Source organism: Odontesthes bonariensis, chromosome 12 (assembly GCF_027942865.1).
Source record: "Odontesthes bonariensis isolate fOdoBon6 chromosome 12, fOdoBon6.hap1, whole genome shotgun sequence".
Classification (NCBI taxonomy): Eukaryota; Metazoa; Chordata; class Actinopteri; order Atheriniformes; family Atherinopsidae; genus Odontesthes; species Odontesthes bonariensis.
This window is the reverse complement of record NC_134517.1, coordinates 18,706,015-18,850,193: the sequence shown is the minus strand read 5'-3', so window position 1 is coordinate 18,850,193 and position 144,179 is coordinate 18,706,015. Positions and strand designations below refer to the sequence as shown.

Below are 144,179 nucleotides of genomic sequence, written 5' to 3'. Positions count from 1 at the left end.
AGACGTACCAGGGGAAGAGTCGTCCGAGGTGGAACTCTTTGACTTCATTGTTGACTTTTTAAGAAGTAAACAATTGAGGAGTCTGGAGGACCAAGGGATGTCGCGCCTGCTGATGTTTCGTGACCTCATCGATGAACTGCAGTTAACCCAAGAAGCAAAGAACCTGCATCATTCAGTGGATGAAGAGGAAGTTGCACCGGTGTACGAGACTGAGCAGACTGTAGCAGCTACAGTGAGGAGTAAGACAGTGCCAACACCAGTTGTTGCTGATCAGGTAACTGGGTTAGTAAAGCTGACAGATGTTGCTGCACTACTCCCACGAAGAGAATTTCGGATTCATGCTGGTCAGATCTCAGATTTTGACTCAGACGTGAGCTTTAACTGTTTGTGTAAGCAAATTGATGATGGACTGAGTGAAGGGTTTATTGAGGCTGAGATCATTAGAACAGTTCTCAGAATAATTAAACCGGGTACATTCAAAGAAATGCTTATGACAAAAGATAGTCTGACTGTAACTGAACTGAAGCGTTTTCTCAGAGCACATCTTAAAGATAAGAGCAGTACTGAGTTATTTCAGGAACTGAGCAACGCAAGACAACATGATAAAGAAGGTCCACAACAATTTATGTATAGACTGATGGGGTTAAAACAGCGTGTACTTTTTGCTTCCAAAGTAAGTACAGGTTTCCAGTATGACAAGAAGCTAGTTCAGGGAGTGTTCCTACATTCACTCTACCAGGGGATACATGAAAAATATTCATATGTCCGACGAGATCTTAAACCCCACCTTTCAGACGAGAACATTACTGATGACTTTATTCTAGAAGTGATAACAAAGGCAGTAGGTGAAGACACAGAGAGACAGAATCGACTAGGTCAGGCTCTGAAAGCAAAAGTAGTCGGTGTCAGTACAGTGCAGATGGATAAGAAAAGTCAGAATGCAGTTCAGATGCAGGCAGAAGTCCAAGCTAATCGCACTGCCATACAAGAGTTAACAGCACAGGTTTCATCACTGACCAAGAGTTTAGAGAAAGCTTTAACACCTATGCTTAGTTCTGGGACTGAAAACATTCACACACCTTCTCCCCACCAAAAACAGCCAGTAAAGTCAGAAGCTAGACGAAGATGTCAGCAATGTGCCTCCAAAGGAAATGAGAGCTGCAGCCACTGTTTCAAGTGCGGGAAAGAGGGACACAGAGCGGTTGGCTGTCTGATGAAGAACAACCAGTCGGGAAACTGGGGGAGGTCGCTGGGGTGGGACCACCAGTGATCAGAGAGAATGTAGAGTCCCACACCACTGCAAAGCTGCATCCTCAAGTGGGCACACCATCCTCCACCAGGCCCATCAAACAAAACAACTTCACTGAGAAGAAACCTGTTGCACAGCTGATTGGTGGTAGATGCACGGTGACATGTCAACTAAATGGTGTCGAATTGCCGATGCTACTGGACAGTGGGGCACAAGTGAGCATAGTGGAGAAGTCATGGGTGCAGAAAGCTCTACCAAATGTAACGATCCAACCACTTGGGAGTCTACTACCAGAATACCCTCTCAAAGTCATAGCAGCTAATGGAACAGAGGTACCATTTGATGGGTGGATAGAAGTCCTGCTCGAGATCAAAAGCATCAAATATGGTTCAGTTGCCCTCTATGTTCCGTTGCTTGTAAGTCAAGAGAGTGTGAGCAGCCCTTTGCTAGGCTTTAATGTGATACAAGAAATCATAATGGGAAACACTGACCAGACGAACAACATCAACTTAGTGGACTTATTGTCAGAGGCTTTGAGAATCCAAAAGAGTAGTGTTGAAACTCTAGTCTCTGTGGTTTGCACTATGCCATCTCAAAAAGAATCAAAGAGTTCTACAGTGAGAGTTGGAAAGAAGGATTTTAATGTTCAAAGTGGCCAAATCTGTGAGGTGAAATGTCGCATTAGAACTTTTCCAGGAGGAGGAGAAATGCTGTTTGAACCAGACCTACAGAGCGTCGTGCCAGAGGGGTTGGAGTTATTTCCTGCTCTGGTTGACGTACCTGTTGGAGTTTCAAAAATGGTGGGAATTCCAGTCCAGAATTCAACCAATCACGACATTTTCTTACCTCCAAGAACGGTTTTAGGATTCATCGAGGAAATTGATGGAACCAAACCTGTAAACATCTCTTCATTATCTCACAAACGAGTCAATGGACAGGATGACCCACTCTTGTGCACCACCAAGGTGAACTCACTAAATGATGGAGACTGCGCCAAAATGAGAAACCATACACCTGTTCATTCACAAGAGAAATGGCATCCAAATATCAATCTGGATCATCTCTCTGAGCATGAACAGGATGTGGTACGCCAAATGTTGTATGAAGAGTCAGATGTATTTGCATCTGAAGAAGGAGACATTGGATGCATTCCTGGTTTACAGCTCCAGATTACCACAACAGATAACACCCCTGTCCAAAAAAATTATAACTCCATTCCTCGGCCATTGTATAAAGAGGTCAAGGATTATATTTCCAACCTTTTGGGTAGAGGGTGGATCAGAAAATCAGTTTCAGCCTACTCCTCACCTGTCGTCTGTGCACGAAAGAAAGACCAAAGTCTGCGTCTTTGTGTTGACTTCCGTGGACTCAACCGTAAAACCACTCCAGACCGCCATCCACTACCACGCATTCAGGATCTATTGGACAGTCTTGGAGGAAATTCATGGTTCTCCATTTTGGATCAAGGAAGTGCATATCATCAAGGGTTTGTGAGTGAGGAGTCAAGGCATCTGACAGCATTTAGCACGCCTTGGGGTCTTTACGAATGGGTAAGAATTCCATTCGGATTGACCAATGCGCCAGCTGCATTCCAGAGATGTATGGAAGGTGTATTAGAAGGCATCAGGGATGAGTGCTGCATACCTTATTTAGATGATGTCCTCTGTTACTCAAAAACATTTGAGGAACACGTGGACCATCTGAGGCAAGTTTTCTGCAGAATGAGACAACATGGCATTAAACTTCGACCAGCCAAATGCGAGCTTTTCAAGAGACAAATTCGTTATCTGGGACGAATGGTTTCAGGAGAAGGCGTCCAGATTGACCCAAAAGATCTGGAAGCTGTAATAGCTCTGAAGGAGAAGAAACCTCACACAGTTGGAGAAGTTCGGACATTGCTAGGTTTCCTTAGTTATTACCGATCCTTCATCCAAGATTTCTCAAGACTGGCAAGACCTCTGTTCGAACTCCTTCAAAGCTCAGCCGACACAAGTAAGACCAACAAGCTCCAGACTTCTAAGGGTCGCGGTTGTAAAATGAAAGAAAACACAGGTCAGCTTCCCTCTCGCACGCCTGTGACATGGAGAACTGAACATCAGAATGTGCTATCCAAACTTGTGGAGATGCTGATAAATCCGCCCATTTTAGCCTATCCCGACTTTGATCGTCCGTTTGTTTTGCATACAGATGCGTCAAATGAAGGGCTCGGAGCGGTTTTGTATCAGTCCCAAAACAACAAACTGCGTGTTATTGGCTACGGATCTAGGACCTTAACAGCCGCAGAACGAAATTATCACCTTCATTCTAGTAAACTTGAGTTCCTCGCACTCAAGTGGGCCATTTGTGATAAGTTTCGAGACTATCTGTATTACGCACCAACTTTCACGGTCTATACAGATAACAATCCCCTGACTTATGTTTTGATTTCTGCCAGGTTAAATGCTGTGGGTCATAGGTGGGTTGGGGAATTGGCCGACTTTCACTTTGATATCAAGTATAGACCAGGAAAGAGTAATGCTGATGCAGATATGTTGTCCAGATACCCAGTAGGCTTTGAACGGTACATGAAAGATCACACTGAGACAGTGTCACCTGAAGTAGTGTCTGCAGTGTGGCAAGGCAACAAAGCAACACAAAGCAATGATGTTCCCTGGATTGCTGCATTGCAACTTGCTGATGAAAATGATGAGGCTAACCTACCTGATGGTCTCATGACCATTATGCCTGAAGACATCAGAGCAGCACAACAAGAAGATACAGCTATTAAAGAGATTGTGTCATTGAAACAACAAAACTGGAGTCCAAATGAAAAAGATAAAAGAACCATGTGTAAAGAAACAAGGAGACTGTTGTACGAGTGGAACAAGCTAGTCGTGGAAAACGGACTACTTTTCCGGAAAACAGAACTAAACAAACAGCTAGTTCTCCCAGAAAAACTCAAACCACTAGTGTTGAAGAGCTTGCATGACGACATGGGCCATGTCGGTCCTGACAAAGTGATCCATCTTGCTCGAGAACGCTTTTACTGGCCGAACATGCAACAAGACATTGAGGATTATGTGACGAAGAAATGTCCATGTATTAAACAAAAACGTCCCAATGTCCCACAGAGAGCTCCAATGGGATCCATCACAACTAGTGCGCCATTTGAGTTGGTCTCTATTGATTATTTGCATTTGGAGCCAAGCAAAGGAGGATATGAATATATCCTGGTTGTCGCTGACCATTTCACTCGCTTTGCACAAGCGTACCCAACGAGAAACAAATCCGGAAAGACAGCAGCTGAGAAGATATTCCAAGATTTTATTCCTCGCTTTGGGTACCCCGAGAAACTACATCATGATCAGGGACGTGAGTTCGAGAATAACTTATTCCAAAGATTACAACAACTCTCAGGGATTTCTCACTCACGTACCACTCCCTATCATCCTCAGTGCAATCCAGTGGAGCGACTGAACCGCACGCTTCTCCAGATGTTGCGCACCTTACAAGAGGAGAAAAAGAGTGACTGGAAAGATCATCTGCCACAAATCGTGCATGCATATAATTGCACAAGGCACGAAGCAACAGGATACTCGCCTTTCTTCCTATTGTATGGCAGGGCTCCACGTCTACCTGTCGATTTGCTCTTTGGCACCAGGAGAGAGACTGAAAACTGCAACCATCAAACCTTTGTTAAAAAGTGGGCTGAAAGGATGCGTGTGGCGTACCAAATAGCTGCCAACAACAGTCAAAAGTCTTCAGCTAAAGGCAAAAAGCAATATGATAGACGCGTCAGAGGTGTCGTTCTCGAGGCAGGTGATAGAGTCCTGGTTAAAAACCTCTCAGAAAGGGGAGGTCCAGGTAAACTCCGCTCATACTGGGAGCAGGCGGTGTACCGTGTGATTGAAAGAGTGGGGGATGGACCTGTCTACAAAGTACAGCCAGAGAGGGGTAACAAAACCATACGTGTGCTTCACAGAAACCTGCTGCTGCCTGTCAACGACTTACCTCTGGAGGACGAACTTCCTGTGAGAGAACAAACAACACAGAAAAGAAAGCGACAAACTGAAAGACGTGACAATGAACCTGAAATGCATGACTCTGAAGAAGAAGAAGAGTTTACTTACCACCATAACCTCCGGAGCAGAATCCCGTGTTATGGATTTGTAAACCCACAACAACTACGGCCTAACCAAACCCAAAATCCTGAACAAGAACATGTTGCGACAAGACAGAACCAAGAAAATCAAAATAATCTGCGTGCAACAACTGAAGAGTTCTGTCCTTCTGCAAGAGAAGCCACTGTCAGTGAAAGACATACTGCGGAAACTGAAGACAGATCTGAAATGTGTGAAAGAGATCAGGATCAGATGGAGATGGAGATGGATGAAACCATAGGAGAAAGCAATGTACGGAGATCAGAGAGAAGAGGGAGACCAACAGGAAGACTAACATATGAGACACTTGGTCAGCCATCATATAGCTGTTGGAGTGCAGGTGTTAGTCCGTTGCTATTCAACCAACCCTTCACAATGACACCTGGTCTACTGCCATTTCCTTATGTTCCATATCCACATCTGTATCAGCAGTACCCTCCCATACAGTGAGACTTACACAAGAAATTGGTAATGTCAGGAGACATTTTTTTTTAAGTGAGGGAGAGTGTAGAGGGGTGAAAAACAAGTCAATAGTAAATTAAAGCAATAATTAAGAAAATAGACACCCCAACATAATTTTTCATTTTGTATCTTTAACTTCTCATTGCAATAAGTTCTTTAGTGTCATTTTAGTTAGGCCTATGCAATTCCACACACAACCGCTAGAGGCGCTGTCGCATTGGTTGCATAGAGAAGATTGAGCACACAAGAAGAATAAATCTTCTGGTTGAATGTGAAAGAAGCTCAACGTGTGTGTCTCGTCTTTCTCATACCACAGGTCAGTGAAACGGTGTTTTATGCATACATATTAGTTTCTTGAAAGAGTTAAAAAGGTTCTTAAATCGAATCTCAACTAATGAGTCGCAAAGTTCGTTTTGTAATTGTATTGTGTACAAAAACGGGACTTGTTCATGAAGGCTAATCGGAGCTAATGCTAGCGGGCTTCTACACGTGTGAGCCAACTGAGGAACTAGCTGAAGGACATTGTTCTGGTCTTTATTTTATTTTATATGATGTTTTTCATGGGTTGTTGAAAAACCTGATATGCCATATCGTTATGTGAAGCTGTGTAAAGAGGCACAGTATTAAGGAAGCATTGCACCTTTTTCAGTTTATATTGAGAGAATAGTTGTTTATGTAAGATGTAAAATATTGTTTTCTTTTATGGAAAAGTGGATATTGTTAAAAGCTAAGATGCTTAAATGTTAAAATATATGTTATATATTTTTATTTGATAGTTAAATACAAAAGGTCTCAAATAGGACAAGGTATTGAGTTTAAAGCACTAACTACAAAATTAATATGGTTTAGAGAAGTAAAAGCTATTTTTGAATTAATTTTGTATTTTGACAGAATTCATAATGCTAAATAGAGCATGTTTGGTTTAAAGGTATATTACAGTCAATTCTGATGTAATGAAGTTAATGGTTCTCTACTGAAGTATGTGATATCTGAAGTATGCTGCATATGAAGTGTGTTTATAACACAAGAAGAATAAATCTTCTGGTTGAATGTGAAAGAAGCTCAACGTGTGTGTCTCGTCTTTCTCATACCACAGTATCACACGTTGAGAGAAGATCATCTAACACATTACCCTCAGCCATCCAAGGTTGCCGGGTAACACCTGCATACATTATATATCACAGACTCACCTATGTGTTTTTGTTCATAAAAATCAACATGTTGACATGTTCTGGGGTAAGGCGTGTGCGCAATCGATTTACTGTCAGTCCGGCAGCTGAAAAAACTCGTTCAGATGGGACGGAGGTCGCCGGTATACACAGATTGCGCTGTGCCAATTTAGCCAGTCTTGGGTATCTCCCTGTGTTATTTTTCCACCAGTCTGTGGGATTTGTATCCAGGGGAGGTGGACGGTCTTTGAGATAGCCATCCAATTCCGTATCTTCATTTGGACTAGCAGTGTAATTGTCACCCAAAAGCACAGCTATGGCACTTGCAGTAGCACTTCCCCGCGGCAGTGATCCTGCGCTGTCAGCTGCATCACTCTGCTCAACAGTAGTGGTGGCCGCGATATCCAGTACTGCATTCTTCAAAGTCAACCTTTGTGAAGGCTTGAGATATCCTAAATGTTTGTGGCGAGGATCTAAGATCATAGCAATCATTGCTGGTGACGTTGAAGGGAAGTTGTCCGAATCGACCTGCAGAGATACACAAAAAATAAGAACATTGAAGCTGGTCTATCAATAGCTATAGACAAATAGCTAGAACTAGTAGCAGCAACGTCAAACACAGGCCTACCTTCATTCGTTTGGCCAGCTGAGACTGCACTTCATTCTTGAACGCTTCAATCTTGGGGTGGCCTCCATCATCACTCTTAAGATGAGCATTTATCAGGCTGAAGGTAATGGGATATGTGCTGGAGATTGAGACCTCTGTCTCTGAAGATAATACCGTTGTAGCACACTTCAGCGCCTTCAACACAGGTAAAGAGTCTTCCATTAACTGCCAGTGTTCATCTTTCATCTCGAGAATTCTGGCATTTTGGATTTTAGTCACTGTACGATCGGACAGCACTGCAGTGACAGCCCATCGTTGTTCCATTAACCTCTCGAACATGTCACAGACCGAATTCCAACGGGTTTTGCAAGACTGGATCAGGCGGTGTTTTGGCAGTTGTAGTTGTTCTTGCTTTGCCTCCAGTGCGCGGGTAGCAGGTGTGCTGTGGTGGAAATGCTTAACTAACCTCCCAGCTGCTGCGATGACCCTATGCATGTCAAGAGCGAAGCCATCATTGATGGCTAACTGTAAAGTATGTGCAAAGCATGGGAGTGACTGCCAACTCACTCGAGTGGGATCGTTTGCCGCAACTATATTCCTGGCGTTGTCATGCACGCAAGCAGCTACTCGGCCAGCGAGCCCCCAATCATCCACAGATTCCTTTAATTTCTCAGCCAAATTGTCGGCAGTGTGTTTGTCTGAAAAACTCTCTGTGAGAAGGACTGCCGACTTCACTTGCCAGTCTTCCTCAATGTAGTGGCATGTCACTGTAATGTAGCTCTCCGTAGTCAAAGCAGTCCAGCAGTCAGTGGTCAAAGCGACGTCGGCAGAAGCAAGTTTCTCTTTTAACTCTGCCTTCTTCTCAGCATACTGTTGCTCCAAGCGGTTGGTGAACGTTTTTCTGGATGGAATACGGTATCCTGGCTCAATAAATCCCATAAGTTCCCGAAAACCCTCGCCGTCAGCCACACTTAAAGGCAACATATCTTTCACAATCATATTCACTATGCGTTTGGTGATTTCGTTCGCTCGCTTGTCATCACACATCCTCCTAGCCAGTGTAGCCTGAATGGTTGGCTGCCCTCCGCTTGAGCTGGCTTCGCCGGAATTAACGTTCGGATGTACATTTTTTAGATGATATATTAGTGGAGACGTTGCACTATGGTAGGTAAACAGGGCGTCACAATAATTACATTGGACTTTATCGTCTTTTCTAGAGAAATGGTCCCACACTGTACTTCTCCTAGCCCGCTTCATCACAGCTCGTCTGTTGTCTTCTTTTTCTTCTTTGAGTTATTGGCGGGTTACGCTGTGCTTGCGCATACCGCCACCTGCCGGTTTCGTCTGTCGTCACGCAAGATACCGGAAGTTATAGCTGTTCTCATAATGCGCGCGATCAGAACGATTATTTATTAGGCTTAGAATTTTAGTCGAATAAATTCTTACAAACAAAGAATCGATCATCGATTATTCATTACCAACCCTAATACACGGGAAAGGATCTAAAGGCATACAAGAGTTTGGATGCCTACAAATATTTTGTGTCGGGCTATGTGACCTGCCTTTTACCAGTGGATCGTCCCTGGAGCCGGTGGGCGCCATCTTTTTACAGCTAAGGTTTGTTTACATTTTTCATTTAACGTTGTTCACCAGGATAAACGACATGTAAACCCGTTGACACGGTGTTATAATCTTGCTATTACGAGAATTGCAATGACCAAGTCGTAGTGCTTTACTAAAGGCGCTGTGTTATGTTTTATCTAGTAGAAAGGCAACCCTGAAATGGCACGGGGGAACACTAGTGTGCCGTGAGAGATCATCTGGTGTGCCGTGGAAAATCCCTCTCAGGCTTTATCTTTATTTTGCATGTATATGTATATGTTATATATCTTTATTCGACACTTACCTCCAACAAAGTGGTCACTACACAACCGCTGGTATACTGAAGGTTGCCAGTCTTTCCTATTGATCGCCGCGACTCATCTTCTCCGTCGCTCAAGATCAGTGGGGATCCGGTAAAAAGACAAATCTTTCCTCGTCTGCTGACTGTTGGTACACCCAGGCGCGCAACAATATGCCGGCATGATGTAAACCTTACTGATCTAATCGATATTTTCCTTTGAATGTTCCTCGCTCCTCCGTTGTTGGCTGTGGTAGACTACTTGTTTTCACGTCCAAAATGGCTGACGCTTTTGTTGTGACGTCACGTGGGATGGGTCAATAAAGGCAAAGAAATAACAGAGATAAAATACAAAGATGGAAAAAAGAGGGATTCTCAGACTCTGAATGACTTGACCAAAGTATCTATTTTTCCAATGCAATTTGACTACAGATTTAGAAAAATACAAAAAAGATATTGTTAATGCGTGTTTTTCTGTCCTGTTTTCAGCATTCTTCATTTCTCCTGTTAAAGAAGAGAAAAATGTAGAAAAACTTATCAGACTCGCAGGCAAACATGAATATATTGTTTTCATCAAACACATAGCACACCCTCTGACTTGTTTCCTATACAAATTTAGTCCAAGCTATGATGCAGATAATTCACATATTGAAACATAAGACAAAAATATACTTAGATCAGAGGAAGTGTCAAAGTAACCTTGGCACTATTTTTTTTTCAGCACCTTGATATTTTTATACCCCAAACTAAACTGTCGTTTTTGTCAGTCAGTCTGCTTCAAAATGTATTGCTTTGAGAAAAAAAAACCACTGCATTATTGGATCATATGTTTGCTGAAATGTTTCACTCCTCTTTTTCTGAAATCAATTAAGCTTCCTTCATTTAAGATTAAATACAATAACATGAATATATTCATAAAGATGGAATGCAGACATAAGTCCTTACAGGTAAGCGTGAGCTAACAGAACCCGATTCGTGTATGAGCCCTTTTACTCATTACCTTTCAAGCACCAGCATTACAGAATCTATATTTAAGAATACGAGGCAATTTATCATTTCTCAAAAGTTCAGGGCTCCTATGTGTGAAAATGAGATTCTCTTGGTTGCTTGAAACAGCTTCTATTTGAAGGTGTCAAGATATGTCTGTTTGGGTTTTTTTCCATCTTGGTTTTTGTTTTTCCATGTTGTTTATTTCATGTGGGTTTTTTTCTGTCTTGTCTCAGTTCTGTTCACTCCCTCTCTTGTTTCCTCAGCCACTCTTCAGTCATCAGCCCCACTCCTCTTACCTGTGTTATTTCCCTCAGCTGTCTTCACTCTCCAATCACCCTCCTCTGTATTTAAACTCCTGGTTTCATTCACTCTTTGCCAGATCCTCACCATTATAATCTCTTGTGCTGTTCCCTGGTCCTTGTTGCTATTCTGGTCAGTCTAGTAGTCAAGTTTTACTCAGCGTTTTTGATGTTGTTTTACCCTGTTTTAGTTTTATGCATTCCTGGCTTTGTTTAAAAAAATAAATAGTTTCTTTTCATTTTTGCTTCATTTTTCTCTCCTGGCTCTCGGTCTGTGTTTGCACCTCCTCCTTCCTCGTCACCTCCTTCACGTGACAGAAAGAACCCTTGACAGATTTCCCTGACAGACAAAAGGCCATTGAGCAAAAAAAAAAGGATTTGAGTGAAATCCAAGCTCACTCCTAAGACAGTGTTAACATGGTGCCGCACTGTAAAATGGCAGCCTAGTCTGCTAACATCAAAATGAAAGACGACTGAAGTCAAATGCAGGCTCCACAGAATGAGACAAAAAAGTTAAAGGAAGAAAGTACAGCTCGTCATGACAACTTTGAATGACAGATAATGTTTAGTTGATATTAAAATGGGTTAGCACTATCACCTCACAGCAAGAATGAATAATAACATGCATAATAGGTAAATTGACTCTAGGAGTGAGTGTGAGCAAACATAGTTTGTCTCTGTGTTGGCCCTGTTAAGGACCAGCAAACCATGCAGGATGCACCCTGCCCTTGCCCATAGGCTCCAGGCACCTGGCAACTATGAATTGGATTAAGCGGGTATAGAAAATGGATAGATGGATGATATCAAAATGTAATATTGTTCACTTTACTTCATAGTGTCACAAAAAGCGTGAAGAAGTAGAATAAAACCAGACATACAACACATTATGGACAAAGGAGATGGAGGGAGTCTAAAATGAAACTTCTGTTGCTGAGGTTTCATCATCAGTTTTTTGTGTTGTCCATGGTTGGGAGGTCAATAACTGGAAGAGTGCAGAGATATGCGACACACCCAAATGGTGGGGAAGTCCCCAAAGAAGAAATAAAACTGAGTCCAAGTTAAATATCTGAAATGTTTTAAATGCCTTCATTTTCTGGACTAACAACCTTTTCTTGGGAAAAATAAATAAATAAATAAAAAAATCAAGAGTGTAGTCAAAGCTGGACACTTTCTAAGTTAAAGGGGATAGAGAATCAGAATCATCTTTTTCACGTTTTTGGTGTTAGTTCTGAGCCTCCCCGCTGTGGGGAGTACACACAAAGTGCCAGCAAGTGTCAGAACCTCTGTTTCAAGTACTCCCCCTTTTTATAGAATATCCCCCAGAAAAAGTGCCAATCCGTTTTTGTGAAAAAGTGACGTCACTTTTTCAGCAATCACCCCCCCCCACATCCACCCCGTTTCAGACACGCCCCTTCGGCAAGAAACAGCAACTGGTGAGCCTTCCAAGGCTGTGAAAGCGGACTACGATCCCGGAAAGCAATGTTCGCGATCAATGGCTTTTATTTATTTTTAACAGCATCCCCAGTACATACAACCGCCGACTTTTCCTTTGCGCTGCGCATTTCACGGAAGACAGTTTCACAAACCTTGCACGATTCCGAGCAGGCTTCAGTTGGAATTTTGCTCAGTAGAGGGTCAGTGCCGACAGGGACAGACACAGACAGCAGCGAGTTGTGCGCTCCGCTGAGAAGGTGATCGGCTGCAGCCTCCCATCTATCCATGACCTGCACGTCTCCAGGACTATGGGGCGAGCAGGTCGGATCACAGCTGACCCTTCTCTATTTGCACCACTCCCCTCGGGCAGGAGGCCTCGGTCCATTCGGACCAGAACCTCCCGTCACAAAAACTGTTTTTTCCCCCTTGCAGTTGGACTTATGAACACTTCATAATCACCTCATAACCTGCCCCAGTCACTTTACCATCATTAAAATTGCACTAATGAAGCTGCACTGTTGTTGCTCTGTATATTGGATACTTTGTATTGTTGTACACACCTTGTACATTTTATATTCATATATTTTTATTCTTTATTTTTATATCCTATGTTACATGTTTGCACCTTAAGCCGCAGCAAATTCCTAGTTAGTGAACACTGTTCACTAACAATGGCAATAAAACAGATTCTGATTCTGAACAAAATCAACCCCAGCAATCAGTACAGCCTGTAAGTATCACATTTTATTTTGTTTTAAATGTGTGTTGTACTATATTCCTGTTGTAAGAATTGCACGTTAGCTCTGGCTTGTTCATCTAAAGGGAATGAGCTTTCTTTTCAGTCAGTTTATTACTCTATAGCTCTGTTTTCAGTGAGAGCAAAGGCAGCCAATCAAGCAACGGCAACCGAATAGCGCCAACACCTACCTGCATTTCATAATGAGGTTGCCAGATAAGCTCTGAAACGACGCCAATAAGGGCAAACGACGAATTCTAAACCCAGCATAGTAACATAGCTGTTTCAGAGAGCCTTTTAGGGAGGTTCTGAGCCAGTACAGACCCAACCAATTTTTTTTGGGCTACATATCACATCACAGAACAAGGATTAATGCCCCATTCAACCTTTCTCTATCACCTTTAATATAATGTAAGCTTTATAATGCAGTGCGCATAAACAATTCAATATTCATCTGCTGTCATGTGTTTTGAACTGGAATCATGAAAAAAGGACATTTGAGTCTCATTGAGTGTCAGAAAAACTGAAAAGCTCAAAAGGGAAACATTATCACCTTCACATTTACTGCCTAATATATTTGTCCTACTACAAGTGACATGCTTCAGGTAGAAAAATTTTACTACTTGCATTCTCAACAGGTCTGTATGTTTCTAACAATGTGCTAATTCATGGTACAAAGAGCGGATTCAAATGGCTCCGTTAGTGTTCTAAAATCCTTTGTTTACACTTCACCCGCAGATCTGTCCGCTTCTATCTACAACTTTTTTTTATTGCAGCCAAATGTTGCTGTGTAAATATCAGTAAATATGACCCATAATGAGTCCAACTAACTGAGAAAATGTGGATGATACGCCATGCGCTCGAAGTGGCTTCAAATGAATATTGAAGGTATTAACGTGAATCATAAAAATCGGCAAAATGTTCAGAATGTATTAAAATCAATTTTTGATTTGCATTGGCAGAAGCAGCCGGCGGGCGGCCAGACATCCGGCAATGGCAGAGCCCCCCCTTCAAGGGATGTATTCCAGACATCCCAAAACCTGGGTGGGAGGGAGGGGCTCGAAGCTGTGGGTCTAGGAACTCTGGTTCTAGGGACTCTGGTTCTGTGGGCTCTGGATCTTGGGGCTGGGATGCTGGACAGATGAGGGAGGAAGTGTACAGCGCGGCTACTTTTTCAGGCTCCATGCCGAAAATGTCCAGCACCGCAGTACGCTGTACACTCCTCACCTCCGCCCAGATGGGTGACACATCCGACAATGTCTGCAGGACCCGCTTCTGTAAAAATATTTGCCACATCGAGTTTTTGCCAGGAGATGCTGTCCCGTGCCAAGCAGCACCAGAAGTCCCCGACCAGCTCCCAGAATGCCTCCAAGTATGCGGACTTCAGAAAGCAAACTTGATTTATTATTCCAAAAAAACAAGGTAAACACAAAGCGTGGCTGAGCCGGATACCAAAACTAGACTGTGACAAAACTAAACATGACTATATGGCTTGGCTTGGCTTGGCTTGGCTTGGCTTTCTGTGACCATGAGTGACGGTGATGACGGTGTAGATCTGACCAAGTGAATGAGGAAACCTGGAAACTAAATACTGACGGAGTTATAGGTGAGTGAGTGCAGTTGAGGGGAAATACACAGGTGGCGTGAATGAAGGTGATGGCAGAGCAACAGAAACTATGGGGAAAACATGGCAAAACTAAATACTGGACCTGGACTAGAAAACTTAGACATGACAGAAAACTAAATCACGGTAAAACTAAGAATTAAACAGGAACTGAAAACCAAGGCCTGAGAAAAACTTAAAACATGACAAAACTAAACAACTAAAAACATGGTGAAAACCCCATGGACGTGACAGTAATCTTGCTTTGTTTGTCTGAGTTATGCTTAAACCTAACATGTGGCACGGTTTTAAAGCACTTGCACAAAGTATATCCAAGACAAGCCTTCTTCAGGCTTCATACTGATTTTAAAAACTCTTTGCGGTTGTAGAAAATACATCGGCTGATTTACAACATCTTATGATATAATAGTATCACTCTGCTGATTGCCAGTATAACTGCCGTTAAGTAACGCCAGCTGCATTACAATTACAGTACAAATTTGTAAAATATTATCCATTGCTTCCTGTCAATGATGAATGAGAAGAAGAGAAAAGCAATCAAACTGATTGAACCAAACTTTATTTAAGCTGCTGTGTTCAGAGAACCTCCTGCTTTTTTTAAATTAGATTTACTTCACATTATAAAAAAAAAAAATCTAAGCTTTATTGCCATTCCTCTTGACTTTGGGTTATGGTATCCATCTCTCTGTGTGATGTCATTTCATATGTCTGTCCTTGCATTAATCTCCCATTGATTTCAGATATTAGATATTATCTCTCTCTCAAACACTCCCAGTGTTAACAAATACCAGCTACAGAGACAGCCCCAGCTCCATTGCAGACCTTGCTTGGTCCTCCATTTTGTCAAATCTGCGTCTGTGAAAATACATTTTTGATGATGTGGTTCAGTCATGTTAGCTGTTTAAGGGCGTTCTGATCATATCATTAACATGTACTAAACACTGTCGAGGCTCTGCCTGGTGCTCAAAAAAAAAAAAAAATCGCTGTGGAGGAATGGATTTGACAGTGCTGTTCCACTTATTTACTTGGAAATAGGCAGCCAACCATTTCACGTAGGCATATTCTTGAGGTAGGTGGCTGTGTTGTGAGGTCTCCCCCTTATGCTGAATATGTGCTCTGACATTGTTCAGTCAAACACTTGGATGAATACAAGGTTCCCTCCTTCTAGAGCTCAGTAGATGCTGCCTGATTGGGGAGCGTGAGCCAGGGCTGGGTGGTTTGTTTTTTTTAACTTGTTTGTAAGTTAGATGTTCGGGAACACTTACATTCTTTTCCATGTCCCTATCAGGAGCTTACACCCGAAAGTTGTGGTTTTTTTCAATGTTGACATCTCCTTTTTCTGTGTGCCATCCATATCTGTGCATTCCTAGTTGGATTCATCACCATTGTGTGATGCACATGTAAAGCCTGATTTAAGCCTGATTTATAGTCGGTGACGTAAGACGCAACGCAAGACGCAACGCAAGCCCTTGCGCAAGCCACTGGCTGTGTTCGAAACCGCCTACTACATACTTGCAAACGGCATACTCATCGATCAGACAGTATGCCGAGCGTTTCCACACAGTGCACTTCACTCCTACCCGAGCCGAAATCAGCTGGCCTGAAAAGCTGATTTCGCTTAAGCTATAAAGTCTGTAAATATAACTTTAGCAACATTTGAAACATTTTCAGGCGAGAAAGTAGTCGTTTAGACCCCCAAGGTGTTGAAAATCTGACAAAATACCGGCTATTTACAAGAAGAAGAAGAAGAAGAAGCATGAATCTATGGAAGAGAGACTTGCCGAAGAGGTCCTGGCGGTGAATTTCCTTTCATCGTAGTAGGCTTGTCATTGAAAAAACCCGCTACTCCACCTACTGTCCTGGCGGTGAATCGCCACGCAGCACACGCAGCCGCCGACAAAGCAAAATGAAGCATAAACGTCTCGAGCCATTAACACAAGCGCAAGACGCAAGTGCAAGGGCAGTTAAAAGAAGTATAACTCAGCCTTTATAGTCGGTGACGCAAGACGCAACGCAAGCCCTTGCGCGGTTGCAAGCCCCCCCTTGCGTGTGTCACCTCAATTTTCTAAACTTCACGCAAGACGCGAGCGCAAGCCACTATCTACATCACATCAGGCGGCGTGTTCATCTTCTGGTTTCATCCCCTAATAAAAGACCGCTGTTTTCAAACGCCAAGGTAGAAAGCGAAGAAGAAGCATGAATCCACTGGAAGAGAGACTTGCCGAAGAGGTCCTGGCGGTGAATTTCCTTTCATCGTAGTAGGCTTGTCATTGAAAAAACCCGCTGCTCCACCTCCTGTCCTGGTGGTGAATCGCCACGCAGCACACGCAACCGCCGACAAAGCAAAATGAAGCATAAACGTCTCGAGCCATTAACGCAAGCGCAAGGGCAGTTAAAAGAGGTATAAATCAGGCTTAAGTCAGTGGGGCTCTTATTGAGTACTTCCTTCCCTAATTCATCAGGTGTAACAGAACAAGAGGATATATTCAGCAGACCTTGTTAGGGGGGTGAGTAGACTGGATCCAGAAGCGAACAAGAGACGGTAGATTAGGTGTCAGAAAATGGATTTTATTACTGAGGGGAAAGTTGGGATGACAGGAAGTGAGGAAAGGATCAAAATACGGGTCGGCGGGGAAGGAGGCTCCGTGTCCGGGTGTGTGATCCGTGGGAGGTGGTCTCGTGTCCAGGGGGTTTCAGTGCGGGCTCGTGAGGTCCAGGGGGGTTCCATGCAAGGGCTCGTGGGGTGAGGCTTGAAGGTGGGCTGCTGGCTGGTACGGTGGAAGACTGGGCGGAACACTGACAGCTGGCTGAGCGCTAGAACAGGCATACGTTTACTCTGAGAAAGACAATCATCTGGCACCGGAGCACAGGGGAGAGCAGGCTTAAACCGGTGCCAGATTGGTGATCAGCCACAGGTGAGGATGGTGAGAGAGCTCTCCTCCAAGCCGCTCCGCCCAGCCTGAAAACGACAAAGAAAAAACCAGGCAGCACCAAGAACAAAAATAAAAATAAATAAAAAAATAAGAGCGCAATATAATGGCCACAGATCTAAAGCAATGTAGATCAGAAAATTCCAAAACAGTCCAAAAAAACTTAAGGTACAAAAAAACAGGAAGGTAATACTGGCAAGAACCAAGACAACCAATGAGCATAGCTACAGAGGAGACTAATGACTAACAAAATGTAGGTGTCAGTAACAAAACCCATGTGTGAAACACAGAGAGAAACTTAACAGAATATGCAGGGGGGTGGGAAAGTAGGTAAAGCAAACAAAGGAGCAGATGGAAACCCAATTTAAAAAAAAAACGGTCAAGATTGCAAATCATGAAAAAAACAAGTTCGACGCAAAGATATAGAAACGGGGAACATAGGCTACCTGCCAACAGAACATCTCAAAAGGATATTTATTTTGCTCATAAAACTACAATTTATCATTTATAATATTGCTTCTTATTATGAGGGCATCCGTTCCTTTGTGTGCGTGTCGGGGTTGAGTGAGGAAAAAGGTTTTATTCGAAAAGAAAGTGTTAAACCAGATGAAAGATAAACATTGTAAATGTTCATTGGAGAGCAACCAGTGGATCTATGGCTGTTTCATTTCCTTTCATTATTTGTGACTCACACACTTGGATGTGAGAAAGTATTTATAGTATGTGATTCCTTGTCAAAACAACATCCTCTGAAATCACAGATGTAGATTATTTCTGAGGCATCTGCCTCTGAGATCTGTTTCTAGGGAGACACGGGCAACGTAATGTGAAAGCTGCGGCTCGGTTAATGAGCAACAGGCATACGATAAAGCTCTCTGTTTTTAGTGAATCACATCTAACGAGGAATCTAAAGAAATCTGTGAGCTTTTATTTGCTTTATTTATCTGTCAGATTGCCACTATTCTTTGTTTGGGCCAATCAGTCCCAGTGTTTATATAAGGTGGAGTGGGTTTTATATAAAACGATGGTACCAGATGGCACACTGCGCAATGCTACAGAACTCCTTTTTTTTTTGCTCCTATTTGGTTAAAGGTTTAGCCATTTGCATTAATTGGTGTTTTGGTCAGCCACTGCCTGTTCATAGCAATAACATATATTTACATATTCAAAAATAAACCGAGAGACTTCTGACTTTTTCCTCATTTGTGCATCTGTCTTGTAATGCCAAACAGAACAGATCAGCGCATTTTGATATAAAACGTTCTTCTTTTTTGTTTATTTTTTTTTCCAATTATTATCTATGCAAAGCAAAAAAAATCAGTCACTCTGATTAAGAAGTACAAATGCAGAAAGTAGACAAGTTGCAAACAGCTGTTGTGTGTCTCAGTGCAATGATTTATCTGTTTATCCGCCTGACAAATCAGTGCAGATCCACATAGCATTAAGCTCATTAATCTGCTCAAAAGATTTATTCCGACTTTTTTATTTTTTTCCCGCCAGTATTACAGTTAATTATAACAGTAGTTAGCAGTGGCTAGCCTTTCCTTTCACTGCACAATGCCCGTCACAAGCATTTACGCAAGGAAACGGATAAAAGTTTTAATCAGGGGAAATATTCTGTAACGTGTAAGAGAGAATTAACCCTGAAGCTCAGTGTTTTTTCACATGAACTATATGATGACAATCCTGGCATGAAGTAGTTTAATGTTTTTCCATCTTATTGCTTTGTGTTTTATGGCCCAGAGTACTTTCATCCAGGCTTGCTGCTCTGATCACAACCAAGCAGCTTTTTTACAAACAGCTCAAGTGCATTTAAAAAACCAAATGTTGTGAATGCAGTGAAATATTTCGTAACTAATGTTTACCAAGACTATAATAGAACAGTAAACACTGGTCTTTAATGAATAAATTGGATAGATGTTTCATTCATAGATTTTAGAGAAAACATCCCAGCAGGGCTCTGATTATTGTGCACTATGTATTGCAGAGGGTTAGTTGAACGGCTCATGATAATCAAGTCCAAGTATTGCTTTGCTCATACTCCAGTTTTACATATGATTGAAGCCACTGTGATTCTCTGCTCTGAACCAATGTCAAACTTTACATGCCTTTTTCACAGCAATTGTCATAAGCACAAACATTAATAACAGTTATGATGGTTTTATTCTGACTTGAGTGACCCTGTATGTCAGGCCAGTGTGACAGCGGGCCCACATGCACAATGCCAGCATTCTGTTAGTTAGACAGTTAAAAAGCTAAATGGAAATTTTTTTCAATGGAATGCATTAATGCACCACTTTTCTAGTCTTGACCAAAGTGCTTTTATACTACAAGCCACATTCACCCATTCAGACACAAACTCACATACATAACGCCAGGCTACATAGGGTGTTTTTTCCCCAACCTTTCCTGTGTATTCTTTTTTTTTTCGATTATCCACACACCGGTACCACCGATGACAACATCAGAGGCGATGTTCATAGTCCTACCCAACAATACCTCTGCATGCCTCTAGATTTGATAAAACTGATGCGGTAAGCTTTTCATTAGCCATCGTTGTTGGCAAGTGTCTCATCCAAAACCTGTCTGCAGCTGCCAGAAATATATGGCTGGAAGCTTTCCAAGCTAATTTTCTCATAATGTCAAAAAACATTGTGATAATCCGGACTTCCTTTCTTTGGGCCAGCAGGTGTGCGACAGAGACCAGGTATAGGTGAAGGATTCTCCTATATGCACTGTAGATTCTCCACATACATATTATAACCCTAAGCATTTGTGACACATATTAATGTCTGATCACATTGTAATATGTAATATATTTAATATATGTACATATTTGTAATGTATTTCTTTTGCTTGCTTTATGTTAAGAAGATTCATACTGGCAAATCTTGAAATTAATGTAAAAGTAAACTTGACTTGATACCAATACCAATTTATGCCTATCTAGACTAACACAAATGAACATTTGGTGCGATTCCCAGGGTGGTGTTGTCGGACTTCTTCCTATTTTTCTGGCTCGACTACATATCCTTATCCATACCCAATCCCACATAACATAACCAACCACACTTAACGTAATGTGCTGAGTGCGACTGCCATGTCAGTACATGCTAATGTAGCTCACAGTGTGTGTTTTATGTCCGGCAGACCTTGTCTAAAGCGCTCATGTGAATTAGGGGAGAATTATTAATTTTATTCTGTGTGTATACATAAAGTTATTAAGTGAGACAGGCTAATGTTAACTTCTCACATTCAGTTGTGTTTGAAGGAATTTTACCCATGTTTTTCTGTGCTGTTGGCAAGGCGCTAAATAAAAGTTGTAGTTGAGCCAGTTCACCTGGAAACCTGTGTACAGGTAATCAGGGGTAAGCTTTAGGCTGTAAGCAGCAGATTGAATACACATGGAGGAAAATGTTACTTCCTCTCATCTGTGCATGGAAAGTGGTGAATGTTTTTTTTCTTGGAGAGAAAAATGGAATGATGGAATGCAATGGTGATGCAACTTGAACATGTTATACATGAGTAAACCTCAAAGACTTAGGCCGTAAGGTGAACCTCAAACTCCTTCAGAACACCAGGCTTGTTCCGCGCTCTCCGAACCAAACACGCTTCAGCTCATAAAAAGATTTGAGTTATGTTGAGGTTTAAAAAAAAGTTTCGCCGCTCAGAACACAGTACTTTTTTAGTTCGCAACGTTTAAAGGAATAACTAGTGCCTGGCAAGGCGTATGTACATATTCGGCAGGCGTAATAACAGTTTGGCTCGCGAGAGGTGCCACGGTTGAGACGTCATCAGAATGGACGAATCGGATAGCTGGTATGTCAGCTGAGCTGGTAAACAAAAACAGCACCGCAGCAGCAGCGCGATCATCCAGCAGTACCGAAGAAGACGAAATTTTGACCGAAAGATTTGTTACATGCACATATCTTCTGTTAAGCATGAGGAAACACAGAATTTCACCTGTACAAGGCGTAATGGAAGGAATCAGAAGGAACAAATAAAGAAGCACTTGCTGAGTTCTTATACGATGCGTGGCCACATGCTGATCTTACAGCAGTGGGAAGAAACCTCAGCTTGTACATAGCACATCAACACCAATGGCACTGTGTGACTGTACTGGAAGGTGTGCAGTCTGTTCGTGCTGTGGAATACCTGCAGTGTGACCACGAAGAATATGACACAAGGGTGTTTTTGCATGCACAACATGCTGCACAGGAACAGAAGACTGTCATTATTAAGAGCCCTGACACTGATGTAGCAGTCATTGCTGTGAGTCTGCAGAAAGAATTGGCATGCAGCTTATACTTCTTCACAGGGAAGGGCAACAGAACACGCATAATGGACATTACCAAGGTGTCATCAGCTCTCGGAGCCAGTGTGTGTTCAGCCTTGATTGGGATCCATACATTCACTGGGTGTGACACCACAAGGCAAAAAGAAGACGTTTGCTGTGGCATGCGAGAAAGATGTCTACCTGAAGGCTTTCAGAAATCTGGGGACTGAATTTAACTTGGACCACTCTACATTTGCATTGCTTTGCAAATATGTATGCCATTTGTACGATCAGCCAACCGCAGAAAACATCAATGAGGCTAGGTACAAAGCTTTCTGTATGGCATCATCAGCCTTGCCAGAATTATCTATCTCCCCAACAAGTGATGCCCTCCACCAGCACTGCAAAAGGGCAAATTATCAGGCTAAAATAATAAGGTCATGTGTAAAGCAAAAGATTGGACTCATTTGAATCGGTGGTGGAGAGGAGGACACTGAACAAACTGTTATCCATCATGGATAACCCCACCCATCCTCTCCACCAGCTGCTGGTTAGACAGCAGAGCTCATTTTCCAACAGGCTCATCCAGCTCCACTGTCACAAGGACCGTTTCAGGAAATCCTTCCTACCAGCAGCCATCACCATATACAACACCTCCCCTCTGGCTGGAAGAGAACTTCAACCTCAATAGGCTTGAAGTCTCTCCTAAAAAACAATAACAAAAAACAAAAAATACTGTAGATTTGTATATAGCAAATGTTTATTCACTATTTCTATTTATTTTATATTATTTTATAATATTTTATATTTATTTTATTCTATTCTATTTGCTTGTTTTTTACTACTTTAATTGTTTTCATATACTGTATGCTGCTGCAACAAAACAATTTCCCAAATTGGGATTAATAAAGTATTAATAAAGTAGACTTGTGCAGGTGTTCCAGCTGTTCAAACACCACAAAGGAAACAGAGGATAAAGAAGATGACAGCTGCCCTGACACTGACAGTGAGGAATAGTGTATGTGTCTGCGTGCGTTTTTTAATGTTTTTTTTAACCTTTATTCTATTCCATTTGTATCATTCCTTTTATTATGGTTATGTATATAAGTTTATGCCGGTTGATGTGTATGCCCTACTTGTTTTGATTTTGTTATGTGTTGTATAGTTATTAGTGAATAAATCAGTAAATGAATACCTGCTGGTAAATGGCTAAATTGGCTCAATTCAGAAATACATGAATGAGCATTATCGTTCATAATTATTATTTTATGTTCACTTTAAAATGATATTTTGCGAGATTCCTTTCTGTAGGTTAGTTTTGACAGCATCAGACAGGTTGTCATTTTTCCAGTTTGTTGTCGTAAATCGGCAACGTGATTGGTCCAGCGCGGTCACGTGGTGTCTTGTGACGTCAAAATCGTCATTCAGCCCTGCGGAAAATATCTTCAGAAAACGTCTCGGTTTAAAAAAAGTACAGGATTCTGTGACGCGAAACTTTTTTTATATGTGCAAAATAAGTTGGTCATTTTTATCAGCTAACGGGCATGTAGTTCGGAGAGCACGGAGCGAGCCTAAACGAAAACGGGGTTCACCTTACGGCCTAACTGGCAAGAGTCAGAGAAGGCAACGCACCACCTGCTGTCTGTCTCATTATTTCCCTGTTCTTTACAGAACCAAACCATATTCTGGCAACAGGCCCCCTGACCAGACACCTGTCACACATAAACTACAGATTCAGTCAAGTGTCAGCTGAAAAAAAAGAGAAGAATGAAATGCACTAGATAGATGTACACTCGTCCCACTGTGGGTGCTTCGTGACAATTTACTGTCCCCAGCATAAGACAGTGACTGATGTCTGCTGCCCGATGGCTTCAGAAACAGATGCTATCAGTCAGGGATCAGCTCTATTTGCCTCTAATCCCTGATGACTTATGTAACCTGTGCCTGAATGTGCATGTGTTAATGCATGACAGTTGTGTTTATTACAGTCGTCTGCAAAGAGAACTAACAAGCACTCGTTGCATTGGCACGGACACTTGCTTGTGTCATACTATACATGTGCATTTGTATGTCCATTTGATTGTTTTGAGGGGGTTTTAGGCTTTAATGTGACATTGGCCTATCCTGACTACGTCATACTCACGATTCTAGTCAGAATGTGAGTCTGATACTGCTCAATAGAGTTTTGAGTATGGGGCGTGTTTCAACCGAACCAGTAGAAAAAAGTGCCTCTTCGCTCAATTGGATGGACCTACAACCAATCAGAATTCAAACCAAGCGCTCTTTAGTTACGTAGTCGATAATGTTCCTGTTGATCATCTGTCCATCATCGTATAAAGCCCGCCCTGGCAATCTGATTGGGTCGACCGATTCCCCGTCGGGCATAATGATTTCCCAACTGAGCAGAGCCAGACCGAACTTCCTGACCAAAAATTTTATGGGCGGGGCTAAGTTCGGCTGGCACCCAGGCTAACATTGGCCCACTTTTGAGACTAAAAATCTTGAAAGTCTGGTTCTCGGATTCGAATTTGAATTAAGTTTGAATTTAGGGAATTCACTTCTGCTCACCAATCCTCACCTTTGTTCACTCTCTGCCATGCACACCTGGCTGTCATCAGTCATTACTGGCCCAGTATATAAACTCTCCTATTTTTTGTTGATGAAGATTCTCAGTCATCCAGGTCACGGTAATCGTAAGGGCAATGAAAAAGGGCAATTGGATTTATTCTCGGATCTTCAAGACGTTTCATCTCTCATCCAATAGGCTTTTTCAGTTCTGCAACTGAAGAATGGAACAAGCTCCTCTATTATGATCCTCTATTCTTGGTTTGCATTTACCATGTCATCTTAATGTTACCGTTCATGATCGGGTCACAAGCCATTGCCTCCTGTGCATTTGGATTTCTAATTTTGGAATCACAGCAACATATTTCTTTTAGTTTTGTTTAGTAAGTCATTAAAGGCCTACAGAAAGCTGACACTACACCCAATACATAATGATAATACATACACAGAGGAACAATAATGATCATTGAACTCTACACCAAAACATTTCATAAACGCATGAAATTTGCGATTTTGAATTTGCCGCTAGGAAACCTTCCTGGAATTCCAGACTGGGGGCGGGGCTTCCGTGTGACGTCACAAGTGCCATGATTTTTCCTGGCTGCCTCAGTGTTGCCAATTTAGCTAGATTTTGCGACTTTTGGCCATCTCTGGCGACAAAAAAAAATAATCTAGCGACTTTCGGGCTCAATCTGGCTGAATCTAGCAACAATTCAACTTGTTTTGTGAGTGACAAATCAGTTGCCCCGCGACACCATACAAGCCGAGACAGAAACACTGCAGGACGGTGGCAACCCGGCATTTCCTGTCAAAACCGCAGTTTCAAGCTAGCTACAACGAGGGTAGGTTCACTTCCTGTTTTCAAAACAACAGCACGTAATGGCTTTCCCTATGATAAAAGGCAACGGGTATTTTATTTTGTCAAAATAACCGGAAGTGCGTTGCTCACTGCGGCTAGCTTTAGCAGCGCCGAATTCGTTGGAACAAAATGGTAAACAGCCGGTATTTTGTCAGGTTTTCAACACGTTGGGGATCTAAACGACTACTTTCTCACCTGAAAAGTTTCAAATGTTGCGGGGACAGAGGAAGCAGAGAGACCTGCGGTCGGAACTTGTGTCTGTGCCTCCCTGTCCGCCTGCCTCCTCTCTGGTGAAATCAGCCGGAGCCATCCCGCCGTGTTCAGCTCCCTGCGGTGCGGACACTCAGGGGGAATCCACCTGGCGGAGAGCGGACACACCGCGGGATGGTTGCCCTGAAATCAGCCGGCAGAGCGATCATCAAGAGCCCCGACGTGGACATGATCGCTCTGCCGGCTGATTTCCACTCCGCCAGGTGGATTCCTGTCCGACCGCAGGTCTCTCTGCTTCCTCTGCCCCCGGTGGCGTGAGCTGCTGGTTCTGAGGACAACACACTCACTTCGTACATCTACTCGCAATAAAAACTGCACTGAACCCAACGTTTTATATTTCCAAGCGACGTCCCGCGGCACACATCGAAATTTGCCGTGAAGAAGCTGTCCAGGTCTGGCAAACTGCTGGCTTCGCTACTAGAACTACTGGTGATTGTTCCAGCAGCTGGCACTCGTGACGTCACGCACCTGTCGTTCCAGTTTGCCAAATTCGAGTCAAATGTGGTGATAGTTTATTGGGCCTAATCAGGACTATCCAGGGGCCTAAAATTATTTTAAAATCATAAAAAAATTCCATGGTATATAAGGAATCGATCTGCTATTTCAGTTTTGTGCAAAAAAATCACCTTTCTGTAGGCCTTTAAAGGTTATTTTTGTCCTTCACTTAGTACTTTCTGCATTTGTCATGTCAGCTCCTATACCTCTATTAAAAGTGACACATCCATTTAGCTGTTGCACTACTTGTTGCAACTTTCTCCAGCTCCCTCATCTGTACACTAGCTCTGAGGCATAACATCCCTCAAGCAAGCAAAGGATTATGTCATGTTTAGTCCAGAGCCTCTTTCATCCGTCTCGTTTCCAACAACTCCCATCATCTCTGAAATGATACTAGCGCATGCAAATGGACACCGTCTTCACAATGCGGAAGTGTTTGCCTGACCCATCTTCAAGGTGAGTTTCTTAAGAAGCTCTAATGGCACATTACAGCTTCAGGCCTGCTCTTTGAAGTGCTACCATGGTGATGAGATGATGACAGTAAGGAATAGCTTCCACATTGTGTCGTGTGTCTTTGTGGACCTGTGTGAAAGTACGCATGGTGGGTTACAAAAATGCTCTGACCCCATCACTACTTTGTCTGGAATGCTCTGAATAGAGGAACTCTATAAATGTATAATAATAATCTATAATCTATAAAATGTATACAGTTTTCTACATTAGCTATTAACTTATTTCTTGCTAGTCACATGCATGCCTTCTTTCAAGGGAACGTGCCAAATTCTATGAATTTTTTTATTAATTTTTTTATTATACAGCAGTTATGAAACTGTACAATTGAATATGTGATCTCAAACATCTAATAGTTTTGCACATAAGTCACTAAAGTAGATAAATATTACACCATTATACAAATAAAATAACAATACCTGGCATTTTCGTATTCAGGAAAATAATCCAAATTGACATACAGTGATGGGAAAGGTTTTACAGACCATCAATGAGGTAATTACAGCCAGAGGTGAATAACAATATACATCCCATGTTCTATTCTGTCATTATTATAAAAAAAATTTTATGAATAAAAACGAAAGCCAAACTTTAGAGGCTTTGGTAAAAATACATGTGCCTCGTGATCTAACAGCTTGTATAAACCACCTTTAAGAGCAATATCAGAGGTTGTTCTTTTCTGCATGACATTATCAGACTCTAAAAATCATTGTAAAGGAATTTCGACCCTTTGTTCTTTAAAACGTTTGCATCAGTTCATTGATGTTTGTGGGTATTCGTTTATGCAAAGGTCTGAAGGACTCACAACAGCACTTTAAACAGGCTGAGTTCTGGACTTTGACATTCTGTCACCTTGATTTTTTTTTTTTTTAATTTTCAGACATTGTGTTGTAGATTTGCATGTCCAGTGGCTACAAAACAAGCCCAAATCATCACCCCTCTACTACTGTCCTTGACAGTTGGTATGAAGTGTTTGTGCAGATAAATTGTGTTTGGTTTTTACCAAAATATGGCACTGAGCATTGAGGCCAAACATCTCTACTATGGTCTTGTCTGTCCAAAGGATATTATTCCGGAAGTCTTGTGCTTTGTTTAGATGCACCATTGCAAACCTATAACTTTTTTTTTTTTTTAGATAGAAGAGACATTCTCCTGCAGCCCTTCCACACAAGCCATATATGTTCAGTCTTTTTCTAATTGAACTGTAAAAGACTGAGACGAGTCTGAGATGTAGCTCGTTTTTCTGAGCTTTGCACTGTCTGATCTCACTGTAGAATGATGGATTCAAAATTGCATAGACTCGGCCTTATAAGCCCTCCCAACTTGATGGGCAGCAACAATCGCTTTTCTAAGATCATTGCTGATGTCTTTCCTCCTTGGCTTGGCATTATACTTAAGACACATTTGAATGCTGCAGACCAGGAAACTTCAAAACCTTCTGCTTTAATAGAGGTGCTCCCAATTGATGATCAGTTAGATGAGTGTGTTTGATCAGGAGCCCCATGATGCTATTTACCCCCTTAATTCTTACGAAAGCAGTCAGGTATATTTAGTTTTTCAGTCAGTGTTTCTGCAATATGGTTTAGTTTTGTTAAATAAATAATGGCATGGTTTAACATTTCATGTGTTTTTGTTCATCTGACGCTGTATTAACCTAACATTGGAACTTAGTAAGGATCAGATGTTTGTTTTTATGGCTTTATACATACAATCTAAGAACTGTATTTGAGAGTGGCGAAGGTAAGATTGTCACAATTATATCCATTAATTTCAGGCCAAATTCAATTTGGTTAAAGTCAATAGGGTAACAATCGAAATTAAGTGGATACTAGTTTTATATATATATATATATATATAAAAAAACAGGGATCTATTACAGACCACTTTTAACATCAAAAGATTCAGGAAGTGCATCATGGCATGAAAAATAGATTAATGAGGACTTTGAAAATAAACATTTTCATTTCCAGGGACCAGATGTATAAATGATGAATGCGCACAGAAACTAATCTGTATTCCTTTTGCTGCACACACACTGATATTTTTTTAGACTGCATAGAGCTCACATATTCTTTAGACCATGAGCAAACTCATTTTTTAGAGGAATGCAACCTTGATATGAGGAGGAAAATGATCCTTCTATGTTTCCAGATATCATAGATGGGAAGAGGAATTAATTGTTTGCCCTTCCAAAAAAAAGTTTGAAATTAGGATGGACTCATCATCATTGAAACTCAATGCATTTACCGATGCTTAAACGATAATGTTATCCTTTCAAAAACGTTAATTGATTTTCATATTTACACAAATACAATACATAAAAGTATGCTACCTGTGGCTTGGATAAATATGATGTTTGCTCTGTGCATGGTAATTCATGTCCATGCATGGAGCAAACATCATGGAGTCATGAGTGTATGTGCACTCATTGCAAACCCATCAACCTATCAAATTCTGATTAAACTGTTTTTTTACAAGATTGTGACATCTTATCCTTTTTTGATGTTCTGAATTGTTGCATTGCCATTTTTAACAATCAAGCAAAACCATGAAGGGTTGAGATTTCGCTTGCAGCCGTAAGTATGTCTTCATCCAGACAGAGACGCATGGTTAAAACAGAGAAGATTATGAATGGGTTGTAAGAGTGATCAGTGTCTGCCCTTGTTTTGTAACTGTAACTTAGTGTCTCTGTAAGCTGGTTTGACCACAAATTTACAAACCAGCCTCAGCATGCTAGTGATCAACCAAATCAGTTGTTCTAGTGGAAACACATGGTAACAGTTTTAATGACATGAATGGTCATATTCTCATTTAACTAAGACTTAGTTGAGAAAACTAGCCTAACTCTCACTTGATCTGTTACCTCAGCGAACCTTTCTTTGAGAATGGACTGTAGAATTATCATTTGGTATGCTTGGGGGCAAAGCAACCTTGTGATTGACAAGTCACCGCCATCAGGCGTGCAATTGACTGCTGGAGGGCAGCAAGATTTAACTTTTAAAATTTGATGTGAAACTAACACGGTAAAGGGGGCTGCACGGTGGTGTGGTGGTTAGCACCGTCACCTCACAGCGAGAGGGTTCCAGGTTCAACTCCCAGCTGGGGCCTCTCTGTGTGGAGTTTGCATGTTCTCCCCGTGTATGTGTGGGTCTCTCTGGGTACTCCGGCTTCCTCCCACTGTCCAAAAACATGCAAGTTAATTGGTGTCTCTAAAAAAATTGTCTATAGCATGATTGTGAGTGTGTGTGAGGTTGTTTCTCTGTGTGGCCCTTTGATGGACTGGCGACCTGTCCAGGGTCCCCCGCCTCTCGCCAAATGACCGCTGGGATAGGCTCCAGCCCCCCCGTGGCTAGCACGTTAAAGGCTTTATAATGGTAGTCCACAAACATACGGTTAAAGTACAGTATAGTTACACCTTCGATAAAGAGAATACCTGAAGAGTGTCACGGTTTGGCAATAGAGGCGAAGGAGGAGGACCCAGATGCAGACACGGAGTGAGAGCCAGGAGGCAAAAATGGAACAAAAACTGTTTATTTCAAAACAAAAGCGTGGCAAAGCCGGAAATCCATCAAGCAAAACATGGAAAACAAAACCAAAAATGCAAAACAAGAACGAATAGACTAGACAAGACACTTGGAACAGCTCAAGAGAAGTAACAGTATGGATCTGATGTGGGAAACCTGGAAACTAAATACTGAGAGAGTGATTGGTGAGTGAGTGCAGCTGTGGGGGAAAAAAACACAGGTGTTATGGGTGAAGAAACAATGGGGAACATGAAAAAACTAAAGACTAGACCTGAACTAGAAAACACACACACGAGAGAAACTTAAAACATGGCAAAACTAAAACTAAACAGGAACTAAAAACATGACAAAAACTCACAGACGTGACAAAGAGCACTAGTTTGATCAGTTTTAAGAAATATATTTGTAAGTTTTAGCAAACAGAACAGGACCAAAAATGTGGAAATATTTATATCCATTTATGCTTGATTTTCTTGTTCCAATACTCACCCAGTTATAGATATATAGTTATAGATATATTTAGTTATTTTTCAGTATTTCAAAGTGTCCTTGATCTCCTTGGACTATGAACAGCATTGCACAACAAACAGTCTCACATTTTTTTCAAATATCACCAATAATGTTAATGACACAGCTGTGTCAGATGTTTTGGAATTTCTTCTTTGGCAGATCATCTCCCTTAAATCCCAGTTATCCTAATGCTTGTCCTCCTCCCCTCCCATTTGTTATAAAACATGAATACTAGCAGTACACACACTCAACTCCAAAAACAAGCATGAAAAAAAAACAAAAAAACTTGAGGATTCGCCAGGAATTGGCTTATAAACTGTTGTAGGGATAAAATTACATAAGAGCTTGTTGAACCAGACTGACATGTCTCTAATGTTCAAGCGAAGCTTAAGTAGCAACGCCTTCATGAAAAATAAAGTCAGAAAAGCTAAACTGAAACTGCAGTTGGTGAAATGTAATCTGTGAAGGTAGTTTATTCCAAGTTGTTAAATTTGATTTAGTGTTACTTTTAATAATGGCAATTATGTTTTAACTGTTAAATGATGAGTCAGAAGTTAACATTTGCAGATAGATGCAGGATGCCTATTGGTTGACGGATCTTCTTAATCATGAACTTGAAAAACAATGATTTCTGTGCGGCATGAAGTATGCTTCAAGGCGGATGACATCGACTGTCCATCCATCCATTTTCAATACTCACTTAATCAAATTCAGGGATGCGGGGAATACTGGAGCCTGACCCAGGTGCCGTTTTACTCTGGAGTCTGGATCGGTCGCCTATTCATCACAGAGCCGACACAGAAATAAACAAGACACACAATCAAGCAGATATCAGTCTAATCCATCCAAATAAATGTTTGTCAAATTTACTAAACATCTTTGCTATAATGTATTCAGTGAGATGAAAATATACAAACTTTAAATATATTAAATATAAATCATAAGCTTACCGGATCAGAAGCTCCTTTCAAACAGCTTTAATATGAATTTGGAGCAAAATCCAAACAATTTTTTTAAACATTTCTCTGTAAAATGAGTACTGCAAACATGGGCTTAAACTGCACCATCTAAGCTATAGCTTTATAGTATATACATCAAAAGAACTGGCTTTACTGTTTTAAATTGCTGTTTGTTTATAGGCCTTTAGTTTTAATTTAAGAGAGTGAAATGGAGTAGAATCAGGTAGAGATCGAGTGACTAATTTGACCTTCGCTGAATATTCTACGAATTTAACCTGAAGTCATGGGCTGCTTTTGCTTTATGCCCGGGGTCTCCTGCATTCTGAAGTGTTGTACACCAATTCAACAGCATTTGCCTGAATCCGAGCTGACACTACATCCCTATACACATCAAAATTCCTCCAGCTGCTTCTGTCTTCCATCTCATGATGAGTAAACACTACTGACTCAGTGCCAAGAAGCCATCACACCACCTCCACATGTTTTGCAAATTATGTTGTATGTTTCTGATCATGACTCATTCCAAGCCCTCCTCATATTTTTTTGTCCTGTCTGTCTGGTAGATGTTGATTTTTAATTCCTCTGTCAAAAACAATGTTGTCCCAAGAGTTTTCACCTTGCGGCATAAACTCTGCATTTGCTATGGAAGTAAGGCATACAGGCTATTTCATCTTATTTTAAATCAAAACAGTGCATTGAAATACCAGCTTCTAGATGTGCACAGCTGTATGAGAGAATGTAGAAAATGAATAATCATTTGGATTTCAGATAAACAAAAAGGTGATATAACTCAGTTATGAACCTCCAAAAGCAAACTGAAGGTTCTACTGCAACCTAGTTAGCATGAGTAATCATGGTGATCAAACCTTGATGTGGACCCTCTTCATTATGTTTCTTCCTTCAATAGTCTGCTCCCTTTTTTTCTTTCTTTTTTGGAGTTTTACTCTACTTCCTATATTCAATTTTTTTCTGCAAAAGTTCAGATAAATCTTATTAAATAAAAGCTCCATCCTTCCCTTTTTCCAAATGGAATTTCCATTTATTACCTATATTTAAATCTGCAAACATTGACATCAAAAATTCAACATTGACTTTCAAGAACTTACTTTTCTCTAATTGACTTCATCTGTAAATTGACAAGAATTTCAGCAGAGTCATTACACATGCACATTAAGTCAGATGTAAATGGACTGTAACTTAGTGCTTTTCTAGTCTAGCTGACCCACTCAAAGCACTTCTAACACTACATGCCACGTGCACCCTTTTGTCTATGCCTAACTTCGTGCTTACTAGTCATTCATACACATTTATACACTGATGGATGCATCGGTAGGCAACGTGGGGTTCAGTGTCTTGCCCAAGGACGCTTCGACATGTGGCCCGGGGAAGCCGGAGTCGAACCACCAACCTTCCAATTGGTGGGCGACAGCTCTTCCTCCTGAGCTCTAGCCGCACAAATGTCTCTGCTTCTACCCCTTGAAGACCAACAATCAATTCCATCACTTCAGATTTTTAAATATGGCAGAAGATCTATCCTCTAAAATAGATTGTGGGGACTGGACTTCTATCCCTACAAACTAATTTGGATCTCTTGAACAGTCTGTAAATATCAGTAAATGAAGGGGGGAAAAAAATCCTTGGAGAAATACATTGTAAATAAAGAAAGATAAAGTCACTGTAAAGTGTCCATATGTTTGTGAACACCTTGGTATTGATTTAAGTCACTTCCTTCATGGCACTACGTGTTGTCATGTGAATCTGACTACGTCCATTTATTCTTTTTTAACGGTTTACCTTTTCCATGGTATCCTATGTATTTTGATAAGCACACAATCTCTCTAATAGTGGATGATGGTTAAACTTTAACTTTAGGTAAGAGCCCCGGTGGATCGTTTCTCTCAGCATTTGCTGACCTAAAAAAAAATCTTACTTTAGTGGTAATTTCAGCCCCAGACCTTCCTCGACTTTAAAGGGATTATACTCTTCCAGTCCAACATTACCTGAATTTAACCTTCAGAGTAATGTCTAAAGACTTTACTTTATAGTCCATACATTTCATTTAGGTAGGATTTGGCATTCCCAAAGTAGCAAAGCATCCATAATCAATTTTTGATCTCTTTCATTTTTAATTCCTGCGTATATCCACTTCCATCTCCAGCCATAATCAAGTCAAACTCTCAAATACTTAGATTCCTTTAATTTTTTTTTTTCATATTGCCCTTTCAGATACAGCTTATGTTAATCTACCTTTGAGTGGAGTACATGCAGTATGACTCACTCACTGAAAGTTTAAGTCCCAATTATATGACCACTGTTCAACCTTTAGAAAAAGCCTCTTAATCTTTCTCAGCACACTTGCATCATTTCTCCCCTCATCACTGCCGCTCCCCTGATACCTGCAGCTCTGTCACCTGCCTGTATGATGAGCACACATTGCAGGAAACTTCTGTGCGAGTCATAAAAATGTCATTGATTATGATAATTAATATCCCTAACTGAAGGCCTTTTATTAGGGGGTTTGGGTTTAGTTTATTATAATGACTAGATAACTTAAAACTCTAAATTTTCGAGCTCTAATAGTCTTTTCTTTCAATTGGTAATCCCTCTATATAGAGTCGTAGACATTGTTTACAAAAAGGAGAGTGAATACAATTTCTTTCATCTTAAATTAAGTTACTTGATTAGCGAGAAAAACAGTATCATCCATAGTAGATCATCTTTTCTGATTTAATTGAGATAAGATGCTTTTAATCCTCTTTTTCTTGGGAGTAGTTAAGTCTCAGTGTACCTTTCCGTCCATTTGTGAAATAAAAATGTGAAGCTGAAATAAAGCAAAACACCCCAAATAAGTGCACTCTTTGGACTTTCTTTGCTTTAAAAGTTGTTCTTGGATTGTGCAACTTTTATGATACAATGTAATGTAGTGTAGCTTTGTTCAGCCACCGCAGTAATGCTCAGATGGGAAACTCAGGGTCCTGACATTCGTATATTGGCATGTACTGTGTCACTGTGTCTTTGTAGATTGGGCCCAATCCCCTCTATGACAATGGCAGACCCTAATGAAAGTGGCCTCCAAAATCTGTTTTTTTTTTTTTGCAGGTGCCACCCCATAACGTGCAGTATCTAAAGCATCTGCTACCAGTGTTCTCATCCTATACACCTTAAGACACTTTATAGGTGTCATTTGTTCCAACGTAACAAAGCTGTTTTCGTGGCTCAGGGGGTACAATATCAGGAGGGGGATTTTTATGTTCTGGCAGTTTAGTGTAAATGTCCATTCCCACTTGCTTAGTTCTGACCTCTGCTGGTTGATTTATAACAGCACATGACCCATTTCTTCCAATGTACCAAATGGTAATAGATAATAAATAATCTTTTTCTGCCATTAAACTGAACATCCATATTCTCAACAGCAGCAGTTGTGTTTATTCAGTACTTAAAAACCAGTATCTGTGTTCCATTATGTCAGTTGGAAAATCAGCCTCTCCTCAAAAAAACCCACACATGGCCTTTTAATTCCACACATCCAGAGAGTCCGTGGCTTGAATGGCAGGTGGAATATTGAACGCTGACTCTTGGCGGGCTAGTTGAGGATTACTTAACTGAGCACTTCATCCCCCAACAAGCTGAAAAAGAAATGAGGGATTTAATTTGATGTGGAAGGGTCACTGGTACAGAGCAGAAGCCAAACAAGAATATGCAATGTGTTATTTTTTGTTGTTCTTTCACTGTATAATCCACCGGTATACAATGGAGCTAAGTTCAGAGTTTTTGTTTTTTTTCTTCTTCTTTTACATGTCTAGTGGCAATATTGTGGAGCAAAATAAAGCCCAGGAAGCCTATCTCACCTCACTGGCCCACAATAATCTAATCCGCATGGTGAAATAGTCGATGGACTGCAAAAACTGGGAAATGGAAACATCTGCGACTTCCCCTTCAGGCCTTTGCGTGTTATTATGCAAACTCGGGAGCGCCACTGAAGCTGGATAGCCAGCTAAATAAATGTCTGTGCTTTGACATTAAATATTAAAAGGTGATTGCATGCAATTGACCCATCTGCCCTGCGTGGGTCTTGTTCTGCAGTTTCATAATTCATGATTGCAGGATATATCCAATCGTGCTGCTTGGCTCTCAGCTCAAAGTGAATGTAGACACAGTAAATAAAGACTTGTCGTGTATGTGCAATAAGGTAAATATGAACACAGTAACCATACTGCCTTTGCTATATACTGAGTTAGGCTCAAAATTGAGTCAGTAAATGTCTGACTCAATGTAATTCCAGTGGTTGTGCAGCCAACATTTTTTTCCAGTCTATTTTTACATGCAGTTATACCAGCACATGCTCCACTTAATAATATTTTGCTGCCATCACATGGTTTCAGGTGGAACTACAGACACATGATTGACATTGAATTCAATTGACATCACCTGCCACTCTGCCACCTCTCCCCTCTGACCCCCCACCAGCACTCACGAACGATCTGTGAAGAGGATGTTCTGTCAGTCTTTCACAGACAAAAGATCAGGAAGGCACCCGGCCCAGACGGTGTGTCACCCTCCTGCCTGAAGGTTTGCGCTGACCAACTGGCCCCCATCTTCACCCGGATCTTCAACAGATCCCTGGAGCTGTGTGAAGTCCCCTCATGCTTCAAACTCTCCACAATAATCCCGGTCCCCAAGAAACCCACCATCACAGGACTGAGCGACTACAGGCCTGTTGCCCTCACATCTGTAGTCATGAAGTCCTTCGAGAGACTGGTGTTGGGGTACCTGAAGGACATTACAGACCCCCTGCTGGACCCCCTGCAGTTCGCCTACCGAGCGAACAGGTCAGCGGATGATGCCGTTAACATGGGACTGCACTACATCCTGCAACACCTCGACTCTGCAGGGACGTACGCCAGGATCCTGTTTGTCGACTTCAGTTCTGCGTTCAACACCATCGTCCCAGCCATCCTCCGCACCAAACTCACCCAGCTCACTGTGCCCTCCTCCACCTGTCAGTGGATTACAAACTTCCTGACTGACAGGAAGCAGCAGGTGAGGCTGAGGAGCATCACATCCAGCACCCGGACCATCAGCACAGGCGCCCCCCAGGGGTGTGTGCTATCCCCACTGCTCTTCTCGCTCTACACCAACGACTGCACCTCAAGAGATCCGTCTGTTAAACTCCTGAAGTTTGCAGATGACACAACGGTCATCGGCCTCATCCGGGACGGTGACGAGTCTGCATACAGACTGCGAACGGCTGGTCTGCTGGTGTGGTCAGAACAATCTGGAGCTGAACACGCTAAAAACAGTGGAGATGACAGTGGACTTTAGGAGAAGCCCCCCCACTCTGTCACCCATCACCATCACCAACAACGCAGTGTCTGCTGTGAAATCCTTCAGGTTTCTGGGCCCCACAATCTCTCAGGACCTGAAGTGGGAGACCAACACAGTCACTACCATCAAAAAGGCCCAGAAGAGGTTGTACTTCCTGCGGCAGCTCAGGAAGCTCAACCACCTAAGGAGCTGCTGATCCAGTTTTACACCGCCATTGTTCAGTCTGTTCTCTGTTCATCCATCACCGTTTGGTTCGGATCAACCACCAAACAGGAAAAAAACAGACTGCAACGGACAATAAGGTCTGCAGAGAAGATTATTGGTGTCAGCCTGCCCTCCATCCAGGATCTGTACCTGTCCAGAGTCAGGAAACGGGCAGGTAACATCTCTGCAGACCCATCACACCTTGGACACAAACTGTTTAAACTCCTCCCTTCTGCAAGGCGCTACAGAACTCTGTACGCCAAAACAACAAGACACAGGAACAATTTCTTCCCTCAGGCTGTCTCTGTGTTAAACAGCTAAAACCGGACTTCAGTGTATCATCCTTGCACCATGCACCAATTTGCACTTCTGATTTAATCTTGTTCTATGTCTATTTTTTGTCTATTTTTTTAAATTGTTGCACTAAAGAGAGTGAGGTGTAACCGGAGTCAAATTCCTCGTGTGTGTCCACATACCTGGCAATAAAAAGCGATTCTGATTCTGATTCTGATTCTGATTCTGATGATGCACATTGTAAGAAGGCCTTCTCTGTAACTGAACACTGTTGTCCTGTATATTGGCCTCATAAGTTGGTTTCCATTATGAATGCCAGTTAGATGTATGCTTTTTTCTAATCATTTAATTTCTGACCTCTTACTGTTCTCTTAAGCCCCATACACACACGTCGCTGCTATTTACTCGCTCAGCGAGTGAAGTCAATAGAATGTCTATGTGTTCACGCGAGGCGAGTAGGCGAGGAGAGTACAAGCGAGTACAAGCGATGCGATGTGGGCGGATTCCGAGATGAACATATTTCAACTTCGAGCGACGCGAGTAAAAGCGAGTAGCCAATTAAAATGCAGAATACAGATTATTGACAGGTGACGTTCCCCCAGTTTTCTCCAAACAGTGGCCACCCAACTTCTACACACCAAGTCAGCAAAAGCACCCAAGCGAGTGGCGAGAAGGCGAGTAAGCGAGTAGCGAGTAAATAGCAGCGACGTGTGTGTATGGGGCTTTACTCTTACTACAAATGTAATCTGTTATATCGGAAGTATCTTTCCTGAAAGTCCCTGAAAATAGATTTGATGTCATCAATGCAAACTCAGCATGTGAATGGGGATTTCCAGGTTTAAACATGAAATCAGCCATAGAATATTTACACATGTATACACTGCCTGTCCAACAAAAACAGTTATCACCTGTGTTTAACTAAGCTAATGATCTGAGGTTTCTTCAGCTGGTCAGTTCTACACCCAGTAATGTTAAGTGCCCTAATTGATAGGTAATCTGAATCCTTGAATATACTGAATTACCAGATTTTTCAATCAATACTAGTTCCTAGATGACAATGCCATGATTCATTTTGATCAAATTGTCAAGGAGGGCTTCGCATAGCATGTCACATCCTTTTCACATACGGATTGGTCACCAGAGTCCAGACAGTAACCCCACTGACAGTCTTTTGGTATGCGCAAAATGTTAGACGCAACATCAGCAGAATGTTTCATGAAGGACTTTTGTTGGCACATTGGTTCAACAGCCACATCAGCACTTCTGAACTATTGTGTCATCATTCCGGTAGTGGAAATTAACTATTCTGAAATCATTTCAGAGGCTGCCCAGCTTCTCGAAGGCTCACTCGATTCCTCGATGTCGATTCTTAGCTCAGCCCTATGTTAGAAGTACAAATGTTTGAGCAATTGATCTGGCCATGAGAGCTGTGTTGTCTTTCCGAATATCTGTTAAGACATCTTCCACAAAGGAAACACTGTTTGCCGCAGTCGTGAAGTCATCGTTTTCAACACAGTTATTCTATCCTAACTGGAAGAAAGGCACATTATTCAAAAGCACAACAGAGGAACAGATTATATGTCTGTATTTATTTTCATCAGAACACAATTTTAATCATTGTAGCAGTAGTTTTCATACTTTTCGAAAAGATCATGACTTGTGAGACTGTTTTATAAATCATTTCATCAAAGTCGTTTGTAAAAAAATGAAAGAAGTTACTTGAACTAAAGCATCTATAATATTACAATATACTGATAGTATAATAGTAATCATAATAATCATAATTGCAATGATATTTCTATATGTCTTTAAACCATTTTCATCTCTATTATCATAAATCTTTTGCTTTCACACACACAGTAGCGCAACCTTTCGCAATAAGGTTGCAAAACTGAGGACAAGTCTATTGGTTAAATCTCACCACACTCTCTTTAAACATCAGGGGTTTCAGATGCTCAAACAAAATAAGAAGGAGGAGAAAGAGAAGAAAGTAACAGCATGAATCAACTCAAACTGCACAAGGAGAGACACATTATTTAGCATACTAGGGAATGTATTTACAACCAAAAAGGAATGGGCTTCTGCATAGATCCACAGGATAGAGAACGGAACTAATGTGAAGACAGAAAGAGGCTGAGAGAGAGTCAAAGAGGGCAATATTTGTGTACATTTAAAAGTGGGTGCACAGGAGGCATTCATTGTCTATATGCGCAGGGGTAAAACACAAATTGGATTTTTCTTTAAGTTACTGCGTGATGGGATGTGACAGAATATCCCCTAAGAATGCTACAGATCATTGTCGGGGATCTAGACTGAATCTATAGGACCCTACACAATTTATTCTTGCTATAATGCAGTAGAAATGTATCAAATCGAAACATTAAAAAAAAAGAAAATCACAGAGTGACTTTTGCGTGCATGCCTGCGCTGAAATCAAATCAGGTTAACATCAGTCAGATCTAATTTCATTGATTGGAAGAAATCTTGCACAGAATAATGATCATCTTCGGTGCAAGCATGTGTGTAGGAGCGTGATGGACAACACATATGCACAGCGTTCACACCCATGCAATGACAGCGAAGATTCATAGAGCAAACATGCGCTCTGCATGGATTCAAGAATATTGTATGTAAGAATGCATGCCCAACAGATGGCCTGTGATGGCTGCTGCATCACAGCATGACTGTTGACATGATCAGCTGAATGAAATCACGTGTAAATCACTTATATGGGATCTCTTAAATGTGCTTTTGAAAAGGGGTGCATGACACTTCTGAGGTGCATTGTATGTATTGCTAACAAGTCACTTTCCTGCAACACTGGCCCTGTAATCGTCATTCTGCCCAGTTCGCTTTATAATGAACAACACTTTTTAATGTTAGAACTGAACTTAGTATATTTTGCTTCGTAAAAAGTAAAATAATATATGCTTTGGTACAATTTTTAGGTCATTGTCCACCTCACTGCCCCTGGCTTTAACTGCATTGTTTTATATTCTAACTCATTTCATGTTGGGGATTTGTGAAACATTACTCAAGAGAAATATGTTTGGGTTAGTTTCTTAACACTGTAGAGTAAAACTACATTTCCTGCAGCTTCAGGGCTTCAGTGAATGACATGACAGCTAACGTGGGAGGTCTCTGCCTGCTGAAAGATGATGTGGATGGTCGCATCTGTCCTGCAGCCTCAAGGTCATGGCAACGCGGGTGAGCTCTCCAGAAAACAAACATCAACCAGCAACAAACTTGAATGTGGATGTATGCACAGGTACACACACACAGCAGCACCCTTCTACCCACTAACAAATGTGTAAAATATTAATTTTTCTTCCACAGTTCAGCCATCCTGATACCTGCATATCTGACGTCAGATGGGTTGTGTTGTTGGCCTTCAACAGTAGTATTAGTGTAAAAGAATGAATATATCTCCACCTATTGGTGACCACCGATATTGCAGCATTTTTTTTCTTTGTCATCAAAGATGGGTATGGGTGAATGGGGAGTTTTATATTTTGTGTGAGCAGTAATAGTGAAGTGTAGAAGGGGGCAGGGTCTATATGGCAAATGTCAAAATAAGCCAATATAAGTTTTATTTTGACATAGTTGGATATATGGTGAAATTAAAATATTTATATAAGTTGGATGATAAAATTCTTCATATCTGATAGTGGGTGGGTCATCTCATATCATTACTAAACATACTGGAGTGTATAAAGTAAAAAATTAATCCAGCAGCTTCTGCTTGTCCTTAGCGAATACCTGATCTTACAGCCATGCTCATCAAAGAGACATAAAATAAAACCAGAACCTAAAGAAGAAGTCAGCCCTTGAGGTCACACCATTCCTTTCTGATCACACACTGATCAACATTTATAAAATAAACCAAGCTGACTTTTTGTTTACAGACACAATGACAAGCTTGTTTCCTCTTGTTTGTTTCTGTTCCTGATCTCCAATAACATTTCGCACTGATGGTGTATGAGTTTAGATCAAGAAGAAATTAGCCACTTTTTACTCTTTGTCTGCTAGCAACTGGGATACAAATGTTTTTTTCAGTGTGTCTGACTGTGTGGATGATGATGTTTGTTCTGTTTCTTAATAAGCCCTTTACGTAATGAAATAATATTTTGATGTTTTGAGGAGAAAAATACAAGACAGCGGGCATGCTGATTTGGGTTTAGTTGTGGCGCTTACAGTCGGTGTGGGGCAGAGAAAGTTCAATAAAGGCTACTATAACCTTGCACAGCCTCCTCGTGGACTTTATGTATCTCACATTTTGATCCAACAGAAACCAACGGGCTTTAAATTGCCTCTGTGTTAGTTAGATGTGGAATGCCACTCCGTACGTGCCAAATGAGACCTGCTCAGTGCAATGGGTCAAGGGGGAGAGTCGTAATGTAACAAACTTGTATACCTGCAGGTAGCATTCTACTTTACCCTTCCTTTAACTGCATGGGAATTACATTTGACCAGTGCTGCAAAGTACTTTAAGGTAACATCCAGTCTTGTTGCCGTTGGATTAAAAGGCCTGAGGTTAAAATCCTGTCTCTAATATACAGTAGTTCTGGTTCAGGGGCAAACGTTAAATTAAATGTAGTGTTTATGAAGTAAATAAATCTGTGGCTCACGCAACAGTCATATTCTATCAATCTGCAACAAGATGAAAGAGAAGAGCCAATGCTTGCTGCAGATTTGACATAGTAATCGTTACGTTAGCCACTGCTTGATTGCTGCAGATCGACTGGATATTTCCTTTAAAATATATACACACACAAGTTTTCTTTATCTTTACGTGCAACAGCGCAAAATACATTGATCTGCTATTAGTATTATCCCAATATTTATTAGCTTTGCTGAGCCTTGTGGCTGAAAAGTGACCAGAATCTTATTGAAATTTCATGCCTGGTTAAAACAAGCTTGAGATTGTTACCTTTTTGTTTGTTTGTTTGGTGAGATAAGATCATCCTTTTTGTGCTTTTTTTTGGAATTTTTCAGGTTTGTGTCCACTAATTAAGGGATGCCAGGCATCCAATTTTGTTGAGTCAACTTAAAAGTTGATTAAATCATTTGAACCATTTTTTCATTGTGCTCCTGTTCTGTTCTTTTCTTTGCAGTACATCTGGGACAAAGAAACAAGAAAAAAACTTCTACTATCTGTACTTCAACCTTACTGTACTACATCTAATCTTAATGTTTCGGTTTAATGTCAATAAACCATTATCATTTGGGATGTGTAGCTTTGTCAGAAAAACTGGAGGACGGCTATAGATGTTTTAATATTTTGTTCATATGGCTTAGCCCTGTCATACTGCCCTCGCTGTAACACTGAGTTACTATAACTTGTGTTTATTGTTGCAGTTTTGTTTGTCACCTCTACTTATGATGACATTTAACTCAATAAACTATCCATTCATCTATCCATTGTCTTTACCTGGGGTTGACATTGGACGAGAGGCAGGGTTCACATGTCGCTGATCAATCACAGGGATTAAGCAATTCTACACTACTTACCTGAAGCATACCTGCCCTTTAAAAAAGTTTTGTTTTTTTTTCATTTAAAAGTCACAAGTGACAGTGCATTTACGTGGAATCCAGCCTTAATAATAATTTTTTTTATGGAAGGATTCTTATTGAGTTTATAGAACTGAAAGAGTATTTGTTCTGTTGTTTTATATTGGCCTACATCAGATTGTGATCTTTTCTGACGCTCTAAGTCCAATGTGCCATTTTTTTTTGTAAATTTTGAAAATATGCTAAATTCAAGGTCACACAGCTTTCACAGCTTTAAAGCCCAGATCTGTCAGTTTACACCAAGTTAGGAGTGGAACTGCACATATACCAAGAAAAAAAGGAAAAAGGAATAGCTTGAGGACAGGAAATGTCCTAAACATGTAAAAAAAAAACATAACATTTTAAAGAAGCCTTTCTGAAACCCTATCTTACTGGGTAATTTAGGTAAAAACTAAAAATCTGACTCGGAAAAGCAGTATCTGCTTTCCAAATAAGTCTGAATAAACTTGGCTTTATTCGAACTGAGGTTATTCAAACTTCAAACGCTTAATTTGATCATTATTTTTGGACTGTTACGTGGTGAGCAGAGTGCTGAATAGAATAGTATATGGAGACATAATTGAAGACTTTGGCAACATCAGAGGAATGTTTCCTGAGTTAGCTGTTAGCTTTATAACAATGCTAAATCCAGAAATGTTTTGATCTTTGAAAACAGTGTAAATGGGTGAATATTATCTCACAAAACAAAGTGGAAGGGGGATATTAAATCCTGTGTAAAACAGATTATGGACATCAAAAACACATTTAAACCCCAGTATAGTTTTGAATGAATTGTGGTCAACAACAAACCAGCACGGCAGAGCTGAGGGACATCTGAGGGAGTCTCCATAAAATCATCAGCTGCACCAGCCTGATAGGTAGACTTTTAGAATAGCAACATGTGCTCATTCTCTCATAACCACGCATAAGACATGCCTACATATGCACGCACACACACACGCAATGGGCCTCATGCAAGAACATTTTCTAATTTTGTTCTAAATTTCTCTTGCTTTTTTCGTACAAAGGTCTCGTACGAATACGCCACGTCAGAATCAACAAACGGAAAAATGTGTAAACGGCCTGCGTAAATGATGAATGCCACCAGTGCGTATTTAAGTGCATGAGGATAGTAAATTTGCATACTCCACGCCCAAAATAATACCATATAAGGCTACGCTTCCTCTCTCCTGTACCAGGAAGTGTTGAGTCATGAAAATGACATCAAGGCGCAAAAAGAAAAACTCTGAGATTGAAGTTCTGCTTTCAGAGATCCAGAAAGGAAAATCTGTCATTTTTAGCATGTCAGGAGTGGAATTACGGGACCTGCTAAAGTGAAGAAATAGGAAGTTATTACGAGTGCTGTTAATTCTGTGTCACCTGTAGTTCGTTATGTCACCGAAATAAAGAAGAAATGGCTTATGAAATGGCTTAAAAATGCGCTCGATGACTGCAACTAAAGCCGTGCAATCAGTTGTTGCCTCATCATGATGACACTTTGATGGGGCGGTCCATGAGGAGGGTCTACTGGCACCACACCTTCTGGTCTGCCTGGGCTGGTTCAGGTAGAGACCCTCGTTCATGGTAATATTGTGCAAAACGCAGCATGCCTTCTCTGGGCTATAGAGCAGTTTGCCCCCCGCTGTATCGAGACACACCCACCTGGCCTTCAGCTCACCAATAGTGCGCTCCACAACAGCGCAGATGCTTTGATGCGTATATGCGTGCAGTCTATTGCTGGGTGGAATTGGGTTTGATCGGCTTTTTTCTCTCTGGAGTTGTGGCTCTAGCAAGCTCCATATTTGCAGCAGCACAGTCCTTGTCAATCTAAATCGTGATGTCAGCCATTCGTCTGTCTCTATCTACACGCTCTCTTCCAAGAGCCTGACGCACTAAGGCATCCAAAAGTAACAAGTCAGCCGCTGGTTACTACGGAGCCCGGGAGAGATCAAACAATATCTTTTTCAGGGGGGTTCAAGAAAGCGTTCTCTCACTTTTCAAAGTGTGCCCTCGCTTTATTAAATCGTGCGCTCGTCTAAATAAAGCGTGCGCGCGTATACATAAACCGTGCGCTCGTCTTACTAAAACCGTGCGCTCACTGCCCCTCAGTCGTGCCCACATTATATACCTTGTGAGCACAATAAACAAAAGTGTGCCCACGATCTGTAAGACGTGCCCACGACATTCTGTATGGCAACAATAAATCCAAATTGCTTGAAACGTTTGCACGTTGTATTAATTGTGGCCACAAAATCTGTTACCATTACAGTGTGAGCATCTCACCTTTTTAATCTATTTGGAAGTTGCTTGGAATGGAACAGTAAGTGCATTGTGCTATGGCGAATGTATGCCTAAGCAAGTATTATGGGACGAACAGTGTCCCTTAATGTAATGTTTAATTCAAGTGCTTGGTCTGGACTGTTTGTCAACTGTAACCCTCGTTCTTGCATTATGCCTGTGCAAAAATCAAATACATTGATGTCGCATGGTATGGAGTCGAGGAAGGTGCATTTCCTCTTGCAGACGGTCAGATTGGCTTCATCGAGAGGAAAGAGATGATCTTCAGCCCCCCACAGATGCGGAGCCAGGTGCATTATATCCGGTATTCCAGCCGGAACACCTGGGTTTCTGGACGGACGGATGCGATGTGCATTCCATGTGTCTTGGATGCTGTTCAATTCATCCTGGGGAAAAAAATAACGAATGCAAATAAATATTTTAGGATTTTCATTTGGCTACAGCCCTGACTTGGGCGCCTTACAAGGCAGCCTTGAGAACAGGTGAGGGTGTGTGAAGTACTTTGAGTCAACTAGGCTCATGATGATGCCATGACTGGACGCCAAGGTTGAAAGAATATTCCTGTATTCCATACCTAGCCCATGGTAAACCCTGATTAAGTCCATTTCTTGGCTCTCATTTAACCAAACCGTGCTCTCCTTAAAATATAGCAAGCGCACGTTTACCTAAATCGTGCGCTCGAATTACTAATGTCGTGTACTTGCTGTAATACAGTTGTACTCACGTTATATACCTCGTGAGCACAATTTACTGAAACGTGTCTTCACTTTGCAAAGTGCGCTCTCATTTAACCAAAACGTGCTCTCGTTGAAATACAACGTGCGCATGTTTACCTAAATCGTGCGCTCGATTTAGTAGTCTCGTGCTCTCGTTGTAGTAACAAAGTTATATACCTCGTGACCACAATTTACTAAAGCGTGGTCATGATTCACAAAACGTGTTAACGTTATTTAAGAAATGTATAGCCTAATTAAAATTGGCACAAGTAAGCAAAGCGTGGCCACGATTCCACACTCTCATAACATCATGAGCCAAATTTACCAGCAGGATATGAGTCTTCACCATTTTGAAATGGACTTAATCAGGGTTTACCATGGGCTAGGTATGGAATACAAGAATATTCTTTCAACCTTGGCGTCCAGTCATGGCATCATCTTGAGCCTAGTTGACTCAAAGTACTTCACACACCCTCACCTGTTCTCAAGGCTGCCTTGTAAGGCGCCCAAGTCAGGACTGTAGCCAAATGAAAATCCTTAAATATTTATTTGCATTCGTTGATTTTTTCCCCAGGATGAATTGAACAGCATCCAAGACACATGGAATGCACATCGCATCCGTCCGTCCAGAAACCTGGCTCCGCATCTGTGGGGGGCTGAAGATCATCTCTTTCCTCTCGATGAAGCCAATCTGACCGTCTGCAAGAGGAAATGCACCTTCCTCGACTCCATACCATGCGACATCGATGTATTTGATTTTTGCACAGGCATAATGCAAGAACGAGGGTTACAGTTGACAAACAGTCCAGACCAAGCACTTGAATTAAACATTACATTAAGGGACACTGTTCGTCCCATAATACTTGCTTAGGCATACATTCGCCATAGCACAATGCACTTACTGTTCCATTCCAAGCAACTTCCAAATAGATTAAAAAGGTGAGATGCTCACACTGTAATGGTAACAGATTTCGTGGCCACAATTAATAGAACGTGCGAACGTTTCAAGCAATTTGGATTTATTGTTGCCATACAGAATGTCGTGGGCACGTCTTACAGATCGTGGGCACACTTTTGTTTATTGTGCTCACAAGGTATATAATGTGGGCACGACTGAGGGGCAGTGAGCGCACGGTTTTAGTAAGACGAGCGCACGGTTTATGTATACGCGCGCACGCTTTATTTAGACGAGCGCACGATTTAATAAAGCGAGGGCACACTTTGAAAAGTGAGAGAACGCTTTCTTGAACCCCCCTGAAAAAGATATTGTTTGATCTCTCCCGGGCTCCGTAGGTTACGCTTCCCATTGACCTTGTTATATACAGAGTCAAATTAACCTTCAATTAGTGCATCATTTAAGTCAAACAGAATAATGTCAGCATAATTAGGGGGTATAATGTATATATTTATTTATGTTTGCTTCAAAGTAATTAAATATACAATCCATTAGTCAAGCAAACTTGAATCGAATAACAGCGGACTATTTTACGAAACTCCTACGACAGCTCTGGATCACTCGTAAATTCTGTTCGTACCTGAAAGAAAACGTAAAATACGAAAAAATTGGTGAATGCGAAAATTCTCTTAAATCACTAGTACGCACGATTAAAGAACAAATCTGTTCATACGAACGGTTGTTGCATGAGGCCCAATAAGTTCTGAAAACAAACTATTCCCATCCACCCAATACACACACACACACACACACACACACAAACTTGCAGCTAATAGTTTTGTTTTTCTTTACAAATCTTTCTTGTGTAGAGAACACATTTTGTTCCTGTATGAAGGACTCCGAAACATAGACAGAGGATGAACGGATGTTCAGAATATGATTGTGTTATTCCATAGTCAGCCAGTGCAACAGAAACCAATAATTGGAACACAGTGTAAAAAAGCGTAGTGAGAGAAACTCAGCCACAAGGAAGCTGACTTTACCTCTCAACAAAGGCTGTGGCATTGTCCCCTTTCCCTACCCAAGGGACTGCTTGAGTCCCATTGTATGTCTGTTTGTTTAGTTAATTATTTGTTTTGATTGATTTTTTTTTTAATCTGTTTCATCTCAAAGCGTCCCCCATTTTACGTTTGCTAGAGAGTGTTGCCGAATGTCCACAGGCACACAGCTCCAGCCGTTCGCACAAACTGCTGCTGTAATTTTCCACATCGGTTGCCATGGTGAGGGAATCCCCCACCCCAACAACCTCGCTTCCTCCTGGCAACTCCATCACTCCTCGTTGGCGGGGTTCTCCTCCAGAGGCGTGATGGTGGGGAGGCCCAGTCCTGTTGCATTGTGGGATGCAGTGAGGCTAGCAACAGTGTGTAGGAGGACGAGGACCAGCAGGCAGAGTTTGAGCCGGCTGTTACACAGTCTGCAGGCTGCTGAGGAGCTGAGGGAGGTGCGGTGTTGGCATGGCGGATGAGTTCTTTTCAGGGTCCCCCTGGAACTGTTGTCCACATTCAAGTCCCACCGCACATCGCAGCACTCTGCATCCGGGTCTACACCTGATGGATAATCCTCCAGCAGCCCTGCAGTGGAAGGGTGTGGAGATAAAAGGAGTGAGAGGTAGACCATAACTGTGAAGCTTTCATATCTTGTTTCCTGCAGAATAAAGTGTGTGGCGGCTTGTCCATCCTTTTCCCAGACGTAGGTGTAAATAATTGAGTTATTAACTGGTTTTGTTTGAACTGCAGCACTTTTTTAAATCCTTTTCATAGCAGGAGCTAAAAAACTTTTTTTTTTAGCAATCAACAAAGGTATAATATTTTAGGCTTGATAATAAAAAGGTTTTTGCCTAACTGTGACATACAGTACATAATGGTAATAATTATGTATTTCATGTGCTGTCTTTGGCTCAATGCAATTCAGTTGAATTAAAAAAAATACTTAGTCACCAACGGTAAGCTGTATTGATGCAGTATACATAATAAATAGATACAAATAAGTAGAACAAATGTTTGCACTTTTCAATGCAAGTTTCACTGCATTGAGTTCAAATTTACCTAAATGCTGCACCTGATGTTTTCATTCTATACTGTAAGCCTAGAGATACAAATGACATGTTACACATGAAGAAAACACATATATATCAGCTTGGGATTTCTTAATTTCTTAGCAATAATATTAATTTGAGATTGAGCATCTGTCAATACCGAGTGTGATTCTGATTACATCAATTTTACTGGAAATTTTTTTAAAAAAAAACCACACACACCAAAGACAGTGACACCAAACAGTTGATACCACACGTATCCAATCAATTCAGTGCAACAATCATTCTGTTTCGAACGTGTTGTTGTACTTGATTAAACATTATCAAAGCCGTGTTTTAATTCCCTCATTTAAAACCACTCCGGATCAGTGTGGTAAGCTGCTGCATAAGGATGCGGATCTTCCAAGATAACATGCATTTGCTCACAACAGAATGCTTTCTGCAGACATAATTCTGAAGGGATTTTAACTTGATGAGGTTCAGAAAGCGTCACGCTTTTTCAGGCAAATAATTCATTAGTTCGTTCGATACTTTGTTTATTCGACTCTCTGGCACAAAGTTTTTTTTCTCTTTTCTCTTTCCATAAGTTCAACTTTTTCGATGCGACTGAAAAAACAACAGCAGTAAAAATTTGCCCAGATTTATCATTTAAGCAAACAGTGCCAGGCTTGTACTTTCATTTTTTATGAGCAGCAAAAGCAGCCTAATCAACTATTCGTTCTCACTATTCTGAAACCAAATTAAATTATAAACAAGCAAGTGAAACATTGCACTTTCGATTTATTGTCGTGATTTGTGTTAATATGAGCTAATGCTCAACATGACCACCAGAGAGCAGCATCAACATTTAATCGATGTAGGCAGTTGCCTCCCATGGACCGTAACAACTAAAATCATTTTAAAATATTGCAAATAATAATTTTACGATTAACATTAGTGCATGTGCGCCTGCATTTGTAATCGATGCTGGAAGTAGCTATCATCACTTGTTCTATCTTCACCAGAGAAACCACGATCAGACATTAACTGATAGGAAGTCTCTGCTTTATTTTGCAATACTTCCTGGTTGTGAATTTCTGATTCCTGTTCCTAAGGACTTATACACTTTGAATTAAGCAAACAGCATGTTTTGCTTGTTTGTGTTGAACAGCAAACGGGAAAGAGCAGCTCAAAAGATTTTATAACTGATGAATCGATGTGCATTTCCAGCCATTTTCTTAGGTCTTACTTTTTAAGATAATTTTGTACATAAGAGGATTTCTTTTTTTGAAATAACTGTGCTGTGAAAAATCCAAGCTATAATTGGGCTGCTGAATTTAAATCCCTGAGTCCTGCACTTTACAAGCTGGAAAACTACAGCAAATAGATGGTATTTATGCTGTTTAGGACAGAGAGATAGTACAGACATCTTGTCACAGTGCTCCATTGTGCAACTGCCTTTTGGTGCTGTGAGTAACTGTCAAAAATTCATTTTTATGGTGGGCCTTGATTGCCTAATTGGACCGAAAGACCTGAAAATATAAACTTGCAAGAGTTTCCTGTATGACTGTCAGAGGCTGACTGTCCCACGTTGGTACTGCCGAGAGAAACAACTAAATCTGAGTGCTGAGCCCATGTGGTGGCTATAGAGATAGCTTAGGTGACCCTGAAACATCCCATAGTTATGCTGCTATAGGCCTACATTGCTAAAGGAGCTCCCATGATGCACCTTTCCTCACTCTGCTTTCTGTTACTCTCCATGTACATTTGGCATTATTGTTTTCATTCATCATAGTTTCTTATTCTTAGCAGGTATCCCTGTTCTGGTGTTCTGGTCCTTGACATTTGTTGTGATTTGGTGCTATATAAATAAAGCTAAATTGAATTTTATTGAACGTGAATGCTAATGAACGTTACTCAGGTCAACAGCAAACAGGGTGAGAACTCTGGAGATTAGAGGAACCTTTTAGTTGTAGCTCTGAAACCCAGGATCTGGCCAAGTTATGTTTTTTGAACCCTCAGTCAATAAAGTACTTCACCCCAACTGGTGCAATACTTAAGCCTCTCTGGGCAACTGCATGTACTTCACTGATGCCAATCTTAAAAGAAGAAAACAGAAAGAGAACAAACAAGAAAAAAACTGTAAACATAATTTTGCATGACATGATGATTGCCGTTTACCTGTGCATATAAAACTGGGGCTGCCTCCATGAATGAGATCATCATTATCGGGCAGGACGAAGGGGCACCGTTGTTGCACCTCCAGGCAGTACTGGCCACAAGGGATTCGCTTGCTGCAGTGCATTTGGGTGGTCTGGAAGTACTGAGAACACAGCCAGGGCTTATAAACCATCTGGGTGGAAGACAGAGAGGTGAGAGGATATTGATGTGTTAGTGAGGGTTGCTTTGGGTGATATACACACATACACACACACACACAGGGACAAGTACAAACGTACATTTTCTCACCATGAACGTGCACCATCACGACCTCTATAGCTATTGATTCACACAGGACTGAGCAGATATCCTGGTGATCCTAATATCCACTGTTTAATGAATGTGGTTGTTGCTGGGCAGTCATCACTTTGTTAGTCAATACAGAGTATTACCTGACCTCCTCTTTAGAACAGAATTGTCGCTGTGAACTGTGGCTGCACCGCTCTGATTTGAGAAGATTAACTTGTGTATTTAATGGGTGGAACAAAAGTTGTTTAAAAAAAACACACAACATAGACTTTGCCGCCTTTTTCACAGCCTTTTTAATTTTTTTTTTACATCAGACCTCCTGGATATCGTTAACACATCTTCTCCATCAAGTGTTTTTCCACAGGCTCAGAAAAAAAGCAGTCATCAAGCCACTATCAAAAGAAGGACATATTTGACTCCTAACGAATAGATATTTACTGGCCAATATCAAACATTTGCTTTTTAGGTGATCTCATAGAAAAACAAATTGTTTTTCAACAGCTGCACCAATTCTCGATGGACAAATGTCTTGACATCTCCAGTCAGGGTTCCGTCCAGACCACAGCACTGAGATTGCTCTTGTTAAAATAATAACCAACATTAATTTCTGACAGAAAATGGAAACATTTATGTCTTAGTTTTACTGGATCTCAGTGCTGCATTTGATAAAGCTGACCACAACACATTGCTCAGTGGACTGGATAAACGTGCGGGAGTCCTCCGCAGCAAACCAAATGGTTTGAATCCTGCCTAAAAGGCAGCCACTACTTTGTGTCTTATGGGTAATCAAACATCTGAGCGGACAAAAAAGTGGAATTTGGAGTTGCCTAAGGGTAATTCTGGGGCCTTTTTCATTCAACAAATACATGCTCCCACTGGCACAGATTATGTAAAGCAACAAAATATGTTACAGTTGTGCAGATGACACAGAAATCCCACAAAGCCAGGGGATCATTATGCTTTACAAACACTCATTAGGTGCCTTTGTAAAAGAGTTCATGAGGTCTTTAATTCCACTTGCCATCTTTTGTGTATAGTTGTAAAATTGCTGTGGAGATTTGTCGGCTCTGGAGGGGCCCTCTCTCGGAGGTAGTAAACACATGGCACTGACCATTCTGATACTTAGTTAATGAGAGATGTGCCCGAGTGTGCTGTGAGTGAGCTGCCTGCTGCAAGCCAACTGAATATAGGACCACTGCATATTGCATTTCCATTACGATCATAAATATCGGCATGAGGATACAATTCAGCAGTCTGTCCATCATTTTCTACAAAACACGGAATTAAGAGTCAAAATGCCACTTGGACGGGCCAGTCTGAAGTGGAGCTGACCTGATTACACCTTGAAAAAATAAACAGCTGGATGATCCAGAATTTTCCTCAATTAAACAAAGACAAAACAGAGGTCATCGTCTTTGGAGCCAAGAAAGAACAGTTAAAAACATTTACTCAACTTCAGTCTGTAATGATTAAAACCTGACATCAACATGAAACTTGACGAACATCAGATGAATGTGGGATTATCAAATAACTGACAAATAAACATCTTAAATGCCAGCCTGTGAATTTAGACATTGATCAAATGTTGGCATTTTAACTGCCAATTTCAATCAGAATGCAAAGATATGTTTTCATGATTATATCTAAATGGTAACCTTAACTATAAATCTACCCTCTCGGTCAGGATTTAGTATTGAATTAAAAACAATGATGAAATACTTTATATATTAAAAAGGGTTGGGTGACAAACAATTCTTATTCACAATGGGCTATAAATGTTTTTTTTCATATATTATAAGTCCATTCTTTTCTTCTGACATTGTATCCAACACAGATTAGAAAATTTGTGAGATAATTAGTCTACATATCAGCAATATTCAATCAAATGCAGCAGGCTTACATTCATGACTACAGTACTTTGCACAACTAAGAATTTTCTGATTGCAGTCGCCTCTTAATTGCAGCGTTATTGTAGCTTTTGGCCATAATGATTTATATCATTTTTCTACACCAGCCCATTCGTACATCCTGCTCTTCTTATGAATGAAACGTCAGACGATGGGTGTATTTTGTGTAGATGTGTCATTAATATGCTTAGTATCACATTCAGTACAAGCATTAGTTGAGTTCTGTGAAAATCTTGTTGTTGGGTATGCAAAAACCTTCATGGGAAAGGTGGAAATAAGGCAGGCCATAACTCCTGTACAGGTTATTTTGTTTATATTCACTACATTGTTAAATGTAGCCATTAATTCTGTCGAGCAGGATTTTGTGAGCAAGTTAAAGTAGATCATTTCCCTTCCAATTTGACACTTTTTTAAACAGACAGGATCATTAAGGATTCAGACTTTGAGGATAAAATCACAAGTCTACAATGTCCAAATGTCCCATCTGTTTAAATGTATTCTCATCTTCAATTTCTGCACCATTTATAATTTCCTGTCAGCTCACGGCTGAACAAACATATTGGAATAATCTGTGAATGATCTTCAGAAAGATTCCAGCAATTTATCATTCGTGAAAGAAATTCAAGCCTGCTCAATGATGAATAAAGTGGACTACAAGTAGGTATTATATTGATTCTTTTCTCCAATTCAGGCTCCCACTGATGCTGCCGTGTTAAAGATAAATGTGCATTGTCATACATTAACATTTACACTTTATTAAACTGGAGGCTCTCCATATTTACCTGCCGCTATGGTGAGTTAAAATATTGGAGCTCTATCGATTATGTCTATATACATATTTTTTTACCCCCTTTATCATGTTTCAACAGAGTTTATAGACCTAAATTTGATCAACCGCTCTGAAATGAAAAAGAAGTTTACCATATCAACAAGTTTAGATTAAGCTACTTTTTATTAATGTCAATAACCTATGCACATACGTTTGGGAACGTATTGCGCTACAAAAAACAACACTGTCAGTGCAGCTCATGGAAAAGCATTTCAAATGTACAGTATAAGGATTTTGTGCTGTCATTTGGTCATTTTTCTTCTCACCCATTTCCTGAAGTCTACAAGTGAGCAAGTGGGGACAGGTAATTTACTTAATCTGTGGTATTATCACCATTTAGCTGGCATTTTCTGTTAAGGCTTTGCCTGTTAAGCAAGCTAGCGCCTGCTGTGAGTTAAACATTGCACCTAAAAACTGTGAGCCAGAACACAGATCATATCACTCCCCCATGTTGCCATGCTGTTGACAAAAAGCTGTGTATGTTGATATCATATATTGCGCCCTATATTTACTAGTAATGGTGTGTCTCTTGTGAATGACGCATACAATCTCTGAAAACATGAATGCAGCGTCATAAAAACAGAAACATTAAATGGCGTCTTTACATCTATCGATTAAAAAAGAAGAAGAAGAGGAAAATGAAGAGATTCTTTAAACTTTTATGGAGGGCAGAATGAACTCTTGAAACAAAGTCTTACTTTTAAAAAAAAACACTCCCAAAGGATGTGTGTGCGTGTAAAAGTAAGTTTTCTGGTCATCAAGAATTTAACAGGAACAGTTTAGGTCAAGAGGAGTTATCGAGCAGCAGGGAAACTTTCACACAGAAGGTATCATCAATTTGCTCGTGAAGCAAATCAAATCCCTGTTCGACGGCAGAATGTCGAGAAACACCTCTCCAACCTTTAAACATGAGGGTGGATTGATCACGTTTTAGGTCGGTGTTTTAACAAGCGGCACAGGTAACGTTTCACTGGTAGGAGGAAATGCTAATTCAATTAAATAGTAAGAAACTGAGGAAATAATGTCTGCAAAACGAACAAGGATGAAAAGTAGATGACCTCAACTGAAAGCCTTATCGAAGTTACACACCTCTAAATCCTCAACGGGCTACCTCATGGGGAACTTGTTGAGGATTTTACCATCCTATACCCCACCATAAATGTATTTGGAAATCTGAAGACAGCCCTTAAAAGAGCAGTGGTAATTAGAAAAATCGTTTGCAGAAAGAATGAAAATCCCCCAAACGATGAAGAGACTCTTAGCAGGCATCAAAGGGAGCGTTATTAGGTATACTGACCTTGCAGTGAACCCAAACCTTTTTTTTTCTTTATTGTTTTGAAACTTTATGATAGGGAAAATATAAAGAATGCATGAAAAATCCTGTTTGCATCACTCATATTTTGCATTTACGGTAAAATATATCCCATTTTTCTTACTGTTTACTAGCCTGGCTGACGCGTCCACATCTCGATGAGATGGTGGTCTGGGAACTAGGTGTGCATTTTCTCGTATTTGAGGCGTGGTTTACGAATGCCTAGAGCCGTTTATTGGGCACTACGAATGTCTATCAAATGGCGTCTGGTTCTTCAAATGCTACTTTGCGCGCGATTCATAGCCAATTGTATCACTTATACCAGATGACGTATGTAGAGCGACAGAAATTCGACGAGGAAATACATCCTTCTTGGCAATGAAATCTTTCAACGCCAAACGTGGCTCTTTTTTAAAAGTAAACTTGCGTTCTAAGCTACTTAAAACACTTTCTAAGGCTGCATCGAACGGTAACGTTGTGTCCGCTGCCATGTTGGATTAACACTCTACAAGCTTCGGTGTCGCGCATAGACGTTGTCATCGTCTTGCTGCTCCCCCCGTTCTGTGATTGGTTCCCTAACTCAGGCAAAAATAAGGGCGGTGGTTTCCAGGCTGCCTTTGCAGTGTGAATGAAATCGCGCGCAAAGCAGCATGGGAATTCCCAGGCTAACTGTTTACTGCAATTTGCATCAAATTGATTGATGAAAAAATTATTTTTCTAAAAATTTCAAGCTCAATTTATTGCCACGACTTCAAACTTCATTTATGTGCGTGATTGAGATTTCTAGGTATGTGTGAAGTCACACTGTTTTGCATTGCTCTAGTTAAACAGATTTTCATGTCAACCCGTTCATAGCTGTCATCGTGGGCCGAGTTTCCCCTTATTCAGCAATGTGCCACATTAACAGTGTCACTGACGCAAGTGTCAAACGGTGTCTGTTTTGGTGTTCATCGGATGATTTCTCTACTCGGCAAGGATCTCAGGACACCATGTCAAGGACAAGATGTGTCTGGCCATTTGCACTGAAAGTAAGACATGAAACATAATCAAAAGCTGAATAATCAATATCATCACAACCGGAGAGGTTTTCTTTAAATGACATCTAGAGCCCAAGGGAGAAGATCTCCCACATTTGACAACAATTTCTACATTTTCCCACACTAAAATTCTACTTTAGGTGACACCTACAGCTAAAACAACAAAATGGCCTCTGCGTACTGAAGTCAGTTGAACTCCTGCCAGAGATATGAGCTATGTAGTGTAAAAAAGCCTTCTCTCTTGGTCCTCTACCACACACTCAGTCGGCTTGTTACTGAAGCCCGCTGCATCTCTACTTCTTAAAGTGTCAGAATGTGGAACACCAAATGGTGATTCATCATACTTCTGTCAAAACTCAGAGAGAGCGAGATAAAGTCAGACGGAGACTGAGTTGGAAGAGCCGTGTCTCAATAGAGTAAAATGAACTCTTCCTCGTTTTTTTTTATACAATTTTGTGTTGTTTCAGCTCTCTTTGGTGGAGAAAAAAAAAGTACTACCTTCTCCTCCACTGGAAAAAAGTCACCTTGAAGTGACAATGCCAATATAAAGCCAATATTTTACTATCAAATGTCATCAATGCCAAGACAGATAGGGATTATAGTACCTGTAAGCACCAAGTGTTGACATTAATTCGTAGAGTTCAACATTTATTTTGACAAAAAGAGAAAAAATCCAAAGAAACAAGCAGGAAAACACTTCAATGTTGTTGCACTGATGGAATTAATGAATTGATGCTTGGTACGTTTTAGGCTGTCAAGACAACAGGGAAACAGGAGGGAAGATTTGGTTTGCACTGAGGGCAAAGAGAATAATAATTAAAAATATAAATTGAAGCACATTAGAACAGAGATAAAAGTTTAATTAAACCAGAAAAATAAGGAATAAAGTTCCGTCTCTGATGGAGAAGTGTTCAATGTAAAGGCCTCATTATGTTTTCTAAATGTTATGCAGTTATTCACCGGACCCGATTTCTTAATTTTTTGCAGAAAGGCGTTTATTAATAGGCAGGAAGTCTTATCATTTAGCATATAGTAACCTAACAGATCAGAAAGAAGGTTGTCCAGTGATAGATTGTGAATAGTTAAGTGTCCTCCATACACGAGCATAGAAAGCTGCTTTGGATGAAAACACGTAAATGTAAATGTGAATGCATAATAATGTCCTCATTAGGATGAAGGACAAATATATGGTTGAACTATGAAGTATTCTCCATGACAAATTTTATAGGTGATAAATACAGGCGATAAAAAGATGAGAATGCTGAAGAACAGGGGCAGATTTGCATCGGGCATCACAAATCACGGGGAGAACAGATCTGTAAAGACAAGTATCGATGGACAGAAGTGCATCTGTGTTGGAAGAGATTTAACGCTTGTCAAAGCAAAACGAAGTGGGTAAACTTGTTTCTTTTGGTAAAAAATACTCTAGCTGTCAAAAGGTAGATTTTTTACTGTCATAAGATCTAGCTGATACTATCTATTCGTCATCTCTACAACATGTAGTCGATTTGTTATCGGGAAGTTTCGTGCCACGAAATGTTGTTACAATCCACTCCCATCCTTCCTTTCCACTGTTGCTTGCCTGTTGCCGATTTGCTGACTAGAGACTCATCTGTCTCTTGAATCGGATTATTTCATTACGATTAGACTAATAAGGTTATAATTGATGAAAGGCCTTATACCCTACCCTGTGGTATTGGTTTTAAGTGGCCCCGGATGGCCTTGCCTTGTCAGTGCCTTGTCTTTAATGTTTTATCTAGACTTGTTACTAAACCGCTGACAGAGGCTGACGGAGCAGCAGGCAAGACGACAAAAAAACTGCAACTCACTCCTCTTCAACAAACAGTGCAGCACAGCAGCCGTATAGACACCTGCAGAGTGTCATGAGCAGCCTTGCTTTTTCCATTACAACGAACACAGCCATTCTCTGCTTCACTGCACTTAGGCTATCCCCTTTTCTTCCATCCTCTGCTCTGCATTGTTTATTTAAGTAGTCCTTGTCATAAATAATGGATCACGACAAGTGTACAGCACAATAGGCTAGTTTTAGATTCTTTTCCAGTTATGTTAGACTGGGACTTAAAAGAGTACGGTCAAAAACAGCGGAAGGCAACGATGAAGACTGTGTGTGGAAATTAAAGCTTTTTCTGTTCTTTATTTTTTATTCTTATCTAAATACAGTTTTTTTCTGGGAAATGTGACCTGACTATAGGATGTCTAGAAGTGCACTCACACACTCTATGTGCTCAACTGCTCCTGTGGTACAGGGAATCAGGTCACCCAAATATTCATTTTAGGGAAAATCAGTCAATTCTTGCACATTGCCTCCGCATTGATTTATGTAAAAAATTCAACCTTTTCAGTCACAAAGACCTTTCACAAGTCAGATCAATCATAAAAACCCATTGTGCCGAACTGTACCTCGTAATACTGGCATTAAACCCCTGTATTGACCCTTAGATATACTGTGGATTGAGGGAGCGACCATAGTGACATTTTACATTCAGCTGGCTTGAAAACTTGGAACCGTTATTTAGACAGTAAACCAGATTTTACCATCTCCCACTAAAGTTCCTAGCTAAAGCAAAATAACTTGCTTTGGCCAAAAAATACTTGTGGTTGGGAATAATTTCTATCCATAACACTTTGCTTGTGCTATGGGTACAGTTGTAGATGAAATCCCTCTTTCTGAGCAGAACTATCCCTATCTGATATATACAGAATCTACTGGAAAATGTTTATTCTTCAAATAATAGACAACGTCTCTGAAGCGTCTTTACAAAGGTGCATGCTTAACAAGAGGGCAGGAAGCATTGCTACTCCTGCTTTGTTTGGCAGAGACAAGCTCCTAAGTAGCAAAGATGAGGCAGTTAGCTTCATCAGCTAAAAGAAATAGATTCAGAAATAGTGCAGAAGAAGACAGTAAATGGGCAGACAGGAGTCCCATGAGTCCTAAATTCCTTGCACTCTTTACTACCCAGTTTGCTAAAATGCAAAGCTCTCATTATTACTGCATATAATGATTTGTATGCAAACGTTTCATAGTATTAACCCAGTGACACATGTCTGAGGCCATGAAGTTAGAGCGACTCCACTTGGGAATGTCTACCCATCCATTGCCAAGTGTCAAAACCTGGTAGTTTCAAAGAACATTTAAGAATGCATTTTTTTTATACTCGTGTCTTGTAGCCTTCCCATGGAAATTTCTACTTACTTAAGCACACAACCAACATCAATACCAGGTCACATCATCCAGAAACATTGTCAGCTTACATTTTATGGAAGTTTACATCACATATCTTAACAATGAAATAACATTAAATTAGATTAGGATGTTTTAATTGTTAAGCTATCAAGAATTTATAAACAATGAAAATGTACGTTAATCAATGAAATCGTGTGACTTCCAACCATGATTTTCCTCTGTGGATAGACACAGGTCCAGTTGTGTTTGTTAGCAAAAAAAAAACATCTATATTTTGATGAACAAATGGCGAACAGATTCTCTGATTTCACCTCATGGCTGAATGAAACAAGTCCATCACACATTGAGTTTGTGGCAATGAACTTCCTAAACGTGTATATAATCTAATATAACAATAAGCTCATTACAGATCTATTTCGACCACCAACAAATCATACTGTTATCATAGTCATCACGGTATATTAAGAATTGTGATGATTATTATTACGACTGAAAGGATGTCAAACTGTTTTCAGGGGAAACAAAATTTGTGTAGCGTTTAACAACAATTGAAGGTTAGATTTAACAATTGTGGCTCTGCCGATAAAGGATGTGGACAAAGTCCCACGTCTCTCACACTTTAGCTGTGATCAAACATGCACTGGAGTCCAGAAATGTTCCAGACACGCTCCAGAGTGGCGACATGCGTTTGCAGCTTTCCACTTGCTCCTTGCTATTTTGTGTACAACCACATTCTCCTGAATAACTCCGGTGTTCATGTGTGAAAACGGCTTATGTGTCATCGGGTACAAAGAAGGAACTACATATTAAGAACTTAAGCAGAATACACTCACAGTATCTCTATACCAAGCCAACCAATCCGCTGTCATCCGAACCAAAATGTAACAATTCTGCTGCTACTCCCTGTAGAAGCAATGAAATCCTTGATCTCGAAAAGCCCTTCTTTGCATAACTCTTGTTCTTGAACTGCAAATGTGGTCCCGCTGCTCTGTATGAAACATCCTCCGACTTCATATTGGTTGACTGAAAATGAACTACTGTTTTTACATTCCATGCCTTGGGGTACTATGCTGAGACATTTGGGCTTTAAGGGGGGTGGAATGGTGTCTGTTTTTGAGTACCATGCAACATGGCAGAGCAGCAGGGTTGGTGACCTGTGCTGTTTCTGGATATGAAATGCTCCTTCTAAGATAGTCATGACTCAGGTTATAACTAGTATTTCACTATTGCGCCACTAGATTGCCATAAACATTACACACAGCAAGCAAATCTGAAACGACAAAGCACCTCTGGTCAAGTAAAATATATGGTAAAGGTAGATGGTGTTTCTAGATTTCTGCTTCCTGCCAAAAGAAGCTCAGACTATCGTTCTGTATGCTCATCAAAGTGTTGCTTGATATGAGCAATCCATTTAAGAAGTGGCATTAAAGCAGACAGATAAAAGGGGTCAAATGGAGGTTGTTCTTTAGCAGGAGTCAGCATGTAAACTATCCCCTTAGCTCCTGCAGCAGCAGTGACAGTGTCTCAGGGGAGTTCCACATCTGAAGGGTAAAATAGCAAAGGTTACAACAAATATAATCTGAAAAACATCATCCACAAACAAACAAGTGTGCGTGAATAAGCACACTACCAAATCAATGAATGTTATCAACCGTGAAGTCAAACACAAAAGAAAAACAAACCACTGATCCCTGCAAAGGAAGCGCATCTGTAATCAATCCAGTATCTCTGCTATCACGCCAATTTAAGCAGATAACGTTTAATAAGCTGTTGTATGTATGCGCATTTCCTTGTGTGTGGAGTGAATCGGTGAATGTGCTTACTGCCTACCCTGAGGCGCCAGTACCTGGCAAGCATACAAGCCATGTCAACAGCAGTTATTTGAGGAAAATGTAACGTAACTAATTATCTAAACAACAAGACAGACATGAAATAAACAGGCGGGTTGAGCCAAAATGGTTGGAGGAGCCAACATCAGAATCAGAACCAAGTTTATTGCCAAGTAGGTTTGCACTTAGAAGGAATTTGACTTGCTGCAGACAATATATATATATATACATTTAATGTAACGCAGAAGGTATGAAAGGGGAGAGTCAGTGTCAAGGGGGGCCTTGTTGATAAGGCTAGTAGCAGATAGGAAGAAACTGTTTATGTTTATGGCACATGCTTTTATCCAAAGCAACTTACAGGTAGGCAGGTAGGGTAAGGGGGTCTTGCCTAAGGACCCCTACTGGAGGTAGTACCTTTCATGCGGGGGATATGAACCCAGGTCACCTACATGAAAGGTGGCAATCTTACCACTACACTATCCAGTCCCTCTGGACATTGTTCTTGTGGTGTGAGGTTTTGGTCCTGATGGACCGCAGCCTGCTGCCAGATGGGAGTGTCTGAAAGAGTTTGTGACTAGGGTGCGAGGGATCAGCCACAATCTTCCCTGTCCGCGTCAGAGTCCTGGAGGCGTACAGGTCCTGGAGAGATGTAAGATTGCAGCCAATCACCTTCTCTGCAGACCGAATGACACGCTGCAGTCTGCCCTTGTCCTTTGCGGTGGCAGCAGCGTACCAGATGGTGATGGAATAAGTGAGGATGGACTCAATGATGGAGGAGTAGAAGTGCACCATCATGGCCCTTGACAGGTTGAATTCTTTCAGCTGCCGCGGGAAGCACATCCTATGCTGGGCTTTCTTCATGAGGGAGCTGATGTTCAGCTCCCACTTGAGGTCCTGGGAGATGATAGTTCCCAGGAAGCAGAAAGACTCCACAGTGTCAATTGTGGTGTCACAGAGGGTGAGGCTGAGTTCTTCCTGAAGTCCAGAACCACCTCCACTGCCTTTAGAGTCTGGATGTATGTATGTATTACCCATGAATGTATGGGTAAAACAAAAGCATGAGTAAGGCTGGCAGCAGACTGAAGCCACGTCACAATACATTGATTGAAGTAGAAAGCACTCATACAGCCCATGGAGAGATGCCTATTCAATTACATTCATGCTACATTTGAATGGTCCACCTGCTGTTTGCGGCGACTCATAACGGAAACATTTGCAAATGCTGTACAACACACACAGGCAAACACAAATTCTATCAATAGCAGCTTAACAGTTCTTTATATCTCTTAATTTGGGATGCTTATCTGGTTAAAAAAAAATAAAAAGCCATGCTAACTTAATTACCATACACCAAGGATGTACAGTATTATTCTGAGGGACAAAAAAGTAAGATAGAGTTCACATCTAAACTGCAGAGAAGCACACCTGGGTAAAAATAGAATAACCTCACACAACAGACAGCACTGAGTTCACCAGACGTTGAGGCATTTGACAGGACAGGTTTCAGGGAAATGATTGTCAGCGGAAAGGAAAATAAAAAATAAAACAAGCATTACGAACATTGAATCACAAAATAGGAGCAGGACAGGGGTTACAGGAAAAAATAATGAATGGAAGATACTGTCATGACAGTGTATGAATTAATAATGAAAGAATGAATTCCCTCCATGCAGAGGTGTTCACTTTCTCCAAGAGTGTGTCAGGTGCTGGTCTGTGCTGCCCTCTGAGCCTCCGAGATGCTTTCTTTCAACTCGTTCTGACACGATGTTGCTGTCTCTGGACAGCTTGGTGAACTTCAGATCCCATCACACAATGTAAATTTGATCTTTGTTAGAAGTAATACTGCAACTTCTGAACCAATATACAGTATACTGCACTGTATGAGGTTCCCACATTCCTCTTTTGGTGTGACCCAACAGACAGGAAAGAGAGGGACAAAAACATTCTTAAAGGCTGCACTACTGAACGCCCTTTGAGTTTTTGCACACACTGCACACAACAGTTATCTCCACATTTAATAACAGACCTTCCCGGATAACATTCTATACCTTTTTTAACTGGACTTTTTTTTTATGCCAATATGCTTTTTATGGAAGCAATTATTTCAGTCCATATCCATAAGAATGACATAACATGGACAGGACTACAGCTATACCATTTATTGCTGCATAACTGTAATTAAGCAAAGTGGTACTCATACTCCATATGAAAACATTACCATGCCATTCTACTGATGATGAAGAGCTTAACATTGAGCTGGCTGGTCATACAATGATCACATGAAGGAAGCACACAGTATGCTCAAATTATGCTTCTGCACAAAAACGGATACAACAAATGTATCCTTTGTTGACGTTGTCACCAAGGTGAATCCAAGGTGGGAGTCAGGAAACTATCCTCTGTTTCCCTCTGACCATCTTTTTCCTTGTTGATAAGCAAGCACTGTAAAGTCACTTTTAACTATTGGCTCCGCCAGTGCATCAGCTACCACCACAGAAGGCTAACTGGCAATATACACTTCTAGAGCAGATCTTGTTGTTACAGTGAAGGGACACCCAGTGCGCTGAAGCATTGAAAACTGATGCAAAGGGCTGTTAATGAGGGAGAAAGTGCAGGAACATTTATTTTAAACTAAAACAAATAGTGGTTCAGAAGAAAAGTAACAAGGATCACCAGAGTCACGTGGATTCGTCATTCTGGGACATGTTATGACACCAGCTCTGGGACCAGCTTATAATCACAGCTCAGCTGCTCCGTGTGACGATGGCACTAACTGTAGACAGCCAGTTTCAACACTTTACAAAAATAAAATGACTTGAGAAAGTGGTGAAGAAAGCATGAAGAGTTATGAATATGAGTAGATGGATGAATGTGGGAGAGGACATTTTCTACAGAGAGAACGATCCATATGCAATACAACATTTGCCCAAAAGCTCATTTTGTTGATTAATCAAGGTCATCTGGATGTAATTCATCGGCACAGTCATGCCGACACTTACACTGATAATTAATTTGACAAAGATAATTATCAGCAAAACGGGCCTTATGTGAGTGTGAGTGATGAATCAACACCCACTGCAGTTATTCAGCCTGTTGTTAGCTCCACCATACTACACATGCTTTTAGGCGCTGTATGTGCTGCGTGTGTTCCTGCAGCTTACTTATGAACTTTCTCTGCCTCTGTGGGGTCCCATTATTGCATTCCAGGCCGTGCAAACCTTTTAAATAATGTAAGTAATCCTAGCGACAAATCGTAAACCATTATCGCTCTGTATCCCGTCAAAACCTTGCTCTTTTTGCAGCGCAGCAATCTCTCACCCTGATATTCATGTCACCCTCCTCATCCCTCCTTTGGCCCCCTCGTCTTACTCTGCAGTGTGTACTGCAGCAGCTGGATGAAAAATGGCCTAGAAGGGGGGGGGGGGGGGGGGGGGGGGGGCTGGTGCAAGGTTGCCAGCAGAGGCATAACATGCACATTCACCTTCAGACACACATGCTGGTGGTTGTCATTCTAGTTTTACTGTGTTGTTTCTATGGCTTTCTCTGATTTCCCTCTCATAAACAGGCAAAAAAGGTTTTCTACGGTAAATCCCGTTCAGAACTATTGTGGCTTGATCCTCATTTTTAAATGATAAAACCATTTGGTTAAAGTACTAACAATTCCATGTTGTTGCACACTATTTGTTGATCTAATCTGTTCTTTGTGCCAAAAATCTAAACACATTCTTGATCACTGAAACACATTTTGCACCACGATGGCTTGTAATGTGCAATGGTAACCACGAGTTGCAGAAGTTAACAGTTAGACAAAGAGCATCACGGATTGCACACGATGAATTATCACTGATCGCACAACACTGAAAATGTTCTGATGAAACATGAAGGCAAATAGGAGTACACAGGTTATTGAAGCCTTAAAGGGATGGTTTGCCTCTTTTGACATGAAGCTGTATGACATCCCATATTAGCAATATCATTTATGAACATTTTCTTACCCGCTGCTGCGTCCTGTGAGCCGAGTTCCAGCCTCGTTTTGGCGTTGACGAAGGTAGTCCGGCTAGTTGGCTGGGGTTTAAAAAATAAAGCGCCTTGCTTCTCAAAACAATATACGTTCAAAAGAGGATGAACGATTTGCATCACAAAATCGTTCATCCAGAAAAAGTCAGACCTCACAATCGCTTGGCGCTATTTTTGCCTCCCTTCATATCAATGCATTCAGCCTCCTAGCGATAGCCGCATCTGTTACGGTGTTTACTGCTCGGAAGCAGGGGAGTGCTCGGTCTGCACAGTTTACACAGCCCGTAGTGATACGGAGGTAGAGAGAAATAGTGCCAAGCGATGAGGTCTGATGTTTTTTGTTGAACGATTTTGTGATGCAAATGTATTACTCTTTTGAACGCATATTGTTTTGAGAAGCAAGACGCTTTATTTTTTAAGCCCCAGCCAACTAGCCGGACTACCTTCGTCAACACCAAAACTCAGCTGGAACTCGGCTGGAACTCGGCTGGAACTCGGCTCACAGGATGCAGCAGGGGGTAAGTCAATGTTCAGAAATGATATTGCTAATATGGGATGTCATACAGCTTTATGTCAAAAGAGGCGAACTATCCCTTTAAGCCAAGAATAGAGAGAAATAATCCAAGCAGCAGAGGCAGGGTGCATGTAAGAGGAGGTATAAGAGGAAGAAGAGGAGGGGGGCATAGAAGATCAAGACCAGGAACAGTAACATTTAATGCATTCAGAGCAACTGTGAATAACAATGTTCTAGGTCATGGTGTGATGATTGACAGAAGCAGGGCTGACAGAAACCTAACCTCAGCAAATTCTCCAAGGCCATCATAATACGGAGATTCAGAGAAGAGAATAGGTCATTGTATACCGTATTTGGCCTTTGAATGTAGGATCTACACACAGATGCAGATGTGTCAATACATTTCATAAACCATACTGTAAAAAAAAACATGGGTGGCTGATATTACTGAAATGCTTGGCTTGTTTTTCTGTATGCTGTATCTGCATGTTCCCTTTTTTGAAGAAGAAGGGCTGAGCTGACGTGGTCCTTAAAAAGACGTCATTACTTGTAAGAGGAGGTATAAGAGGAAGAAGAGGAGGGGGGCATGGAAGATCAAGACCAGGAACAGTAACATTTAATGCATTCAGAGCAACTGTGAATAACAATGTTCTAGGTCATGGTGTGATGATTGACAGAAGCAGGGCTGACAGAAACCTAACCTCAGCAAATTCTCCAAGGCCATCATAATACGGAGATTCAGAGAAGAGAATAGGTCATTGTATACCGTATTTGGCCTTTGAATGTAGGATCTACACACAGATGCAGATGTGTCAATACATTTCATAAACCATACTGTAAAAAAAAACATGGGTGGCTGATATTACTGAAATGCTTGGCTTGTTTTTCTGTATGCTGTATCTGCATGTTCCCTTTTTTGAAGAAGAAGGGCTGAGCTGACGTGGTCCTTAAAAAGACGTCATTACTTTGTGCACAACAGAGAAATAGTTTTTGAACACAGCACAAGTTTTGAAAGAATAAAGGTTTCCAATCCTTTGGGTACCCTTTGAACACAACACTGACGAAATCCTTTCATTACTTTGAAAATCTAGTTCTATTTGCAGTGCACAATATATTTCTGTTTTGTCTCTGTCTTTCAGTGTTTAATTCATACTGTTTAAGTGCAACATCCAGACATATAATACTTTGTTGCTTGCAGTACAAAACACCTAAAAGCTGAGCTGAGCTAAGCTTTGTCAAAAGCTAAATACATTTCCACTGTATTGGTATTGTTTCAAGTGCTGTGTACAACATAAATATTTTTTGGAGGCACCTGAACATTGTGTTTTCCATTTTTTGACAGTTCTGAGAAAAGGGCATATCAAGTTTTTAAGGTTTTAGCAATTGCAAAAAACTGTGATAGCGTTCAGCTTTCAGTAGCTTATTATTAGACGCTTCTCTTCTCATAGGTGCTAGTGAGTCAGCCATGCTTGCCGTGCCAGGCTCTGTGGAGCCTTTTTAAGGACAATTAATCAGAACCGAGCCCATTTCCACAATTTTTATTTTCACACTTTTTGGTTTAAAGGCGCATAAATCAGATTTATGAAAAACTCCAGCATTTTGGCCCCTACAGTAAAAGACCGTCTCCACACCAAATCAAGTCTTTAACCTAGTTAACATGTTCAAGTGCTGTTTTTAATATGCTACACAATTTATCACCAGCTAAACAAGTCAGCTGAGCAATTCCACTTGGGAACTTGGGTCTCAAAACTACTGATTCGAACAACTAGGGTTTCATTCATAACAAAGCTAAGGAACCAACCTCTGGGTCAGTCTGCAAAGTTGTTTTGCTGCTCTCTTTCATCATAACCCTTGCTGTGTTGCTTGCTCCGATTCTAAAATCAAGTAGTATGTTTTCATCTCTATCTCAAAATACTTACAGTCGTACAGGTGGAGTTGGCATCTGATGACCAATCAAAATTATTCAGGCTTAAAAGCAACACAGCTGCTGCTACAGCCAAAGCAGGAAGAATAAAGGACAATAAAACCCTAAACAAAGTAGATAAACATAATGCCAAGCATCTGAATCTGTAAAGGAATCTGATCATTGTCCCTGCCATGTCATTAAAGCACAATTATCTCGATCTGATGATGTAAGATGGTGAGTTTTATCGAATTAATGTTCTGCAGCGTGTGAGATAGATTCAGTCATATTTGGTCAGATGTCGGCCATTATGGTTGCTATCTGTGCCAAATAAAGAACAGTAAAGCTATAAAGGGATATAATAAAGAAGGTGGAGGTGATTAGCTAAGTTGTAAAGCTTTTCATAATCTGGATGTGTCCACTGACTCGTTTTCTAGAAGAACTGGCAGTGCTTTTGCATAGGTTCATCTCTTTTCTCTGAACTTAACCTGCTCCAGAGCAAGTTAGGTTTCAAGCATAAGTTGAGATACAACTCGGTGAGAAGTAAATCTGCTTTATACTACTGACTGCTACCTCACAAAGCAACTCATCCTGCCTTATAGTACAGCCCCTAGGTTTCCTTCCTTGTCTGTCATGACCATCTGCAGGGAGGGAATGAAGAAGTGCTACAGGCAGCGTGAGGGAGGGGTCATTTGCGTATTCACATATCCTCAAATTCTAAACAAGCCGAAGGTTTGACATATAAACCATTTAAAGTCATAAATGATACATCATAGGGTGTTTTTCTGACATTAGTGACCTTTAGTTGACAGTGGATTGACAGGAAATGGGCAGAAAGAGAAGGGGGGTTGACATGCAACAAAGGGCCTCCAGCTGGGACTCAATCCTGAGTGGTCCAGTCTGGGCTACCTGGCACCTCTTGGATTGACTATTTTGAAATTAAGTAGTTCTAATTGTGCAATTCTAATGAAAATAAATACAATTTTATAACTTTAATCAATGCAAGGTAAAATACTGTTGGAGTTGTGATATCTAGTGCTTCAAGTGTCAAAGTGCTTCAATTTTATGTGAAGAATTATTTTGTACATGAAATGTGCTATACAAATAAATTTGATTTGATCTATGTTGCAGTTAGTTATTCAAAATGTGCAGGAGTCAAACATACAAACTTGTGCATGCACATCAACAAAACTCTACTGTAATTTAACTGTAATAATCATATGTTTAATTTATTTCATCATCAAAAATAAGAATCAATACCACTATTCTTCTCTGGCACAAGTATTAGAGATAAAGTTTAGCTCAGCATTTGATTCGGTGAGGGGTATGAAGGCTTCCCTCAAAGCACCTGGGGAGGAAAACGATTGCCGCTTTTCTTAATCAAAAGCGTATGTAAACATTGGGTCCACTGATGGAAAAGAAGAATAAGGTAATTAAATGGGTAAAATAAAGAGTATTCACATAGCTTACAGGACATCCTCGCTATGATACAGCAAACTTAAACAGTAATAGAGAATAAAACCCATCTAAAAAGCCTTATCTAAAAATCAAGACATCCTTCCCCTGCTGAAATATATGCCCATTAAAGCACACAGCTCCCATGAGACCTATAAAGTTATGCAGAAAGAAAGAGACTGAAAACAAAGCCCCGCATTTCTGCGTGTCAATGAAAAGACAACAAATTCTCACTTATTTATTCTTAATCAAAGAATTACATTCAGACTATGTCTCGTTTTTTGGAATCCAAAAATTGTTACCCACAAGAAACTATGATTAGAATATTAGAGGTGGCCTGAATAACAAACAAAAGAGGAAAAAAAGGTTTTCTAAGATCAATTTCTAACTTTGTCCACAAGCCTGGTCTCACAGAAATGTGTGAAATAATCATTCTTCACAGCGCATCATGTAAGGGAGGCAAATGATGTGTTTAAAATGCGTGGCCGGCACCATGGAACTGGACTAGCTTTTACTTCACTGACTGCTTTTTTTTTTTATAATTCTTTTTATTCTTCTTTGCCTCTGAGAAACTGAAAACAAAAGGCAACAAATATCACATGAAAATGAGTTTAAAGATATTTAAAGAACAGTTCAGAATGAGGTAAAAGAACGATACTTCCATTTGGGAAACTGAAACAGATTGAAAGTCTTGCATTCATTCCTATTTGCAACCATACACTCCTTTCCCCAAAAGTTTTTACTTCTTCAGTTGTTGGTGTTGTTCCCATGATGCTAGCATGTGATTTTAACACATTACATGCCAACACCGCGTGTCCCAAATATCCATATTAGAGCCAAGAGATTTCTGCCTCTGTCCCAAGTCACCTCCTTGCTCTGTGCTTGAAAAGGAACTGAAAAAATTGGCAATTTCATGGAAGAGATTATGACAGTTGCCGGTGTAAATTGCAGTTGAGTTGGAAATTGGTTTTCAACCCTCAGCTACAATGATAGATTACTGGTGTTCGTGTTTGTTACTGTGCATCTCTTTAGTTGAGGAAATTGCAAATCTTATATGATGCACAACACAGGATAAAATTACACCAAATGAGAAGCTGGCAAATGCTGAATCCTTTCCCGAAGCATGCGCCGATCTTGTCGATGCTAAGCTGGAGCTGATAACTGATAAGCGGGCAGTGGAAAATGGGAAGTTATCAACTCTTCTGTCTAACGCAGTAGCCATTCATGCAGCTACGACTGAGAAAAGTAACTACCGTTCTGAGGCTAACGCCACTGCCCTGGCAGGCACTTCGCTTTTAACAGCTACTGTCCATGGAAAAGTCTTGGCTAGATTATTTTGTCTTTCTTAATCGAATTGAAGCCATATACAGTGCTTTACGCCCACCTACAGTTTGTTTCTTGTGTATAAGAAGCGTGAGCACAAGAATTTGATCATTTTCTTGATATACTGTCCAATCATACCATCTACCATAACAAACTGTAAGATTCAACATGTTCAGATTTAATCTTTTGCCATGAACTGTATTTCCTCTGTGCTGCATACTTTAATACTGCAGTGTTACTTATGGTTCCTAGAGCTTCTCCCTCTCTCGTAGAACCAGCTGCCAGTGTGGGTTTGGGAAGCAGGCACCCTCTCTACTTTTAAGATTAGGCTTAAAACCTTCTTTTTTTTTATAAAGCTTATAGTTAGGGATGGCTCAGTTAACCCTGAAACATCCCATAGTTATGCTGCTATAGGCCTAGACTGCCCAGGGACCTTACACCTGTCCTCACTCTGCTCTCTTTGGTCTCCATGTACATTTGACATTAGGTTTTGTAATAAACTTATGTTTCTCTTTCTCAGCTGGTATCCCTGACTTGGTGTTATGATGCCTTTTGACCCCTCTTTCCTGTTCTCTTAACCCTCAACCGGTTGAGCCAGATGGCCATCCCTGCTGAGTCTGGGTCTTCTGGAGATATTGCTTTACTCTCCATTGTCACCTCATGCATACTCAGGACAGGGGATTGAATCGAAGGGAAGCTTCAATGTGAGTGTGATTTTATTGGATTATGACTGGATTACAATTAATTGGATTGTAATTTGACTATATTTTTGAGATCACAGTGCCTTTGGATTACATTTGTTGTAATTTTGCACCATATAAATAAAACTGAATTGAACTAATTTTTTTACATTTTCACTATACTGATGCAAGTTGCTAATACAGAACAGACTATCACTGCTGCTTTGGTGTTAAGTTTGACTGTCATATTGGTGTTGGTCCACTGGTGCATGACTGTATTTATTTTTTGACTGACTCTTTTTTTTCAGTTCAATTGTTTACTTTTGTAGCCAGCCAGTTTTTTTTTTCTTTTTTGGGGGGGCTCAAATCTGAATGTTTTTTTATGCTTGAAAATATGGAAGTTGACTGTGTTGGTCGTCCTCTAATCAGCAGTAAATTTCCTGATTTTCGTATAGCAGCGGGAGCAAGTTAAGTCAGAAACAGTTTTTCTATTGTCTCAACTGGCTTTTAGATATGTTTTCTGTTGTTTGTTGAGCCAGGAACACTATCTCTTAATCAGTGATATAAGTTCATGACAGAGCCCGACCTATGTAATGACCATATTATGTGGCCGATGTACTGTATGAATTCCCTTGTTCAAATGAGCTATAAATACCAAAAAGTCTTTGCATGAAGGGATCCTGGTTTCAATTTATGTATGGAGCCATTATCTAGACAATTGATGGCAGGCATCACAAGCAATTAGACAGGCTTTGTAAGAGATTATGGTTTGGTCAGCCTGACCTTACCAGAAATATGACAATGCAGCATTGACATATTTCTGTGAGAGCGTTCATGCAAACGTCGGTACAGTTCAGCAAGTTTAAAAATCAATCTGAAAGGGATAGTGACTTTTGTTGACTTACCAAGGAATGCAGTCAATCATATATTAATCTGCAGTACTGAGAAAAACATTTAAAAAAAAAAATCAGGTACCTGCTTGCAAATCAACGTTTTACATAGAAACACATCCAAACAGCATTTCCTTCTGTTTATAACCTGTATAAAGGGAAGGGAAAAAAGGAAACGCACAGATATACACATTATTGATCATCAGACATTGATCATCCTTCCGACTGTATAGACAAAAGGTTTAAGTTCCCAGAGCAGAAACAGAAAAGACATTGTGAACGACTCTTGTAAAAAGCATTACCTCCTCTAATACCCCGCCAGGTTGTTCATGCAAAATGACATTGACAGCACAATTGCGTGTTGAAACTAAAGGTTCTGCATACTTTTATAATCTATTTTTAATCGTTAGAATCACACAAATTAGATGCTGGCAATATGAAACCTATATAATAGAAGTGATAGTCTATTACTGCAATGGGTTCATTTGTGATGCAACAAAATATGTCGCTCGTCTCCACTGATTAAAAAAAAAAAAACATAGCAACACACAAAAACACACACATGTTTAAACACAGTCTCCTGGTACACAGCAGATAATCATAACTTTGCACTGTTTAATTATCAAATGAACAGTGAACAGAGCTGAGAAGTTATTGATAATGAGGGTCTTGTCTGGGCTGGTCAAGTCATGCATTTGTGAACCCGAGATGAACTGTGGAAGTAAATCACACACAAATCACTGCTCGAGGCCAACTCCCTCCACAAGATGTTTAGATTAGGCTTAGGGGTGGTTGAAATACAGCAAGTTTGTTAAAATGTGCTGAACAACTTACAAAACCTGATTTTAGTGATCTTATTTGAGCAATTTCAGGGCCAGATTCAGTACCCAAGTACTCCAACAAGAGAAATACCTTTTTCTTCCTTTCAACACCTTTCTTCTAGTAAATATATTTGTAAAGTGAAAACAGCTTGAAATGCAAATTCACTGACACGTCCTTTGACTTGTGTTGAAGTAAAAAAAAAAAAGGGAAAAGTAATCGACACCGACAAACAGGAGCCAGTTGAGAGGGGAGCAAACAGGAGCGCACTGAGAGGGGAAATTGAATGAAATGTTATATTAAATGGCGAATCAAATTAAATTCTGAAGCATTAGAGTCAATTACTCCAAATTATGTCATTTCATGGTGTAGAAGTACACAGCTATCTGCAAATCATGCCGTGATTATATTTGATTAGCCTGACATTTATTTATCAGTGAGAAATTCAAACAGGTTTATTTAGAGAAATTTACTTAACACTTGTTTTTTTAAACTCATTCCTATGATTAATTTAACATTACGTCCACATTTTCATTCAGTACCACTTTATCTGTTTCTAGTCGACCTCCTACCACCCAACAATTTGATGTTGCTGCGGGCTTCATAATGATCATATCTTGTCCTTTAAAACACTGTGCACTTAACCCTTGTAAACTTGATGAAAATAGAAAAAGACATTTTAAGAGACAGGCACCTTCTTCCCAGGCCTCTTTACTGTTAGCGACAGTGTGTTTGTGTGGCACGAAATTAAACAAGAATATAATAGAAGAGATGAGAGTTGCATCAATGATTGTGGCTCTAATTATTGTACAGATGTATAGCAATTTATTCTCTCATTGTATCAGATTATCAACAGATCATAGTCTAAGATGGCGAACGGTGTGCTGTGATGGACTGGCGACCTGTCCTGCACAAAGGCAGCTGGGATAGGCTCCAGCTTAACCTTGAACAGGATTAGGCCGGTATGGAAAATGGATGGATAGATGGTAAACAGCATAAATTGAAGTCGTGCCTCGTGTCTTATTTCCATGCCTAGTCAACTAACCCTGCTAGCTCACGGCATGTGAAAATGTTTATCAATTTCATGACCTTGCAAAATTCTGAAACTACTGCGGGACTTTTTTAAAAATTGCTTTCTCTTATACTTTAAAGTGAAATTTCAACAATTTTTGCAAATTTTCAAAATTTAAATTCACAATTTCACAATTTTCACGAACAGTCACTTTTTGATTATTAGAATTGTAGAAACTTTGTGCTTAACATCCATTAAACCTTAAACCATTTTTTTTTTTTGTTGAATGTTTTACGAAGAAGATATCAACAAAGATCCTTTTTTGCGAATGTGGAAGCTTGGGACTTGTAAAAACACAGATCTTGACAAATGCAGCTTCAGATCTGAAAAACACTCTTTTATTTTTTATGTGTTTTCACAAGAAGAACTATTATAAATTTCTCTTTTTTATGACACTCTGGAAATCATGCAGACATTGCTTTTGGGAACACCGCAGAGAAAAAAAAGTGACAAATTTGTAAATTTAGAAATAGGTAGCAGAAGAACGTTTCCATCAATTGGCATCACGGTAGAGGCATATATTTGGAGTTTGTGCATATGCAACTATTTCGTCATCAGCCCTGTAATTTTTTTACTGACAAACAGAAATTAGACATGAAGCAATTGACTGTTGACCAAACACATAGTTAGCCGCATCTTGGCCAGGTTCAAGATTAACAACCCCACACAGGTATATTTCTTATTCTGGGCTTGTAATAATTCCATAAATTATTCATGTTTTTGTACACAGAACTACAGACAGAGAAAACACGGCCAAACACATTGAAAACAGCGGAAGCTAAAATCTCTTCAATGCGGAAATTTTTCAACATGAGATCAAAAAACTCTAAGCTCACGATTTCTTCCTGATGTCTGACAGCAGAGTTAACGGAGAACTTTTTTCCTGAAAGTATGAAACACTTCACACCTGTTTCAACAGACTGTGGTTCAGACTTTCAAGATCATAAAAATATATGTATAAGATTAGAACACAAACAATGCCCTTTTCCAACCATAGCTAAGTAAACCACAAGCCAACCTTCGACCTAGATAATAAACGCTCGTCTCAAAGTAAGATGAGTGCACAAGCAGTCTAAAAAGTACAACATCTGAATGAGAAACCTTTAAATATGCAGTGTCTGCTTTGCCAACACCTAAAACACAGTCATCACACATGGTAAATGAGTCCATTTGAGACTATTGCAAAGGCACAGCAGTCATAATTAAAGCTGGTGAGAGAACTGGGCCAGACAAAAGTTTGAAAAACTGCAGGTTGCAGGTTGGAAAATGGGGAAAGAGAATTGGTCCAGAAAATAGATTGTGTCAATCTCTCTGAAATGCTTTGCAAGTTTAATCAGTTGATGTTGTTCTCTACAAGCCCCCCCCCCCCAAAAAAAAAAAAACAACATGAATTAAAGAACAAAAGGAGAATGCAATCATTTAAAATATAGAAAAACAATGTTTTATTCACAATAGCAGATAGAAAATATCTCAAATGTTCAAAGTGAGACATTGTACGGCTTCATGAAAAATATGATGACAGCAACACAAATCACAGAAAGGTTGGGACAGGGGTAATAAACGCCTGCAAAGGTAAGTGGTACTAAAAAGAAACACCTGAAGGAACATGTTGCAACTAATCAGGTTAATAGGCAACAGTTCAGGAAGATGACTGGGTATAAAAATAGCTCCTAAGACAAGGAGAGTTTCTCAGAGGCAAAGATGTGCAAAATTTCATAAAATTGAAAATGAATCAGCATCTACAATTTGTGGAACAATTTCAGAAACTTTCATAAAATTGGAATATTGCAAAGAATTTGAATATTCCATCATCAACTGTGAATAAAATCAAAAGATCCAAAGACTCTGGAGACATCTCTGTACACAAGGGACGTATCCAAAAACTCATAGAACCGTCTGAGATCCTGAAGATCACAGGCAAGAAGTATATTAAAAACAGGCATGATTATATAATCCATGTGCTCAGAAACGCTTCCAGAAATCATTATCTGTGAAAAAAGCCCACCATGCCATCTGCCAATCCAGGTTAAAGCTCTTATCATGCAAATAAGGAGCCATATATGAACATGATCAAGAAACACTGCCATCCCTGTACCAAAGCTCATTTAAAACTTAGTCGAAGTGAAAAACTGTTCAGTGGTCAGATGGATTATAATTTTAAATTCCATCCATCCATCCATCATCTTCCGCTTATCCAGGGATCGGGTCGCGGGGGCAGCAGCTTGAGCAGAGAAACGCAGACGTCCCTGTCCCCGGCCACTTCCTCCAGCTCTTCTGGGGGGACCCCGAGGCGTTCCCAGGCCAGTCGAGAAACATAGCTCAGACTCTAACGTGTCCTGGGACTTCCCCGGGGCCTCTTCCCAGTGGGACAGGCCCGGAACACCTCACCAGGGAGGCGTCCAAGAGGCATCCTAACCAGATGCCCGAGCCACCTCATCTGACTCCTCTCGATGCGGAGGCGCAGCGGTTCTACTCCGAGCCCCTCCCGGATGACCGAGCTTCTCACCCTATCTCTAAGGGAAAGCCCAGACACCCTGCGGAGGAAACTCATTTCGGCCGCTTGTATTCGCAATCTCGTTCTTTCGGTCACTACCCACAGCTCGTGACCATAGGTGAGGGTAGGAACATAGATTGACCGGTAAATCGAGAGCTTCGCCTTCTGGCTCAGCTCCTTCTTCACCACGACGGGCCGGTGCAGAGCCCGCATCACTGCGGACGCCGCACCGATCCGTCTGTCAATCTCCTGCTCCATTCGTCTCTCACTCGTGAACAAGACCCCGAGATACTTGAACTCCTCCACTTGGGGAAGGATCTCATTCAATTTTAAATTATTTTTTTGGAAATCATGGACACGTCCTCCAGACTAAAGAAGAGACAAACCATCCAGCTTGTTATCAGCACCGGGCTCTTAAGTTTGTTGGTATGTGGTGCAGTAGTGTCTATCGAACTGGCAACTTGGATGTCTGGAATCAATACTTAAAGTTATATACAAGTTTTAGAACAGCAGATGTTCACTTCCGAGTGATGTCTTTTTTCTGGGAAAACATTGCCTATTTCAGCAAGACAATGCCAATCTGCATACTGCGGCTATCACAACAACAAAGCTACGTGGTAGAATAGTGCAGGTGCTGGTCTGGCCGACCTGCAGTCCAGACCTTTCAACCATCTGAATGCATTCAGGGCATCATGAAACACAACAAAGGACAAAGAAGACCAAGGACTTTTTGAGCAGCTTGAATCCTATATCAAACAAAAATGGGACAACAATTATCCCCCAAAATTACAGCAAATGGTCTTCTCATTTCCAGATGTTTATGGATTGTAGTAAAAAAAAAAAAAAAACAGGATGTTACACGGTGTTAAATATGATCTTTTAAAGCTTACTGTAGTTCATAACAGAAAAAGTACGTGACTATTTGGGGTATTATTTTTTTTTGTATAGCTCAGATCAAACAAAGCATGCTTTGTCAGCAGGGCAGCTGGGAAGATTAATTTTAATTAAGAGGGATCAAACTAAAGGGCAATACTAGATTATGTTTGTTTGCGCAGTGAGTGTGTCACGTTTGAGGTGGTGTGCGTGGCGTGGAGAAGGTAGGACCCGGATGCAGATATTTCCAAATAAAAACGTGATTTATTCACAAGAGACGACAAAAAACATGGCTGAGCTGGAATACAAAAACTAAACTATGGAGGAAAAAAAAACACAGACCTGACTAACTTAACTGGCATGGCATGCGTGATGGTGAGATCTGGCAAGGTGCATGGGAAACCTGGAAACTAAATACTGAAGGGGGTGATTGGTGATGGAGTGCAGCTGCGGGGAGAAAACAGGTGACGTGAGAGAGGCTGATGGCAGGGCAAGAGAAACTAATGAAAACATGGCAAAAAACTAAAGACTAAACAGGAACTTAAAACTTAACAAAACTAAGACATGACAGAAAGATAAAACATGACCAGAACTGTAAAACATGACAGAGTGGAACATGTCACTCTGTTTTTCCAGCTGCTGCAAACTGTAAAGACACCATCGTGGGAGGGCCTCCACGGAGGAAGAGTTCAACACGAATAAGCAATATTTGCCACAAGATCTACTCTTTCTCATGTTTGCTTTGATTCGCAGCACAGATGTTTTGACTCACATCTGCCTCTGCCGGTTTTCATAAATCTGTATATCTTTCTTTTTTGTCTTATTCTGTCATATATTAACTTTTTTTATGACATGTATTTACAAGAAAGTGGGCAAGCAGTAGACAAGTATTTGAAATGCAGGACAAAATTAGAGTGGAATGGCAGATTCAGATGGGGTCACAGAGTCTGGGCCAAACCCGAGATGTAGCCGCCTTGCTGTTCCCAATTAGACTTAAAAACTACAAGCAGAAAGTCGGAGTCTGATATATTCAACCAGGCCAAAGTCTACCCCTGCGCTTCCATCTGTCGGGGAAGAAAAGGAAGCAGGAGAGAAAGAGAGAAATGGAAAGTTGCAAACATTAGAAAAAGGAAGGAGAGGCTGAAGATAAATTGGCCAGCCCCCCCCCCCCCCCCCACCTCTCTCCCTCCCTCTGCCTCTCTCCCAGGATTACTGTGTGCGAGACTGCAGATAGATTCTGATGTTCTCATTTATGTCTTAATGATTGGGTTAGTATGCAGCTTGTGCTCTGCAATGCTGCACGTAGAAAGAAAGCAAGATCACAGAGGCACAAAAGCATACATGGACACACACACAGGCTGCAAGATGGAAAAAAATAACAGAAATCTAATGCATGCAATTGTAAATACATATATCTTTATATGCATATGTATAGATATCTATACATATACATATATATACATATATTTCTGTGGGAGTCCAAGGGTGTCTCTATTTTTCAAAACACTGAGTGTAGACCAGTTTCAGAATCCAAAATAAGCCATATATTGCTTACTGTTTGCAAAAAAGGTAAGAGGAGAAATGCAAGCATATCACACACAGCTAGAAAGTGAAACAATAAGCTCCTTGTGAGTTTCAGGCGTGGGGGTAAGACAGAGGATGCAATTGTCATGTCATATCACAATAGGTGGCTAATGTTTGACATTCCCGGATGAGTATCATTGTGGTAAACATCCATATAATTTGAATATTTCATTGAAGCCAATTAATTGTTTGTTTACTTATTAATCTGATTGCTGTTGCCAGAATCTCCTGCCCTGTATCATGAAGAGAATGAGAGTTTGTGGGAGCAGAGCACAGCAGCCCCCGCACAGCTTTTAGGCCTACTGGAGGGAAAAACATCGACTTTACACTGAATTATAATGATAGCTTGGAGAATACTATCATGATCCAGCAAAGCATTCAAAGTCCTAGAGGGCATTCACCCAAATGCCTTCCATATGTGTATCCATGACCACCATAAACTTGTCGCCCCAGAGGGACAACAGTTTTCTAAAAAGGAATTTTGTAAAGCATAAAGAACCATCGATGAAAAGGTAACATTGAAGATATACAAAGAAAAAAACCCTGATTTTGGGAGAGTTTCTACACATTTTCATTTACACACTTATAGTTTAGTCTTTAAAACCCAAGTGGCTCCACTTCATGTAAATTGCATGTGTGTCCAAACATTTCAAGAAATAAAAAAAAAAAAAAAACCTGTGTTGTTGAGCTGATGAAGTCATACTAAATCGTGCTGCTTACTATGAGCTCTGGTCTTCATTCGTGATGGAGGCATGGTGGAGTCACATGGTTTTACCCAGCAGTTTGATGATGGTTTGGTCTTTTTTGAGAAAGATGAGCAGCAGAGCTGGATTACGAGAAAATCTTTTAGTGACAAGATATAGAGGTGAAACGTTTCTGTCCAACAGCAATGTTAAAGCCAACTCCACTTTGCCATTTAAAGAATTATTTATGTGAGTCATGATAAGGCAAAAGTTTCTACTTTTAGCTGTTTTGATAATGCTGAAGTGAGGATTGTGTCACAGCTTCCAGCTGTTTGCGTGTGGGTGTGTGAGGAATAAATGAGCTGAACTGAGACACGCAAATAATGTCAAAGGTCAGAAAAATGGGCAGCCACAAGGAAGTTTAAACTGGGTCTTGTAAGGAGGGGGCGCCCTTGTCAAGTTAGATTTGAGTCACAGACATTTTAAGTGTGGGTTATTTCTTAAAAAAAAAGTAGTTTAGTTGAAAAATGTAGGCATAGATAATTATTTAATGTATCCAAAGAGACTGGGGGTCATCCTTGTCATCACTTTACTTTGTTGCTTTGTTACTTTGTTTGGTTTTTCTTTTTGTTTTTCCACCCTAGTTTTGGGATAATTGGGTGATATTCAGTTGGTTGTAGTTTGTGTCACTGTTTTATTACATTCAACATCAAAGGATCAAAGGCACTGTCAGGGAGGTGGAATTTGTTCAGTGTGTGACAAAGCGGAATTCAGTATTTGTATGTGAGGTGGTACCTCTTAATGAGAGTGTGTTGAGCTCTGACAGGGAGCAACTGGATATGTGGGAGCACAGCAAACTCCTGGCTACTGGGATAAAGTCACTTTACAGAATAACCTCACATTTGACAAACGGGCACTGATCAATTGTCAAGCTTCCAGCCGTGTATTGCTACAAAGTGCGCTAAAGAAGGTGAGTATGAGGACGACTCGCGTACTTTTGGTGAGTCACCTCACAAAAAGAAGACAGCACCGGAGTCAGTTTGTGGGGGGGGGGAGAACAGGAACAGGAGAGCATCATTCAAACTGATCCCAATGTAGACATAATGTGAACACACCTATCCACTAAAGTGCGAGCAATACATCATCCATGTTTGGAAGTAGTTCCAATGAACAGTTGTAGATAAAAATGAACACACACACACACACAAATGCAGACACATAAACAGAGAATTTGACATTTCAAAGTGAGAAGAAAAAAAAGCGAGATTTTGAATTTGCAGTATAGCGATCTCTATTGGTCAAACTGAAATTCTACACTGTCGTAAAAATGCCCACCTGTACACACCCACTAACTAAACATCGTGGCGAATGCTGCCGTTCGTTGTGTTATTTAGTCAGTGCAGTTAGGTCATCTGATTCACAAGTGTAGACTGCCCATGTAAGATACTATAATCAGAGATTTTCTGAAGAGAGAACTCAAGATAATATGCTATAATACTGTTGCTGGAGGAAGTGGCCGGGGACATATGGGCTTTTTTTAATAAAAAAGCAAAAACAACTATATGGGCCTGTTCCCAACTTGGGATTTTGGACGAACTGTTGTCATTATTCCTAATCTTTTTTATTTTTTATTTTATTTTTATTTTTTTGTTACAAGAGATTCCATGGCACACATGTCTTTGTGTTCATTACCTTTCTTGTTGTAAGTGCATCATGAAGGTCATCTTCTTCTTTTTATTATTATTCCTATGCTCCCCCTGGCTATCTTCTTTTTGGCGTTATGCTCACATTTGTAAACTGTTATTTTGTTGAATTACTAATAAAGTTTAAAAAAAAAAAAAAAACTTGCATGCGTAACTCGTAATTCGTAATTCGTAACTCATAATTCTTGATGTCAAAACTTTTGGACTCATTTATGCATGCATTTCTATTTTATGCACACGAACATCAAAACATATGCATGCATTTCTAGTTTATGCACACATTTCTAGTTTATGCACACGAACATCAAAACATATGCATGCATTTCTATATTATGCACACAAACATTTTGAAAGCTACTTTACTCCATACCTTTCCTTGTAAACATTATTTGTTCTCCGCGAGTTTTCTCCAGGTGCTCAAACTTTTCTATCACATTACAAAGACACACGTGTTAGTTTAGTTTTAAACTCCAAACTTACCGTAGGTATGAATCTGAGAGTGTATTGTGACCTGTCTCTGTGGTCTCTTCATCGTCAAGCTTATATCATTGTAATGATAATGATAATAGAAATTATAACAATAACAATAATAAAAATGAAAATAAGCAGGGGAGAATAGATTTCAACTTTTCCTGTCCAGATAAAGCGATGACAGGCCCATTAATCTAAGATATAAATCCTATTACAACAGGCTCTATGGGATCATGGTTGTGTCACAGTCCCTACTGGCTTATTACAACTCAAGGGCCCTTTCAAACGCCTCGCCTGTCGCCTCATATCATCAGTCTTCGCCATGGTATCGCATGAATCCCAACATATGTATCCCATAATTGCATTTAGCCCTTACAAGAGAAAAAGAGAGATAATGGGCAAGAGTGACAAGGAACGGAACAGTAAGCTGTGCTCTTTCAAGGCGTCCTTAGTCACATCCAATATTTATCTGAACAAGATCATGGCTATAATTCCATCGGGCTATGATGACAAAATGGGCCATCTAAGAGCATCATTGGGTAGAATGGAGCAGCCTCAGGGCATAGCTCACCACTGCTTTAGGGAGTTGATATATGAGAGGATTAGAGGAGAGCAGAAGGTACGAGAGCACCTTAGGGGGCAGCAGCCGTTTCCCATAATAGCAACGCTGCAACACTCATGGGCACTGTGTTTTGTGTCTAGCGCAGGTGCACAGGCAGAGTTTTACATAAATGTGGTGGGTGGAGCATGCTTGCAGCAGTGTGTGCTTGTGTGCATGTATGTGTACATGTCCCTGGGTCAGGCTCTTCATAATCCAGAGATTTTCCACTCTGTTGCCTCCATTGTGAGGAGGAGAGAGCACAGGAACTCCTCCTGCACACTGCTCCACTTCCAGACACGTGCTCCATGGAACAAAAGCTAATACTGCACTCAAGCCTCATCAAGTATATGTGTCCTCTTCAGCTTTAATCACTGTCACCCACTCATAGACGCCCTGCTTAATGAAGACAATTCTCACCAACTGTCTGCTGTGATGAAAGTACAACACTCTTTTCTGTGCACAGCAATAATAGATAACCCATATCTCCCTTAAATAATTGATAGCCTATATATCAGTGCAGTTCAGGGTCTGCACAGCTAGACATTGCGGCTCAGGGATCTTTTACATACATTTGCATAAAGAGGACAGGTTTGTGAGAAGCTTTGATAAGATTACAGTTCCAGCAAGTTCAATTCATATTTACCTTTGCTTTACAGGTCAAATGGGGTGAACGTCAGTTATTGTCAGCAAATGTAATGAAATAAACAAAATGTCAGCCTATCCCTCAGTGCTTGCTCCCTGATTAACTGCACAAGCAGCTCTCAGCTCTAAGCCCATTCATCTTTCCTGAAGACATAAATATTTAAGTATGTCTGAATACTGTATACTTTCATATTTGAGGACACAGTAGTTAAGTAAATGCTGCTCATACTGGAGTGAATGGTGCATTTGTTAGACCATTTTTAGCTGAGGTTTTGATAGGAAAACAAACCAGAGCGAGCGGTCTACACAGAAATGAGCTAAAACAAACAACAGCCACCATGATCATAGTAATGAAAACACATGTGTTGGGGAAGAAGTGAAGATTAATTAACATTGGCATATATATATATATATATATATATATATATATATATATATATATATATATATATACATATATATATATATATATTTGTATATATATATATATATATATATACATATGTATGTGTAGATAATACAAATATGATTTGCATTATAAATACTGTTATTGACAAGACAACGAGAGAAATATAAACCAGATTCATCCATGTACGTACTTTGTTTTACACACTTTGTCTTTAAAAGTTACTACAACTTATTACATACTGTCACTTTTCACTTGCACCGTAAATTTTGAATACAGAAGGCACCTCCTAAGCATCCCTCCTGGCCACACAGGGTTTCATAAGCTAATGACGTAACCCAGATGCCATCGTGCGAGAGGTAGGGTACACCCTAGACGGGTCTTCAGTCCATCAAAGGGCCACACACAGACAAACGAGACAAACAACCTGGCACTAACTCCTACGATCGGTGTAAAATGATCAATTAGCCTAACATGTTTAGGTTGCATTTTGTAAGCAAGAGACACAGCATGTTCTTTGGACAGTGGGAGAAAACAGAGCGCCCTGAGAAGACCTACAACTGCACCAGGATAATGTCCCAACTCCACACAGAAAGACAGCAGCCAGGATTAAACTGGTAACTCTGTTGCTGTGAGGTGGCGATGCTTACCACCACATCACCATGCAGCCTCTCAGCAAACATTCCTTCATAAAATGTTTTATTTTGCGTAAATAATACACCGTAACCAAATGCATCTTCATTTTTAAATTTAGAGCAAGTACTTTTAATGCTTAACCTTAACCTAGAAACTCTAATGCATAAGAGGGAGAGGGAGAAGTCAAAATCGAGTCCAAAAAATAAAAGGAAATGGAAAAACAGCAGTGTAAAGGTTAGACTGTCTGCCCCCCTCCCATTTTTAACCCACGCATGAAAATGGATGCAAAGAACTCTTCACAACGCATCAGTGTGTGATGAGCTGGAAATGAAAATGTGTTGGATCTTAGTCAAATCAAAGACCATGTGTAAAAGCAAAGCTGTGATGTCCCTCGTTAGTTTGCAAACTACTATTTTAAGGCCTTGAGTTTGTCGTTTTTTTCACTACCATCTTAGGTTTTTGATGCCAGGAGTGACGAGCTGGATCTGACTGAGTATCCAAGGACACAAAGTTTATCCATGGTATAGCGATCACAGCACTCGCCCGGACTATCATTGCAGCTCTGCACTTACTGAGGCATTCTGACGGTTGTCATGAATGATGACATGAGAAAATTCTATTTATCAGCCAGGACCAAACAATCAGTCGCATTGCTCTTCATCGGCTTCACTTTAGACCATGAGTGACTATGTTGCTTGTAGCCGTATTTGGAATCCTGGCAGTGCAACGGCTCAATTGTTTCAGCCCGGATGATGCCAGCAGATATTATTTAAACTGTTGGTAAATAACTAGAAGTAAAAACATTTTTCACAAACATTTGTCTTATTAAGCTAATTTTAGTTACACTTTACCACAACACATATTTATCCATCTGTGACTATTACTGCAATTAAATATATATATCTTTCAGCATTTCTTTCTCTCTTTAGTCTTTTCCTTTGCTTGTTTACCTCATAATATCCAGCAGTATAGAGTTAAATAAATAAATGTGAGTTTAAATTTTGCAGATTCTCTGTGGCAGAAAGGTAAGAAGAAACTATGTGTTTTCTGAAGATCTGGAAATTTCTTCAGAACTACATGTGAGTTCATGCCAAGGCACTGTGCAAATAAGTCTTCTGGAAATCTATAGGGGGCAGATATTTATGAAGACCAAACATATGTTGTGTCCTGCACTTGCTCCTGAAGCTGGACTTTTATCTGATGACATTGTGAATGGTCAGTAACCAGCAGCCCTTAAAAAAATGCTGTTGGCATTAAGTCTAATATGACCTTCTTCAGTTAATTCCCTGCAGTATTGTAATGATCCTGCCAGATCTTGCAATTGGACATCTTACCACCAACAGGCTGGGATGGTTGGATACTTCATATCCTTGTGCACACTTACATAGCCCACTTTCTTCTTCAATCTCCTTTTTCGTGAGCTCACATGTTTAAAATTTGCATTTAAATGAATAACGGAATGAGTAGTTTCTTAATTCCCCGAGTATCCGCGGTACAAGATGACCCCCCCACTCCAGTGTCCTCCCACACATATCTACAAGAACAGAACAATCTTTTCCTGGATACCACTGTGTGCTTGACACCTCCTCTTCCTCCCCCACATACGGTGCACAAAAAGGGTGCACATAGACGTGCACACATTTGTAAGCAAACAGACTGGACTCACTGGAACATGCGCACAAAGCCATGTCAGTAGAGGTTAGGTTATGATCTGTGTTGTTATTATGGGAAATACAATAAATCTTGAACTGTTGTTAGCTCTTTGCTTTCTTAGGGATTTTTATTATGAGTTTTATGATGTGAGCAGAGGCTGTGGCTGATGCTTATGAAGACCCAGTTAATTTGAGAAAAAGATTACAACCTAGACATAACACTGCAAGGCCTGTGTGTGCTTCATATATCACTCATCTTAACCATGTATCCCTTCTGTTGTCTTGATATCTGTTCCAATACTGTATTATAAAGACTTTGTATGACTAGGTGAAAAAAAACGGACTGAATTTAATTATTGCAAGTGCTCTGTTTCCATGAATGGGGGCCTACCTGATCCATAGTGGATAATCATCTTTAAACAGGCTAACAACACAGGCAGGACTTTATTTCTTTTTCCCACTGTTTGATGAGTATAATTGGTTCATTTTTGGTACTTAACCTGGTTTAGATCCAGTATCACTTATCCTGTTAAAATGACTGTAATATGTTGTTCGTGCAAAATCAAACAACCTGGAAGTGTTTCAGATGTCTATTTTGTACCGCCTTCACTCCTACATCCTCCTGTTTTTGACCCGAAAATTTTTAAGTCATCCTGAAGCGTGAACTTAATGAAAAGTAAATATGACCATATGACAGAAATAATAAAGTACAGGCTCAAATGAACCTATGGAGAGATTTTAAATTGAGACCTCCCAAGCAACCGTTACTCATTTAGTTTATTACCAGCTGCCTCAGCTGCATTCTGCTCATGTCTGTCCTTTGCTTTCTCATCTTAGGTACAAGGAACTTACACTTTGTTTCCACATACTTGTGTGTTTGTATGCAAATCAACCGGAAGTCCATTTATTGCTACCGGAATACCTGTAATCTCTGACAGATGTGTGAAACTCCACCTTCTTTACTTGTTTTTTTTTTTTTTCAGGAGTTTGCCACAAGTAGGCTAAGCTGAAATATTTGACTGATTGTTGTGGATTGGAGGGAGGCCACACAGTGTGCCAGAAAGTTAAGTAGCAATTAGGCTAACAAACTACCAGTTTTACAACTGATCACATTTTTTTTAACACATTCAGGTGAACACTTCAGTTGTTTATAGCCAACACTGATATTAAAAATGAAAAAAAAATTGAAATAATGACTACCAGGCAGACCAGCCTCTTAACTTACCTCTCCTCTTGAATTATTAGTGATGTTCTGTAATAGAAATTCTATGCATATTTTACATAAAACTGGATGAGAAAACTCCTGACATTATCCTCTCAAAGAGCTGGAAAAACTCACTTTTTCTTTATGTTGGACAATTTGGGCATAGCCAGCACATCGGGTTCAGTTGTCGACCAAACACATGTTTGTGGAAATGATGCGTAATATCTTTTTTTTCCCATACACATACATTCATATGCTGGTTGGCTGGTTGACAACTGAAACTCTGCCTTCTTTAATCCAACCAAAAATAAATACATTTCCTCACATTGAGCCGTAGGGGGTATAGTCTATATATCAGACAGAATGTATGTAGAAATGAGGTGAAGACTTCAAGCAAAAAGTAGAGGACCGAAAAAAATGAGATAAAGGGGGAGTTTCCTTCTTCTTTTCCAAGTGTGTGATTCTTTTTATCAGCTGCTTTTAATTGACTACCAACTTTAATTTGGGGAGATACAGTGATCTATATGACCAGGGGATCCATTTTTTTTAACAAGGTACCTTAAGTTACAACATACAACTAAAGCTCAAGGTTTGAAAACCAAAACTTAACGGAGGGCCTTTAGATGCTCTCGTCCTATCCTGAGTCCCTTATTCTGTGAATGAAAAAATGGAGGTTTGGCATACACAGAGGGAGCGTGTCATTGTTCATACATACAGCTGCCATATCTTTAGCAAACATTAATTTATGGCAGTGATACTGTTCAGTTTTCAGGCCATTGAAATAAGATGGAGTAGTTCATCTGGAATATATACAACAACAACATCTGATGTTTTTACGTGTGATACTAGATTAGGTTCAGAGCAGCAGGACTGCGGTGTTTCGGCATCACGTGACTCTTTCGATTCTCACTGGGACACCATAAAAAAGTTGGGGTGTTTGAAAACACGTGCCTCTACCTCCTCGAGTGCCGCGCAGCCTTAAATGTTCCACAGAGCGCAGGCAGTTACATAAAAGAGCAGTGCCTGGATGTGCGTTATTACAGTGCCAGCTTAGTGGCATCACTGCAGACTGTGTAATCTCCATGTGACTGGCAAACCCCACCACTGCCGTCTGTCTGCTGCACCTGGCTGCTCTGACCTGCAGTGGCCTTCGGAACAGCCCGTTAAAGCGCAAACACCGGAAGGTTTAAATTTTCTTATCATTTAATGCACATTCACTTTGCATCTAATCCTCTTAAACAGTGGGATTTTCACTATGGGAATATATCTGTGCAAGTTTGCTACATCGGGACAAATGGGGAATCAATGAATATGTCTGAAAGTCCTCAGTCTCAATCTATTTCTTGCTGTATTTGTCTGACAAAAACCCCTACTGAAGAGATATTGTCTTATCTAAAACGTCCTATGTTAAAGCTCTCTAGAAATTAAAAAAAAAGAAAAAAAGCAATAGAAACTAGGCCTTCATTTATAGTTACATTCCTCTGAAGTTTCTTTTTTATTAAACAACCCCTGTTAGACACAGCAATGAGAAATTTACAGGATAAAAGAGCAAAGAACCATGTCTCTTGAGGATACACTCAACCGCTCCACATTATTCTGTTTGATATCATGACTTTGGTCTGCCTGCTTACAGCTATGTCTTAATGTCTCAATCATCTAAATAAGGTCCCCTGACTCTATGCTCAGCTAAATGTCATCAGCTTGCGAATGCAGTAGCCACAAACCTCCCACAAGTGGCTTCTGCCACTAAGCCTTGAAGGAAAGGTTCCTGCCTTAATATGCTTCGTAAAGATGAACACCCCAGGCTTTCAGAGCCTACCTCACTTATTAATAAAAGAACTAAGAGGTCCATTCTCTGGGACTCTGATCAATGCTGAATCATTTATTGCCTTTTAGCAGGTTTATGTGTTTGTGAGCGTGTTGTGTATTTACAGCACTGATAAAATCCCTGATCATGAACTTGATAGATGCTAAATTATTCAACGGAGAGATAACTTGTATGCATAATGTACTGCCATTTTGTTGAGGGTGCTAGCGTCCCTAAAAACCTTTTTGTATCTTTTTGTAACAGCCAGTATCGTACTGTGAGGGTTTAATATCAAAGTGCGACGTTTTGTGCAGTTGAGGACGCCGTCTCGGCTCAGTCGCAGTGGGTTGCCAGAGGAGAGGCTGCATCATCAGACAAAACTCTGAAAGTCGTTCAGGAGAGACAGTTGTTGTTTTGGAATATGATCTAGCAATGAAACTCTGAGAGTTGTGTTAAACAAAAAGGAGCAACCAAAATATTAATATAGTTAGTTGATCAGACAGGCAGAGGCTTCAGCTGTTAATACCTTTTTTTCTCTGATTTAGATATTAAGTATGAAAGATGTTAAATACGATGACCCAGTGCTGCAGCTAAATGTGCAGAAGGGGCGTGAGCAACACACATAGACTGCTGGTATTGGTGTTACCTGCATCAATATTCAGTGCTGTAGGGTAACTCTGGAACAAAAATGACACGGTAATGAAAACTAAACAAATAAACATACCAATGTAGGTGTGCAAAAAAAAGGGTCCAGAGCAACCATCCTTATGATGACCATTACACACAGCTGCAGTCATTTATAGTACCCACAATTAAATAAGACTGCAGTATAAACATTCATTATAAGAGACAGAAAATAAGAAAAAGACTATCATGGAAGCTCTGAAAATGTCTGCTGTATGTTAAATAATGTCACCTGAATTTTTCCCCTTTCCATCTTAACATATAAGGCTTAGATTGGTCAAAGAACATGTGCATACCTTGTCTGAAGTATGCATTAGGTGTGTTATACATTATAAATACCAGTTTATGTGCAAAAGGTGCACACACAAGGTTTTTGTGTGTCTGCATTGTTTATGAATCTGGTTCAAAGTGCTTGCTGGTGCTGGTGCTGCCTGTGACAATATTTGATGCCAAAGCCAAATCGGTAACAAAAACTGCTTGGTTGAGGAACATAATAGACCTCCATTTGGCTTTACATTCACCATTTTGCAACGTTGCCCCGACTGACTGAAACATATTGACAATTTCTCTATTTCTCACATTCTGATGCAAGGAGGTTCTGATGAAACAGGAATATGTGACACATCGGGAGTGAAATCCTTCCAACTTGTGATTGTAAGCGATCTTCTTCCCGTGTCTGCGTGGGTTTTTTTTTCCGGGTGCGGTGACTGAACTGCTGATTCTGAGTTGGCTGTAAGTGGAAGTGTGATCGTGCATGGTTGTTTTGCTCTGTGTTTCTCTCCCACCCTGAACTGGTTAAAGCAGGTATAGAAAATGGATGGATGGAAAATGATGGATCGGTGTGGTAGCAGCTTCAGGGTGCTCACATTCCTCATTTTGTCTTAAATAATTCATATTCAACAAGTTAGTTCTGGTATTGTGGACTCCTTCATTTCACCTTTCATTTTGCCAACTTTGGAAAAATGAATAAATAAAGACGTAAATGTTTCAGGTTTCCCAAGAGGATTTTCATTCCATATAAAAAGTCATATTCATATTCCATACTCTTTCACATCTGAATAATCTGTTTGTCTCTGCCCTCTGAATATCTAGTGCACGCAGTTTTCACTGCTGTTTGGTTAGACTGAGTCAGAACACGGCTTTTATTGTCATGGTAACAACTATTAACATGTGGTTAAGGTTGAGGAGGGGTCATGATGGAAAGTAGTGCTGATTTTCCCTTTAAAAGAGAAAATAAGCGGCAATATCTCATGAAACTCAGATGTTTTGTCTACTCATTAACACTCACCCCATCTTCCTCCTTTTCTAACCTCAAATCCACCTTTACTGCTTTCAATTTTACAACAGTGCTGCACCTCGGTGTGATGGTTAGCGCAGTAGTCAGAAATACTTTTTAAAATGTCTGTTTTGGTAGCGAGACCACACTTAACATTGTAGCTTCTGAACTTGCACAGTTCTACTCTTATATTTTACAGCGACAATAATACGAGTAATTAGGAAGAAGGTAACAATATGGTATAAAATAAAAAAAACAAAACTGAAGGAATGTGTCTCTTTACCACAGATAACAACACTTAGAAAAAGGGTGAGAAGTTTGGTGTAGATGACAAGAAGATAAGGAGGTATCATGGTCCACATAAGTGAGCTCATGGGTGCTGTTAAAGCTGACAAAGAGATCAGCTGCTTCAAAGATGCTTTCTTCCGACAAACAACCTAATTCAAGTGAATTTTGCCCATTTGTTTTTCAGTGTGAGCTGCCATTGGCAGTTTAGAGAGGTTTCAGTTCAGAGATGTTGCTAACAGTAGCAGGTTATCTCTCCCTTGGCACTCAAAAGCAAACCAACATCAGCTTTGATATGAGTAAGCTGCACTGCCTCCAGCTCCTGGAGGCGTGCAAAATACAGTCTGTTTTTTAGTCTGTGTAATGCTGACCCTCTACCTCTGTGGTTTACAGTTTTTATTTTCAAGTCATTCATCAAATACAGTTGCAATTACACATTTGAGTAAGTTTCTCTTTCTAACTTTTTTTTCCCCACTCATGTTATCCATTATCTCGCTACTTTATGTCAGCATCAATATATCTGTATCACTTTGACAATACTGTGCAAAATAGTTGTTTTCCACAGCACCCTGAGTTCTAAAATCCCGTGATTGAGCTTAGCTCTAAACGGGGGTTTTTAAGCACAAGAATGTGTTTCTTCTCATCAACATTTCAAATACAATGTTTTTTTTTCTTAATTTTGGCAACAAAAACTGAGACATGCAACTACACTTTTGTCGCCGTTCTCTAATAAATTCTCCAGTAAAAAAAAATAAAAAATACTAAGCACTCTATGGACATGTTTTTTGGCTGCAGTAAGGACATAAACGGATCCTGTTTTGCTGTTTAACAGAATGAGCAAAAACCTCTCAAGGGTATTCGTGTTTCACCACAACAATCTAAGAACTTTGTCCAGGCAATTGTTGAATTTCTGTTCACTGAATATTTTGGAGAGGGGTCTGTAAGGAATTTGACATATTTATCCTTTTTACTTAATATAACATGAGTGTAGAGAGCATTAGTTAGTCCACCCCTTTTGTAAAGCCCAAAATATATATCAACAAACATTTGAGAGATTGCTATGAAATTTGCTGGATATTTGAAACTGCCCACAGGATGAGTTGTAATCATCCTGTGGGTTCCCTTACTTTCCATATACAATAATAGGATCAAAATCCATTTACTGCCATGCCATCTACTATACAAAATGCCACTGCACGTCAGAACAGCAACAAAAGTCATTACTCCCTATAAATATGAGTAACAGCTACAGGTATTATGGTGTTTACTGTGCTACTATATCAACCTCACCCCAACAGTGTTAGTATTGGCAACTGCAATGTTGATTACTTAAAGGTTAAACCTGACTCATTAAGACTTCGCAAGTTAATAAGTCAGGTTTACGCAAACATGATAGGTTTTTCCTTTGTTATGCATTTGATCCTCCCATATTTACACTGAAGGAAAAGGGGTTGTTCAATTGCAAGGTTCTTGGTTCTATCCCCAATTTCCTTAATTCTCATGTCAAAGGTTCTTTGGGGAAGATACTGAACCCTACTGCATACTGCCCCGCAAATCTTCCTTGTAACTTGCTGGCATGGCAGGATGATTTGCCGAAGCCACTTTCACTATTTATCTCGAACCCCCGCTGCTTTATCTTGTAAAGCAGCTGGATTTTTTTAGACTCACAAGGTCATGATAACAATCACAAGATAGACCTTCTTAAAGGGTTCTGAATTCTCCATCTGTGACCAAAACACTCAATCAGCCTCCTGTACTGTTAGCTACAGCCAGCTTTTGCATTTCTCTGGCTGGGTCCATGTGGGTTGGTTCATGTGACTGGTTGAAGTTTGAGCATAATCTTGATAGACAGATACTTCCCCAAGTTTTTTCAAAGTGTGTTCCTTTTGAAATATATAGGGGACTTCTCAGATGGTTCTGTCAAACAAACCATCTGGCACGTCAGGTTAACAAATGCCTGGATCACGTTTAGGAAAATGTCAAAGCTTGGGTCTGCCGCATGCTTAATGCACGCTTTTCAAAGATATCGACCCTAGTAGACAATCCAAATCAAATACAAAACTAGACTTGAAACTAAAATGTGCTTTCATCAAAAATGATTGACTTTGAAACTTGTGTTGTGACACAGAAAGTGGGCAATTTATGTAGATCCACACAAAAAAAATATGCTTTCATTTCACGGAATGCCATGTAACCTCCCTGTTATACAGTCCATAAATCTGCATGTTAGCATTGCATCTAGTGCGAAGGCATTAGCATGCCAACCACAGGTCAAAGCAACTTGAAGGAGCCGTTAGTATATGGATGTAGACGACTCAATATTCAGTCGGTAGTCTTAACAGCTGAAACCGAGATGTGGCATCAGCACTGGTGAGGCTTCATGATTAACTCGCATACTGTACTGACAAATCAGTAAGCTCGTCTCATAAATAGGGTCATTAAATCAATGAATCTTTCAAACACCGTGCAAAGTAATCTCTTGTTGTGCATGTGTTTGCTGGTGTGTCAGTGCCTGTTTTAAGCGGTGCCATTTCCAAATCAGAGTGTGAGTGAGGATAATGAGCCTGATGCTCTGAAGAATGAGGGAGAGACAGAGAGACGTACAGATGCTGAGGGGGAGTGAGAGAGCGGCATGAAGGGTTCACTCTCACAGAATGCACAATGGAGCAAGCAATGAGACAGGAATGTCAATAGACCCCGTCAGCCCTGCCCGGAATACCAAAACCTGCTGCCAGTATAGAGACACAGTAGGACAGTCTCAGCCTTCAGGTGGTGTGTTGCAGTAGTGTGCGGTCCGCGTGTATATCAAAAGCTGCCAGCATCAAAAGCAATTCTCACCTGCACAGACTCTCACTTACACGAAAGAGCGCAATTCAAGACGCTCCCCGCCCGCGTCTGACAAGGTCAACTTACCTCGTCATGAAAAATTTAATGGATTCAAACTGTAGCACAAACTGTGTCAAATAAGCGCTCGACACAGTCAGAGTTTATACCGTAAACACGCAGACACGCATGTGCAGCGTTTGTGTAATGACAGAGGGAGACAGATGGTGACTCACTCACTTAAGATTGCAAGCACCACATTTCCCATGAGGCTGCTCATAAAGCTTGCTGTCAGAAGCAACGTTCTTCCTGTTTTTCTGTGATTGGATTGAAGTCTTTTGGGAGGTCGGATGTGAAAGCGAAACAGGGTGACCAGTAATGATACGTCACTGGTTACGATTTGTTGTGTTCACTTGAGTCCTGGTGATATTTTCCAAATCAAGAAGTTGAATTTGATTTTCTGTGTGTGATTCCTATGCTTTTTCTGCTTTTATTGTCTAAATTCTCCAAATGAATTGTCATAACCTCTCATGAAAACGTGTTTACTGTGAATTGTAAGTCCAATCCCAATTTCTTTCCTTGGCCCTACCCGTTCATTTTGGAAAAATGTCATCAAAAAGGTCCATCGAAATGGCCCCAAAAGGCCTGCTTGAAGGGCTAGATAACAACAAGTGCAGAATAAGACAAATACTACTTGATCCCTAAAAGAGACACCTTTAAAAAATCTAAGAGATGGAAGGGCCAAGGGGAGGAATTGGAAATAGGCCAAAATTCAGCTTGATAACAGATGCTGAATTTATATTTTCTGCACGGTAAGATATCTGTGACCTTTTAGAAGATTTATTGAATTTATAACTAATATAAGTCTGATAATTTACCATACTTTAGTTGTGAGTGACAAAAAAAAGTAGTTTCTGATCCAGATCACATGAAACACATGACCTTTAGTCACAACAGTCTTACTGTTGCATCCTCAAGCCAGCTGTCAGCAGGATTAGACTTCCTACCAGATAGTGTCAACTGATGTGAATAAACTGAAGGAAATATATTTCTAAGTGTCCGTGGCCCACAGCTAAACAAAGCTTCGGGTTGAAATGAGTTAAGTAACTACTTAAGCACAACATACTTGTTGTTCAAACTCTCGATCGTCTCGGGAACCATTTTTTAAAAAGAAGTTTAAAATAATTTAATATCTCAAACATACAGCTGGAAAATTTTGTTATGTATGAAAACATGTTGGCCTCAGCTTGGCTGGAGGCAGGCAGAGAGGCCCTCAAACCACTCTGTAGAGTTTTAAGTTATAGCCTCGAGGCCCCAAGGCAATCAGTCAGAGTTCAGACAGGCAGATCTGATCTTCCTGGACCAGAAGGTGACAGCTGTTGGTCAAATACTGTGAGCACTGAAGAAGACATCACATCTAACTCCAATTTCATATGTGTATGTGCTCCACAGCCGCAGGAGAAAAAGCCTCCCAAACCAGGTGTAGGTTTGTTTAATTTGTTGATGATGTGGAACTTCAACCAGCTGTGGGTCATATTTTATGATTTGGGGTTTATCCAGAGGGATAGCTAACAGCTAACCTCAGACAACAACCTCAGGGTTGGTTCCACCAACAGCACTTTTTCGGAAGAGTGAGCATCAAGTCATGCTTTCTTTGTAATAAGCAACATTTTAATCAAATGTATGATCAGTTTCAGATTAACTTATTAACTAAAAGTTTTAAGAAATAATAAAGAAGAAAGTAGAAGTACCTCTTTCCTCATGCATGTCTGTTAGATTTGCTTCCGGTGTTTGTTTGATCCACATTTGTTCTGATGATTATACCTCACCCTTGTTATCTTTCTGCTGATTTTCATAGGTCATTACTCACCCAGTTTATATAAACCCTGGTTTATATAAACTAGGTGAGTAATGGTGTGGACCCTGGTTTGGTCCTCATTTGCCAGCTCTTGGTCGTTTGTTTTGTGGATTTTCCCGCTTTGATTCATTTTCTGCTCTAGTTATGTGTGATGTTTTGATTTTGTCTTTTGGATTTGTGTTTTTTGTGTAAAACAAAAAAAAAAACAGAGACTTGGGTTTTACTCGATTGTTGAGTTTGGCTGTTTAATAGTTTTCATTTAGTCTCTCTTAGGGGCAGGTGTGAAATCATAATTTGATGGTGCAGTGGCATTGAGTAAGCAAAAGCTGACCCAATAGTGGAACATTATAAAATAGGCTCAATATAACTGTATTATCTATGCTCTGTCCAGGGAAGTATTTACTAGCCGTAAGAAGAGAAACTGTAAAATCTAACATTTTCGGTAGCTTAGTCTTCGGTCAGACTATTTAATATTTGCAGCGTGCATCTGTCATTTCACATTTAAGCAATTTGCTTTGGTTAAAACAAGCTCTGATCCCTTACTTTAACTCATTTGAGCCGCTCTGAGATCTGTCAGTCAGGTTGTTCGGCAGACACGCCCCCAGCGTCTCAGAGCAGACAATACTGCTCATTTTCTTAGGATTTTGAGACCCATTTGTACTGCTCGGTGATTTTAGCATCAGACTGATTCTTGTGAGCGTCTGCATCTTGGGTCTGCTTCTGTTCCAAACACTACACTGACAATAGCATGATGAATTACTTTAAAAGTTTGCATGCATCACGGCGGTTCATTTACCACAGGTTCCTGCACACTCAAAGCTACTTGAACCTATTTTGTAACTGTCGCTTTATTTGCTCTCCTCTTCACCTTTGGCAAATGTGAAGCACATTGTCAACAGTGCCAACAGCACGTCACTTCAAACGTCAGTTGTGAAAAATATGCTGCAAAATACAAACACATGGATCTAGCTGTTGCTGACTGGCTTAATAAGCGTCGTAAGAATTTGACAAGGGGTAAAATGAGACTGGCATCCATTTACAGTAGCATTTTTATATGTAAAAATCCTTCTCGCTGATTTTAATTAGCTCCTTCGTGATTTATTCTCCTACACTGTTCATCAAGCTCAATATTTGCTGGGTAATTGGTAGACTCAGCATGTCCCTGCAGCATATTAACTTATTTTTGTATTGTCATAGAATGTGTTGATTGCAGAGCGCCAAGAAAAATACAGGACATGGATTCACCAAAAAGTAAATGTATGCAAATGGTGGCAGACATACAACTGGATTTCCCAGCAACCTGAGTGAAGTGTAAAAAAGATTAGGAAAAGACATGGTTTCATTTGGCCAAATCCTAAAATAAACAACTGTCTCACAACTGGAGATTTTCTGAACAGGCTCTCAATAAGTCAGACGTGTGTGGCACAGCAAGCCCATTGTCGGCAGGTTTTAATTCACCTAGAGAAGGAGAAACTGTCAGCTGCTTTTATTGACAAAGTTTGCTTATCAGTGGCTTGAGTTTTCTATGCATTCATTACTGGGTGGCAACGATTATGAAAAATGATAAAAGAAAATGAATGTACCATCGAAACTGCTGAAATTATGGGGCCTGATTGTAAATGTTCTTAAAGAAAAATGTCACCTGGATATGTCTTTATTCCCTGCCAACGTTTGTCACCAACTGAGGCCTGAGCAAATTTGATGCCGGGTGACACATTACTGAGACAATCACGCAGGTTAACGCCTAAAAAATGTTGTTATTATATTAATGAAAAAATAGTACTTCACCACGAGCAGCACCGTGGAGAAATATTTTAACCACTTCCATTTCTATGTTATGTCCATGTTATTCCTATTCATAAAAAGTAATAAATGATACGGAATCGAAAATAGAATAAAACAGGGGGGGGGGCTGCTGAAATATCTCAGAAGGAGTGATGATGCAGCAGTATCCACAAATGTCTGATATAATATGCATCAACACATCATTTACCTTCAATTGCCGGTAAGGCTTAAAGAGCAATAGACTGAACTTCTAGGACCAAACTTTTACAGTTGGTAACACAGCTGTACATATATGTTGACATTTTAATTATTTTTCTAATATGTTAAAGAGCAGTTTGAAAGTCTTCAAACCCTTAAAAGCCATTCTGAAAGCCTGATTAGAAATCAAAATATACTATTTACAAGTGTTGGAAAAACATAAAAACCATTCAAAATAAACTTACAGTAACAATCATATTCAATGACTCCACTTTTCATAGATGGCTATTCAAATGTTACTTTACTGTTTTAGTTGATACCACACACTGGAAACACTTTTACTTTGCTCTCTCCATCAATTTCCTCTTGACTCTTTAATTCTACCGAACCAACTGAGCTCATAAAAGCACTCGACCATTATCTAATTTCACATCGTGTGTGTGTGTGTGTGCGTGTGCTTGTATTGGTTCCTCATTTCATTAAGACCCTTCCCTGTATAAACAACAGCCTTGTTGACCCAGTACTAATGAGACAAAACGTCATTTCTGGGGTCCCAGTTTGGTATGGGAGTAATGGCCCTTGCAGACAGAAGGAGACATGAGCTACCATCACTGCTGAGTTCAGCACACCGGTCAGCAGAGCTGAAGTGTACAGAGCAAAATGAGTGGAGTTTGAGTGTGTCATTTTGTTGTTGGCAGGGAGGAAACTTCTTGTCAGAATGGAGCTGTCTGCTTTAAAAACTGCACCTGATGACCACTTGGATAGAAACTTTATCCCAATATGTGACTTCCCTCTCAAGCTGCCAATACAACCATCAAGTTGTGTCACACAGTTCAGGGAATTCAGACATGCACAGTATCAAGTGTAGCTCAATTCCTCCTTCTTTTATTGGACAAATGCCTAATGTCTATCAGCTGTGCCAGCATTTGTGGCAACATGCTGCAGGTCAAAGTTCAACCTAGCTCAGCACATCACAAGCAGTGACAAACTGTCAATGCATTGGAAATAATGGATTAAGAGCACAGCGGTGCCGCTCTCGAGCTGAGGTTAGGGTTAAGGCTTGATTTTTGGCAGCGAGGACATTTATTCTTTGATAGTGAGGACAAAGACAGAGAAACAGGCAGATGTAAAGTTGCTTCTCTTGCAAGAGATAACTGAGGGGAATGTATGCCATAGACAACCATTCAAAATCTACAAACATTGTGAACTAATTCATCCTCATCTGTGCAACCTGTGCTTTGCTCTATGTGAAATTAATCTTAAAATGCACTGATCTGGATACAGGCATCTTTATAAACCCTGTGCTGACAACACTGACAGGCCCGAAGACGCTACATTTAATATGCTAATCCATTAACATGGTGATCCAAAAGTGTTGGGAGACTGTGGAAAAAAAGGCCCAGTAAACCCCTTAGTGCCCAAATGAAGAAAAAAGTTTATTCACATTCTTCCTATTTATTTGGGTCAAGAATGTTAAGCATTGAAATAAATGGTTGAGATTTCACTTCATAGTGAAAGTTTCCAAATTTGAAAGAGTAATGGCATAACATATACTGACTTTTAACATTACATGCCTACACGGAATTGTAGAAATAACTCAGACAGGCTTGATTTAAATTTTTTTTATTATTATTATTATTTTTTTTTTTATTCATAAGCTACATTAAACTCAATGAAAATGTGCTCTACTAAACAGAGGAGCAAAGTATTGATGGGTTAAAATGGGCTGAAGTGAAGTGAAAAAACTGTCCTGTGGTTTGATAAACCTAAATTTTTTTCATAATCATGGATGCTGCGTCTTCCGAGCTAAGCAGGTAAAGAGCCAACGACCTTACAGTCAGCACACGGTTCAAAAGCCAGCATCCATGGCGGTATGGGGGTGCATTAGTGTGCACCATAAAGAACATGGGCAACTGTCATGTCTGTGGGCTGAAAAAAATAAGCAGCGTGTGCTGCCAAGAAGTTTAAAAAAGAAAAATTAGCCACTATTACATAGAGTCAAATGCATTTCTCTTTTGCAACTGATTATTTTAATTACAGCTACAGGCTGCACAGAGTTGCTGTAACTCTCGGGGAAAGCAGCAGTATTAGAAAACATCCAAATACAACAAGCTATTTGACTGAATGCTTGGGAAATCAAACGCTCAACTCCACTTTGAATTAGGTGTCAAGGGAAGAAATGATTTCATTCATCTCTGTTGGAAATGAGCAACTAAACAATGGTTGATTACAGTGACGCTTAAGATGAAAATGAATCATTTCCTAGCAAAACCAGATTTTTGTATCATACAAAAATACACACACACACACACACACACACACACACACACACACATAAAGTTAAAACCGCACACAGACAAACACATATTCACCCAAGCGCACACAGGTGCTCTAACCAGTAACTGATTGAATTTACGGCAGCCTAAGCCTGGTGAGCGGAGCCCAAAGAGCATCCGTAGCGTGTGTTCAGAGGTCCCCCAGGACCATTAAATCAGCCCAGAGTGGATCAGGAAGTCATTGCCATAGTGACGGGGAAAAGAGGGACCCTGATTTATGGTGGTCCCACCTCATGCTCTAAATACACCTTGTCCAGTCACACACACATACACACACACACACACATCTGCGTCTCTGTGCTTTTCTTCCACTTAACCATTTAATCTTGGGGTTTGATGGTGTAAAGCATGATTTTGCTCAGTTCAAAGTTTAGGAACAGCAGTCTGTCACAGTTCTGTAGATGAAAAGCACAGTCTACCCTGCCCAGCTTAGCTCTGCAAGCAGGAAAATACCCACTGCAACAGATTCAAGAGCATTGAACTGTATATTTCATTATTTCATAGCTGCTTTAAGTGACTACGCCAAATCGGTAGCTTCAAGACTTTCATAAAAATAGTTGGTGCACCTTTTTTTCCTTTTTTTTTTTTTCTTAAAGTTTTTTTTTAACGATCCAAAAGTTGGTGTGCATGTACTCAGTCGTTGTTTCTGCTCCAAACCTGCTTACTTTTCTTAAGCAGGATTTTTCAATGACATGCTCAGTTTCAGACTGATTAAGAAAAAAACCCACAGAATGTAGAAAACCAGTTTATTTCCATATGATCGCTTTGACACTAGCACAGACTCTGTTTTGTCATACGAAGATTGCGCTCGATATTTACCAACAAGGACGAATGATATGTTGAATTCAAAATCAATGAAAAGGTTAATTTTATTCCCAATTTATTCCAATTGTTTCTTTATTTACCACCCCAAAAATAGATACACCATTCAAGTAAACTTGTTTTGGAATGAAAAATGATTGCAGAGCCACATTATACATAATTGACTGCAAAGAAATCTATGAAGACCTTGAATTTATAACTGCAAGGAGTCAGCAACACACCCTCCTGAAGCAAAAAAAAAAATGCATGCTGCGTGTTTTGTTCATGATATGATTAATGTCTGTTTGTTTTGTTTTGATGCATTCTAACTTTGCATAACTGCTTCTTACCCGAGAACGAAGAAGCGGTGGCACACCAACAGGTTTATGTCAACACGCCGTGATGTGCCATTATGTTGACTTCAGTAGTTGGGTCTTTATTTAGAGTCTGTTCAGTGTTAGCTGAATCAACCATCATCCTGAGACTGGATTCAAATGGTGAGACTGCATACGTCTGACTCCAGCAGTACAATTTGCACTTTTAACCAGCAAATGTCAGCTAAAGGGGTTGCTGTTAACTCTCTGAATGACATATCAAAAGTGTATATAATTACTTAACCCAAATCAAGCCCTTCTTCCAGCTGTCAGTACACTTTAAGAGAATATAATTGCAACGGCTTTCGTAATAAACCAGTCTCAGAGATTTGAAAGGAATTGCCACTGTGATGTGGCAGTGCATGATCTTTCAACAAATATCTACAAAACAAAGCAATTTCAATTTCCTGTCGCCTCCCTTCCAGTGCTCCCGTTTGCAGCAATGGTCAGCCTATTAGAGTGATCTGATTAAAAGATGACAAGACAGACAGACAGACGTTCACCAATACACCGGACGTGTTCAATGACAGATTCCAAACTTTTATGTATAAGAGCTGTAAGGAGTATCTTGAGCCTTAATATCAGCCCACACCTTATAACACTTGAATCAGTCCTGCAATATTAACTTACTGGGAGGGAGCTGGAGAGGCAGAAGTGAGAGGTGGGAGGACTCCAGAGCACTGAATCTACAGGACAGGACGAGATGTTAAGTTGGAGGTGAGAAATAACTGGTGCAATGCAGGAGAGTGAAAAAGCTGTTGAAGAAAGGGGGGAGGGGTAAGAAGAGCAAAAGTCAAGCCTCTGAGTGCTTTGCTGAAGGAGAACATCAATCCAAAGTCCACTTAGTTGTCATCTCTGCCTTCAGCTTCCAACAGGGCCCAATACTCAAAGCAACAAGGGCATGCTCGGGCTCTGCACCACTGTATGCGGTTAACTGCGCTATGCAACAGCCCAGCTCACTCTCCTCACTCATCATGTGTGCATTGCAACAACTGTGATTATATCGTGTTCAGGCTTTAAAACACCCTTCAGGTGCATGCAAGCACTATAAAATCTACTGAACTGTGACAATGTAAGAAGAATGTCAACATGTAGTTAAATCAGTCCACAAATTGGTTGCGTTCTTGTGGGCATTTTGTGTATTCTTGCTTTCAACAGGGCTGTTGTGACGACCCTCTGAATTCTGCATTATGCAGTTCTGCCTTCTGACACAGGCTCTTTGCACCGAAGTAATGCTGCTAAAATGTGACACAAAGTGCGAAAAGTCCACTCCTGCTGTCCAATGCAGATCTTTCAAAACAAGATTTATTATGAGCATGACTCACAATGTGTATATGACACATAACACACTGGCCCCATATTCATTTCTCTTCTGCGTAGATCGTGTACGTCCTTGTCCCATCTCCTCCGTGTTGTTTAGTTTGCCTCCCGTTAGAATGTTGACAGACAGTGGATGCTCCATGCTGTGGAGATGCAGAGAGCGTGGGAGTTGACGGTCAGGATTATGCCAGGCAGCGCAGTAGACGCCTGCTTTCTCATATTTAACCGTAATGAGAAATGTATCTTGATGAATTCACGTGACGCAACATAAATATTGTGTGTTTAAGTTCATAAGAAATGAAAAAAAAGGTTTTCTTATTGTAGGAGTTATTCAGTGTTCACACTATATGAGGAAGGAATTTCATCTGATCTGTTATTTTTTTTCCCAATCATGACAAATTATATTTAAAATCCAGTGATTAATGTAAGGCACGTATTAATCTGTGTCATGCAGTCGTTCTTCTACTTTTTTTCCCCTTGAAATCTCTTTCAAGCCTCATGTCTTAATTTTTTACAGTTGGTGACTTTTTGTGTAACATAAACGAAATGTTTGCCTTATGCAGTTAAGCCTCACACACCTACAGTGCATCATTCCATTTTACTTCATCTCCCACGCCAAAGATTAACAAAGAGAAGCAGTTTTTCTTCAAACTAAAGCAGAAGTAAATATGCTAAATGCACAGTATGAAACTGTAAGTCTTAAACACGATTAAACTGCACACAGACAGCTTTGGGTGATGCAGCCTCTCTTGAACTTTCCCAAAGAATAAGCCTTTTTAAACATTGCAGGTTTGACTTAAAGTAAGTTCTTTATCATGCAAATGTTCTGCCCTTGAACTATCTAATTATAAGGGGACAATAGCAGACAGACCTGGAATGACTTTTTAAACCTTATTTTGCAATTGAACAACCATTTACCCAACGAATTAGAGTTTCCCTGTGGACTTCCTAACCACTTTGAATCCATGTCATGTCAGAGCACTCATGCATGCACATGGGCAGCGGAATTCCCATTCTTCCTCTGGGTCCACGCTACTCCATTAATTGACACTTGGTGGTTGGTAATGTGCAGACAAACATTGTAATACACTGACAAAAACAACAAAGAAGAAGCGTGTAAGTCAATAAAATATGGATATAAAAGGGGCCCAGCTGTATAGTATCTTTTGATGGGGACGGTACCTAACTGACTAAAATCAACCAAAGTGTCCAAGCGGCAGCCATGATAATAGCTGGTTCGAGTTTGACCTCCCCGTAAAGGCTGAAGAAAAAAACCTCAGTGCTTCATTTACTATCTCTTTTTGTTTAGGAACTACAGGAACACTATTTAGGGAAAAAAAGAAGATAATTAAATCCCATAATGCTTTGCAACTCTGATTAATGTAAATAAGAAAAATGTAAAAAAGGCTGTGACAATACCTTTAACTTTTTTGGCTAATAGGACATACATAGTACCAGTCAAAAGTTCAGGAAAGTTAGCCCTGGCCCATCGAGGCGTGTCGGCGTTAAAGTCTGTGGGAGAGGATGTGAAGTTCATTTACATCGTGTAGGTTGTGATGTGGAGTCTCCTTGGATTGGATTTGTTTGTCCTGCAAATCCAACAGATGCTCAATTTAACTTGCAATCTGAAGAATTTTGAGGCCAAGTCGGGACCTAAAACTCTTGTTGTGTGTTGTGTCTTTCAGGCCATTCTTAAGCCCATTTTTGGCAGTGTTGTTGAGACCATTTTCTCCTGCTGAAAGAGGCCACTGCCATCTGGGTAAACTGTTTCCAAGAAAGGGGTTACTTGGTCAGCGACAATGTTTGGGAAGGTGTCAAAGCAACATGCACACGAATGGCAGATCCAAGGAGTTCCATTATGGCTCCTCTCCACAGTGCATCCTGGAATGATGTCTTCCCCAGATAAGAATACATTTGTGCACTTCTGTAGACCCACAGCTTAGAGTAAATTTGTGTGGTAACACTAAATGTAAATAATGCTTTAATGCGAGAAAACTCTATGTAGTACTTTTAACTAATGGGCAACCAAAACTTCTTTTTCCTAATTTACTCCTAATATATTTCCTATACGCCTACAGCCTCACAGGAGCAACACAAGTGCCAAAAAAGACAAGACATTTGCTTCATGTTTGCTCATTTAGAAGCATTCTGTCAGCCAAACAAATCCATTGTAGGAATTTCACATAAATGAAACATAAAGGTCACAATTATCCTCTGCAGGAAAGCCCAATTTGATACATCTGACATGAGAAGAATTTACTCTTCAAATTCAAAATGACTCATTCACCCATTTCGTTTACCCTGTGGTATTTTTTGACCGGATTTATTTGGTTGTCTGTTCATGCTGTTGAAAAGAGGAATATGACTCCATCACTTCTTCCTACATCAGCAATACTGAGAGAAGCTAGCTTGTTCAACTTAGTGGCAAAACAGAAGCAGTTCACCTTTTTCTAACTGCATTATCAGTAATCCCTAGTAATTATAGGGTGGAGCTGCCTGTGCCTCATTTTTCCACAATTGTCCTGTCCAACAGCGGAAATCATCACCCAAATGCAGGCTGTTGTAACTGCTTTGCATATTGTATGCCAGACTATTTTCTTTTCTTTATAATACCAACTTATCAACTGTACCATTGGGCCCCGGCTTATAAGCTTATATTTAGCTTCACTTGGGGACCCTTTTCTCCACACTGTTTTACTTTCCATGACCTGTAATTGAAGTCAAATGATGGTGTGAAGAGAGAAAATAAATCATTCATTCATTCATTCATTCATTCATTCATTCATTCAATGTAGTATGCACGGTCCTATAAAAAAAATGCCACTCAACTACAGTATTATGGCACATTTAATTTGTAAATCATCATGTACACTGATGAGTCAAAACATAATTATCACTCACAGATGAAGCATGTGATGTATTACATTACAATCATCATGCATTGCAACGGTCATGTCATGGTCTGGGATATGACCACTGGTGAGTGGACAGACAGTTCTCATAAACGCTGTGTTGGATGTGGGATACATGACCAGGTGAGAAGACCCGAGCTGCTCTGGCAGGGGACAAATTTCTATGGCCAGAAGACTTGAAAATATCCCATCTGATTCAGCAAAACATTCAGGAGTGGTCTGACGTTAGACATGCAATAAACCAGTGACAGGGCGATGGATATACTCTGCAGGGAGAGTGATTAATGGTGGGTCCCTTTACAATTTACAGGACAGAGAAAAAAAAAAGGATCTGCTCCTATTCTACATGTGCCAGATACGCCTTAAAGTCTATACACTGATGCCCCGAGCTGATTTGGCAGCAAACAAATAACCGACAGTGTATTGAGCAGCAGTGGCTATTACGCCTTAGCTCCTTAATCTGTATTATGTAAAGAAATGTATTACCAACGCCTACTGTATACACTTACTGTTGATCACATGATATACCTGGAAGCAAAGGTCTGAGCTAAGAAAAAAAATAAAAGTATGAACGTGAGTTATCACTCAAGGTTATTTTCTGATACCCCTGAGGGTTCCTTCATGCTACAAAGACAATTAATAGTCCTGAGTCATAGCTGGCTGGAAGCGGGAGTGTAGGAGTGAAAGTTTCTAAAATCAGCAGTAACAACACCCTGATGTGAGAGCGAAAGCTACAGTGGAATGTTAATTTCTTATTGTAAAACAAACTCTGCTCAGTCAAACACTGCAGGTAGAAACTGGAGACTTGCCAGCCAAGATCTGAGTGGAAATTCATTTGAAGTGTAAAGTGGGCTCAAACCTACACAGTTACAGCCATTTTAAAACAATGAAGGGGAGAAAGTGTTTCTCAAACTGAGGCTCATATCAAGTGTCTGAAACACACACGTAAACAGAGAAAACAGTCGAAGGCCTGTCAGCCAACACTGTACATACATACAAAAGTCATGTCAGTTTAGAAACAGCCAATTAAAACTTAAACACTGCCTATACAGTGATGTTTCTAAAAATCGAATGCATGGTTAAAACTGCAAACCGCGACCCTTGTCATCATAGTTCCCTCTGTCGATTCACAGTAAGAAGGATAGAATAATGACAGTTTCATTTCCCCTCTGAATTGATAAGAAATACACAAAATTAAACTTTTTTTGAAGAACTGGCCAAATGTTACTGCACAGGGGACTGGAGAACAAGAAAACACTTCTCATGTTTGCCTACATGTGTGCAATTGTTCATTCCCAGTGTGCTCTGCATCCAAAGTTGCACACCAAAATCATCCCGGTGCCAGATGCAGAAACAATTCATGCACATTTTCCAACACACAAACTAGTAATCATAAAGTAATGACGCGCAGTGAGGATGTCCTTCAGATCATGCGCACACACATTTTACTTAACTCCATTATGAGGTAGAAATGGAAAAAGAGGAGACATATCCTAATTTAAAACCTCTTTACTTTTGCTTTCATTGAAATTTCGGTCTAGTGTTTCACAAGCATTTAATGGCTGTTTAGATATACAAATTGTGCAACATGGGAGTGGAAATCAGGAACATGTCATATTTTCCCGATGACTGAAATTCAGAAAAGAAAAAAATACATGCAGCTTTATAAATCTGGTGATAAGAATAGAAATAAACATGTCCTTCTTTGTGTGTACACTCAGCTTTTGTCACCAGACAATACAGAGTTTTGTGGTGCTGGCCGCTGGTCTCGCCAAAACGCTAGAAATAGCAACAACCTTTTAACTTCTGTGGTGCCGGCACAGCGAGGGCTGGTTATGCTCGCCACACTGGTCATTGCACAAGCAAATTGTGAAGTCAACATAGGCCCATCACTGCTTACGCCAGCACGTGAGGAGTGCGAGACTTTTTATTTTTCTTCCCAAACGGTGGGTGTTGCTACTTAGAACAATACACTGCAGTCATAGCACTAGAAGTAGTCATACGTGGAGTACATTAAGTACACAGAAATGTAACTACCTAGTTTTAAATTCTCTCCTTACTACTACTACGTTCTTTTAGGCGTGCCATGTTACAAAAATCGGAAGGAGCTGAAAATAACACCAAAACACCCCAGTGTCCCAGGTATCATTACATCAATATGGCACCCGCCTCCATTTGCACAGTAAAGAACAGTATGCATGAACTTAATGAAATGTATGGACAACAATGGCAGGCTACTGTGGTTTTTAGATTAGGCAATAAATCTACTTTCTTAGGTTTGGATAAATATATGGATTGGGTATAATCAGGGGTAGACTGGGACAAAAAATCGGCCCTGGCATTCTGGACTAGACTGGCCCACCACATTGCACAACACAAACATTGTCAGTTTTTGTTTTTGGTGTACTGAATGTGTATACCAACTGTGCAAATTTTGAAAAAATAAATACCTTGAGGCATGGAACGGGTTAATGGAAATTAGTGAGAGTGGACACTTAAAATACTTCCAAAACCTTATTTTATTAACACTATAAAATGTAAACTCCACCACTCAATCACAGCAATAAATTCTTAGATCAGCATCCATCCTATTGGCTGTACCTATGTTTTTCAAAGAGAAAGAAAAAAGAAAGAAAACAGACATGAGAAACAATGGATCAGATGCTAAGTCTACCATGTCGCCATGTCTCTCCTCAGTCTCGCCAACTCTCTCCTCTCCCTCCCTGACTTCTTTCTCGTGGACTCTCTCCTCTCTCACACTACCACTCTCCTCTTCTTGGGATGCTCTCTCAACCTGGCACAACAAAACTTGTCACTGTGGGGGGGCGAGGGGGGTTTCACATAAGGATGCAGTCAGTTCCAGAGTTCTTTGATTGTCTGGTTGACAGACACAGCTGCATTAGCATAACACTGACACAAAATTATGTAATTCCTTCTAACAGTAGTTCAACAATTAGACTAATAATGAAATCAGAGTGCTAACTCGCTTCTCATATTGGGGAGTGGCTTTAGAAATACATTTGAAATACTATTTTACTCTCTTCAGAGAGTCATACATAGAGATACACAGCCTAATTGGCATAACAGGCAAAATGATATAGCAAAATAATATGATTTTAAAAATTGTGACTTTCTTTCATTGACCTTATCCATCTTAATAGAAACTGCCACCTGCCTTTTGGCAAAACCTCATTTAGCCTTGGTATCGCCAAGGCTACTCTACCCACAAACAATGATAGTCTAATGATGACATTTGCATGCCACATTCTGTTATGTTGGTGAATAGTGGTTTTAAGGTTCTCGCATTGAAAAGTGTTCAGTTCAGGGTGGATAACATGGACGTTTTAGCCAAACCTAGGCTTATTTTCCCATGCACTCAGTGTAGGCTAGAAAATTCATCATTAGCCGCTAGTGGTAGCTAAGTTTATGGGTAGCAGCACCTGTGTTTACTATACAAACTAACTTGACCATGGAACATTAGCCAACATAATTTTTTGGGGTTATGTTATTTTATCGTATTCATTAAGGGGTAGGTTGGTTTATCCTATCATTACATAGTTTGGGGCTCTGAAAACTGTCCAGCTTACCGCAGCTTCTAATACTGCAGCAGCTGCATTGACATGTTCACTGCTCGATTCGCCGTCGCTTCCACCACAACCACCACCACCACCACCACCATATTTGACATCAGTCACCGGAGCAGATGAAGAGCCTGCTGTTGCGAACATGTCAGTGAGTTTGACACATTTCGCACCGTCCGCTTGAAGTTCGCATTTCTTTTTGTCGCGCAGTTTCTCTGCGCCACCCTTGCGTTTCCTATCCATCACTAAGTGAACACCGCTGCACAAAGTTCCTCACAGAGAGTGAAGGTGTTTTTCTATTTCATAATTGGCCTAGCCCTTTTTTAGACTGTCAGTGATGGTAACCAATGGGCTGCAGTTGCCTGTCTTAAGATCGAAACAGACTCTTGCGCTGCTGATTTTATTTTTCTTCATGCATTATGCAGATATGACGATGACGATATTATAATAATAATAATTATTATTAATATACATGTCGGATCTGCCGGCCCAAATAGCACGTTGGCCCATCGGGCCATGCCAGTCCATGCCTGGGTATAATAGACCCTTTCTGTGTTCACCTACATAAAAGTAGCGCATTGTTGTTCACTTGTTAAACATTCAAAATTAAGAACCTGTAGTTTTTCTTGACAACATCTCACTCGACTCCTATATTCGAGGCCAAATGTGACAGTGATATCCTCTTGTAGTCTGCTGGGTCTATTACACACTTTTGTATGATACTGGGCTGGATCAGGAGCTACTATGTAGAGCTATTCTTTTCCCCAACACCACAAGTGCTCTCTGTTGGGATATCTGACTCACCATTGAGACATCAGCACCTTTTTTGGACCTAGAGTGATATTCTCACATCACAACTTGCTTGTTGTAAAGAGACGACACATTTTGGCATCTGTCCGCACATCTATGCCTGAAATAGTTGGGCGATTTAGGAACTAGCAAAGGTCCAGCATGAAGGAGATGTTTGTATTTCTCTGCCATGTGTTAAAAGGTAAATCTTTCTCTTAAAATGCTCCTCTGTGCCTGCCTTTCGCACTTCTGTACAAACAGCATATACTTTGACTGTTCTCCCTCCCTTACTGCTCTTCCCCAGAAGCCTGAGGTAACTGGTGGCATATCTATGGTTTCTCTCAGAGGAAGCCAACGTCTCCCACTGCTTTCCCCAGTACTGCCCTTCTGTCCTTGATTATCCTTTTTTGCATGTCCTCAGCTTCTCCTTCCGTGGGCTTCGAAGCCCCGTTATTGAACAAAAAAGCAGACAAAACAAAGCTTTGGCCAGAAAAGTTGTATAATTTCTTTTTTTATCTTTATTGTGTAGGCCTTGGTGTTGTGAATGCAGCAATGGACGCACACTGCTGCAAAGTATTTCTCCTGAACACTTGCCCAAAACAAAAAGTGTGCATCTCCACAAAGTAACATTCCCTTTATTGGCATTTCTTCAAAGAAAAGAAATATATATATTTTACATTTATTTTGGCGTCACTGTGACAACAGACCAGCTCACCTACTCATCTGTACTACAGGAATGCAGAAGTAAATCCAGCAGTGCTGTGTAGAGTGATGGCAATGACAGATGGTCGATTAAATTGTGTGCATCCAACACTAAACCACATCACAGTGTGTGCTCCTTTGCGCATCGGCCTATCTCATCTTGGTAAGTTGGAGCTACCTTGGTATAACAAAGAAAGCAAACAGTGTGTTAGGCAGGGGGGCCTGTAATTTTCTGGTTCATTAGTGTACATACAGTGGCACGTTTTTACTCAGTTGTGTGCGCTTACATTTCTGTGATGGTAAAACTTCTGAGCTGACAAGGATGCTGAGTTCTCAGCTCTGTCTGCTGTGGAACAAATCAAAGATGGTATCATCTTATTTTTGCACTTGCGACGACACTCAAATATACATTTCATTTTCTGACTTAAATCTAAGTCCTTACGCAGGTTTCCGTGTTAGTATATGTTCTGTTTTATGTCTGCTCTTATTTCCCCGTCCTCTCCCCCAAAAACAAGATGAACAAAACATGCCATTACACAGACCTGCTGTGTTTGACATTAACTCTGCCACAGCATCATACATGTGTGGGAGATCAGAGTCATGAAGACATGTTTGTTAACATTTTCAAGAGGTAATGCTTTTCACGAGTCTACATTTATATCTTCACTGTTTCACAGAACAGAAAAGAAAATGTTTTGAACACATCACCACCTGAGCCCTGGCAGAGGCAGACATTTTCAAATGGTGGCACTAATTCAGTCCCCTAACCCCCCAATAACAATGACTTAATCTCTGTTTTACAAAATAGAATTATTCTTAACCCATTTAGCACCGTAAACATGGTGTCCATATGCAACTTTGTGTCTCTCAACAAGTCCAATCAAACCTGTAACGATTTGTATACTTTAGCACAACAAGTACTAATCCATGAATCTTGGTCTCTTTCCCCCAGATTAAACCATATATACCACATTGTGTTTAATCAACATATTTTTTATACTTATACTAGTTAAATATCACGAGACTGTACAGAAACAGCAATAGAGCCCATCACTCAGTGATATATCAGGTGTTTCCTTATTCGGTTTAGTTGTAAATCTATCCAGTTGTTGCCACTGGATGATCAAAAAACATTAAGAGGGACTCGTGGTACAGTCTATTTTGGATTTGGGTAATATAAAGCCATATTAGGGTAGGTAATCAATAGTTTAACATAGATAAATCCATTTGTTCAAGCTGTGCATCTCTGCTTAATAAGAGATATAAAGTTACTGGTTCCTCCTCTGCAGCCACTTTCCATTGGTTTGTCAAGCTGAAACTCCTCTCATCCCAGTACTGTTTTTGTTGTGAAGTAGAGAGCATCGGAAATAGACTTGTCCAGTAAGTGATGACTGTGCCAGCTACAATGACATCAAGAAGCCTAGAGCTACAGCACACTCGCTCAGAACGTAGCACAGTCTCTAATTAACTAATGAAATATTAACCACCTCCTCGTTTTCGTCCCGTTCTGTCTGCCCCCTCCTACACTTTGCTCTCCTTCTTTCTTATTACCCATCCTCTTCACCCCTATTTTTCAAAAAATGTCTCATCATCTTACATTTTGTATAGATAAAGTGAATACTCTGTAAATGGGGGTAAAGACACAGTGTATTCTGTGCAGTTATTTTCCATGAAACTGATGGAACATTACAATGTCATGACATTTAAAAAACGAGAGAAACAGATGCAGACCTAGTGAAGCAAATCTAATGATATACACTCTTGTTCATCGAAAATACCATACAGTCACTCCGTGCCAGGCTCACATAGAAAGTGTGGATGTGTGTGTGAATCCGTGTGCGTGAAGCTATGGCTGTTTGGATGTTCAAAATCATTTTTTCTTTATGCCCACAAGGGACTTTTTCACAAAGATGGAAAACAAAAACATAAAAAAGAGGAAAGTGAAAGTGCCACAATACAAGCACACACCATATGCACTACACAAAGGAGCCCCCTATTCCACTACCACACACACACACACACACACACACACACACATACAAACACACGCACACTCTAAACTACAGCCCCTAGGTCCATGTGCTGCTGTGATATTGGCAGCTCGGCCCGGTGCCCATCAATAAAGCTCTGGAACAGGCCAGAGGGCCAAGACCCCATGCTGTTTTCCCAGGTGCCCTGATCTATATTAAGGTGGGTTTCCAGACCAGCTAAGCCAGCAGGGGGTGCACAGCGAGAGCAGATAAGGCAGCTTGAACAGTAGTTGGCTACCTCCTGCCACGACACTCGCAAAGGAAAACATTTATTAGCCACACAGAAAGAAAAGAGCAAGCAGGTTAACAAATCTAGTCCTAAAATTTGGTGGTTTGGCAAAGCGACCCAGTAGCAGCACAAAGTGAGACATCACTTTTCTGTCACAAGTAAGCATTTTAATGGTCGCAGGGATAAACGTCCGCTGTTGTTTCCTTATTGTTGTGAATGTATTAAAAAGCATTAGGTTAACACTCAAGTTGCACACAGTACGTACATTCCTTGGATGTACAAAAATAAACTGTAAGTCACTGAGCAAAGAGTCTTCTGTACAGAAAAAAACTGGAAAGAATCTACAAGATGAACATAATTTGGTTGTAACTTACTCCTATCTTGTCACCACAGCAACCGAGGCAGATAGATTGGTATCTCGCCGCATAAATCTGATCTGATCACTCGCAGATGACAGTATGAACACTGTCTCAACAGTCAGGTCTGAGAGACAAATGTTATCTTTTTGCAGTTCGAACCAGGCAATTACATACGCACCATAATTTGAGCAGTCCTGTTTATGTTGTTCCAGCACATCACACCTTGTCACTAGTAAAATGCTTGTCTCTAACCAAACTGCTGTCATTAGGTTCTCAGCACTGCTCTGTTTCAGATCCTTAGATTCAGTTATCTAGTCATAACAATTTGGCCCTCATATGATTAGCTCAGGTCTTTTCGCTCGCATTTTTCTTGCAAAAATGCATCCATCCATTTTCTATACCCACTTAACCCTGTTCAGGGTTGGAAGGTCTGGAGTGTATCCCAGCTGCCATAAGGCAAGAGGCAGGGTACACCCTAGACAAGTTACCACTCTACCGCCTTGCAAAATCCTTATTATATATAATTTAATCCTTATTATCATGATTGTGTCTTGTGCCATGATGCACCAGTCTAAGCAATATTTGACAGATGATGAAAAAATACTGCGTCATTAAGTAGCAACAAAGTCTGCTTTAGGATACTAAACAGGTGGAACCCTCCACATCTAGTTGACTGCACGTTAGCAAGAAAGACTAATGAACAGGACTCACGGTATACATGTTCCATTCTATTATTATCTGCAATAATGTTAATTTTCAGTTTTATTCAACTGATTGTGCCTTTTACTAAAACGTAGTGCAGTCAGGACATATAATTTACAGGTCTTTTAGTAGCTCCCTGGAAGGCATCGCATGCTAATTTCCGCTAAGAACATGGTGAGATTGATTTGACCAAAAAGAAATCTCCCCCAGAGCTTATTCCATTAAGAAAATGTTCTTTTCTCTAGTTCTGTTAGTATAATTAGCTTTTAGAAAACTAAGTCAAAAGCACTAGCAGGCAAAAGATGTACCAGTTTGTCAGAATCTGTACTCCTACATTGGACCTCATAAACAGGACACTAAGAAAAACACATCAAAACATATAAATCACCTGTACACTGTGAACTTAAGAACATCTTAAGCAGTTTTTCTTTTAACACCATTTATAAATGTTAATAGAGACATTCATTCAAACAGTACATGTGCATGTAACCTCACCTAACTTATGGAAAGGGCATCTTTAAAGAGCTCAAGAAAACAACAGGTCCCCTTAATTTCCCATCTGAACATCTGGCATCTTCCTGGTAAAATCAATTAGCAGTGGTCATGGTTCTTGAGTTGAATCAATCACTTTAAACTCTGCAGATGTGAAAGCTCCAGCATACACTGCTTCCTCTCTTTTTCCTCCCTCTGTTTTATTGAATAGAATGGTCTTTCACCTTCTGAACCCACTTATTGTGAATAAACATATTAGGTTACTTATTTTCAAGTAGAATAAGAAATACTACCATTGATATTTCCATGTTACAATGAATGGGTCTTGGATGGGAAATATACTGCAACAGTTGTCATTGTCAGTGATGTATTACACCATTCGTGCAGGATTCAAATGACCCAGAAAATTCAAAACACATAACACTGATGTTAGCCTCAACACGTACCGTTACTTTTCTGCAACGATATGAAACAGTCACGAAGTAATTGCTAACGCAAACATAACAATTCATACTTTTATGTGTTGAATGAAGGCGATTTTCCGTAAAAAAAGATAGGATGGCTTTTGTTGCATAGCACTCACTAAAGTTATCTTTTGCCCATGTTTTCTATTCATGAATAAGACTAATAAAAGTATCCTTTGTAAATAACTTTCTTAGAAAAGTGCTATACAAGGAGGGATAAGGTGAACTATCTACAGGTGATCTTGCTATTCACACAGCTCAAGCTTCTAGGACCCCTATTTCAAGGGGAATGATTTGGTGAAAACATCTCCTCAATTAATCCACACTGGTTGTGTATGAATTGTTTAACTGTATACTCCTTATTCACTAACTAACTATGTTAACTGAAAAGAGGAATGGGGGGGGATATGGGCAAACAGCTGCTGATGCATTTTAGACACAACTTGTATTTAGTGGTCCTTCATAATCATGTGCCATAGAGTTACGTGTCACATAAACTCTGACAGGATACTTTCATGCCGAATCAGAGGAGATGCACAACACCAGTTTGCCATTTATGATTGAGACCTGGTTGTAATTAACTGTCTTCTGTCTTGTATCTTATACAAATCTGTGTGCACTATGACTTTTTTCCACTGCACTGTACCCACCAAGATACGATAAGAACTGACTGTGTCTCTAACTATATAGTAGTGCATTAATAATTACCTAATTTTAGCCACAAAATGTAATTAAACATGTCAGAACAGTTTTTGGTAAATAGTTGGTTACCAACAATATGTTTTAGTGCCATTTTGTAAATCCATTTTAAATAACTCACATGCAGATACTTACGAGCAACATTACAACCATAACATGTTTACCGTATATGCAAAGAACATACAGACGCTAACTTTTCGATTCTTAATGTCCCACAAGTGACATTCCATAAACAGGGAAGCCTACGCAGGAAAATATAAAGGATGTCCCGGGGACTTTTTCCTGTTTGCTGCTGGCTGCTGAGATTTGCTGGGGAAAATATGATCCTCCGGGAGGTGTGACAAAGCAGGAAGTAGAGAGCAGACTTCAGTATATAGAAGATGCCAAGTGAGGATATAACTGTGCCTGTGCCTTTGCAACCCAAAGTTACATTTTATCATTCATACATTTAAATATTCTGCATGAGTCACTTCAGAAAAGTTTCCAGAACAACACATCTTCAAGTGAAAGAGCATAGTGGGAGCTAAAAAAGTTCTGTCCATAGGGTTGGAGTGAATGAAATGGACAACAAATATGAGTGCTTCCAATTCAAAATGTCAATATTGCCAATGTTAATGTTAATGATATTTTATCTTAAATTTTTCTATCGTGAGCTTTCCATAATTACAAAGATACGCTTATTAAACTACCAATGATGGAAAAGATCCTATTACCCCAGCAGAATAGTATTTTAGCCTTACTCAATAAACCTCACCACATGAAAGGCTCCATTTATTTCCCACATGTTCCACACCAAACAAGTAGAAATTTTTCGAATGGTCGAAAAAAAAAATATATAGATCAAGTTAGGATTATACACATCCATTTTCAGGTACTTCATCATCTATCATTACAATACAGAGCACTGGGTCATAGGGGAGATGAAACCAAAAATAGACAATAAGGCCAAAAGAAATTTAAGCTTTGAGGCAGACTCATTTCTAGTCGTTGATTCAAATTTGCATGAAATTATCTAATAGAATCTTTGTCATTGTACATGAACAACAAAATTAAATGCAACCCTGCTCAGGAAAAAAGAAATATATAAGTAAAGCTTATTTTTTTTAATAAGTTAAACAGGAACAAGGCATTCCGCCTACTGATTGAAACAATAACAGTCCAGCCAACAATGTTCAAGCGAGGTCCATGGCTAACTTATGAGAGCTCTTTTTCTCTAGCTCTTCCAAACACACCTGGAAAGTACAAAATCTACCTTTCATCACCAGAGGTTGATAACATCAGCCTTCAGAAGGGCCAGGCTGACACAGGACAAAACATGCACAGGTGCATAGCTGACACTGGACCTGTCTCTCTTTGGCTGTTTTGTGCAAAGCAACAGACACAAAAGTACAACAAATGGAATGAAAGAAATAAAGTAAACACCCACGCACAGACACTTAAAAGGGGCAAACCTCTGACGGCTAAAGGAAACCCTTCCAGCAGCAGGTGTGATATGTAACCACAGCTGTTCTCAGAAATTATCTTTGACAGAAATCTCAAGCGTTGAACAGTAAAACCTTGCAATTACTGTTAATGATTGAATCACTGAAGTCACTCAACTGCAACATTTCTTTTGATCATTTGGTCTCTGGTCAGATGGGACAGAATTCTGATCAAAGACCGATGAAATACACAAAATACGTTTTGATAAAAGTGAATATCTATAGATTTTAAATTGGATTTCATTTGCACCGGGAGTAGCTGACCTCGATGAAAAATCAATGTACTTCTTTCGATGCGTCGAACCTGTGACCCTTTCAGAAGCCTTCCCTGAGGAAGTACAGACGGAGCTTTTTAACTCTGCTGGCTGAGGCAGAGAAAAGTGCCATTCATTGCAGTTACAGCAAAAAGACATTACCGGTGCTGTAGCTTGAATAACCTTCAGCTGGAAAGATCTTTTCCCAACATTTTTGCCTGGGCAGTTAATTCAAGTTTAGTAAGCTGACCTGGTGTGAAGGGAATTACAATGAGAATCGCTGTCATTCCTGAGCTTACACGAATAGTTATATCCTGTCAGTGTAGTATTTATTGTAGGTAGTAAAGTTTCTAAGGATAGTCATTGAAGCAGTGAGAATTATTTGAAAAAAGATCAGACGAAAATTGGTATGTGTTATTGATAAATGTAAAGACAAAATTCCTATTTTAAGAAGGATTAGTTCAGGCATTATTTGGTGAGGAACATAGTGGAGACGTTTTTTTAAATCATCTATTGGTACCAAAGAATGCAGCTTCTCTTCCACTGTCTTGGTCCCCAGAGTCTTGCTCTAACTGATAGCCACCTCTATCAAAAGGTTGTAGATTTTTACATGTACTTCCTATCACAGCAAAACAGAAAAGAAGTTATTTAGTAGTTTTTGAGGTAATTGGGCAAGCTCAGAACTTCTTAAGCCTTGCCATAAAATTACCCTCAAAAAAAGTACTTTTGTTGCCTAAACCTAACCAAGTATTTTTGTAGACCGTAAATTCAGCATACCTGAACCTAAGTAACAACTCAAACCAAAAGCAATAATCAACCAATTGACAGTGGTTCAATTTCTGAATGGAACCCCAGCTCAATTTGCTTTATGTTGTTAGGATATAATTCTTTTTTTTTAGGCATTCTTTACTTAGGTTTAGGCGCACTAATCTTTATATTTGGGAAACTACACCAATCTATCCTTCTGCTCCAACAAAGGATCTCTTGTGGGTCGTATCATTTTGACTAAGAGAGATCATTTGTGTGGTCACTAGAATTGCCTTTCTCAGCCCCAAAGTTCAGCCAGATTACAGCACATGAGAGTCTCCAACGCCATATAGGTCATGGTAGAGAAGTGGCGGAGGGGTCGTGCATGAAGCAGCTAGCCATTCTAAGTCATTCCACACATTATCTCGCACCACCATGTAATGCAATGTTAAAGAGATTGTACTAATTTCATGTGCCAAGATCATATTTATCTTTAGTCTTCTGGCAACAAGTAAGGAGATGCAACTAGCTCTTTTCCAGGGCATCAGATACTGCCACTTTATCAAAGCCTGTGACATCTCTTACAGATGTACAATATGTTTTTCTTTTTCATGTCCTTTGCTATAATTGAGATAATTCCGATTTTTTTACTTTTCAGTTCCTTTTTTATGTTTGCTTCCCACATATTGTTTAGTTTACATCTAATTTTTAGTTTTATTTGGACACCAAAACTAGTTGGTTAGGTTTTGGGAATAATTGGGGATTAGTTTGAACAAACCCATTCATGTTAATCTGCCCCACTGAATATTTAATCAAACTATATTGTGTCACCGCGTTTAATACCTGCTTTGAAAGATAAGGCTACAGCTTTCCTTCTGTCTTTATGGGAAATGCCAAGGGGCTCTGACAAAATGGCCGTGTGTGACGCTGTCAGATTGAGACGAGACTGGAACATTGCTTTGAGCATTAGGTCAAGTTTTATGTTTGGTCTCTTGAAGTCAGAATGGGACACCTCTTTGGATCAATGGTGTCCTTTTTTCTTTTTGACACATAGGTAAACTGCATGGTCATTCCTGGCTGTAACAGATTTGCTTACTACTACTTATTATTTATTTACAGAAGCACCCTGATGATAAGTAACCCTAACATGCGACCACTTTATGAATCTTTATTGGTCTTAGGATGTTGCCTGACAACACTAATGGCCACACATGTGTTTACTGTGTAAGATTTTTGTCCATCTTTGCCTGCTGTGTGCAGTCATCTCTGTGAGGATATTCAATCTGCAATCTTGTAATAATAAAACAGTGAGGAAAGAGGAATAATAAGCTTTAGTCCTTGGAGAAGCAGATATATCAAATGTCCGGGAAAACCATTTAAAAGTTTTCTTCCATTTTCTACATTAAATATTGACAAAAGTGATATCAAATATAGCGAAAGTGAATGTTCAGGCAAATGCCCTTGTATTGCAGGATCAAGCGTTCTATCTTGAATGCATTAACCTTTATTAATTAAACAAAAGTTTTCAGTGGTCCATTTACAGACTCACTCTAACTGGGTTAGCTTACTAATGGCTGGTTGAATTTTTAAAAAGGCTAAAAGAAAGCATGCATTTAATTAACTGTCTACAAATTGTCAAATATCTTCCTATTCATAGCAATAACACAACTTTGCTCTGCCACAAAGATATGTTACAAGATGGATTCATTATACTATATTCCTTTTTTAAGTGTTTTTCTTGTATTTTGTTATCTGTTATGTTTAGTATTTGTAGCTTCAGTTTTGTGCAAATGGAACAAAGTCCACTGGTTGTAAGTGTTAGTGTTGATGTAAGTATTAGTGTTGTGAGTAAAAGGGACCATGTAAGCTCAACTGAAAGTTTTTAAGTGTAATAAGCTGCTGTGACAAGAGCACCACTCAGCAATTGAGCAGATTAGTCAAACACAGTGGCTGTCATTAGGTTAACTCTGCATGACTAAATGAGCACACTCCTCCAACATTTACCACATCTACAGCAGGAGAACAATATTATTTCATTCCACTGAGCTAAGGGTACGTAAAAAACAGTAGTATCTGGTGTGTGCACGAGTTCTTGCCTCATAGACCGTTTTAAATAGCCGAATATACTTAAAGGGGAACTGCGGTATTTTCAACATTAAGCCTCTTTTATGAGTCGTCTGCAATGTTTTAGAACCCCCCTCACCGCTTTTTTGATGTTAACTGCTTTCTCCGGTATTTGCCTAATTTTGATTCTTCTCAACCTGCTTCAGAATGGCAAGTCATGCGCATGTCTAGAAAGGTCCGTAAAAGCACAATAAACGTCCGTTTTCAAAATAATCAACTCACCGGAGTGGTTACTTGTGTGCACTGGTAATCCATATCAAATTTCGTGGCGAAAAGTTGCTTCTGTCGTGTTTTATTTGACATTTTGTACTGGATGTTCGTTGATATTACTCCGCCACCGCTAAGAAAATAGTGCGAGGATGAACGAGCTGCCAAATAAAACACGACAGAAGCAACTTTTCGCAACGAAATTTGATATGGATTACCAGTGCACACCAGTAACCACTCCGGTGAGTTGATGATTTTGAAAACGGACATTTATGGTGCTTTTACGGACCTTTTAAGACATGCACAAGACTTGCCATTCTGAAGCAGGTTGAGAAGAATCAAAATTAGGCAAATACCGGAGACAGCAGTAAACATCAAAAAAGCGATGAGGGGGGTTCTAAAACATTGCAGACGACTCAGAAAAGAGGCTTAATGTTGAAAATACCGCAGTTCCCCTTTAAACGCACATCTCCGGCATTATCGACTTGCTTCAGCTTCAGGTTTGTTGATCCTTTAATCTCAGCCAAAATTCTTTAAAACTCCAACTGCAGCCTGAGCTTTTACGTTTCTTTCACTTGCACACACACACACTCACAGATACATCACAGCAAAAGTGGTTTCAGCACCAAGGCCATAAGAGCTCTATCGGTTTTAAGACCAACACCAAGTAAAATCCTTAATTTATTTTTCAACAAACACAAAGCCCACATTTGTTAACTTTGTACTTTGCAGCAGAGCTGGAATTGCAGTAAGGATGCTGCATAATGCAAATCGGAGACCCCATTTCATCGAGGAAAAAATAACTACTTCAGCAGCCAAGTCCCACTGCAGGTGCTGAATGTTCACTCCCTGAGCTTTAGTGTTTCCCTCAGCCCATGACCCTCGAAATGTACTCTTTCTCTCCGTCTCTCGCTCTCTGTTGTTCTTGCTGCAGAAAACTGCAGATCTGCGTCACCAAGGACACAAGAGACCAGTCTGATGGATCTGCTATTGCTCTCTCCACTCCTTTTTTTGCTTTTACTTTTCTGCTGCCTTTTTCACCAAACCCAGAGTTTAAAGGGGAAAAAAAACAAAGATTGCGCAAGAACATACCTCAACAACAAAATCTAGACTTTTCAAAGCATTGTCACAATTCAGACAATTGTCTGAATAACCTGCACGTTCGTACTGTTTGTTATCATTACATTCAAAAAGCCCTGGGAATAATGTAAAGGAAAACATTTACTCGTTACAGTGGGGAAATGTATTGGGTTATTGTGCTTTCTAAACTTTAATTGTACTTATACTCAAGTATGTTAATTTTAGGCATTTTTGTTTTGCAATGCAAATTGCCTTCATTACAAAGTAAAGATTAAAAAGTGGCATGCATCAGGACGTAACATTTCCCCCAAGTCAAGTACAAGTCAAGAAGGAATAATTGGAGACACAGCCTCAATGCAGATGAATCCTGTGAATCTTGGTCACATTTATCTGAGCTGAACGTGAAGAAAGGGAATTCCCTACCACGTTTCAGAGAGCAATTCACCATGAAGTATAAGTGCAGTGAATTAAAACCTCAATGTACAGAATTTTCTTTGTGCCTAAAAAGGTGGAGACGGCAGCAGACTTAAAGACTGCATGCAGCCTGTGCATGAATATGCAGGTGATTAAATTACCTTAAGCCACATTGAAATTTTTATCAGCAGTAGCAAATAGAAGATTTTGCTAATGTTGCTTTACAAGGTGAATGGAATGAAATGTTTATTTTATACTTAATTCCACTTGTTATTGCACTTGCATTTGATAAAGGTGATCTGACATTACAAACATGTTAAAAAAAAAAGCATGTCCTGCCGCGTGTCATCATTTTGGTTTTAATTAGTCTGTTTGCTCTAAATTTATTCAGCTTTTCAATAATTTCCTCTTTTTTTTTGCAATTCATTTTTTCCCTGTTCACTCCTACGTCTGTGTTTGAATCGTTCAGCTCATTCACTCCCTAACTCACCCACTATAGAGTTCACTATATAGCGGACAAATATGTGTCACAGAAATAGAAATAAACACAAACAAATTAACAACACTGAATATATATATATATATAAAGGGTCTACAACATAGATGTCACACTCTGGCCTGCAGTGTAATTATATTTAGCCCACAAGATAATACTAAATGTCTACTAGAGCTGGCCTGCCGGCAGCAAGCGCCTTAGCACCGCTAATACTACAAATCCCAGAATGCTCTGCTGGTGCGTTGCCGTGTTAATCGGGACCTCCAAGTGCCCCCTCCTCTGTTGACATTCATTAGAAAATTTTTACCAGGATATTGTTAACTCAGATGTAATGCCATTACACTTCCAGGTCAAATGTAACAGTTTGTGTTTGAGGTGGACTCTATGGGATCCGTGAATTCAGACAAAACTGATCTGAGTGCAGCTGTCCATCTCTTGACCCAGTTCTTCCTCTTGCTCTGATTTTTCAACACAAAATAAGCAGCACAAAAAACCTCTATAAAACCAGAGCGCACGGCGATGCAAGCAAACGGCATTCAGAGGTGGGGCGAGGGATGGCCACAGAGATATGATGCCATTTCCTATTTGAGTGAAGAGCAAAATGCCCCAAACCCAGAGCAGTTTAACCGTCTCAGATTACAATAGCAACAGCACAACTTGAAATGTAAATAATTTGTTGTGATTTTCACTCAGTAAAACTGTCTCCACCACATTATTCACTCAATACCAACCCATTTCCTGTTACCATAGCAACCTAACTCTTCCCTCTCCCGAACTATTCTCCAACTCTTTCCACCTCCTCTTTATCATTCATGCAGCCTCACTTCAGCATAAACCGCATAAAATTTGTCTATAAAGATTCTGCTATTTAATAGCAATGTGGTACAGCAAGATATGCTTCATTTCATTACATATATCAGACAACAATATGACTAATTCGCCAACTTTTCCTAGATTGTATTCTAGTCCAGTAAAGTAAGCTCTCTTGCACAATTTTTTCCCATTATTTTGCCCATATGAGTGATGAAATCAGCGGCAGATTACCAGCGACTCAAAAAATAATGAGGAGAACATGTGCAAGAAATACCTAGAACTCCTAACTTAAGCTTTTAAAGTCTTCCCCCCTTACACACACACACACACAAACACACAGTGGGTACAGACTTTGGTTCGGTAGATGTGTCACTGGTGTCTTCACAGTGACACTGGTGCTGAGTTACAGTGCTAATGAGAACTTTAATGTCACCCACACACAAAATCCTAGCAGATAGATTAGAGCTGTGATTACACTGAGCCCCAAGAACACACAGGAACACAGACACACAGAGACGCATACTACACACGCTTCTTGTGCAATCACACATGTCGACAAATAAGCACAAATAGGGTTGAAGCTTCAGGAACCAAGGCTGGTAATAGCAGCTTGTGCTCCACCTGTGATCATATTCTTTCTGCTGTTGCACTGTGCTTCAGTGTCTTCAGAGTTTTGGCTCTACCATACTTAGGTAGATATAGCCCAAACATCACCCGTTCTCACTGAATTGTCAGTGTATGAACAATTTTACATTTACAGTGAGTATGTGACCTCAAGCTATTTACATCTTAAACAAAGTGTAATTATAAGTCAATTTTATTATCTTTGGTAAAAATGGGTCTAAGAGTGACACAGTCACTGCTATAAAAGCTTTAGAAATTGAGCCAATAAATCCCTTAAGACATCATTCAAGGGTTTTATGGACAGATGAAATGACAGTGATGTCATCTTGTCATACTGTAGCTCATAGACTGACCTGTGGCTGCATCATTAATGGGCACAGAGCACTGCTCTAGGTCAGGCCCCAGCAGGATGGAGGAGTACTGCTACTGGCTGCTGTCATTAATGATGAGCTAGCTGAACCTTTTGTGTGCTCAAGATGCACCGAAAATCACCTCCCACACCTGCTACCAGCTTCTGTAAACTTATTCCAGCCACTGAACACGAATAACTCTGCAACATTAAAGACAGCTGTGACTTTTTGGTCCGGGACAAAGATTCTTCACCTGCATCCGGGCACTCCACCGTCTGCCTTCCAGTAAAGCCTAAAGGAAAAAAATTATTAATAATAATAATAATAATAATAATAATAATAATGACCTGTCCGTCCTGCTACCCTGACTTAAATTATTTTTTAGAGTTTGTAGGCCCCACAAACATTAGATTTAGATTTATTTTACAGAGACGTGTCTGTAGTGGTAATTGAATCGGATTTGAAAGTCTAAAAATGTTATACAAATCAAAGTGGGCCTTTTTTTTTTCATTTGCTTTTTTGTTGCTTCCCCAACAATTCTAAACTATAAACATTACCAATATTTGTGGACACTGATAATTAACACTTAGAAAGACAGCTTATAATTCCCTTTTCTCTTTATCAAACATTCTTCTGAAAGCCATCGCATGGAGGTCTGTGGACTGGTAGAATGATATAGTTCCTGCAGAACCAAAGCGAGAGCTCTGTCTGCATTCTTAGCACTAGGTAAAACACATTTCTACTGCGTGTTGGACTCTGTTTTTTTTTTAACTTTCATGAACAGAACTGGGTCGCATCTCTGCTTTTTGCAGATAATGTGGTTCTGTTGGCTTCTTTAAGCCAAGACCTTCAGCTCGCACTGGAGCAGTTCATGGCTAAGTGTGAGGCAGCTGGGATGAAAGTCAACTCATTCGATTTCGAGGCCAAGGTTCTCGACTGGAAAAAAATGGGACGCTTTGTCCGGGGGTGAATCCCTACCTCAGGTGGAGGGTTCTTGTTCACCAGTGATGGCAAGTTGGAGCGAGAGATATACACATGAACTGGGGCTTCGTCAGCAGTAATAAGGGCACTGATCTGGTCCTTCATGGTAAAGACAGAGCTAAATCAATTTCTCAAAATTCTCAATTTAGTGGTCCATCTTTGTTCCAGCCCTCACCTAAGGTCACGAGATCTGGGTAGTGACTGAAAGAGTGAGGTTGCGGATGCAAGCAGCTGAGAACTCTATCATGCAAATGAATAAATAAATGAATAACTAAATAAATAAAAACATATATCAACATTATCCTTCTCAGGGCCCAAATTCATTCAAGACGGAGGGATTGAAACCAATCCCGGGTACAAATTTGAAGTTTGTTTTGGAAATGATGGAGATAAACTGCATGGACTAAAGAAGAGAGAGACCATGCCTCTTTACATGGACACAGTTCAGAAGCACATGGCATGGGAAACATTTTTGATGGCAAGATTAATGTTGATGTATATCAATACATGTTGTGGATCAACATGCTGTACTGTGGAAAAATCTTGAGTCGTCTGTTTTTTCTTGAAGAGTGGCATTTCTTCTTTAAGAAAAGGAAAGCAGTGTCAAACCTGCTTATATTACAACAGCATTACGTCATAGTAGAAGAGTCTGGGTGCTAAACTGGTGTAGATTTGGTGCAAATAAGCCGAAGGAGGTCCCAAGCTATTGACTAGCTGAAATCCTAAATCCTTTCATTTAATACAAAGGACAAAAACAGAGCCAGCACACAGTTGAACTGTTTCGGTAGAGAGATGCAGAGGCATATAATTATGTGCAGGGAAGCCCCTCTGCTGAGGAGCAACAGCGTCGAGCTGTTTGTCAAGTCTGCCACAACAGCAATAATTGTATGGCACCATCGCGGACAAGAACATGATAATGTGTCTGTCAGAAGTTTGTGAATAAATGTAATGAATTACAGAATTTTGTTACCATTCTCCAAATTAAAAAATTAAAGAATATGCTGATGTCTCTCCTTTTTTCTCAGACATGTAGAGTCAGTGCGTTCAAAAATATTAAAAAAACACAGTGAAATAAGAGGAGCATGTACATCATGCAGGAATGGATGAATGATGGTATGGCGGGTTGATAGAGCTGAAAAAAGAACTGATTGAGACAGAGAAAAAGCTAAAAGAAGGAAACAGAGACAGACAACAGTCCCGCTGTCCTTTGTACAGGATATGACCTTTATCATCCCCCCTCAATCAATCACTATCCTTTTCTCGGCCAGAGTTGTGCTACCAGCATCAGTACACCACGACGGAAAGCATCAATCACAGGTCAGGAGGGGGAGATGGGGTGTCAATCCCCCTCATGTTCCACAACCATCCCTCCCCCTGTTTGTTCTCTTTACATGTTTCTCCAGCATATTAAATGATCATTTGTTAAATTCTGCTGACAATCTTGGATTCACTTCCTCCACCTTTCCTTGTCTCTTCTCTCCACTTCATATATTCCTTTTTCTTGATGGCTCCACCGACCCGTTTCTCCTATCCAATACCTCACTCTTGCCCCCAAACAGAAAATCAATGTGCCCGTTTGTGAATGTTGCCTTCTTTTTCTCACCATTTTATCTACTCACGCACACACATGCAGTCGTGTATAAAATGCCTTGCATCATACCCCTGTAAAAAACATAAACATTAGCACAAAACCAAATCAAAAAAGTCTGAAATTTTGTGACAAATTCACACCTTATACCATTCTGATACTTCTAACCTAGTCTCTTTTAGAGACCACTCATAAATACACTCGTGTGTCTGTTGAGTATTTTGTTTTTTTACACATTTTAATGGGATTTCATTCCATCGTGCCACTGAATTTTATGCTCTCCAGAGAGCATGACCTTGCAACAGTGGAAGCTACCATAAGAGTGCTAAAAGGGGGATGTGGAGGGGTATTGCTCTAAATCCTGCCATAAAGAGAAAGGATGGGAAACAGCTTTATTCAGCTAAGAGCCTGCACGGAGGGATTAAGGGTTACAGCAAGACAGCGAGTGGAGTAGGAGGTGACGAAGGGGGCAGCGTATGCAAGACGGGTAACCCGGTTGATACAAATGGAGAGACGAGAGAAAAGGGAGGTGACAGTGTGGGTAAAAATGTTAGAATACCACTGAGGTCACACACTATAGGATTGCAGCAGCAAGTTGATATCTTCATCAAAACACATAGGCCTACTTGCCCTTTAGGTCCGAGCGAAACAAGGACACATATGCATTGCCTTTTTGGACACCAGGAATGGCTTAATTTTGAGCGAGCGTCATCTTCAAAGTCTACATGCGTAAGAACTGTTATCAGCTACGCTCTGTGGGATTCAGGACAAGGGAGTAATGGTATTACAATGCAGTTTGGTTTATGGTACATTAATTGAGGCACATCAAGCACAGATGAATGAACCTTTCTGATGAAGCAGTCAGTGAAGTGAGGACGTCCCTCTGGAGCAAAATGTGGATTTAGAATAATGTCTTATTACACATACAGTATCAGTCAAACGTTGGACACAGCTACCCATTCATTATTGCGACATGGAATATATGTTTTTCTATCTTCCAGAGAGCATCAACGTTATTTAGTTTGAGGTGTAAGTCATGAGTACTTTCTTTAATATTTACTGTTGTGTGTCTGTAATAACTTTTCGTGTGTAGATGCTCAAAGGAAAACTAAAGATAATAATACCAGTTTCCAATGTAAAGATCATTATGCGTGCGATTTTTCTCGGGGGAGTTTTCTACTCGAATGTAATGATGAAATTTTTTAGTTTCCTCCAAATTAACCCATCGTGCTCTTCACTTGTTACAAGGTCATAACTTATCTTTGCATATTGGTGTCATTCAAATTATATTCCAAATACATATTTTGGATGTCACCTAAATAAAAAACTCTAAATAAGTTACCATCTCACGATTTTCATCCCTGAATTCTGCCACCTTTTGGATATGAGGCCAAACATACTGATTGCACGCTTTTTTGTGAAACTGAGCTGGCTGTTTGCTGAAGATATTGAGTGACAACCATTAAATAAACATTGAAAGACCATCTGCAAATATGGTTCCTCCTGCCTTTTTGTGTTTCAGACTGGGTGCACTTGCATGTTTTACGTCAGTAAGTGTTTTCCAGTGCATGTAACAAAAAGTAAGGTGCAGCAGACTGTCAAACTCCAGGATGTGCAGAAAGGAGTTTTATAGTTGCTCTCCCATGAGTCAGTGATATGAGAATAATTCAGAGGGAATCACTTGAGGTTTGTAAGTGTTGCAGTGAAAAAAAAAAACTGCAAACAACAGACAAAAATCAGGACACAGCCCTACTGACGTCACCCAGAGAGCCTGAAGAAGTGAAGGAAGAGAAGGAATTTAAGAATAAAGAAAAATAGTGGAAAAGGTGACATAAACGTAAGGAAAGTGTCAGAGTTGTAGCTGAGAAATGGCAGATGAGGGATGACAGCAAACAGGCAAAATGGTTTTGGGCAAAACAACAAACTTCACCAGGTGAAAAGCCCTACTGACCCTTTCCACCATCCATCCACTTCACACACATACACACGCGCACACACTAGGTGAAAAAAACATTACAAAGGGGTGCTGATAAGACCCTCATCATTAGGTCAAGCTCCCCTCCATTCCTCTCCTGTCTTGCTTTGTTTGTTTTCCATGTTCTATCTGTACCCATCAATACTCTGCCCTCCATTGCTCCATCCACAATCAAATTACGCTGTCAGACTAGAGGAGGAGTGATTGTAAGGATATCACTTCCTCAGCTTCTACCCACTCTCAGAATCCTCAAGTGGACTGGCAAACTTTGGTCTGCCATACTTACAGGCCTGTATCACACAGTCCTCGGTGGTGATGTGGTTGCTGTGTTCCACTGGAATAAAGATGTAGATAATCAGCCTTTTTAGGGAGGGCTTTAAAGAGGACAAAACAAACTCAAATGCACTGGCTTTAATAGAGGTAACATTGTCAAAATGTTATTTTGAAAGTTTTTCCATTCCATCTGAAATATTTTGAAGATGTTTTTAGATCAAGGCATGGTCACGTGTTTCTTTTCTTTCAGTCTCGTTATAAACCAAAAACAAGAACAGCTGCACCATAAAGCCTCACCATGCTTCAAGGTCGAAACAACATCATAAGTCAAATATACACAAGCCTATTACCAATAGTCAGGGGATGCTGAATGAATACAAACAGGATGCAATGATTTTCAGATCATCTAAGCCCTGAGACCAACTAAAACTAGCTCACATGATCAAATAGCAAAATTAAGACATTGTATATGTTGGGGATATTGAGAACTAAAGAGTCCAAATGCTGGTGTTTTGAAAGTGGACTTTTTTCCAATTCGACTGTTGACCGGTCCAGGGTGTACCCAATGGCAGCTGGGATAGGCCCCAGCCCTGAGTTGGATTATGGATGGAATATTGTCCATGTGTTGCTGATGTAGTATTTTCGGCAACTCAATAGTTCAGAGGTCTCCTTTGCCATTTTTCTACCAAATGTTTTACGTAACAGGTCTGGACTTCAGAAAAACCACTTTAGCACCTAGACGACAGCCTATGCGCGGAATATTTTTTGGCATTGTTTTGCTGAAATGAGACACAGGCACGTTTTTACTTTCACTTTCCATCTGTGCTTTGGCAAGAGCATACTTGGTAAAGTGCAGGAAAAGACTGTAGTTCATCTGAAAAAATAGAAGTAAATGTTTGCTCTACTTCGAAGGAAGCACATTTAAAATATAAATAATTTTAACAGATGAAGTGTTCCATTTTTGAAAATTAACAGTCCATAATTTAATCTCTCTTAGAGCAGCAGTTATCTTCATATAAAGGCATTAATGATGTTGTGTTCAACCTAAAACATTTTCATGATAACTATTTAAGAATAAAGCAAAAAATACTAGTTGAAATCACATTCCAATGTGAATTATCTCAGGTAGTGTCAAGTCAAGCTTAAACTGACATTCACATTTGAGAGAGTGAGGAAAATGCAAAGAATAACTGAGCATATTATATCATTGGACAATACAATATAAAAAGGAAAGATGATAGCAGCTGGGGAGGAAGAGCCTGAGGAATGAAGTCATGAAATTGTATGAACAGGTGTACATTAAGTGAGAAATTTGTGAAATGTGCACAATGATTTATAACACTGCAGCCAAAGAGAAGTTGAATAACTTACAACTCTGTGCATATGAACATCATTTATTCTATTTTACTGAATTGAAATCTCCAGATTTGGATATATTGTGCTACTGCCCTTGTCTCATTGGAAATCATAAACGGTATTTGTCATTATTTTCTGACACAAATGTAATTAGATGAAATATGATTAAATAGAAATAATCTATTGGAAAATATCTTTCCATACTTAGATATAATACTTTGGAGGGAATAGTTCGACTCTTGGTTATAAATGTAGTAGTTTTCGTGGTGAGGATGAGGACAAAATATAAGTGGCACTCTGCTGTCTGCATGAAGCTAGCTCAAGTAGCCACTTCCATCAAACTGCATGTCTTGTCCAGAAAACAAAATACACCAGCCGTAGCCTTAAAAACTTACTTACTAACATTAATCCATGCAAACCCAACAAGATATAACAACTATCTGCACAAACCACTAGTCCCCTTTTCTTCAAGTCGTCCCACTGAAATAAGCTAACTGTCATCTGGCTGACATACAGACACACATCAAACTGATCTCAATTTTTTAGTCTAGCTCTAGACAAGAGAGTGGCCAGTGCTGTTTAATTCCCCGAATGCAAAAATATTCCTCTAAAGCTCCTTTTTTTCAGTCCCAGCAGGGCGGTCCATTGTGTCAACACACGCTCAGGCAAGCACCCATGTGCCCTCGATCAACAAATAGACACACACTCATTCACAGGCAGAAAAACACTAGCCTGATTAAAATGGAAAGGATTACGTTGAACCAGGTGCTAAAATCAATTGTTTGTACGAAACCCTGAGAAATTACAGTAAGCCAGGGGATGTCAGAGCTGTCTGACACAAGCCTATCATTCAGCATGCCTCACTGGCTATTTCCTCTAATCTAACCATTCATTAGTCATTCTCTCTTTCTCTCAAATCCTGCTCTATCCGTTAAATTTCATGTGATTGCTGTCAGCCTCTCTTCTACTTGTGTCAGTTATGCTACAATACACGTCTCCCAATTGTATTGTACAGTATGAGTTTATGGACATGATAATACGTGCATGTGTCTATCGTCTCTCCCTCTCTCTCTCTGTCCTGCTTTGCTCTCTCTACAAATCAGGACACGCTGTGAGCGACTGATGAAGATGACTCAGTAATGTGAGAATGTCACCAGAGTCTGGGAGCTGTGATTGGCTGCTGTCTCCCTGCTCAGACTATATCTCGGCACATCTCAGTGAATTTCTTTTCCTTGGTCTCTCTTCTTGTCTTAGACCCCATTTCAAGAGTCTCATCTGTGGGCAAAACACAGTTGGGATTTAATTCTTTCACAATCCCAAGTCTGACCGCAATCTGAGGGTTTTCCAGGCTACCGGTAAATAAAAATCACCGCTGGCACTGCTTCAGTCTCAGAGGCTGGTGGTAATGCAACAGAAGCTGTTTGACTAAAAGATAACATAATAACTTGCACTTAGAGAGCAGATTATAGGCAAGTAACAACCGACCATAAATTAACGCAAGACCAAGGTCTTGAAGTTTTTTGTATCTTGATTGCTTTTTTGCATTGCTCCTTTGCAGATAACGGGTCTATGCTCTTGTGACATTTAAGTGTTATATTTTTACAGATGAGATACTTGTATCACTTAGTTAAAAAAGTATTGTTTTTCTTAAACTCCTTATGAACTCCCATTTCCTGCTAGTAGGTTTTCTATTTTCCTGAGACAGCCCAGCCCCGCATGCACCATCATGAACATGCGTGTTCAAGCATTGTATGTGAGTCTCATTTGGAGCGAGCCAAGCTCTAGCTTTTCCTCAACTGAACAGCCCACCTTCTTCAGTTAAAAAGACTCCCACAAAGTGAGAAATACAATCTGAGTCGGAATTGGCCATTTTTTATCAGACTGAGATAATCAGAAGCTGTTTGAATGGCAGCACCTTTGGTTTTAGTTGTGTTCATTATGGTATAAGTTGGTGCTGCTCAAGCATGACATCGGGCAGTTTCCTAAGGCTTCGTGGTATATTCTACCTTTTCACAAAAGCCCTAAACCCATTCAAGTAATGTGTGACAAGGATCCACATGCTGTTGCTGGCAGTTGGTTTTACAGAGAAGCTGAAGGTATCAACCAAACCTCAGACTGAAGGCACTACAGAGGAGGAACACATACTGTATGTCCTGCGACACGAAAAACAGAGTTGGTTGGTTCACATGGACACTCAATCATTGAGTACACAGCAATGATTAGTTCTCAGTAAACCAACCAACATAAAGAACAAACACATTAACAACCTCTAACCTACAGCTTATTGACTGAATCCACTGACCAGGGACCAGATAAATACCACATGTTTTAGCTTTTGCATGACCCCATATGTTGAAATCATTCTCCTGCTTTCTCTCTGTTGCCTTCGATTGGGGCAATAATGGCCAATAGGCTACTTCCACTTTGTGAAGACTCACACTTGACAAGGAAACTAATTACTCTTGGTAAGTTCATTTTGAAATACAACTGATTAGAAATCAATTGTTGGCCTCCAATTAAGATAAATGTAATGATTCAAATTCCATTAAGTTCGTGTAACTTATGCAATGTAAAAAAAAAAAAATGTAAATGTAAGAAGAAGAAGAAAAAAGGGTGACATATCACATTGGATTCATTTTTGATAAATGTTTAAACTGCACAACAAAGCAAGAAAGTCCTCTACAGGCTGCAGACGTTTCCTCGGGTTTGCCATCAAGAATTTCCTTTTTGACGTCACAGTAATTGCTGGGAACTTTTTCTCGTTTCAGTAAGTAAAATTCGGTTAAATTTCTAATTAAATTAGATTTAAAAGCAAACTTCTAATACCTGAATTTACAGCACAACGTATTCTTGTCCAACAGCGTGGCTCGTGACATCTGCGTGTAGCCTGATTAACATAGACTTTCAAATCTCTTCGAGATTCTGGTCTGACCAAGACCATAACGAATACGATTCGAAATGGCCTGGTCAACCCGCCTCCCTCGGGTTGCTACTGGTTGTGGCCAGAAAAGGCTGTGCCTAAGCTTAAGCCAATCACACCACTCTTTTCTCTGACGTATGATTTAGCTACCAGCGGGGCTAACTGGTAGATTAAACTCTTACCAAAGCCAGTAGGGAGCAAGGCGAAAACGTCTTTCCTGTCAAAAAATGATTCAAGGGCTGTTCTTTGCTCGATTTTTAATGAGAATCTCCCGTCGAACACTTTCATTACAACATCTACAGCAGTGTCAAAAGCTTGACGCTGCTCCATGTTGATATTGAATGAAGCGCTTCCGTGTACAATCCATGGGTTGAGTGGCAGTTCAACCACGTCACTACCTTGAACACGCCTCTACCCTGGGCCGTTGGCGTTGCTCAAAGTTGATTGCTTCCCGACAAAGTGGGTGGAGTTCCCATTTTTTCGGGAACTCGAATCCACCTGAATGAGCAGTTTGCCTGAGTAAGTGTAGCAGAGCCGAAGGTGTTGCGTCACTGCGAGGGCGGACCCTGGGTAATCTGCGTGGTGAGTTGGTTGAGATCAACCTAGATATCAGACCATTTACAGTAGCATGTGGTGATTTGAAAAACAGATGAGAGGTTGTGAAAATTCAAGCAGGAAAACCAATCAAAATCAGGGAGCGCATAGTGCTTATCTAATTGATATGTTGCAATCCCTAACATATCAATTAGATGCTCTAATTACATATTTTCATGGTGACCATGACTTGTGAAAATTACATTTATTCCATAATTTGGCCAACTAATAGCATTACATTTAACCAATTACTCCCCCAAGACTGTATAAGATTGCATGTTTGTTTAGGTGAAGCTGTATGCATTTACACATTTTCAACACCAGGCTAATGCACCTCTCTAAACACTCATTCCATTAATAGTTTTTCAAAGGCTTTCATACTGGTGACTGTAACTAAAAACTACATACAACTTGTACCTTGTGTACGAATTGTGCTCTATAAATAAAATTGTCTTGCATGTCTTAACCACCACCAGTCCACCAATCAAACAGTTAAGTTTAGCCACAGCCTTTTGATGGTCAGGTTTAAATCTGAACATCATCATAATGACTCCCTCGCAGCCTGTGATTAAATGCTGCTTGAGAAATAAAGTGCAATGGAAGAAATAAAAAATAGTCTACCACTGGTGCGTGAAAGCAGAACGTGGCTGGATTTCACAAAGCACGTTTAAGATGAATCGCTTCTGTCATGGAACGAGGTCAAGAGCTGGTGACTATGACTGGGGTATAAAATTTAAAATGCAGTCAGCTTGAACAGTTTCCGGCCGTATTTTACAGACAGTAGCACCCACAATTGACAGAATCGTATGAAATGGTACTCATCCAGCTGATTCATCCCACTTTTGTATTTACCAGTAATTCATGTCTATGGTCATAGCATAGGGGTAGATATTTTGCAGTGTGACCCCCTGTGTCACAGTTTACTCTTCAACCCTCACACAGAACACCTAGCCCAAATTCATTCCGATTCAAACAAATTTACATATATAGATACAATGCTGTGCCATTCCAGTTTCCCTTTAATGTGCATAACACTGTAAAAGCTCACTGACATGATTCCAAATATCCCACTTTCGCTCCCTGCTTTGTAAATAGCTTCCACAGAGCTGTGTCAATGAAGTTCCTACAAAATGGATTCCATTTTCATCATCTAATGAAAAGCAAATTTCTCTGCCTTTCAAATAAAAAATATCTAGACTGCAGATTATTGTCGCTCTCGTGCTTGAAAACTGAATGAACATGTGCATCTCAAAGAGGAGCTTTGCAGGGCTCTTATGGCAGCACTTCTAAAGATCCTAACATCCCTAATGCAGTCAATCAAGTTCTTCCTTTTTTTTTTGTCACCATCAGCCAAAACTGCCTAAAATTGAACAGGCAGGTTCTGAATAGAAAGATGATGTTGGACACCTCAAAATATCATTACCTTCAACAAACAAATGCAGGTTGGTTGCGTATTTGATTCATCCAGTGTTTAATACCTTTTGTATGGACTTATGAAGCCATGTCTGCCCCATCTCTGGAGCCTATTGTCTTTTTACGGTTTGTCAGATAAAATAACACATCAGCCACTCATCAGCTCATTCAACTAAGCATAATAGTGAGAGACAGGAGAGAAAAGACAGAAAGCAAAGAAGTCCCTGTTTGTTTGTGTCATGGATTTGACTTATATCATAATGACTGGGGCTGGGTCATGTTCCACAGCGACTCGCTGAAATTGCTGTTACACTGGAGCACAAAATACAGTGTGGACTAAACTAACCTGCACTCGAGGCTTTTCATAGACATGGCAACTGTGTAAGCAGAGTGCTCTTTCAGAGGAGCGTCCAACAGAGAACAGGGGTGAGAACATATGAGGACAAAGAAATGGCACTGAATGTGAATTTTGATCGGAGGCTCTGGACAGTGAGGGAGGGAACCAGGGCTGGACTGGGACCAAAAAATGGCCCGGGCATTTTTTGGCCATGGCGGCCCACCATGAATATTTATACGATCACATAAGTAATCTCATCACTTTCTGTGAAAAATGCAATTAAATCCTAACACAAATGTATTCATTTAAATAAATCTCCTCACCTTACAAAAGCAGTTTTTTTCATTAAATCGCTCTTTTCTGCCATTCTGTCAATCACTGTGTCAGTATCAAGGGACACAAGAACATCTTTCTCAGTGGCCATCAACATACAGGCTTCCAGTTTGCTGGCAGAAAGGCAACTCCTCAGTCTGTGTTTGATGTAGCGGAGGGTTGAAAATGACCGAGGCAGGAATATTAATTTCGTATTTCTCCGGTTACCTACTAATCCATTTCAGCAAAGCAATGTTTCACTAATATTACATGGGCAACTGTAACCTGTAACACCTGCAAAAAATATAGTTATCACAAGCCAAAATAACACTGAACACTTTGGTGTCTACATGAGAGTGTCATAAACATTAATGACACACTTGATATCTATGACTGATGTCATTGGGTATTTGCAATATCTGCACACCAGTCAACTTTACATAAGCCTACAAAATGGAATGGCACTAGATACGTTATAGCCTTGCCTACATTAATGATGGTTTAAGTACTGTAACGCTAATGACAGGTGCATGTCACTTTTACACCGTCAAATAAAGTAAATCTACTCATAGTATTAGTTGAAAATAAAGACTCTGAATGATCTCTGTGACAGAAACGTGCACGCGCAGACACACACACACACACACACACCACAGTCGGTGACCACCTCCTAACCAACAAGGTTGTGCAAAAAAACAGGCTAGGTTTTTTATTCGTGTTCCAGCCTGACTGGATAAAATAAGTAATAATTTCAGCATGATCAATTCCCCCCATACTGATGTAGTGAAGATGTCTATAAATAGCTCATTTAAGTCTCCACGCACACGGAGAGTCCTCCCATTATAAAAACATGTCGTCATTCTGCTAACATTTCGCCTAACATTAGCCTACTTCTTACCGGGCTGGCTATTCTGACCTCCTCAATCTGTCCCTGGGTCACATCTGTCTCCTCCTTCTCCTCTGAATCCACCTCGATAGCTTCTTCCTCTGTGTTTGGCCTACACTGTTCTACACTCGTGCACTGGGGGCTGCTGATGTTGTTGACGGCCCTGGCCCTACACTGGATGGCCCTGCATCCAGTGCTGTGGTCGTGGTGGAAGCACTTGCAAACATGTCAGTAAGCTTCGCACATTTTGCTGCTTGTAGGCTTTTTAGCCTTTTATCTCGCAGCTTCTGTGCACCACCCTTTCGTTTCTGTTGTTTAACCATTTGGGTTTTTGACTGTTCTCTCCTAGTCCGTTCAGCTCAGATGGTAGGATTGATGACCTGGGTAAACGGTGAGGGGAGGGGCGGGCAAAAGAGGTGCTGAGAGATTTCATTGGACTAGCCCCGTCAACATGAAATCGTGGGCCGCCCGCCGGTCACTTTTTTTTTTTTTTTTTTACATTAATCAAAAAAAAAAAAAAAAACTACATCACCGGCCCTCGAGGGGCGTCGGCCCACCGGGAAAATGCCCGGTATGCCCGACTGTCAGTCCAGCCCTGGAGGGAACTGCGTGGACTCATGGTGCTGTGTAGATGGGAAATAGAGGGAGGTGAGGAAGTGTTGCTGCTGCAACAGGTGCATTGTCTCATTTCCAGCATAAGGAGAAACAACTGGCTGCCCAGATGAAGGGGAGTTTCCCTGCATCTACTTGAGTTGTCTAGAAAAGCACCAGAGTACTGATTGAATATGAGGAAGAGGAACCAAAGTGCAGAGCATCCAGATGGACTACGATGTCTGTGTAGATAGCAGAACCGCTTCTGCGTTATATGTGCTGAAAAAGCCTTGTTCCATTCATTTCTTTACAGTATGTAGTACAACAAAAAATGAGTGCAATATCAGCTAGATGTCTGATGATTTCAAATTGCATCATCTTACAGTTATTACAGTCCTAAGATGCTCTCGTGTAAAATTTCAAACTAGTAGATTAGATTCATTACAGATATATTGGATTACAGTTCCCAAAAGTTAGCCAAACTTTAACTCCAAAGATTATTTTTGATGACTCAAAAGAAATGCTTTGCCATTCCTCAGAGACAGCACTTTCAGCTGTTCTTTCAAAGAGTAGCTCTATTGCTCCACACTTTTCTTGACTTGGCCAGTTAATTGGACCACTGTACATGGATGGCGAGAGGGAGGGCAAACTATTAACCTAAGTATGTCAGACACCACAACGCTGTGGACAGTATGAGTAAACATTCCAGGCATTTCTGCCATTTCCAACTTTACGTGTGACTGATCATCTACATTACTGTAGCTGACTTCACTGAACAGACGTTATCTTTAAATCACTTACATGATGATTTTGTCAGATGACCCTGCAGTTGTAAAATCTGTTTTTCATCAGAGCAGAGCAACAGTCTAGAGATGCTATCAGTGGCCATGAGTTGACACGTGATCTCAATGGGCTGATTTTCACATCGATACATGAAATTACACAGAACTGTTTTAACTTAAACTTTTTTTTGCCAGCAGAGGGGCTCAGTTAAACGGCTGCTGAATGATCCTGACAAATTCTGATAATTGCCATGTGATTTTTTTTGGGCAGATGTTCATGGCATTCTGATCCACCCACTTAACCACAGTCATACCTTACAAAAACCTTTTGTGTGTATTTCCAGCAACAAAAAAATCTCAGCACAAGGATCGTAACTATGAGGCTTTTGTTGTTATCACGCTAAGTTCCTCCAGTAATGCGGAATAATCTGTCAGTCTGAACTCCGATGCCAAAATATGATCAAGAGGTCTTGTGTGCTCAGGCTAATGGATATTTTAAGATCTGCATTTCCATTGAAAATTAGCAATCCACATCTGGTCAGAAAGATAAGTACAAACAAAGGCTCCCGCTACTGTTCTAATGGATTATGTAGTTATACTACTGTTTCTATCTTCTAAAGTTAACTGTTCTTTTCTTCTAAAGTAGTGCACGGATCCTCAAAATCCATCCTCAAACTTTACAGTGCAATCATCAGGTCAAGATTCCAGTCTGCCCTTTACAATGTGACCAAAACCTATTAAAAAACAATCCTTAACTGCCTTGGCTGTGCTGTGTGTTTAGTGCTGCTGTGGAATTAGCACATAAACCTACAACTAAATTAAACAGAGGCTCACTGAATACTTGTGTACAAACAGAGAGAAAGTGATTGAATAAGTAAGGGATCAGAAAGCTAGGGTAGAGGAGCAAACAGAGGGACCAGGGTGGACAGGCCTGTAATCAAAGGGGAAGAAAGGACAGTATTGATCACTCCAGCAGAAAAAAGATCCCCACCCATGTTCTCAGAGAGTCGGAAGAAAAGAGAATCCACGAGACGTGATGGGAGGAATATCTACTGTATATGGTGGAGGGTGAGGTAGAGACAAAAAACCGAACGTGTGCATGTGTGATGAAGGTTCCTCAGAGCTCTGACACAGATGGGAGAGGATGTGAAAGAAGGAGGGAGACGGTGACTGATTGAGGGAGAAAGGAGATCAACATGTTGAGACGGAGCCCTGGAGACAGAGCCACTAGAGAAGAAGAGAATTATGGGAGTGCAAATTAAATTACACCGGAAGGGACAGTCAGGTCTGGACCTGCAGGAAACACTCTGTGTGTCTGCGTGTGTGTGCGTGTTTGCGTGTATCTGTGTGTGTGTGTGTGTGTGTGTGTGTGTGTGTGTGTGTACTGGCTTGTATTTGTAAACATACATGTCTTAATGAATATTTTGTCTTCTCAGGTGTCTCCAGAAAATTAAAATTCATTCTCAGTGAGGCAACCTGATTGAAGTCGATATTCAACAGAGTTCAAAAGGTGTGAACAATTAAGGCTAAAGAGACTGAGGGACTTTAGTGCGATGCCATTTATGGGAATTGTTATTGTTTGCAAAACAAACAAGAAAAAAAGCACAATATACATGTAACTTACATTCTTGAAGAACCCTTCACTGTAAGTAACACAGATTACAGGCAGTCTGTAGGGTTTTTGCACAGAGGTCTAAGCAGCTCTGTGTGGCACCAGTGGTCATAATGTAAAGATGTGTGTGCGTGTGTGTGTGTGTGTGTGTGTGTGTGTGTGTGTGTGTTTGCTACAGACTTCTCATTTGTCACGTAGAGCACATTCCTGACTTCAGGGTACCTACGATAAAAGAAAGAACAACACCTCTAGGTAGGACCAACTCAACAAACAACCATAAGCAGCCTGTCAGGGGACAATTAGGCAAGTAGGTTTTAGGTCAACCCTTGTTTAAGGTCGCAAAGTTACTGCTCTTGTCTTGTAAAGGACATTTCATCTGCTTAGTTTTTATGACTATTTCATTTTCGTAGCTTGTCTAACTGCCAAATTCGTAAATAAATCTGGCTCAGTATGAAAACTTTTTAACAACAACATTAAGATGAGATTTAATGTCATGCATACACATGAAATTTGTCCTCCACTTTTAACGCATCCAGGTTGGCACCTGTTGACACACTCATGCACAGGGTCACACACTCATAGAGACAGATGCCAACCTGGAGCGGTGGGCAGCCATTCACAGCACCCAGGGAGCATGGGGGGTACGGTGCCTTGCTCAAGGGCACCTTGGCCATGACAAGGAGGTGGAGTAAAGTAGTGGCCATGGCCACATGTACAACAGTTCATATTTGTTCAGATGTACTAGTTATGTCTGGTGCAAGCCGTATGCATCCAAGTACCGCATTCCAGTGTCCTTCACTGCAGTTTTCTCTTTCAGATTTATAACCTGACACATCATCTTTGTTACCTCTTACAGTGACCGTGAGAAAATGCAAATGAACCATGCACAAACACCATATGGTGTTGGCATTTCATGTCACTTGGCGCTTCACAAGAAAATTTCTTGTCAAGCACCGTTTCAGATGTAGATGAGGTATTTTAAAGAGTGGTTTAAGATGAGAGAAATATAAGCGATAAGAGTGAATCGCAATAATTATTGTTTCAAGCTGCTGAATCTCTGTTTATTGCTCAATCCAGAGGCTCTTGAAGGAGCAATGGCTTGTGATGCAGGCCTGGAGGCCTGGGGTTCTGCGCTTTCACAAAGGTCACACAAACATTGAAGCAGATTAGCAATTCAGATTGAGCTAAAGGGGCCAAAAGGCTGAAGTAGCCCTGCCTGATCTTATTACATTAGCAAAGAATTGCAGTGTAAAAGCACACGGCTGATTCGATGCCATTAAAGGTAATCAGCTATAAGATGCTATAGAAAATAAATGTATGTGCATATAATGCATATTAGTATGCATAACACACTCAGACAAACAATCATTAGACTATAAAATCACTCACAGTAAGCAAACAACACACTACAGCACCTGATTTCTTTACAGAGGGTTTATCCTTGGCACATCCTCACCAGAACGATTCTGCTTCACCCAACATGGATTATCAGCACTCACAGCCAAACACCCTGACCATCTGCCCTTTCACAGCATCTTTCTTACAGGAATTAACTTGGGTTTTTGGGATCATTATGACATAAAACTGATTTATTTCCTTTTTAAAGTTCATCCCCTAACCTAAAAGTCCAAGATGACAGAATTGGTCAAACTCTGGTGCATCAAACACAAAAGCGTACTATGGACACAAGGGACTACAAAGCTATAAGTGCAGTACTTGCAGGGTAATGATGCATGTCGTCAGACTGCCTCATTAGACTGACTCGTTCTGTATCTCTACTAGATCGATTAATACGATATAAATCTCTATTGTCATTGTCAGGCCTCTTTGCCCCCACATCTACATTCTCTTTATATTCTATATGTTTCTCTACCACTCATTCTAAATCCAGTTCATGCAATTTCCTGTATCTCTTAAGAGTGTTCAGTCAAACAAGAGAGCACACTATTCGGGTGTGAGTTGCACTGAATGAGGAATGCTGTTAAGTAAATTCAGTATAAGACTTCAGGTCGATCTGCAAGGTTAAATCAGTAAGGTTAATTACATTAACTTTTAATGTATTGCCATGATTCATAAAAGTGAACATTTTCAAAGCTTGAAATGTTACTGAGCGACTGTTCTCCTTCTAAAAAGCCTTTTGCAGCACCCTCCTTCAGCACCATGGACAGTTACCAACAGAGCATGCGCTTCTGATGGACAGTCCAGCACAACAAAATAAAGTCAAGTGTAATTCCACCGATGTATCTCCACCCTGTTTCTCTTTTCAGGTTTTCGCTGTTCAGAGCAGCGGAGTGGGCTTTAGTGAGCACATTTGCGCAGATCAGAACCAGCTATATGTGCTTTTGGAGCAACAAGGAAGGGACGGAGCAAACTAAACCCGGATTAGGAGCAGAAATCACAGGAGTGCTATTATCCATATTGAAATGTGTACCAGTCAACAGCCTCATTCCCTGTTCTTATCTCATGGAGCTCTGGAAAGGTAAGCCTAGACCTCACTCCATATGTCGAACGTCACTTCCGCAGTCCGAGTTCAAAAGGGGCTTATATTACAAGGACCATCCTGAAGAGAGAGGGAAAAAGAGGTAGAAATGTATACGTTGATCTGTCCTCCAGCACCCTGCGCCTGTGTTCAGTTGTGTATGGGTGTAAACTCTGACATGCCTGCGGCAGAGCCTCTGACAGCCTACTGGAGGACTGAACTCTAGTAAATACAATGCAAATATATGCCCAGATATGCCCAATGGTTGCCATGACAACAGTGAACCCATCCCCTTTAATGCACGTGCTTGTGTAGGTGCGCGAGCGCGACCTGGCCTCGTTAGTCTTACCTTACACTCCTCCATACACGTCCTAACCGAGTAAACATCCGTCTCGTACTTCTGAACCAGCAACTCAAACTCCCGATAGTTCTCCTCCGCCTGCTGATCAAGACGCTGATAAGCCTGGACACACTCCCTGCATCCCAGCAGATCCACCCCCATGGCCATATCCAGGGTGCAATTCATAACGTCCGGACTCGTAAACCCGTAAAACAAATCCAAAAGTGAGTAGGAATTACAAAAAGAAAGGTACAAATCGCTCAAATTCACGTACGCCGACTGTGTCCCCTCTTCCCCTCCACCAGAGAGGCCCAGGCACACGGTCTTCGCGTCCGTGAAAGTAAAGCAGTCTTTGGACACGCTGTCAGGGTGACAGGTGTCCATTCGCCACAGAGGTTTGGTAGAATTCCCTATAAAAATATCATCTTGCTCTCTGGCGAGACGGTGGGGGGCAGGTGATGTTGGGTTATGGTGTCGGTGGAGAGAGTTTGGGTACTCGCCCATGTCCGTAATTGCAAGCCCCTCGTCCGACCGCTTGTCTCGGGTTCGCGTCAGTTTCGCCTCGGCGCAGAACCACAAGTGATCAGAGAGTAGGACGGTGATGAAGAGCAGAGAGGCCAGCGACAGTCGCCATCTCTGGGCCCGCTCCGACTCGGTAAATGGCTTCTCGTTCTCTCGGGGTGCAAACCAGTATTTTAAGCCTTTGTCATGCTGCCGACGCATCCAAGCACCCCTGGTCATATTTTAGGAAAGTGCTGCCCTGGCCGACTCCACCGCGGGGGCTGCTCTGCCACAATATTCATTGACTTGTTGGGAGACTGACTCCGGTTGGTTCTCCTCTGTAACGGTGGGGTGCCGTGCCTCCGCCGGTCCAGGGCGCTCCACTATCGCGCCCGCAGCAATCGGTGCTATTCCGATCCAATTAGCGTGCCCGTACAAATTAAGCTTCGCGCTGCCGCATCCCGGTTCTCCATGGCTCTCCGGGGGGAAACGGCGTCCTCTTTGACCGCATGCCCCCCTCTCCTTACCGTCCCTCCCCGGGATTGTTCTCTCGTCGGGAACGCGGGGAGACCAGCTGTTGCGAGCCTCTCGGTACTGACGCTGCGCGTCTGCCGCCGTTCGGTCTGCAGATTCACTTAAAGGAGGGCAACTGGCCCTTTCGATGCAGACAGGATGGTTATTTTGTCCCGTACCTTGGCGGAAAGACTTGAATCTGTTCTCCTGATGTTCACTGTCATCTTGGACCACGGTTAAGTTGCCGCCATGTTCGTCTTGAAACACTTTTTCGGAGAGCTGGGTCTGTTTGCGTCATCTCCATCGTTGCGATATCTCCATCGTTGCGCAGTGGCTGAGCAGCTTATTACCTGTATGCACACCACACATGCACATTCGCATACAGGGAGGGTGAGGGAGAGACCAGAGGCACCGAAAAGTGATTAATGATGTTTAGGCTATCCACTCAACTCATTACAGTTGTGAAATATATTCCGGAAAGGAAGCAACAGACACATGTGGCGACATATTGCTTTTGGTGCAAGGTATAGACGCAAGTCCATTCATAATAATGTAGT

At 40.4% G+C, this 144,179-nt stretch overlaps 2 protein-coding genes across 2 annotated transcripts; both read right to left on the bottom strand.

Moving 5' to 3' along the window:
* Positions 1 to 7,040: 7,040 nt before the first annotated feature.
* On the bottom strand, positions 7,041 to 8,692 carry LOC142395961 (E3 SUMO-protein ligase ZBED1-like). Its single transcript, XM_075478509.1, has 2 exons — positions 7,648 to 8,692; positions 7,041 to 7,547 (listed from the first exon to the last, which is right to left on the bottom strand). The coding sequence occupies exons 1-2, from the start codon at positions 8,671 to 8,673 to the stop codon at positions 7,041 to 7,043; spliced, it is 1,533 nt and encodes a 510-aa protein (XP_075334624.1). The 5' UTR covers positions 8,674 to 8,692.
* Positions 8,693 to 47,187: 38,495 nt separating this feature from the next.
* Positions 47,188 to 143,928, bottom strand: nalf1b (NALCN channel auxiliary factor 1b). The gene is made up of 3 exons (XM_075478677.1): positions 142,618 to 143,928; positions 51,045 to 51,216; positions 47,188 to 48,420 (listed from the first exon to the last, which is right to left on the bottom strand). The coding sequence occupies exons 1-3, from the start codon at positions 143,347 to 143,349 to the stop codon at positions 48,119 to 48,121; spliced, it is 1,206 nt and encodes a 401-aa protein (XP_075334792.1). The 5' UTR covers positions 143,350 to 143,928; the 3' UTR covers positions 47,188 to 48,118.
* Positions 143,929 to 144,179: the final 251 nt, after the last annotated feature.

Excerpts from the sequence above, each read along its gene's own strand:
- LOC142395961 (XM_075478509.1), bottom strand. The coding sequence starts at position 8,673 with ATGTGTGATGACAAGCGAGCGAACGAAATCACCAAACGCATAGTGAAT. Across the intron at positions 7,548-7,647 it reads AGCTGGCCAAACGAATGAAG|GTCGATTCGGACAACTTCCC; the intron begins GTAGGCCTGTGT and ends GTATCTCTGCAG.
- nalf1b (XM_075478677.1), bottom strand. The coding sequence starts at position 143,349 with ATGACCAGGGGTGCTTGGATGCGTCGGCAGCATGACAAAGGCTTAAAA. Across the intron at positions 51,217-142,617 it reads CGTGTATGGAGGAGTGTAAG|ATGGTTTATAAGCCCTGGCT; the intron begins GTAAGACTAACG and ends TCTTCCACCCAG. Across the intron at positions 48,421-51,044 it reads CCCCAGTTTTATATGCACAG|GGCTGCTGGAGGATTATCCA; the intron begins GTAAACGGCAAT and ends CTTCCACTGCAG.